This window comes from Odocoileus virginianus, chromosome 30 (assembly GCF_023699985.2).
Source record: "Odocoileus virginianus isolate 20LAN1187 ecotype Illinois chromosome 30, Ovbor_1.2, whole genome shotgun sequence".
Taxonomy (NCBI): domain Eukaryota; kingdom Metazoa; phylum Chordata; class Mammalia; order Artiodactyla; family Cervidae; genus Odocoileus; species Odocoileus virginianus.
In genome coordinates this window covers 31,467,482-31,609,621 of record NC_069703.1, presented here as the reverse complement: position 1 = coordinate 31,609,621, position 142,140 = coordinate 31,467,482, and the positions used below count along the sequence as shown (strand labels likewise).

The window sequence follows — 142,140 nt, the reverse complement described above, 5'->3', positions numbered from 1 at the left end:
CTCACGGAACTCAAACTGGGGCTCTGTGATAACTTAGAGGAGTGGGACTGGGCAGGAGGTGGGAGGGAAGTTCAAGAGGGAGGGGATACACGCACACCTATGGTTAATTCATGTTGATGCATGACAGAAATCAAACCAATATTGTAAAGCTATCATTAATCAATTAAAAATAAAGAAATGTTTTTAAAAATGTTAATGAGAGCTTTCAGTATCATGTACCATAGATTAGATCTCCTGAGAAGGGTACAATATCATTTCTGTGATATTCTTGCCAAAAAATGCATAACTTCATTCTGATCATGAGACAATATAAGACAAACCCAAACTGAGGAACATTCTAAAATGCCTAAGCAGTGCTCTTCAGAAATCTCAAGGTCACAAAAAGCAAAGAAAGACAAAGGCGCTGTCATGGATCAAAAGAGACATAAGTGCCCTAAAAATTACAAGTGATAGGAGATCCTGGATGGAAATCTGGACTAGAAAAAAATAGATATTAATAGGAAAATAGGTGACATTCAAATCAGGTCTGTAGATTAGCGAATAATGCCCATTTTCTGATTTTCGTAATTGTACCATGGCTATATGCGGAATGTTAACATTCGGGGGATGAGGGGGATACAGGAATTCTACGTTTGCAACTGTTGACCTAAAACAAATACCTGGACTGTCAGATATTTTTCCAGCAGTGATGGGTTTATCTGGGATCCCCACAGAGAATAGCTTGGGGTCTGCAACCTTGATGCACCACATGCAAGTCCCTCCACAGTAAGGAAAGGAGAACTCTTCTACAGAGGAAAAAGGGAAGCTGGGAAGGGTTATAGGAAACAAAGGGTCCATGGCTTTTCCTTGGCTGGGTCCTTACAGGAAGGAAGAGGAGCGTTTCCTTCTTCCTATCTGGCTCCTTCCTTACAGGGTGTGAAAGCTCCCCTTTCTAGTTGCCCAACTCCGTTTCACTGAGGTTTCTATTTATTCATTTCTTACACAACTTTCCTGTAAATGTATTTCCAAATTATTATTTTTTTTAAAAAAATTAATGAGTAATTTTCCTCATAAAGGAAAGATTAGGAAACAGAGTACAGGAAAAGTCCAGCCATAAATAATCCTGATATTGGAAGCAACCACTGATGAAAGGCTGACTCTCCTAATTATTAATAACACAAGAAAACTTTCCTGAGTACTGACTGTCCCATTTGAGCACATCCATCCCATGTAAAGTAGCAGCCGTCTTCACACTCCTGCTTCCTCTCATCCATCTCTTTCCCCTTGCTCATCACCAGCTGAATTTCTACAGCTGACTCTTGAACAACAAAGATTTGAATTCTGCAGGTCCAGTTGCATATGGATTATTTTTCCATAAAAATATGTAAATTTAGTAAATGCCCTATGGTCATACATAATCTGAAGTTGATTGAACATTTATATATGGGGAATATAAGATACTAAAATTTATGCACAGTAACTATAAAGTTATGCCCAGCTTTCTGACTGTGCAGAGGTCAGCATGCCTAATCCCTGCGCTGTTCAAGGATCAGCTGCAAATCATTGTCTATTGTGTCTCCTGCTTTATTGTCGGTCTCTCCCCTCTAAAATGTAAGCACCAAGAGAGTAGAGAATTTTTGCTTCTTCACTGATGTATTCCAAGTGCTTAAATTAATCCTTGGGAGCTGTCCCTGGTGGTCCAGTGGCTAAGACTCCACACTCCGAATGCAGGGGCCCAGGTTCAGTCCCTGGTCAGGGAACTAGATCCCACATGCCTCAAGTAAGAGTTCATGTGCTACAAATAAAAAGATTGCCCGTGCCACCATGAAGATCTTGCGTACCTCAACTAAGACCTGGCACTGCGAAATAAATAAATAAAAACAGGTATTTTTAAAATGTATTTTTAAAAGATATCCTTTAAATAAACATAAATAAATATATTAGTCCTTGGACGAAGGTGGCTGGAAATTGAAACTGTTAGTTGCTTAGTCATGTCCAACCCTTTGCCACTGCATAGACTTTAGCCCACTGAGCTCCTCTGCCCTTGGAAATCTCCAGCAAGAATACCAGAATGGATAGCCATTCCCTTCTCCAGGGGATCTTCTCAACTCAAGGATCAAACCCAGATCTCCTACACTGCAGGCAGATTCTTTACCGTCTGCAGCCACTTGGATGAAGGTGGCTAGACAAGAAGCCAAATCATGGACCTTGAGTTCTCCAGGGAGATCTTGAAAAGGTGAGGAGAGGAGAGGCAGTGTGTGACACCTCCAGAGCCTTTGGAGCCTGGGGGTCTGGGCACGATGCCAGGGGCCACCAGGATGTATGGAGGAGGACCAGACTGCCTGCCATTGGACGGCAATATTCTGAACTGAGGTGCCTAACAAAAGGCACAGGCTAGCCCGTCACCTCTGAGCCTTCATTTAGGCCGAAAACAAATGGCCAGGAGAGTAAAAATCCGTTGACTAAAAAAAAAAGGCAGAACCTGAACCTTGAGAATTGTTTTACTTGGGGCATTACTGAGGGCTTCAGCCCGGATGCAGCCTCTCAGATAGCTCTGAGGATGGTACTGAAAGGTGAGGGAGGAGCCGGGATATATAGGGGCTTTTGAAAACACACACACACATACACACACCCCAAGCAGGTAGTAGAGCATCAAAAATTACTGTTAATTGAAGAAAAACCAGACATCTCAAGCTAACGAATTTAGTGCTTTTGTCTGTGTGGGCAGACGCAAGAGTCTGGCCATGGTCTTCTCTGCCGGCCCGTTGGTTACAGTCCACCCGCCAAGGCAGGGGACGTGGGTTCAATCCCTGGTCCGGGGAGATCCCGCAGGCCTGGGAGCAACTAAGCCTGAGCACAGCCACAACTACCGATCAACCCCTCGAGAGGCCGTGAGCCACAGCTCCAGAGTCCACGTGCCTAGAGCCTACGCGCTGCAACCAGAGAAGGCACCGTACTGAGAAGCCCGCGCACTGCAGCAAGGAGCAGCCTCCACTCACCACGATTAAGAAAGCCCGCACCCAGCAAAGACAACCCAACACAGCCAGTAAATTAACTAATTAACTTAAAGAGTCTGGGTTTAATGAAATCCCTCCTGTGGTATGCACCCTACCTAACCTGGAGTCAGTATCCTCTTTTTGTCCCAATCCTGAGTCCCCTCGGGATGCTCTGTCAGGGGTGGCTGATGGCTTGACGGCCACCCCATCCTTTGTTTACTGAGATGGCAGGGGGCATTCTTTGTCCACAGACCCGATTGCCAAGACCCACAGAGATCCCCAGATGTTATATTAATTTGTAAGGAATTTGTACCAGGTACCATGACCTCAGTAGCTTAAACAACAGAAATTTCTGGTCTCTCAGTTCTGGAGCCCAGAAGTCTAAGATCAAGGCACCATGAAGTTGATTCCTTCTGAGGTCTGTGGGGGAGGGTCTGTTCCCTCATCTCCCCAGGCTCTGGTGGTGATCTGGACATCTTTAGGTTTCCTTGGTGTATAGAAGCATCCCCACCTCGATCTCTGCCTTCACCTTCACGTGGAATTCTCCCATTGAAGATGTATGTGTGTCTCTCTGTCCAAACTTCCCCTCCTTCTAAAGACAACAGTCATCCTGCATTAGGTCCACCCTAATAACCTTATCCTAACTCATCAACGCCACAAAGACCCTCTTTCCAAATAAGAGTCACATCCTGAGGTCTTATTGGAGGTCTGAATTCAACGTAGGAATTTGGCGGGGACACGAGTCAACCCTTAATGCAGGTCTAGCTCTTCAAGGAAATTGTATCTTAAAGATGAAAGCAGCCTGGGACGGCTGTTAGTCGGTATAGATGGGTTATTGTACTGTAAACCCTGACAGTTGTTTGGGGTGTCTGTTTGGGTTTTTGTAAAGTAAGTTTCCAATAACCTTCAATTCATGCCTGATAACCTCTGATTGCCAGGCATCCATGTCCAAGACAGTTATCTAGAATAAACACCTTGCCAGGCACACCTTTATTTTAGAGATTTAGTTAATTCGACTATTCGGGCCACCTGTTTCTTTTTTTTTTTTCCTCTTCCTGCACTTTCCATTACAGCTCAGGTATTTTAAATCCACCAATAAAAAGTGAACACAAAAAAGCCTAGGCCCCCACCCTTGGCCCCAATAAAAGCGGAACCCCAGACCCAAGATCTCAGTCTCTCTCTCTACCCTCAGCGGTGCTGTGGGGCTCCAGGCGTGCTGTGTTCTTCCGGGTCCTGTAAGTAATAACCTTTATTCTTTCAAAGATCTCTGATGACTATTGTTAAAGTGCACCTTGCAGTCAAAAAAACCACGCCGGCTCATCCAGCCGCAACACTGGTTAGAGATAGGCTGAGAGCACCATGCAACAGGTTTGCTGCTCACTGATCTCAAAGACCAGTGGTGTAAGAAACCAAAGTGTATTTCTCACTCATGCAAACATTGCTGCATGTCTGCAGGATTCTTCTGAATAAGTGACCTTCATGCTGGAACGCAGGGATCCAAGCTGCCTTCATCTTCTGTTTGCACCATGAGAGGCACAGAAAGACTGGGGCATTGTAGGTGGTCTTTACCCCGCTTCAGTCTGGCAGTGGCTCTCAGCACTGATGCACACATTTTGCTGGCAAGATGCAGTCTCCTGAGCCTAACCTGGAGGGAGGCCTGGAGAATGTGGGGAGCAAGTGAAATGATGGTGGGCAACATCGCCTCTGCACACTGGCTTTTTGGGGATGGATGCTGGGAATTATTAACTGAAGGCCACTGGAACTAAATTCTTAGCAGTGGTGAAGGGCATGAAGAAGGTGTCTGTTTTTGAAATAGAGTCACAGACTCCCTGAGGTTCAAGAAGAAAGAGCAGTAGATTCAAGGAGCATCAGTCAGTTCCATCTCCAAACAGGGGAGGACTGGGAATGAAGTGTCAGCGGTACACGCCTGGAGTCAGGGTAGAGGGAAGCTAGGACACCCTCTAGCTTTTTCTAGAAGGAACAAAGGAAGAACAGAAGAAGATAGAGGAAGGAAAAGGGCCAGTGGAGATGCTGGTCCATGTCAGCGGGAAGACCATCTGCCCCACAGCAGTTCCGTCCCTGCGGAGGTCCCAGGGGCCACTGGGGGCAGGGAAAATCCCCAGCACCTCCTGAGAGCCTCACCTGGGTTCTGGTACTTTGTGGAGGCTTAATATGTACTTCCTGTGGATGACTGATTGATTGAATAAATAACACTAAATGCCCTATTTCTTATTCCCAAATGCATATTTAGCAGAAGAAAGGAACTGGTCAACAGCAGGTGGCCCCTGCCCTCTCCTGAAAGTGGGTTCAGGGGGGTAACTAGTGGTCATGCCCAGACCTGATTATCAGAGTTTATTCACTCAGGAGAAAGAGATCACAAAATCATCTAAAATTTGGCATCAGCTAACGGCACATAAGGTGTTTCCATCCTCAGCTCTGTCCTGCTAGTTGATTGATGAGAGGCAAAAAAAGGGCGGATTGCCTAGGGGAGAGGCATGCCAAACTCTGAGTCCAACAACTGGCCACAAGGCCACCCCGTCCCCTAACTCACCAACCCCCAAGCTCCCAGAGGGATCAGCTATCTAACTGGAGTTCGGAATAAACAAGGCGATCTCTTGGAGATGTTGGATCATTGGGATCCTCTGAGAAGTAAAGAGCCAGAAATGAATACCCAGTCCCTGATCACTGGCTGCCTTCACGTGGCTACAGTGTTCATGGGTGTGCATGCACATGCAGGCACCCACGAGCACAAGTCTGCATGTGCCTGATTCAGTAAGAAAAGAAGGCATGGTGTGCACAAGTGTGTTGTGTGCGTACGTGAATATACTGTGATAAAGGAGGTCCACCATAGTAGGTGAGCACAGGAGTGTATGCTTTGTGCATTCACTTGTGTGTGAGTTGGAGAAGGATGTGTGAGTAGGTGTGTGTGTGTGAGTATACAAGTGTAAGGGTTCAAAGAGAGGGTGCTGCTTTAGTTCTCAAGAAAAACACTGCAGATTGGACTCCGTGGACAGAATTCCCAAGCCCTGACTCCAGTGCGGAGGGTGAGTCAGAAATATCTAATGGGGGCCACAGCCCAAGACCTCAGAGATCTCCCAGTTTTGTACGATGATCTGGTCACCACCTTCCAGGATGGTGGAAGGAGCGTGGAGGTCTCATTGGTGTATACTGTGGGGAGGAGTGGTCTTGACCAGTGGAAAGTTCGACAAAGCTGGAAAGTGCCCTCTCCACGTCCATGTCCTGTGTGCCTGGTGAAGGCAGTCATGCTGGACCCCGCCTGGGGCTGAGAAGCGTGTCTGCGAGTTCTTTTAAAGGCTGTCTTCTTCAGAACTGCTGAATGCTAGCGGGAAAGCAGAGCCCAGGGCAGAAGACAGTATCACCTGGGAGAGGGGTCTAGGCCGTTCTCTCTGTATTTCTCCCCCAACAGAACCCTCAAACCCTCAGCATGAAGACCCTCCTGCTGCTGGCAGTGATCATGGCCTTTGGTAAGTGTTCATCCTACCTCTCACCCTGGTGACTCAGAGGGTAAAGCATCTGCTTACAATGCCGGAGACCCGGGATCGATCCCTGGGTTGGGAAGATCCCCCGGAGGAAGGCATGGCAACCCACTCCAGTATTCTTGCCTGGAAAATCCCTTGGACAGAGGAGCCTGGTGGGCTTCAGTCCACGGGGTCACAAAGAGTCGGACACGACTGAGCGACTTCACTTTCACTGTCACTCACCAGAAGGGCAACAGCCCAGGGAAGGAGGCTCCTTCATTCCCAAGGCTCCCTTCCCCTTGTCTGTCCCCCTCTCCGTGGGAGGAAGACAAGGACCTTTGTGGGGAAGGGGAGCGGCAGAGAGAGGCAGAGGTGGACATGCGGTCCCAGGTCCCATCTCCAAGCAATTTCCTTCCAGCCCTTCTGCAGGTCCATGGAGCGTTGTGGAATTTCGCGACTATGATCAAGCACACAACGGGAAAGACAGCCCTGCTCAGTTACGGAGCCTACGGCTGCTACTGTGGACTGCGTGGCCGAGGGGCCCCCAAGGACGCAACAGACTGGTGAGCCCAGCCCCGGCCCTCCCTTTTCTGCCCACGTGTGGCCCAGCTCGGGGCGGGGAGCCAAAGGCTCACGCTGGTGTCCCCACGTCCAAGAACAGCAGCGAGCCGCAGCTGGAAAAGCAGGCATCCTGGTGGAAACTGTGCTCTGAACTAGTCCCTCATCCCTGGCTCTCTGCTCGGGGTCAGGGTGGGGGAACCCACGGGGCACCGGGCTCCCCGGAGCGTGGGGAGGCCGTCCCCATAGCTCAGCCTTGTCACAGGTGCTGTTGGGCGCATGACTGCTGTTACAAACAGCTCAAGCATCATGGATGCGGCACCATGTTACTGAAATACAACGTGTCTATCCGCCGGGGCCAAATCACGTGTGGTAAGAGCAAGCCCTACCCACTGCGCAAGCCTGCTCTGCTCTTTCTCCTGTGTCCGCTGCGCTGGGCACCAGAGCCAGATACAGGGGGCGGGTCTCTGCCCCAAGGGGCTCACGGTTGAGCGGGAAGTGAGCAAAAGGGAAAACACCACGGAGACTCTGGTACGCAGTAAGGAAGAGGCGGGGCTCTGAGCACAGCCTGAGCGCCAAGGCAGGCTCCTCAGAGTGGTGACCTCCAAGCTGCACCCTCAAGGCGGAGGGGAGCCAAGGGGAAGGAGGGCTGGGGCGTCCCACCAAGACGACACGGCAGGGCCCAGGGGGCCAGAGGGAGCTGGAGCAGCTCTGTGCTGCGGAAGGGAAACGTGAGGGTGAGACGGAGCGGTGAGTGGGAATGCTGGAGAGAAGAAGAGGTGTCGCGTTCTGTTTACCTTTTGTCCTAAAGAATTAGCGCGCTCCTGGGGAAAGGAGTGACACGGCCAGACTCGCATTTCAGAGGACTTGCTCTGGCTGAGGGTGGATGGAGACCGATGGAAGGGGCTGTGTGGTCATGATGCAGACAAGAGGCAGGAAGCCCCTTCCCTATAACAATGGTGGTCAGCTGGGGCAGCTTCTCAGTTGCTGAGGATCCAGTCCTTTCCCAGGCTTCTTCTCTGCCCCGTTGTCAATGTGATTCCAAGGCACACTCAGAGCTCCAAGAGTTGTGGCTTCACCCTACAAAGGAGGTTTTCCTTTACAAGCCTCTTTTCAGAGAGAGGAAATTCATCCTTCCCGGAAGCCCCCAGCAGACCTTCCCGTGTGGTTCATTGGTCAGGGCAAGGTCGCCTGCTTCCCCTACACTAATCCCTACAAAGGAAACAGGGATGACCATGACCTACCAAGAACCATTCCCCGACTCCAGGGGCCGGGGACTTTGCACCTGAACACATCTAAGAAAGAGACAGGGGCTAAGAGAAAGGCTTTTCACAGAACCCCAGTGCTCAGCGGCTGGTGTTCTCATGACACTGGGTGTGGGCTTCCTGAGGGCAGAATTCTGTCTCCTCATCAGCCAGTAATATCTGAACGTCAATGCTTGTCCCAGACTAGAAACCCTGGGAGAACAGGGGCTGTGTCTTGTCCCTCGGAATTCCCAGAAGGAACCATAGAATATTAACAAATCCCCACCCTGTTTTTATGTTCTTGTGGTTTCAGAGGATCGAGGTGTGTGTAGACGCATACTCTGTGAATGTGATAAAAAGGCCGCCAGCTGTTTTGCAAAAAACCAGAACACCTACAATAAAAAGCTCCAATATTACAGCAACTTTCGGTGCACGGGGCATGCCCCCCAGTGCTGAGAGGTCCCCGACCCCGGACACCTTACCACCCAGGGCTGAGTCTCCACTCTAGCACCCTATTCCCTGCCCTAGCCATGTTCCCTCGCAAATGAAGGAAACCCCCTCTTCCATCCTAGAGACCAGCCAGGAGCCCTTCTCTCTCCCTGTCTATCTAGAAAGACAAGCACAGATCTGGGTGTGTATGCCAAGCTCCTTGCCCCTGCTTCCTTGGACAGCCAGAGGTTTTGTTCCTCCCATTTCCACTCTTCTTCAAGTCCAAAGTCATGTTTAGCTGTGGCAGCTACACTCCGGGTGGGCGCTTCTGAATAAAACAATTTATTTGGCAAACTGTATGTGAGTGTGTTTCTGTGTGTGTGTGTGTGTGTGTGTGTGTGTGTGTAACTCACAGGTACTTCTAGTGTGAGAACAAACTAGTACAAGGGAACAGCATGTAAGGGGTTAAAAATACAGGCTTCCCTGGTAGCTCAGTCGGTAAGAAATCTGCCTGCCGTGCAGAAGACCCGAGTTCGATGCCTGGTTGAGGAAGGTCCCCTGGAGAAGGAAATGGCAAACCACTCCTGTATCCTTGCCTGGAAAATCCCATGGACAGAGGAGCCTGGCAGGCTCCATGGGGTACACGGGGTCCCAAACATTGGGCAGGACTGAGGGACTGACACTTCCCTCAGTGGCAGACTGGCTCAGTCGAATCCCCACCACCACTTCCCTAAGCCTCAGCGCCCTCATCTCAATGGAGATCGCTTTGTCCCAAGTGCCCGGGCTTACTGGGGAAGTTAAATGGATAATGGACATAAACCACCAGCTCTGACATGTCTGCCTCGGTCCTTATGGTTACAAGAAAAACCCAGCCTTTCACCTCTCCTACCCTGAGCAAGAGAAACTCCTGCGGGCCTGTTCGGGAAAAACAGAAGTGTGGTTCCTGATGCTTGGGGGGATCTATAATCCAGGTCTTCTGTGAGACGCAGTCTTCTATGTTGTCAGCCCAGAGGAGGGTCAGTGTAATGCTGGCCACCGATGGGACTCTCAGGGCATTTCTCCCCTCACCTAGGGCTGGCTTCCTGGGCTTGTGACCCAGGCAGAGTCCCAGCGGGCACTGCACCTAGCTTACTGCTCTGTCCCAGCCATCGCAAAATTGTTAATGACGTGGAATCTTGCATTTTGTTCTGCACGGGGGCCCACAAAGTAGCCAGTCCATCCCTTACCTGAATGCTACATCCCCTCTTGTCATCCAAGGCTCCTCTGAGATAGTCCCAGCCGGACCAGAATTCTTCAGTAGTCTCCACCAGAGCTGCTGGCTGTGTACAGTGGGGACGGGCTCTAGGAAACAGAGTCTGTGGTTTTCACGGGCTGAGTCCTTTTACCAAGAAGGAAGAGGACCATGGCCTTCTCCCTACGGGGCCCTGCTGACCTTCCAGGATGCGAGACCTCTCACTTCTGGCCCCTTAATTGTATTTCACTGAGGTTTCTATTTATTCGTTTCTTACGTAACTTTCTTATAAATGTATTTCCACATTAGAAGTTTTTTTTTTTTTTAAGATAAGAGTATTAAATATTTCCTGACAAGGGAAGATTAGGAAAGAGTACAGAAAAAGTTCAGCCATGATTCTGATTTTGGAAACAATCATTTATATGAAGCTAGCACTTCTAATTATTAATAAATGAAAACATTTCTGAGCGTTGACTATCCTGTTTGAGCACGTCCATCCCATGGAAAGTAACAGGACCTCCCCCGGGGATGCTCCCACTGCCCCTCATCCATCTCTGTTGCCTCTTCCCTCTTGCTTCATCACCGCCTAACACTCCACAGTTGACTTTTGAACAACAAAGATTTGAATTGCTCAGTCCCATTTATACATGGATTTTTTTCAATAAATAGACATATACACTACAGTACTACAAAAAGATGGCTTAAAACTCAACATTCAAAAAACTAAGACCATGGCGTCCAGTTCCATCACTTCATGGCAAATAGATGGGGAAACAGTGACAGACTTTATTTTCTGGGCTCCAAAATCACTGCAGATAGTGACTGCAGTGATGAAATGAAAAGCTATAACAAACCTAGACAGCATATTAAAAAGCAGAGACAATACTTCCCTGACAAAGGTCCGTCTAGTCAAAGCTATGGTTTTTCCAGTAGTCATGTATGGATGTGAAAGTTGGGACATAAAGAAGGCTGAGTGCCAAAGAACTGATGCTCTTGAACTGAGGTGTTGGAGAAGACTCTTGAGAGTCCCTTGGACTGCAAGGAGATCCAACCAGTCCATCCTAAAGGAGATCAGTCCTGAATATTCATTGGAAGGACTGATGCTGAAGCGGAAGCTCCAATACTTTGGCCACCTGATGCAAAGAGCTGATTCATTAGAAAAGATCCTAACGTTGGGAAAGACTGAAAGCAGGATGAGAAGGCAATAACAGAGGACGAGATGGTTGGATGGTATCACCAACTCAATGGACATGAGTTTGAGAAAACTCCAGGAGATGGTGAAGGACAGGGAAGCCTGGCGTGCTACAGTCCTGGGGTCTCAAAGAGTCAGACATGGCTGAGGGACTGACAACAAAAGTACCACTTCATCTGAGGCTGGCTGAGCCATGCACACGGGGCGTCACAGGCACTGAGGCCCGCTGTGAAGTCACAGGCAGGTAGGTATCTGACTGTGCAGAGGGTCAGTGCTCCTAACCCCCACGCCGCTCAAAGATCACCTGTGTATCCTTCACCTGTGGTATCTTTTGTTTTATAACCTGTCTCTCTCCACTAAAATGTAGGCCCCATGAGAGTACTTTTGTTTTTTTATTAATTTACTCCAAGTGCTTAAATTAGTTCTTGGATGAAGGTGGCTGTCAAGAAGCCAGACCACTGATTTTGAATTGTTGGGAAAAATCTGGGAAGATGGGAAAAGGCAAGGCAGTGTGTGACATCACCAGAGTCCTTGAGTGCTGGAGCCTGGACATGATACCGGGGCCACCAGGATAGACGGGGTGGGGCACGTTGCCTACTATAGAAACAACAGTATTCCAAAGCTGAGGTGCTCAACAGAAGGCCAAAGTCTAGCGCATCAGCGCTGTACCTGCATCTCAGTCTAAGGCAGATGTGAGAGCAGAAATCTGTTGATGGAAAAAAATGCAGAAGCTAAACATTGAGAATTACGCTTTATTGGGGGCTTTACGGAGGACTTCAGCCCGGATACATACTGTTGGGTAGGTCTGAGGACTGTCCTCAGGGGTAAGGGAGGAGCCGGGATATGTAAGGAGTTTTTGCAAAAATAGGCAAACAAACAAAAAAGCCCAGGTAGTTAAATACCAAAAGATACCTGCCAGCTAAAGGAAAACCAGATATCTCAACTTAATGAATTTGATGCTTTTCTATGTATTAAAAGATGCAAGAGTCTGGAGTTGATGCACTCATTCCTGTGATATGCACCTTACCCACCTGGGGCTGGTACCCTGTTTTCCTCTGTTCTGAGTCCCCTCGGGGGGCACTGTCAAGGATGGCCATTGGCTTGATGGCCACAACATCTTTGTTTACTGAGATGGCAGGGGGCATTCTTTGTCCACAAATCCCATATTGCCAAGACCAATGGGGATCTTTGGAGACTGTGTTATTTGCTAGGAATTTGTACCAGGTACCATGACCTGAGTAGCTTAAACAACAGAAATTTCTGGTCTCTCAGTTCTGGAGCCCAGAAGTCTAAGATCAGGGTGCCAGTGAGGTTGGTTCCTTCTGAGGTCTGTGGGGGAGGGTCTGTTCCCTCATCTCCCCAGGCTCTGGTGGTGATCTGGCCATCTTTATGGTTCCTTGGTGTATAGAAGCATCCCCACCTCAATCTCTGCCTTCACCTTCACATGGAATTCTCCCAGTGAAGACGTATGTGTGTCTCTCTGTCCAAACTTCCCCTCTTTCTGAAGACACCAGTCATCCTGCATTAGGTCCACCCTAATAACCTTATCCTAACTCATCATCTCCACAAAGACCCTCTTTCCAAATAGAGTCACATCCTGAGGTCTTACTGGAGGTCAGGATTCAACATAGGAATTTGATGGCAACACGAGTCAGCCCTTAGTGCAGGTCTAGCTCTTCAAGGAAACTATATTCAAGATGAAAGCGGCCTGGGATGGCTGTTAATAGATAGGTTACTGTAGTGTAAAGCCTGGCAAGTGTGTTGGTTTTTTGTAAGATATTTTCCTGATAACCTTCGATTGGTGCCTGATAACCTCTGGTTGCCAGGCATCCATGTCAAAGATAGCTATCTAGAATCAACATCTTGCCAACCACACCTTTATTTTATAGATTTTGGTTAATTTGACTATTTGGGCCACCTGTTTTGTTTTGTTTTGTTTTGTTTTCTCTCTTCCTGCGCTTTACTTTACTGTTCACGTATTTTAAATCCACCAATTAAGAGTGAGCCAACAAAAGCCTAGGCCCCCACCCTCAACCCGAATAAAAGCAGAATCCCAGATCCAAGAACGCAGGCTCTCTCTACCCTTGAACTTGCTGTGGGGCTCCAGCTGTGCGGTGTAACTTCCAGGTCCTATAAGTAATAAACCTTTATTCAAGGATTTCTGATAATTATCATGAAAGGGTATCATGCAATCGTAACAACCATGAGGTCTAGTCCAGCCACAGCACTGGTTATTGATAGTCTGAGACCACTGTGCTTACTGCTCACTGATCTCAACGATTAGTAGTTTAAGAAACCAAAGTGTATTTCTCACTCATGCAAAGACCACCAAATGGCTGAGGATTCTCCCAGACAAGGGCCCTCTGTGTGATTAACCAGGGACCCAAGCTGCCTCCATCTTCCGATTCCACCATTCAGGGCACGGAAACTGGGGCCCAGGACGCGGTCTTTACCTCACTTCAGCCTGGCAGTGACCCTCAGCACTGACGCACACGTTTTGCTGGCAAGATTCAATCTCCTGAGCCTAACCCGGAGGGGGGCCTGGAGAATGTGGGGAGCAGGCAGAACAGGGATGGGCACCGTAGCCTCTGGTCTCTGGCTTTTGGAGGGTGGGTGTTGGGGACTATTAACTGAAGGCCACACAAGCTAAACTATTACCAGTGGTGAAGGGCTTGAAAAAGGCATCTATTTTGGAAACAGAGTCACTGCCTGTCTGAGGCTGAAGAAGAAAGAGCAACAGATCCCAGGAGCGTCGGTCAGCTCCATCTCCAAACAGGTGAGGACTGGGGATGAGCGGGCGACAGTACATGCCTGGGGTGAGAGTGCCAGGACCCCTGGACAGTCTCTTGCTTTTTCTAGAAGGGGAGGAGGAGGAAGAGAGGAAACAGGAGCCGGAAGAGAAGGTGGAGATGCTGTTCCAAGTCAGGCGAGTAGGTGTCATCTGCCCCACGGCAGCCCTTTCCCTTCTGGGGTCCCTGGGGGCGGGACAACTTCTCATCACCTCCTGAGAGGTTCATGGGGGTCCTGGCATTTTTGTGGAGGCTTAGTATGTGCTTCTTGAATGATTGGTTTATGGAATGAATGAATAACCCCAACTGCCCTGATTCTTATTCCAAGTGGTGTCTTTAGCAGCAGAAAGGAGAAATCCTTGGTCAGCAGCTGATGGCCCTTGCCCTCTCCTGGAAGTGGGTTCAGGAGAGTCACACCCAGACCTGGTTATGGGAATTTATTCACTCAGAGAGAGACCCACAGGAAAGATGACAAAATCACCTACAATTCGGCATCAGCTAATGGAACATAGGATGGAAAAACCTCAGTTCTGTACTGCTGATGAGAAGGGAAAAAAAGAGGATTGCCTAGGGGGAGTGGCATTCCAAACCACAAGTCCACCAACTAAGGGGGTATCCCCACCCCACTCCCACCCCACCAGTCCCCAAGCTCCCAGAGGGATCAGCTATTTAACTGGAGTTCAGAATAAACAAGGTGGTTGCTTGTAGACACCAACTCAGGATCCTCTGAAAAGGAAATAGCCAGAAATGAATATCCAGTCTCTGATCACTGGCTGCCTTCAATGGTGCCTATAGTGTGTGTGTGTGTGTGTGTGTGTGTACATGTGTGTGTGTGTACATATGTGTGTGTGAGTAGTTGTGTATTTGTGCATGTGAAAGTGAAAGTGAGTTGCTTGGTTGTGTCCGACTCTTGGTGACCCCACGGACTATACAGTCCATGGAGTTCTCCAGGCAAGAATACTGGCGTGGGTAGCCTTTCCCTTCTCCAGGGGCTCTTCCCAACCCAGGGATCGAACCCAGGTCTCCCGCACTGCAGGCAGATTCTTTACCAGCTGAGGCACAAGGGAAGTATGTACACATGTAAGGGTTGAAAGAGAGGGTGCTGCTTTAGTTCTGGAGAAAAACACTGTGGATCATCGCAGAAAAACACTGATCTCCATGGGCGGAATTTGCAAGCTTTGACTCCAGTGTGTGGTGGGGAGTAAGATACACCTACTGGGGAACACATGCACAGCCTACGACCTCTGGGATCTCCCAGTTTGGAGGGATGACCCGGTCAAAACCTTCCGGGAACTCTCAGGTGGGTGAGGAGCATGGAGGTCTCAGCAGTGTTCGATGGGGGGATGGGGTTCTTGACCAGTGAAACTCAACAAAGCTGGGAAGCGCCCCCTCCACATTTACTGTGTGCCTGATGAAGGCAGTCACGCTGGACCTGCCTGGAGCTGAGGAGCGTGTCTGCGAGTTCTCTTAAAGATGTCTTCATCAGGATCTTTGAATGTGAGCAGGACAGCAGGGGCCGGGGCAGATGCTGGCAGAACCTGGGAGGGTCTGTATGTAACTCTCCCAGCATGAAGACCCTCCTGCTGCTGGCGCTGATCTTGGCTGTTGGTAAGAGTTGACAGTGACCTCTCACCAGCAGGGGAACAGCCCATGGAGGGAGTCACCTCCAACCTCAGCTTCCGTTCCCACTGCATCTGGCCATCTCTCAGTGGGAGGAAGAGAGGTTGTCTTGTGGGGAGGGGGAGAGACAGGGAGGACACAGCCTCCCAGGCCCCATCACCAGGCAGTGCCCTTCCAGCCCTGCTGCACGTCTGTGGAAACTTGACAGATTTCAGAAAAAGATCAAGTACATGACAGGAGGAGAACCTGTGACCACTGCTGGCTTCTAGAGCTGCTCCTATGGGTGGTGGCGGAGGATCCCCCAAGGACGCAATGGATCGGTGAGGCCACCCCCTGCCCTCCCGTCTCTGCCCACTTGTGGCCCCAGCTGGGGTGGGAGTCGAAGTCTCGTGTTGGTATTCCATGATCAAAGAACCCCAGGAAGTCCCCGCTCAGAAAGCAGCAGCCTGCTAGAAACTCTGCTCTAGACTATTCGAATGTGCCTGGGTCTCTGCCCAGGGTCAGTGGGGTGTGACCTGGGGCCCTGGGCTCCCTGGAGACTGGGGAGGGCGGGGGGACCCCAGGAGCACAAGCTGGTTGCAGGTGCTGCGCAGCACATAATTGTTGCTGCAAAAAGCTGAAGAATCGTAGGTGTGGTACCGTGTGCCTGAAATAGAACTTTACTCTCCGCTGGGGCCGAATCGTTCGTGGTAAGAAAGAGTTCTACGCCTCCGCCCAGCCTCCAGTGTCCATTTCCCTGAGTGTCCTCTGTGCTGGGCACCAGAGCTAGATGTTCATTCAAAGGGACAGTGTCCCTGCCTCAAGGAGCTCACGGAGGGCTGGGGAGTAACAAAAATGAAAATACAGCATGGTAGATTCTGATAGGAAGTGAGGCAAAGGACTCTGAACGCCAAGAATGGTGACCTCCAAGCTGAGTCTTCCAGGCTGTGAGGGGCCAGGGGAAGGAGGGGACATCCTTACAAGAGGACACGGCGGGGTCCAAGGGGCCAGAAGGAACTATAGTAGTTCTGCGCTGATGAAAGGAAGTGTGAGGATGAGACGGAGTGGTGAGTGATGCTGCTAGAGAGAAAGAAACGGGCTAGGTCAAGTCTCCAAGACTATATTGTATTTAGATTTTGTCTGAAAGAATTAGGAAGTTCTCAAGAAAAGAAGTGGCATATTCAGGTTTACCTTGCAGAGGACTGACTCTGGGTGAGTGTGGATGGAGACAGATGAAAGGGGGGCCATCGTCAAGATGCAGACAAGACACAGAAAGCTATTGACCTTTAGCAATGGCGGGTCAGGATGCAAGGGGTGGAGAGTGCCACGAACAGGCCCTGAAACAGGGTCACCTGAGCTTGGTAGTTGACTGGGAGCTGTTGGATGGCTATAGCGCCGTGTGGATGGTACCAGGCCCTCTCAGGGCCTGGTAGGAGAGGGCAGGAACATGTTGAGTTTGCAAGCCTCCCATACCCAGGGATATGAGTGGTAGGCGGCTGGATAAAGGAACACACAGATGAAGGGAAGGTCTGGACACAGATTCAGGTGGCCACAGAGAGCCAAGAGTTGGATGGACCCACCGATTTGATGTGTAAAGGCCCAGAAAGGAGAAAAGCGAAGAGGTCAAGGAGTTGGGCCAGGAGGAGATGATTAACAGCAGCCGGGGCTAACAGAGGGGTCCTCCAGGATAAAGGCTGACCGGGCTCCTTGGATTTAGAGGCAAGAAGACCACTGAGGACTCAGTGAGAGCTGTTCCCGTGGATCTGTGAAGGCAAGGCCAGGTTAGAGCAGGTTGGAAGGTGGGTGGGGGGAAGAGAGGCTGCAAAGTGTTGACAACCTTCTGGAGCGAGTTTGGCCGTAAAGGGGAGGAGAGGTGGGTAGTGGCTGGAAGGGATTGCCTAATGCCCCAGACAGCTGACTCGAGAGTGGGATTTTGAGAAACCAGGGACTTTTCCTTAACAGCTTGAGGTCTCTGAGATCAGAAATTATGTCTTCCCATCATGACCTTTCCATAAGGTGATGTGTCTAGTAGGCTCCGGGTCAGTTCAGTTCAATCATTCAGTCAAGTCTGACTCCATGGACTGCAGCTCACCAGGCCTCCCTGTCCATCACCAACTCCCCCAGTTTACTCAAACATGTCCATTGAGTCAGTGATGCCATCAAACCATCTCATCCTCTGTCATCCCATTCTCCTCCCACCTTCAATCTTTCCAAGTATCAGGGTCTTTTCAGAGGAGTCAGTTCTTCACATCAGGTAGCCAAAGTATTGGAGTTTCAGATTCAGCATCCAATGAATATTGGATTCGGCATCCTTCCAATGAATATTCAGGACTGATCTCCTTTAGGATGGACTGGTTGGATCTCCTTGCAGTCCAAGGGACTCTCAAGAGTCTACTCCAACACCACAGATCAAAAACATCAATACTTTGGTGCTCAGCTTTCTGTATAGTCCAACTCTCACATCCATAAATGACCACTGGAAAAATCATAGCTTTGACTAGATGAACCTTTGTTGGCAAAGTAATGTCTCTGCTTTTTAATATGCTGTCTAAGTTGGTGATAACATTTCTTCCAAGGATCGAGCGTCCTTTCATTTCATGGCTGCAGTCACCAAGTGCAGTGATTTTAGAGCCCCCAAAAATAAAGTCTGTCACTGTTTCCACTGTTTCCCTATCTATTTGCTATGAAGTAATGGGACCAGATGCCATGACCTTCGTTTTCTGAATGTTGAGTTTTAACCCAACTTTTTCACTCTCCTCTTTCACTTTCATGAAGAGGTTCTTTAGTTCTTCTTCACTGTCTGCCATAGGGTGGTGTCATCTGCATATCTGAGGTTATTGATATTTCTCCAGGCAATCTTGATTCCAGTTTGTGCTTCTTCCAGCCCAGCGTTTCTCATGATGTACTCTGCATATAAGTTAATTGAGCAGGGTGACAATATACAGCCTTGACGTACTCCTTTTCCTATTTGGAACCAGTCTGTTGTTCCATGTGCAATTCTAACTGTTGCTTCCTGACCTGCATACAGATTTCTCAGGAGGCAGGTCAGGTGGTCTGGTATTCCCACCTCTTGAAGAATCTTCCAGTTTGTTGTGATCCACACAGTCAAAGGTTTTGGCATAGTCAATAAAGCAGAAATAGATGTTTTTCTGGAACTCTCTTGCTGTTGCGATGATCCAGCAGATGTTGGCAATTTGATCTCTGGTTTCTCTGCCTTTTCTAAATCCAGCTTGAACATCTGGAATTTCATGGTTCACATACTGTTAAAGCCTGACTTGGAGAATTTTGAGGATTACTTTACTAGCATGTGAGATGAATGCAGTTGTGCAGCAGTTTGAGCATTCTTTAGCATTTCCTTTCTTAGGAATTGGAAAGAAAACTGACCATTTCCAATCCTGTGGCCACTGCTGAGCCAAATTTGCTGGCATCTTGAGTGCAGCACTTTCACAGCATCATCTTTTAGGATTTGAAATAGCTCAACTGGAATTCCATCACCTCCTCTAGCTTTGTTCATAGTGATGCTTCCTAAGGCCCACTTGACTTTGCATTCAGGGTGTCTGGCTCTAGGTGGGTGATTATACGTTCATGATTATCTGGGTCATGAGGATCTTTTCTGTATAGTTTTTCTGTGTATTCTTGCCACCTCTTCTTAATATCTTCTGCTTCAGAAGGCTCTGGGTGACAAGCAACAAGATGCCCACCTAACAGAGGCTCAGACAGTGAGGAAGTCTGACTCTCTTGTAACAGAATCTGGGAGAAGGCAGTGCCAGGGCGGAGCAGCTTCTCAACTGCGTTGCCAAGGATCCAGTCCTTTCCCAACCTTCTGCTCTGCCACGTTGGCAGTGTGATTTCAAGACACACTTAGAGCTCCAAGAGTTGTGGCTTGACCTTATGGAAGAGGCTTTCCCTTCGCACATGGCTCTTTTTGGAGAGGAAATTCATCCTTCCCGGAAGCCCCAACAGACTTTCCCATGTGGTTCCCTGGTCAAGGCAAGGTCACGTGCTTCCCCTACACTAATCACTACAAAGGAAACAGGGATGACCACGATTGGCTTACACCCATCAACCATTCCCTGACTCCAGGGAACAGGGGCTTTGCACCTGAACACATCTGCCAGGGCAGAGAAAAAGACAAGGCTAACAGCAAAGCTTTTCACAGAATCCCAGTTCATGGCTCGTGTCCCCATCAGACTGGGTATGGGCTTCTGAGGGTAGGAATTCTGTCTCCCCATCAATCAGAATTATCTGGACATTGGTGCTTGTCCCAGGCTAGAAATTCTTGGAGAACACAGGCTGTGTCTATTCCCTCAGATTTCCCATGAGAAACCCAAGAATATTAACCAACTATCCAGTGTTTGTTCTTCCTGGATGGTGCTAGTGGTAAAGAACCCACTTGCCCATGCAGGAGAAATAAGAGACTTGGGTTCCGTCCCTGGGTGGGGAGATCCCCTGGAGAAGGGAATGGCTACCCACTCCAGTACTCTTGCCTGGAGAATTCCATGGACAGAGGAGCCTGGTGGGCTATAGTCCATACAGTCAAAGAGACAAAACTGAACTTGGCACACACATGCATCCCATGTATATTTTCTCATGATTTCAGAGAATCAGGACTACTGCAAACATCAAGTGTGTGAGTGTGATCAAATAGCTATCATTTGTTCTGCCAGAAACAAGAAGGCCCATAATAAAAAGCAACCGTCGGTGCAGAGGGGAGACGCCCAAGTCCTTGAGAAGCCCCTGAGCCTGGACACCTTGCCTCCTAAAGCCGAGTTTCCACTTGGCACCCCGCTCCCTAGCCCAGCCACGTTCCCTGGTAAATGAAGGAAACCCCCTCTCCCATCCCACACACGAGCCACGAGCTCTTCTCTCCCCAAACAGAAGCCTCCGTCCAGAAGGAGAAGCTCAAGTCTGGGCGTGGATGCCCAGCCCCTTCCCCCTGCTTCCTTGGGAGGCAGGCAATCTTTCCGCCCTTCCACTCCTCTTCAAGTCCAACCTCGGGTTTTGCTGTGGCAGCTACACTCCTGGTTGACTCTTCAGAACAAAGCGATTCATCTGGCGAGTTGTGCACACGTGTGAGTGTGTCTGTGTGTGTGTGCTCCCTGGGTCTTCTCGTGCAAGAACAAATTAGTACAAGAGAATCCAGTGTAAAGGGTTAAAATTAGCAGCTTTGGAGTCCGAACGGCTGAGTCAGATCCCACCACCACTCCCATGAGCCCAGTGCCCTTGTCTAAGGAGACCAAGCGCACACGCTGTTAAAGATGGAAAAGGGATCCTGGGTGTGAAGCACTGGGCCTGGCCTGTCTGCATCTGTGCTTCTCACTGCGAGTAAAACCCAGCCTTCCACCCTCCTTCCCTGGGCAAGAGCAGCTCCTGCTGGCCAGCTGGGGGCAAACAGCAGGACTGCTCTGGATCTGGGGGAGGCATAGTCCCGTCTCTGCAAGGCATGTCCTCCCACGTTGCCAGCCTGCTGAAGGTGGGTCAGTGCATTGGGAATTCAGACCGCCACGGGGACTCTCAGGGCATTTCTCCCCTCACCCCGGGCTGGCTTCCTGGGCTTGTGACCCAGGCAGAGTCCCAGTGGGCACTGCGCCTACTTTACTGCCCTGTCCCAGCCATCTCAGTGTTGTTAATGACGTGGAATCCTGCATTTCATCCTGCACTGGGACCCGCAGATTACGTAGCTGGTCCTACCCTCACCTGGATGCTACTTTTGTTTTTTTTTCTTCTAGGTTCCCCTGAGATATTCCCACCTGAACCAGCATTCTTTAATAATTGGCATCCGAGCCGCTGGCTGTGTACAGTGGGGAAGGGCTCTAGCAAACAGAGTCTGTGTCTTTTCGTTGGCCGAGTCTTTTCTGAGAAGCGAGTCTTTCCTTCTTTCCACTGAGCTCTTCTGTCCTTATGGGCGTGAACGCTCCCTCTTCTGGTCCCCTGACTGTATTTCAATGAGGCTTCTGTTCATTTGTTTCTGACATAACTTTCTCATAAATGTATTCCCAAATAAGAAGGTTTGTTGATTTTGTTTTTGTTTTTTAAAGAAGAGTAATGAATATGTTTTTCCTCACAAAGGGAAGATTAGGAAACAGAGCACAGAAAAAGTTCAGCCATAATCCTGATATTGGAAACAACCACTGACTCTTGACTCTTGGAATTATTGAGTTGAAGAGCCCTTTTCTGCGCGGTGACTGTCACACGTGAGCACATCCGTCCTCCGTGAAGCAGCCGCCATCGTCCCCCTCTCTCCCCGGGACTCTCTCGCCGCGCCTCTCCATCCCTGCTGCCCCTCTCCCTCTTGCTTCACTTAACATTCCACAGTTGACTCTTTTTTTTAACCTTTTATTTCCTATGGGGTACAGCCAATTAACCAACAATATTGTGACAGTTTCAGGTGAGCAGCGAAAGGTCTCAGCCACACATACACAAGTACCCATTCTCCCCCAACTCCCTTCCCACCCAGCCTCATAACTTTAAGCTGAGTTCCATGTGCATACAGTAGGTCCTCACTGGTTATCCGTTTTAAATATAGCAGTGTGTATGTGTCCATCCCAAACGCCCAACTATCCCTTCCCCCGACCTTCCTCCCAGCAACCATAAGCGCATTCTCGAAGACACAGGTGATTTTTGAACAAAAGGATTTTAATTGTGCAGATCTATTTATACTAGACTTTTTTCAATGAACAGGCTCTACAGTAATGCCTAATCCATGGTTTGTTGAATTCATTTACATGGGGAATTGTGGATACCAAGAGCCCACTGTAAAGCTATGCACAGATTTCTGACTGCAGAAGTTCAACGACCCTAGCCCCTGTGTCTTTCAAGGATCAGCTGTGTATCACTCACCTACTACGGCTTTTGTTTCACTGCCTGCCCCTCTATACTAAAAAGTAAACCCCATGAGAGTATTTTTGTTTTTCCACTAATGTACTCCAAGTGCTTAAATTAGCTCTTGGATGAAGGTGGCTGAATAAGATGCCAAACCATGGACTTTGAGTTCTCAGGAGAAAACCCTGAAAAGACAGGGAAAAAAGAGGCATGTGTGACGTCCCCAGAGCCCTTGAGGGCGGCGACCTGGTCATGATACTGGGGGCCACCAGGATGTAAGGCGTGGGGCAGTCTGCCTGCCGCAGAAGCAATGGTGTTCTGAAGCTGAGGCCCTTATCTAAAGGCCAAGGTCTAGCCCATCACCTCTGAACTTCACTTAGGTCTAAAATGAATGTATGTCCGTTAAAGCAAAAACCTGTTGATGGAAAAAAGAAAATGTAGAAACTAAACGTTGAGAATTATGTTTTATTTGTAGTTTTACTGAGGGCTTCAGCCCAGATACAGTCTCTCAGTGGCTCTGAGGACTGTCCTCAGGGGTGAGGGAGGAGCCAGGATATATAGGAGGTTTTACAGAAATAAATAAATAAACAACAGCAAAGAAAACTTGGTAGTTAATCTTCAGAAGATTCTGCCAACTAAAGAAATACCAGACATCTCAAGTTAACGAATTTAGTGCTTTTCTATACGTGGAAAGAGGCACGAGTCTGGGCTTAAAGATATCGCTCCTGTGATGTGCACCTTACTACCTAGGGCCAGTATCCTACTCCCATCCTGATCCCCTCAGCACGCACTGTCAGTAGTGGCTGATGGCTTGATGGGCATACATCCTATTTTACTGAGGTGGCAGGGGGCATTCTTTGTCCAACATCCCAGATTTCACAGACCTGCAGAGATCCCCAGAGGTTTTATTATTTGCTAGGTAGTGTACCAGGTACCACAAACTGGCACCAGTGGTAAAGAATCCGCCTGCCAGTGCAGGAGACATAAGAGATGTGGGTTCAACTCCTGGCTCAGGAAGATCCCCTGGAGGAGGGAATGGCAACCCACTCCAGTATTCTTGCCTGGGAATCCCAAGGACAGAGGAGCCTGGTGAGGTCCCATGGGGTCCCACAGAGCTGGACACAACTGAAGTGACTTAGCACACACACACTGCCAACTGAGTAGCTTTAACAATAGAAATATCTGGTCTCTCAGTTCTGGAGCCAGAAGTCTAAGAACAAGGTGCCCATGAGGTTGGTTCCTTCTGAGGTCTGTGGGGGAGGGTCTGTTCCTTCCTCTCCCCAGGCTCTGGTGGTGACTTGGCCATCTTCAGGATTGCTTGGGTATAGAAGCATCCCCACCTCGACCTCTGCCTTCGCCTTCACGTGGGATCCTCCCAGTAAAGATGTGTGTCTGTCTGTGTCCAAACTTCCCCTTCTTCTAAGTCATCTGCGTTAGGCCCACCCTAATGGTGTTAGTCACTCGGTCATGTCCGACTCTTTGTGATCCCATGGACTGTAGCCCGCCAGGCTCCCCTTTCCATGGGATTCTCCAGGCAAGGATACTGGAGTGGGTTGCCATGCCCTAAGCTTATCCTAACTCATCACCTCCACAAAGACCCTCTTTCCAAATAGAGTCACTTCCTGAGGTCTTACTGGAGGTCAGGACTCCAATGCAGGAATTTTGTGGGAACACAAGTCAACCCTTAATACAGGTCTAGCTCTTCAAGGAAACTGTATCTTCAAGATGAATGCTTCCTGGGATAGCCGTGAGCCTGTATCGCTAGGTTACTGTAGTGTAAAGCCTTGAACCTGAGCAGGACCCTCTGGTCTTCGTCCCACTGCATCCTCTGCGTGCCTTTCTTCTGTGGGAAACTCTTAGCCAGAGAATAAGTTTAATCAGAAAAGTGATCACATGAGGAAACAAAGGAAAACTGTCAAAGGAGAGCAAATAAGAGTAATGTAGTCAGTAAGCATAGCCAAGGACTTTCAGTTCCTCCTCAAGGCTGTAGATGATATTCTGAGCCACCTCCTGCGAGCTCATGTACAGATGCTGAGCCCCCCACCAGGTGGAACAGGTTACCTACATGACGACCAGGCTCTAGCTGTCATATCAGCCGCCACAATTCTAAGAATTGTCCTCACGGAAATGGAAACCAACCAAGCCTGGAGCTAAAGATTCCTTGTACCTAAGAGAATCGAGATGATCCTGGTTAGACCACTGATGGCCAATTTCAAGATGACCGTCGGAGCTGACTGTACCGTTTCTGTGCGTAGCCCCTTCCCTCTGCCTATGGGATTGACTGGTGGCTTGGTCGGTAAAGAAACATGCCTGTGATGCGGCAGACCCAGGTTCAATCTCTGGGTCAGGAAGATCCTCTGGGGAAAGGAGAGGCAACCCACTTCAATATTCTTGCCTGGGGAATCCTTTTGGACAGAGGAGCCGGGCAGGTTCAGTCGCTGGGGTCACAAGAGTCAGACATGACTTAGTGACTAAACCACCGCCACTGGGTTCCTCTGTCTATGAAAGCTCCTGCCACCAGATTGTCTAGCGGGGAGAGCAGGCATTTGGACAGACATCCACCCTCTGCACCACCCACCACCGGATTGTCAGCGTCCAAAATAAAGCAAGCTTTCCTTTCTACCAGCTGGCCTCTTTGCTGGCCTCTAAGCGGTGAGCAGCCGGGACCTGGGTTCCGTAACATCCTAACAGTTGTTTGGGGGGTTTGTTTGGGTTTTTGTAAAGTAAATTCCTGATAAGCTTCAATTAGTGCCTGACAAGCTCTGATAAGTGCCTGATATCCTCTGATTGCCAGGCATCCACTTCAGTGATGGCTATCTAGAATAAACACCTTGCCAGCCGCATGCCTGTTGCGACCTTGCCAGGGCCATATGCCTCCCCTCACTAAGGCTCCTTTGTATTGAAGATTTTGGTTAATTTGATTCTTTTGGGCCACCTGTTGTTCCTGTTTCCATGCTTTACACTGATGCTCACATGGTTTAGATTCACCAATAAAGGGTGACCACACAAAACCCTAGGCCCCGCCTTCAACCCCAATAAAAGCAGAACCCCAGACCAGTGGTCTTCAGCTTTCTGTGTGCCCCTGACCTGCTCCAGGGTCCCAGGTGCGACGTGTCACTTCCAGGTCCTGTAAGTAATAGACCTTTATTCTTTCAAAATTTTCTGCTGATTACTGCTGAAGGGCATCTTGCAGGAGTAAAAACCCTACTGTCTGGTCCAGCCACCACACTGGTTACTGAGGGGTTAAGATCGCCATGCAACAGCTTTGCTAGTCACTGATCTCGGTAATCAGTGGTTTAACACAACCAACTTGTATTTCTCGCCCAGGCAAAGACCACTGAGGGGCTGCAGAGCTTTCTCCACCAGGTGTCCTACAAGGTGTCCAACAAGCTGTCCTCCAAGGACTGAGGGGTCCAAGCTGCCTCCATCTTCCGGTTCCATCCGGAGGGGTGGGGAAAGACGGAGGCTTCGCATATGGTTTTCACCTCATTGCAGCCTGGCAGTGGGCACCAGCATTGATGCCCACGTGTGTTCTGGCCAGATTCAGCCTCCTGGGTCTAACCTGGAGGGGGACCCGGAGAATGTGGGGGGAGCAGGCAGAATGGGGATGGGCCCCATAGCTTTGGCACACTGGCTTTGGGGGGATGTGTGTAGGGGAGTGTGAACTGAAGGTCATGGGAGCTAAATTCTTAGCAGTATTAGAGGGCAGGAAAAGGGCATCAGTTTTCGAAATGAAAGCTAGTCTCTCTGAGGCTGAGGAAGAGAGAGCAGCCAGCCCGTCTCCAAACAGGCGAGCACGGGGAATGAGGAGGCAGCAAACACCAGGACAGTCTCTGGCTTTTCCCAGATGGGGGCGGGGAGGAGAGGAGAAGAAAGAGGAGCAAGAAGAGAAGGTGGAAACGCTGTCCTAAGTCAGGGGCAGCGGCCACCTGCCCCACTGCAGTCCTTACCCCGCTGGATGAGTTCTCACCACCTCCTGAGAGGCTTCCATGATTCTTGGGACTTCGCTGGGGCTCAGAATGTACTTCCTGTGAATGGCAGGTTTATGGGATGAATGAATATCAGTAAATGCCATTTCTTATTTCCAAATAGCATATTAAAAAAAAAAAAAACAACCTTGTTCAGCAGCAGATGGCCATTGCCCTCTCCTGGAAGGGGGTTCAGGAAGGTCACACCCAGACTCTATTGTGGGAATTTATTCACTCAGAAGTGAGACCCGTTGGAAAGATACCAAAATATCCTAAAATTTTGGCATCAGCTAATGGCACATAAGTTTTTTTCTATCCTCAGCTCTGTCCTGCCAGCTGATAAGAAGAACAAGGATTGCCTAGGCACTGAGGCATGCCAAACTCTTAGTCCAGTAACTGGCGAGATCCCCACCCCATCCCCTATCCCAAACCGCAAGCTCCCAGAGGGTTCAGCTGCTTAACTAGAGTTCAGAATAGACAAGGCAGCCACTTTGAGAAGTCAGCTTGAGATCCTCTGAGAAGTAGATAGCCAGAAACGAATACTCAGTCCCTGAAGATTGCCCGCCTTGACGAGATGCTGTGTCCTGTGTGTGTGTACGTGAGTGTGCATGCACATGCAGGCACCTAGGAGCACAAGCCTGTACATGCCTGATTTGGTACAACAAGAAGGGATCTGTGCACAGATGTGTTGTGTGGGAATGCGAATGTATTGTGTAAAATGATGTCTGCACTAGAAGATGAGCATAGAGTGTGTGTGCATACACAAGCGTATGTGCACGAGTAGGTGTGTGTTCTGTGTACAAGTGTTTAAGTGTGAACGAGATGGTGCTGCTTTAGTTCTGGAGAAAAACACTGTGGATCCAACCCCATGAGCAGAATTCCCAACCCTTGACTCCAATGTGGGGGTGAGTAAGCTGCATCTACTGGGGGACACATAGCCTACGACCTCTGGGGTCTCCCAGTTTGGTGGGATGATCTGATCACAGCCTCCCAGGAACTCTCAGGAGGGTGAGGAGCATGGAGGTCTCAGCAGTGTATCGTGGGGGGAAGAGGTGGTTTCGACCAGGGAATCGTGTAACAAAGCTGGGACACGCCCCCTCTACATGTCCTGTGTGCCCGATGAAGGCAGCCACGCTGGATCCCCCCTGGGATGGAAGAGGGTGTCTGTGATCTCCTTTAAAGACTCTCTTCATCAAGATCGTTGAATGTGAACAGGACAGCAGGGGCCGGGGCAGAAGCTGGACCACCTGTTAGAGGATCTAGGCTGGTCTGTCTGTATTTCTCCCCCACAGAACCCTCAGCATGAAGACCCTCCTGCTGCTGGCAGTGATCATGGCCATCGGTAAGAGCTGAACCTGACCTCTGGCCATGAGGGGGACAGCCCATGGAGGGAGGCAGCCGCATCCCCCAGCTTCCCTTCCCACCGTGTCTGGCCCTCTCTCAGAAGTGGGGGCAGGGGGGGGGCAGGGAGAGGCGGAAGGAGGTGGTAGGGTCCCAGGCCCCATCACCAGCTGCTCTTCTTCCAGGCCTGCTGCAGGTCCATGGAAGTTTGCTGGATTTCCAGAAAATGATCAAGTTCACGACAGGAAAGTCAGCTCTGAGCAGTTATAGCCTCTATGGTTGCCACTGTGGTGTGGGTGGCAGAGGAACCCCCATGGATGCAACTGATTGGTGAGGCCAGCCCCAGCCCTCCCTGCCCTCTGCCCACCTGTCGCCCCAGGGCTGCCGGGAGCTGGAAAGCTCCTGTTACCCCATTTGCACAGAACCCCAGGAAGTCCTGGATGAAAAAGCAGCCAGACTGTTGGACATTCTGCTCTAGACTGTACCAATGTCCAGGGGTCTCTGCCCAGAGCCCAGGCCTGAGAGCACAGGGCCCTGGGCTCCCTGGAGCCTGGGGAGGCAGCCCCAAGAGCATAGTCTTGTCACAGGTGCTGCAGGGCGCACGACTGTTGCTACAGAAACCTGAAGAGCCGCGGCTGCCGCAACAGGTTCCTGAGATACAACGTTACGTACCGAGAGGGCCAAATCGTTTGCGGTAAGAGAGTCTGACAGCGCCTCTCAGCCTGCTGGGCTCACTGCCTCCCTCTGGGCACTCCGCTGAGCAGCAAAGGTGGATACAGAGGGACAGTGTCCCTGCCTCAGGAGTCTCACAGTGGACTGGGAAGTAAAGAAAATCGACGTACAACACGGCAGACTCCGACAGGAAGTAAGACAGCTGGCGGGGCTCTGAATACAGCCTGTGGCTCAAGGAAGCTCCCTGACAGTGGTGAATTCTAAACTGAGTCTTCAAGGCTGAGAGGAGTCAGGGGAAAGGAGAGTTGGCAGCACCCCACAAAGAGGACACAGCCGAGTCCAGCGGGCCAGAAGGAACTGCACCCATTCTGGGCTGCAGAAGGGAAATGTGAGGATGAGACAGAGTGATGAGGGATGACGCTGGAGAGACGGGAAGGGGCTCGGTCAAGTTCCCAAGGCCATGTTGTGTTTAGATTTTTGTCCTGAAGTGGTAGACAGTCCGTAAGGAAAGGAGTTAAAACCCAGAATTGCATTTCAGAGGCTCTGGCCAAGTGTGGATGGAGATAGAGAGAAGGGGGAGCCAGGAAAAGGCCATTGCCATCATGCAGAAAAGAGATGGGACAGTTTGACCTATAGCAACTGCGGTCAGGATGGAAGAGGTAGAAAGCCCTGGAGACAGTCATGGAGCTTGGTGGTTGCCTGGGTAGGGTTGCTGGGAGTCGCTGGCTGCCTGCGCTACTGCTTCGGAGGTGTAACTGAGGAGGGCCTGGTAGCAGAGAGCAGGCGGGGTTCCACTGGGAGTGTGCTGAGCTTGGAAGCTTCCAGAACACCCAGGGAGATGGGCAGCACGCTGCTTGTGAAAAAACTCGCAGCTCAAGGGACGGTCTGGACACAGATTCAGGAGGCGGCCGCAGAGAGAGGAGAGTTGGAGGTACCCACCCGTTTGGTGTTTAAAGGCCGAGAAAGGAGACAGAGGAGGGACAGTCAGAGAAGGAAGGGAAGAGACAAGAAGGTCGAGAAGTTGGCCAGGAGGAGAGGATTAGCAGCAGCCAGTTCGATAGACGGGTCCTCCAGGATAAGGGCTGACCGGGCTCCTTGGGTTTAGAGGCAGAAAGACCACTGAGGACCTCAGTGGGAGCTGTTCGCATGGATCTGTGAAGGCAAAGCCAGATTCGAGTGGGTTGGGAGGTGGGGGGAAGTGAAGAGAGATTGCGAGTGTAGACAATGTTCTGGAGCAAGTTTGGCCGTGGAGGAGAGGAGAGGGATGGGTGGTGGCTGGAAGGGACTGCCTAGTGCCCCAGACCTACTGACCCATGAGTGAGATTTTGAGAAACCATGGACTATTCCTCAACAGCCTGAGGTCTCCAAGATCAGAAAGCATGTCTTCCCATCATGACCTTCCACAAGGCTCTGTGGCTTTAGCAGGCCCTGGGTGACAAGCAGCAAGATGCCCAGCTAACAGAGGCTCAGAGAGGGAGAAGTCTGACTCTCCTGTGACAGAGTCTGGGAGAGGGCAGTGCCAGGGCGGGGGCAGCTTCTCAGCTGTGTTGCCAGGGATCCAGTCTTTTCCCAACCGTCTGCCCTGTCACATTGGCGATGTGATTCCAAGGCACAGTCTAGGGCTCCAAGAGTTATGGCTTCAGCCTACGGAAGAGGTTTTCCCTTTGCACATCTTTCTCTTTGAGAGAGGAATTCATCCTTCCTGGAAGCCCCCAGCAGACTTTCCCTTGTGACTCACTGGTCAGGGCAGGAGCACATGCTCCCCAGACACTAATCACTACAAAGGAAACAGGGGTGACCGCGACTGGCTTACGCCTATCAAGACCCATTCCCAGGCCCCAGGAGCCAGGGGCTATGGACCTGGACACGTCTGCTGGGGAGAAGAAAGAGACAGTGTCTAATAGCAAGGCTTTTCACAGAATCCCAGTGCATGACTTCTGGTGTCCCCGTGAGACGGGCTGTGGGCTTCCTGAGGGCAGGAATTCTGTCCCCCATCAGTCAGAAATACCTGGACATCGGTGCTTGTCCCAGACTAGAAACCCTGAGAGAACAGGAGCTGTCTTGTCCCCCAAGAACTTCCATAAAAATTCATAGAATATTAATGAACATTTATTTATTGTGTTTCAGAGGATACGGATGATTGCAAGAGTCAGCTGTGTCAATGTGATAAAATAGCTGCCAGCTGCTTTGCAGCGAACCTGAAGACCTATGATGAAAAGTTCCGCTTCTACAACAGGTTTCGGTGCCAAGGGACGACCCCCCAGTGCTGAGGGCCCCTCATCCTGGAAGCCTTTCCACCAAATGCTGTTTCCTTCCCTAGCACCCGACTCCCTACCCTAGCCATGTTCCTTGGCAAATGAAGGAAAACCCCTCTCCCACCCTAGAGACCAGCCAGGAGTCCTTCTCTCCCCAGACAGAAACCTTCCATCCAGAATGAGAAGCTCAGAGTCTGGGTGTGTATATTGGCCCCTTTCCTCTGCTTTTTTGGACAGCAAGATTTTCCCTCATTTTCCACTCTTCTGCACGTCCAGAGTCATACTTAACTGCAGCAGCTACAGCCCTGGTTGGCTCTGAATAAAGCAATTCACTTGGCAAACTATATGCATGTGTGTGTGTGTGTGTATGTACTCATGCACACCTGGGTGTAGGCATTCACACACTACCCCCAGGCCCTTCCAGTGTGAGAACAAACCAGTGCTTGTACAGTGGTACAAGTGTAAGGACTGGAAAATACAAACTTCAGCGTCAGACTGGCTGAGTCAAATCCCCACCGCCACCACTTCCCTCATCTAAGTAGAGATCACCCTGGTACTGAGTGCACAGGCTTGCTGGAGAAGTAAAAGGGATAACGGATAAAGCGCTGGGTCTGACATGTCTGTCCTTGCTATCACAAGCAAAACCCAGCCTCCCACCTCCCCTACACTGGGTAAGGGCAACTCCTGCGGCCTGTTGGGGAAAAACGGAAGTGTTCTTCCTGATGTTTTGGGGATCTAAAGTACAAGCCTCCGGTGAGATACGATCTCTCCTATGTTGCCAGCCCAGAGGTGGGTCAGTGTAACACTGGCGTTTATCCCCTCACCCGGGCTGGCTTCCTGGGCTCGGGACCCAGGCAGAGGCCCAGTCACTGCGCCTAGCTTACTGCTCTGCTCCAGCCGTCTCAAACTGTTAACAACGTGGAATCCTGCATTTTATTCAGCACTGGGACCCACACATTCAGTAGCAGGTCCTGCCCTCACCGCCTGCTTCTGCTTTTCTAACCTAGGGTACCTCTTGGATAGTCTTACCTGGACCAGAAGTCTGTAATAATCATCACCAGGGCTGCTGGCTGTGCACGGTGGGGAAGGGCTCTAGGAAACAGAGTCCATGGCTTTTCGTTGGCTGAGTCCTTACCAGGAAGGATGAGGAGTCTTCCCTTCTTCCCACTGGGTCTTCTATCCTTACAGGATGTGATAACATTCCCCTTCTGGTCTCCTGACACTATCTGATTGAGGTTTCTGTTTATTCATTTATTACATAACTTAATTTTCGTACGCTTCCCTGGTGCCTCAGACTGTAAAGAATGTTTCTGCAATGCAGAAGAACCGAGTTCAATCCCTGGGTTGGGAAGACCCCCTGGAGAAGGAAATGACTACCTACTACAGTGTTCTTGCCTGGAGAATCCCATGGACAGAGGAGCCTCATGGGCTACAGTCCGTGGGGTCGCAAAGAGTCAGACGTGACTGAGCACCTAATACTTTCACTCTGGATCTTCCCTGGTGCCTCAGATAGTAAAGAATCCGCCTTCAGTGTGAGAGACCTGGGTTTGATCCCTGGATTGGGAAGATCCCCTGGAGAAGGGAAAGGCTACCCACTCCAGTATTCTTACCTAGAGAATTCCATGGACAGAGGAGACTGACGGGCTAGAGTTCATGGGGTTGCAAAGAGTTGGACGTGATTGAGCAACTAAGACTTCCTCTTGTAAATGTGTTTTTAAATTAGTTTCTTTAAAAAGCAGAGTAAAGAAAAAATTAGGAAACAGAGAGTATAGAAGAAGTTCAACCATGATCCTGATATTGGAAGCAACCACTGATAATAGGCTAACACTTGTAATTATCAGCAGCTGCAGAAAACTTTTCTGAGCGCTGACTGTCCCGTGTGAGCAAGTCCAGCCCGTGTAAGACGGCAGCCATCTTCCCCGTGACACTCCCGCCACCCCCACCCATCACTGCTGCCTCATTCCCTCTTGCTTCATCACCACCTAATGTCCCACAGCTGACTCCTTTTTTAAACTTTTTATTTCTATCGGTGTATAGCTGATTAATAAATAATGTTGTGAGAGTTTCAGGTGAGCAGCCCTACATATACATGTATCCATTCTCCCCCAAAACAGCCTGCCACATAACAGTGAGCTGAGTTTCATGCGCTATAGAGGAGGTCCCTGTTGATTACCCACTTTAAATAGAGTAGTGTGTACCTGTCCATCCCAAACTCCCTAACTATCCCTGCCCCTCATCCATCCCCTGGCAACCATAAGCTCATTCTCAAAATCACAGTTGACTCTTAAACAACAAGGATTTGGATTCCATTTATACTGGGATTTTTTTTTCAATAAATAGGCACTACAGTATACATAATTCAAAGCTAGTTGAATTGACATAGATGGGGAATCGTTGACAGTTAGGCGCAAATTTATGACTGTGTAGAGGGTCGGTGCCTCTAACCATGGTGTCTCTCAAGGATCAGCTGCGTATCATTCACCTAGTGTACCTTTTCTTTTATTGTCTGTCTCTCTCCACTAAAATGTAAGCCCCATGAGAGTAATTTTGTTTTTCACTAATGTACTCCAAGTGCTAAAATCAGTCCTTGGATGAAGGAGGCCGAACAAGAAAACAAACAACGAATTTTGAATTCTTAGGACAATCCTGAGAGATGGAAAAGGAGAGGCAGTCTGTGACGTCACCAGAGTCCTTGAGTGCTGGGACCTGGATAAGATACCAGGGCCACCAGGATACATGGGGGTGGGGCAGTTTGCCTACCGTAGAAACAATAGCATTCCAAAATTGAGTAGTTAATAAAAGGCAAAGGTCTAGCCCATCACCTCTGAACTTCATTTAGGCCTAAAACAAATGGCCATGAGAGCAAAAATGTTGATGGAAAAAATGCAGGACCTAAAGGTTGAGAATTATGCTTTATTTGGCGCTTTACTGAGGACTTCAGCCTGGATACAGTCTCTCAGGTAGGTCTGAAGACTGTCTTTAGGGGTAAGGGAGGAGCCAGGATATATAGGAATTCTTGCAAAAAAGGCAAACAAACAACAACCCCCCAAAAAAGCCCAGGTAGTTAACATCAAAAGATATCTGCCAACTAAAGGAAAACCAGATATCTCAAGCTAATGAATTTGGCACTTTTCTATGTATTAAAAGAGGCAAGAATCTGGGCTTCATGCAGTCATTCCTGTGATATGCACCTTACCTACCTAGGGTCTGCATCCTGTTTTCCTCTGACCCAAACCCCCTCCAGGCGCACTGTCAGGGGTGGCTGCTGGCTTAATGGTCACACCATCTTCTCCTTACTGAGATGGCAGGAGCCATTCTTTGTCTTCAAACCCCAAATTGCAAGGACCCACAGAGATCCCTGGAGTGTTCCTAGGAATTTGTGCCAGGTACCACAACCTGAGTAGCTTAAGCAATAGAAATTTCTGGGCTCTCATTTTGGAGACCTGAACTCTAAGAACAAGGAGCCAGTGAGGCTGGTTCCTTCTGAGGTCTGTGGGGAGGGTCTGCTCCTTCCTCTCCCCGGGCTCTGCTGGTGACCAGGACATCTTTAGGGCTCCTTGTTGTATAGAAGCGTCCCCACCGCAATCTCTGCCTTCACTTTCACATGGGGTGCTCCCAGTGAGGATGTGTGTCTTTGTCGAAACGTCTGCTGCTTCTAAAGACACCAGCCATCCTGCATTAGGCCCACCCTAATAACCTTATCCTAACTCATCACCTCCACAAAGACTGTGTTCCCAAAGACATCCTGAGGTCTTAATGAACATCAGGATTCAATGTAGGGATTTGGTGGGGACAAATTTGGCGATCAACACTTCACACTGGTCTAACTCTTCAAGGTCTAGTATCTTCAAGACGAATGTTGCCTGAAATGGTTGAGTCAGTACAGACAGGTTCAGTTCAGTTGCTCAGTCGTGCCCGACTCTGCCACCCCATGAACTGCAGGAGGCCAGTCCTCCCTATCCATCACCAACTCCCAGAGTTTACTCAAACTCATGCCCATTGAGTCAGTGATGCCATCTAACCATCTTATCCTCTGTTGTCCCCTTCTCTTCCTATCTTCCATCTTTCCCAGCATCAGGGTCTTTTCCAGTGAGTCAGTTCTTCGCATCAGGAGGCCAAACTATTGGAGCATCAGCTTCAACATCAGTCCTTCCAATGAATATTCAGCACTGAAGGTGGCAAGAATACACAGAAGAACTGTACAAAAAAGATCTTCATGACCCAGATAATCACGATGGCATGATGACTCACCTAGAGCCAGATATCCTGGAATGTGAAGTCAAGTGGGCCTTAGGAAGGATCAGTACGAACAAAGCTAGTGGAGGTGATGGAATTCCAGTTGAGCTATTTCATATCCTAAAAGATGATGCTGTGAAAGTGCTGCACTCAAGATGCCAGCAAATTTGGAAAACTCAGAAGTGGCCACAGGACTGGAAATGGTCAGTTTTCATTCCAATCCCAAAGACAGGCAATGCCAAAGAATGTTCAAACTACCGCACAATTGCACTCATCTCACATGCTAGCAAAGTAATGCTCAAAATTCTCCAAGCCAGGCTTCAACAGTATGTGAACCGTAAACATCCAGATGTTCAAGCTGCATTTAGAAAAGGCAGAGGAACCAGAGATCAAACTGCAAACATCTGCTGGATCATTGAAAAAGCAAGGGAGTTCCAGAAAAACATCTATTTCTGCTGCATATGACTATTCCAAAGCCTTTGACTTTTGGATCACAACAAACTGTGGAAAATTTTTCAAGAGATGGGAATACCAGACCATCTGACCTGCCTCCTGAGAAATTTGTATGCAGGTCAAGAAGCAACAGTTAGAATTGCACATGGAACAACAGACTGGTTCCAAATTGGGAAAGGAGTACGTCAAGGCTGTATATTGTCACCCTGCTTCTTTAACTTATATGCAGAATACATCATGAGAAACACTAGGATGGATGAAACACAAACTGGAATCAAGATTGCCGGGAGAAATATCAATAACCTCAGATATGCAGAGGACACCACCCTTATGGCAGAAAGTGAAGAAGAACTAAAGAGCCTCTTGATGAAAGTAAAAGAGGAGAGTGAAAATGTTGGCTTAAAGCTCAAGATTCAGAAAATGAAGATCATGGCAGCTGGCCCCATAACTTAGTGGCAAATAGATGGGGAAACAATGGAAACAGTGACAGACTTTATTTTGGGGAGCTCCAAAATCACTGCACTTGGTGACCACAGCCATGAAATTAAAAGAGATTTGCTCCTTGGAAGAAAAGTTATGACCAACCTAGACAGCATATTAAAAAGCAGAGACATTTCTTTACCAAAAAAGGTCCATCTAGTCAAGGCTATGATTTTTCCAGTAGTCATGTATGGATGTGAGAGTTGGACTATAAAGAAAGTTGAGTGCCGAAAAATTGATGCTTTTGAACTGTGGTGTTGGAGAAGACTCTTGAGAGTCTCTTGGACTGCAAGGAGATCCAACCTGTCCATCCTGAAGGAGATCAGTCCTGGGTGTTCATTGGAAGGACTAATGCTGAAGCTGAAACTCCAATACTTTGGCCATCTGATGTAAAGAACCGACTCATTTGAAAAGACCCTGATGCTGGGAAAGCCTGAAGGCGGGAGGAGAAGGGTACAATAGAGGATGAGATGGTTGGATGGCATCATCAACTCAATGGACATGAGTTTGAGTAAGCTACGGGAGTTGGTGATAGACAGGGAAGCCTGGCGTCCTGCAGTCCATGGGGTCGCAAAGAGTCGGACATGACTGAGCTAGTGAACTGAACTGAACAGATTTTGGCACCAGGTGACCCAAGTATTATAGCTTCAACTTCTGCATCAGTCCTTTCAATGAACCTTCAGAGTTGATTTCCTTTAGGATTGACTGGTTTGATCTCCCTGCAATCTAAGGGACTCTCAAGAATCTTCTCCAGCACCACACTTCAAAAGCATCAATTCTTCGGCACTCAAGCTTTCTCTATGGTACAACTCTCACATCCACACATGATTACTGGAAAAAGTATCTCTTTGGCTACAAAAGATAAACTGTACATAAAGCAATCAAGGTGACGCTGGTCAGACCACCAATGACCAATTTCAAGATGACTCTGAGAGCTGACTGTACAGTTTCTGCATGTAGCCCTCTCCCTCTCGCTGTAAAAGCATTACCTGATTATCTGTTGGACAGGCGTCTGCCCTCTGTACCCTACCCCCACCCAGTTGTCAGCATCCAACAGAAAGCAAACTTTCCACCAACCTCTCCTCTTTATGGCCTTTTAAGTGGCAAGCAGCCGGACCTGAGTTCCGTAACATCCTGACAGTTGTTTCAGGATTTGTTTGGTTTTTTGTGAATTAAGTGCCTGATGACCTTTAATTGGGGCCTGACAACCTTTGATTCATGCCTGATATCTTCTGATTGCCATGTATCCACTTCAAAGACAGCTATCTAGAATAAATACCTTGCCAGCCACATGACTGCATAAAAGGCCATATTGCTTCCCCTCTAAGGCTCCTTTGTATTGGAGATTTTGGTTAATTTGACTCTTTTGGGCACTTGTTTTTCCTCTTCCAGCACTTTACAGTGATGCTCACATGGTTTAAATTCACCAACAAAGAGTGAGAACACAAAAGGCTAGGCCCCCACCGTCAACCCCAACAAAAGCAGAACCCCAGACCCGAGATCTCCAGCTTTCTCTCTACCCCTGACCTCCCCGTGGGGTCCCAGGTGCGCCGTGTAACTTCCAGATCCTATAAGTAATAAACCTTTATTCTCTCAAAGTTTTCTGATGATCATGGCTGAAGGACATCTTCCAGTAGTAGCAACCATATTGTCTGGTCCAGCCACAACACTGCTTATTAAGGGGTTAAGAGTGCTATGCAACACTTTTCCTAGTCACTGATATCAAAGATCAGTCGTTTAACACAAGAAACTTGTATTTCTCACCCAGGCAAAGACCACTGAGGGTCTGCGGGCCTTTCTCTGACAAGCGTCCTCCTTGCTGTGACTCAGGGATCCAAGCCACCTCCAGGCTTCTGGTTCCAACATGAGGGGGCAGAGAGAGCCTGGGGCACTGCACACATATTTACCTCATTGCAGCCTGGCATGGCCGTCAGCACTGATGCCCACATTTTCCCGACCAGATTCAGTCTCCAGGGCCTAACCTGGAGCGGGGGCTGGAGAACGTGGGGAACGAGCAGAAAGGTGGTGGGCATCACAGGCTCTGCTCTCTGCCTTTTGAGGGATGGGTGTTGGGAAATGTTAACTGAAGGCCATCGCAGCTAAATTCTTAGAGTGGTGAAGGGCTTGAAAAAGGCATCTGTTCTGGAAATAGAGTCACTGTCTGTCTGAGGCTGAAGAAGAAAGAGCAGTAGATCCAAGGAGTGTCTATCAGCTCCACCTCCAAATGGGTGAGGACTGGGGATGAGGGGGCGGCAAATATTTGAAAGGGAAATTCCAAAACACTCTCTGGCTTTTTCCAGATTGTGGGGGGTGGGGGGAGGAAAGGAGAAGAAAGAGGAGCAAGAAGGTAGAAGTGCTGGTCCAAGTCACAGGATAGGGACCACCTGCCCCACTGCAGTCCCTTCCCTGCCGGGGTCCGCAGGGTCCCTGGTCACAGGACAAGCTCTCATCACCTTCTGAGAGGTTCATGGGGGTCCTGGCACTTTGTGGAGGCTCAGCATGTGCCTCTTGAATGACTGGTTTATGCAATGAATGAATAACACTAACTGCCCTTCTTCTTAATCCCAACTGGCGTATTTAGCAGCAGAAAGAAAAAGTCCTTGGTCAGCAGTTGATGGCCCTTGCCCTTCCCTGGAAGTGGGTTCAGGAGGGTCACACCCAGACCCGGTTATGGGAATTTATTCGCTCAGAGAGAGACCACAGGAAAGATGACAAAATAATCTTCAGTTTTGGCATCAGCTAATGGCACATAAAGATGGAAAAACCTCAGTTCTGTACTGCTGATGAGAAGGGAAAAAAAGAGGATTGCCTAGGGGCGGTGGCATGCCAAACTCTGAGTCCAACAACTGGTGGTATCCCCACCCATCCCCTAGCCCACCAATCCCAAGCTCCCAGAAGGATCAGCTATTAACTGGAGTTAGGAATAAACAAGGTAGTCACTTGGAGCCATCAACTCAGGATCCTCTGATAAGTAAATAGCCAGAAATGAATACCCAATCCCTGATCATCAGCCGCCTTCCAGAGTGGCTATGGTGTCCGTGTGTGTCCATGTGAGCACAAGACTGCACACGCTTGATTTGGTTAGACAAGAGGGTATGGTGCGCACAAGTGTGTTGTGCGTGTACATGAATAAATTCTGTAAAAGAATGTCTACACTAGTAGACGAGCTCGAGACTGTGTGTGTGTGCACGAGGAGGTGTTTGTGTATGTACCTGTGTAAGGGTTCAAAGAGAGGGTGATGCTTTAGTTCTGGAGAAAAACACTACGGATCCAACTCCATGATCACACACACAACGGGGAAGGGAGACATGTCCAGTTATAGGCTCTGCTACTGCGGAGTGGGTGGCAGAGACCCCCCCAAGGATGCAACAGATCGGTGAGCCCACCCCCCAGATGGTGAGATCATCCGCCTGCCCAACTGTGGCCCCAGCTGGGGTGGGAGCTGAAGCCTCATGCTACTGTCAAAGAACTCCAGGGAGTCCCGGCTGGAAAAGCAGGCAACCTGGTGGACGCTGTGCTCTAAACTATCCCCGTGTCCCTGGGGCTCTCCCAAGGCGGGCAGAGACCACGGGGCACCCGGCTCCCTGGAGCGTGGGGAGGCAGCCCCGAGAGCTCAGTCTTGTCCCAGGTGCTGTGGGCGCATGACCGGCGGTGCAGAAAGCTGCGGAGTCGTGGGCATGGCAGCAGGTTCCTTAAATAGACAGTCATGGCCGAATCATCTGCGGTGAGAGTGAGTTCCACAGCTGCGCCAGCCTGCTCTGCTCTTTCTCCTGTGGCCGCTGCGCTGGGCACCAGAGCCAGATACACGGGGCGGGTCTCTGCCCCAAGGGGCTCACGGTTGAGCGGGAAGTGAGCAAAAGGGAAAACACCACGGAGACTCTGGTACGCAGTAAGGAAGAGGCGGGGCTCTGAGCACAGCCTGAGCGCCAAGGCAGGCTCCTCAGAGTGGTGACCTCCAAGCTGCACCCTCAAGGCGGAGGGGAGCCAAGGGGAAGGAGGGCTGGGGCGTCCCACCAAGACGACACGGCAGGGCCCAGGGGGCCAGAGGGAGCTGGAGCAGCTCTGTGCTGCGGAAGGGAAACGTGACGGTGAGACGGAGCGGTGAGTGGGAATGCTGGAGAGAAGGAAAGGTGTCGCGTTCTGTTTACCTTTTGTCCTAAAGAATTAGCGCGCTCCTGGGGAAGGAGTGACACAACCAGACTCGCATTTCAGAGGACTTGCTCTGGCTGAGGGTGGATGGAAACAGAAGGGGAGGGTGGCATTGTCGTGACGCAGAAAAGAGACAGAGAGAGCTTGACCTATAGCAATGGTGGTCAGGATGCAAGAGGTGGAAAGTACTATCAAGATATATTTGAGATAGAATCAACAGAGCGTGGTGGTTGAGTGGGATTGTTGGTTGGCTATACAGCTGTGTCAGTCATAAAACTGAGGAGGGCCTGGTAGGAGAGAACAGGAGGAGTTCCATAGGGAGCATGTTGAGTCTGGAAGCTTCCAGAACACCCAGGGAGATGGGCAGCAGGCAGCTGGATGAAGGAACTGGCAGCTCAAGGGAGGGTTTGGACACAGATTCAGGAGGAGGCCGCAGAAAGAAGAGAGATGGATTTCCGCCCCCCACCCCGCCCCCCCCCATTTGATGCTTCAAGGCCCAGAAAGAAGAAAGAGAAGATAGTCAGAGAGAGGGGAGACAAGCCAAGAAGGTCAAGGAGTTGGCCGGGAGGAGAGGATTGACAGCAGCCGGTTTAACAGAGGGATCATCCAGGATAAGGGCTGAGCAGTCTCCTTGGATTTAGAGGCAAGAAGACTGCTGAGGACTCAGTGGGAGCTGTTTCCATGAAACTGTGAGGGCAAAGCCAGGTTAGAGCGGGTTGGAAGGTGGGTGGGAAGTGAAGCAGAGCTAAGAAGCGTGGACCGCCATCTAGAGCAAGTTTGCCTGTGAAGGAGAGAAGGGGGATGGAATGGTGGTTGCAAGGGATTTCCCAGTGCCCCAGACAGTTGACCCATGAGTGCAGTTTTCAGACACCATGGACTATTCCCCAACAGACTGAGTTCCCTAAAATCAGACATTTTATCTCCCCGTCATGACCTTTCCATAGAGTTATGTGTCCTTAGAAGGATCTAGCTAGCAAGTATCAAAATTCCGACAATGAGGAAGTCTGACTTTCCTGTAACAGAAGAATGAAAGGCAGTGTCAGGACTGGGGCAGCTTTCCCATCTGGGTTGACAAGAGTCCAGCCTTTCCTAGCGCTCTCTGCCACGTTGTCAGTGTGACGCTAAGGCATGCTCATAGCTCCAAGAGTTGTGGCTTCACCCTGTGGGAGAGGCCTCCCCTTTGTGTGTCTCTCTTTCTGAGAGAGGCAATTAACCGTCCCTGGAAACCCCAGCAGACTTTTCCTGGTGGCTCCCTGGTCAGGGCAAGGTCACATGCTTCCCCTACACTAATCACTACAAAGGAAACAGGGATGACCATGACTGGTGTACACCCATCAGAAACCATTCCTGACTCCAGGGGCCAGGGGCTTTGCAGCTGAAAACATGGCTATGGAGATGAAAAGACAAGGGCTAACAGAGAGGCTTTTGACAGAATTCCAGTGCTCAGCTGCTGCTGCCCCCATCAGACGGGGTGTGGGCTTCCTGCGGGCAGCAATTCTGTCTCCTCCTCAATCAGAAATATCTGGACATCAGTGCTTTTCCCAGACTAGAAACCCTGGCAGAACACAGGCTGTGTCTATTCCCCCAGGTTTCCCACAAGAAACCCTAGAATATTCACGAACCCCCATCTGGTGTTTGGTCTTCCTGGGTGGCATGAGCGGTAAATAATCTTCCTGTCAATAGAGGAGACATAAGACACTCAGCTTCCATCTCTGGGGTCGGGAAGACCCCCTGGAGGACAGTATCTTTCCCAGAGAATCCCGTGGACAGAGGAGCCTGGTGGGCTACAGTCCACAGGGTCACGAAGAGTTGGACCCAACTGAAGTGATTTGGCACGCAGACACTCATCTCATGCTTATTTTCTTGTGATTTTAGAGGATTGGACCTACTTTAAATGCCAATGGTGCAAAGGTGATCAAATAGCTATCATTTGTTCTGCCAGAAACAAGAAGGCCCATAATAAAAACTCCAACACTTCAGCAACCGTCGGTGCAGAGGGAAGACGCCCAAGTGCTTGAGAAGCCCCTGAGCCTGGACACCTTGCCTCCTAAAGCCGAGTTTCCGCTTGGCACCCCGCTCCCTAGCCCAGCCACGTTCCCTGGCAAATGAAGGAAACCCCCTCTCCCATCCCACACACGAGCCACGAGCTCTTCTCTCCCCAAACAGAAGCCTCCGTCCAGAAGGAGAAGCTCAGGTCTGGGCGTGGATGCCCAGCCCCTTCCCCCTGCTTCCTCGGGAGGCAGGCAATCTTTCCGCCCTTCCACTCCTCTTCAAGTCCAACCTCGGGTTTTGCTGTGGCAGCTACACTCCTGGTTGACTCTTCAGAATAAAGCGATTCATCTGGCGAGTTGTGCACACGTGTGAGTGTGTCTGTGTGTGTGTGCTCCCTGGGTCTTCTCGTGCAAGAACAAATTAGTACAAGAGAATCCAGTGTAAAGGGTTAAAAATAGCAGCTTTAGAGTCCGAACGGCTGAGTCAGATCCCACCACCACTCCCATGAGCCCAGTGCCCTTGTCTAAGGAGACCAAGCGCACACGCTGTTAAAGATGGAAAAGGGATCCTGGGTGTGAAGCACTGGGCCTGGCCTGTCTGCATCTGTGCTTCTCACTGCGAGTAAAACCCAGCCTTCCACCCTCCTTCCCTGGGCAAGAGCAGCTCCTGCCGGCCAGCTGGGGACAAACAGCAGGACTGCTCTGGATCTGGGGGAGGCATAGTCCCGTCTCTGTAAGGCATGTCCTCCCACGTTGCCAGCCTGCTGAAGGTGGGTCAGTGTATTGGGAATTCAGACCGCCACGGGGACTCTCAGGGCATTTCTCCCCTCCCCCCGGGCTGGCTTCCTGGGCTGTGACCCAGGCAGAGTCCCAGTGGGCACTGCGCCTACTTTACTGCCCTGTCCCAGCCATCTCAGTGTTGTTAATGACGTGGAATCCTGCATTTCATCCTGCACTGGGACCCACAGATTACGTAGCTGGTCCTACCCTCACCTGGATGCTACTTCTGTATTTTTTCTTCTAGGTTCCCCTGAGATATTCCCACCTGGACCAGCATTCTTTAATAATTGGCATCCGAGCCGCTGGCTGTGTACAGTGGGGAAGGGCTCTAGCAAACAGAGAGTCCGTGTCTTTTCGTTGGCCGAGTCTTTTCTGAGAAGCGAGTCTTTCCTTCTTTCCACTGAGCTCTTCTGTCCTTACGGGTGTGAGAGCGCCCCCTTCTGGTCCCCTGGCTTCATTTCAATGAGGCTTCTGGCTGTTCTGTTCTTACTAGTGAAAGTCGCTCAGTCGTGTCCGGCTCTGTGCGACCCCATGGATTATACAGTTCATGGATTCTCCAGGCCAGAATGCTGGAGTGGGTTGTCATTCCCTGCTCCAGGGGATCTTCCCAACCCAGGGATCTAACCTAGGTCTCCCACACTGCAGACGGATTCTTTACTAGCTGAGCCGCCAGGGAAACCCAAAGTTTCTTTACTTTCTTGTAAACGTATTTTCAAACTAGAAGATTTTTTTTTAAAAAAAAGAAGAGTCATGAATAATTTTTCCTCACAAAGGGAAGATTAGGAAACGGAGTACAGAAAAAGTTCATCCGTAATATGGCTGCTGGAAGTGACCGCTGACTCTTCTAATTATTAAAACTTGGGAAAACTTTCCTGAGCGCTGACTATCCTGTTGGAGCGCATCCATCCCATGTGAAGTAGCAGCCTCCTCTCCCCATGACGCTCCCGCTGCCCCAGTAGAGATGTCCCTTCCTCTCAGCTTCACCAAACATTCCACAGTTGACTCTTACATTTTTTTAAACTATTTTCTATAGGGGTTTAGCAGACTAACCAACAATACTGTGACAGTTCCAGGTGAATAGGAAGGGTCTCAGCCACGCATATACATGTATCCATTCTCCCCCAAACTCCCCTCCCATCCAGCCAGCCACATAACATTTAGGTGAGTTCCATGGGCTATACAGTAAGCCCTCATTGGTTATCCATTTAAAATATAGCAAAGTGTACATGTCCATCCCAAATTCCCTAACTATTCCTTCTCCCCAACCTTCCCCAGCAACCATAAACTTGTTCCCAAATGCACAGTTGACTCTTGAACAGCAAGGATTTGAATTGTACAGGTCCATTTACACATAGAATTTTTTTCAATCATAGGCACTACATTGATACAAAACCCAAGGTTGGTTGAATCCATATATATGGGGAATCGTGGATACTGAGGGCCCACTCAGATTTCTAACTGTGCAGAGGGTCAGTGCCCCTAACCCCCGACCCGTTCAAGGACAATTGTATAGCATTCGCCTATTGTATCTTTTGTTTTCTTGTCTGTCTCTCTCCACTAAAATGCAAGCCCTGTGAGGGTATTTCTTTTTACAGTAATGTACTCCAAGTGCTAAATTAGTCCTTGGATAAAGGTGGCAGAACAAGAAGCTAAACCATGGACTTTGAATTCTTAGGGACAATCCTGAAAAGATGGGAAAGGAGAGACAGTGTGACATCATCAGAGTCCTTGAGTGCGGGGACCTGGACAGGATACCAGGGGCCACCAGGACGTATGGGGTGATGTATAGAAACAACAGTATTGTGAAGCTGAGGTGCTTATAGATAGGCCAAGTTCCAGCCCATCACCTCTGAACTTCATTTAGGCCTAAAACAAATGGGCATGAGAAGCAAAAATCTGTTGATGGGGAAAAAAATGCAGAACCTAAATGTTGAGAATTATGTTTTATTTGGGGCATTACTGAGGACTTTAGCCTGGATACAGCCTCTCGGGAAGGTCTGAGGACTGTCCTCGGGGGTAAGGGAGGAGCCAGGATATGTAGGTGTTTTTGCAAAACAAGCAAGCAAACAAAAATGCCCAGGGAGTCAAACATCAAAAGATTACTGCCAACTAAAGGAAAACCAGATATCGCAAATTAATGAATTTGTCACTTTTCTATGTATGGGAAGATGCAAGAGTCTGGGCCTAATGCAATCACTCCTGTGATCAGCCCCTTACTTAGTAGAGCCAGTATCCTCTTTTTTCCTCCATCCTGAATCCCCTCAGGGTGAACTGTCAGGGGTGGCTATTTGATGGCCATAACCACATCCTAGATTGCAAAGACCCACAGAGATGACCTGAGGTTTTTTTTATTTGGTAGGAATTTGTACCAGGTACCACAACCTGAGTAGCTTAATAGAAAGCTACAGTAGAAATTTCTGGTCTCTCAGTTCTGGAGGCCAGGAGTCTCAGAACAAGGTGCCAGTGAGGTTGGTTCCTTCTGAGGTCTGTGGGGGAGGGTCTGCTCCTTCCTCTCTCCAGGCTCTGGTGGTGTCCTGGCCATCTTTAGGATTGCTTGGTTTATAAAACCTCCCCACCTCAATCTCTGCCTTCACCTTCACCTGGAATTCTCCCAGTGAAGACGTGTGTGGGTCTGAATCTCTCCTCTTTCTAGAGACACCAGTCATCCCGCACTGTTGCTGTTGTCCAGTCACCCAGTCGTGCCCGACTCTTTGTGACCCCATGGACTGCAGCCTGCCAGGCCTCTCTGTCCCTCACCGTCTCCCGAAGTTTGTCCAAGTTCACGTCCATTGCATCGGTGATGCCATCCAGCCATCTCATCCTCTTATGTCCTCTTCTCCTTCTGCCCTCAATCTTTCCCAGCATCAGAGACTTTTCCAATGAGCCAGTTGTTAGTAACAGATGACCAGGGTACTGGAGTTTCAGCATCAGTCTTTCCAACGTGTATTCAGGGTTGATTTCCGTTAAGATTGACCGGTTTGATCTCCTTGCTGTCCAAAGGACTCTCAGGAGTCCTCTCCAACACCATAGTTCAAAGGCATCAATTCTTCAGTGCTCCACCTTCCTTACAGTCCAGCTCTCACAACAAAGGACTGTACAGACCTTTGTTGGCAGAGAAATGTCTCTGCTTCTCAACACACTGTCAAGGTTTGTCATAGCTTTCCTGCCAAGAAGCAAACATCTTCTGACTTCATGGCTGCAGTCACCATCTGCAGTGATTTTGGAGCCCAAGAAGAGGAAATCTGACACTGCTTTTACCTTCTCCCCCTCTATTTGTTATGAAGTAATGGGACCAGATGCCATGATCTTAGTTTTTTAATATTTAGTTTTAAGCCAGCTATTTCACTCTCCTTCTTCACCTAAATCAAGATGTTCTTTAGTTGCTCATCACTTTCTGCCATTAGGGTGATATCATCTGCATATCTGAAATTGTTGATGCTTCTCCCACCTGTCTTGATTCCAGCTAGTAACTCATCCAGCCTGGTATGTCTCATGATATGCTCAGCTTATAGGTTAAACAAACAGCGTGACAGCAGACAGCACTGTTGTACTCCTTTCTCAACCTTGAATCAATCAGTTGTTCCTACAGGGTTCTGACTGTTGCTTCTTGACCTGCATACAAATTTATCAGGAGACAGGTATGATAGTCTGGTATTGCCATCCTCTATAAGAGCTTTCCACAGTTTTTTATGATCCACACAGTCAAAGGCTTTGGTGTAGTCAAGAAACAGAGGGAGACATCTCTCTAGAATTCCCTAGTTTTCTCTATGATCCAGTGAATGTTGGCAATTTGATCTCTGGTTCCCTTTCCTTTCTAAAGCCAGCTTGGACATCTGGAAGTTCTCGGTTTGCATAGTGCTGAAGCCTGGCATGCAAGATTTTAATCATGACCTTATTAGCACGGGAGATGAGTGCAACTGTCTGATGGTTAGCACATTCCTTGGTACTACCCTTCTTGGGGACTGGGATGAGGATTGACCTTTTCCAGTTCTGTGGCCACTGCTGGGTCTTCCAGATTTGCTGACATAATGAATGCAACACTTGATGGCATCATCCTTTAGGGCTTTGAATAGTTCTACTGGAATTCCGTAGCATCCTGTAACTTTATTAACAGCAGTGCTTCCTAAGGCCCACTTGACTTTGCTCTCCAGAATGTCTGGCTCTGGGTGGCTGAACACACCATCGAGCAGTCCGGTTCATTTCGATCTTTCTTATACAGTTCTTCCAAGTACTCTTTCCATCTCTTCTTGATCTCTTCAGTGTCTACTAGGTCTCTACCGTTTATGTCCTTTATTGTGCCCATCTTTGGGCAAAATATTCCCTTGATATCTCCATTTTCCCCAAGAGATCTCTAGTCTTTCCCCTTCTGTTGTTTGCTAGTTTTATACACCGTTCATTCAAGGCCTTCTTTTCTCTCCGTACTGTTTGGAAATCTGCGTTTAGTTGCATATACCTTTCCCTTCCTCCCTTGCTTTTCAATTCTCTTCTTTCTTTAGCTAGGACTTCCCGTAACTCAGTTGGTTAAGAATCTGCCTGCAATGCAGAAGACCTGGGTTCAATCCCTGGGTCAGGACAGTCCTCTGGAGAAGGGAATGGCAATCCACTCCAGTATTCTTGCCTGGAGAATCCCATGAACAGAGGAGTCTCAGCAAACCAGTTTGCCTTCTTGCTTTCCTTCTTCTTTGGATGGCTTTGTTTGCTGCCTCCTGGACGTTACAGACCTCCATCCATGGTCCCTCAGGCACTCTCTCTACCAGACCTGATCCCGTGCATCTATCCATTACCTCTGCTGCGTATTCATAGGGGATCTGACTCAAGTCATACCTGGCTGGCCTACGGGTTTTCCCCACTTTCTTTAAGTCTGAGTTTTGCTATGAGAAGCTGATGATTGGAGCCACAGTCAGCTCCAGGTCTTGTTTTTGCTGACTGTATACAGCCTTTTCATCTTCAGCTACAAAGAATGTAGTCAATTTGATTTCAGTGTTGGCCATTTGGTGATGTCCATGTGTAAAGTCATCTCTTGTGTTGTTGAAAAAGGGCATTTTCTCTGATAATGCATTCTCTTGGCAGAATTCAGTTAGCCTTTGTTCTGCTTCATTTTGTTCTCCAAGGCCAAACTTGCTTGTTACTCCTGGCATCTCTTGATTTCCTACTTTTGCATACCAATCCCCAGTGATGAATAAAATATCTTTTTTCTGGTATTAGTTCTGGGAGGTCTTCCAGGTCTTCATAGAATGGATCAACTTCAGCTTCTTCGGCATTGCTAGTAGGGGCATAGATTTGGATTACTGTGGTGTTGAATGGCTTGCCTTGAAAACGAACCAAGATTATTCTGTCATTTTTGAAGTTGCACCCAAGTACTGCCTTTTGGACTCTTTTTTGGATTATAAGGGCTACTCCATTTCTTCTACGGGACTCTTGCCCACAGTATTATATATAATGGTCATCTGAATTAAGTTCATCCATTCCCGTCCATTTTAGTTCACTGACTCCTAAGATGACAATGTTTATTCTTACCATCTCCTGCTTGACCACGTCCAATTTACCTTGATTCATGGACCTAACATTCCAGGTTCCTATGAGATACTGCTCTTTGCAGCCTCGGGTTTTACTTTCATCACCAGCCTCATCCACAACTGAGCATCGTTTCTGTTTTGGCCCGGCCGCTGCATTCTTTCTGGGGCCATTAGTAGTTGTCCTCCACTCTTCCCCAGCAGCTTATTGGACACCTTCCAACCTGGGGAACTCACCTTTCGGTGTCAAATCTTTCTGTCAGTTCACGAGGCTCTCACAGCAAGTATACTGGGGCGGTTTGCCGTTCCCTCCTCCAGGGGATGACGTTTGGTCAGAACTCCCCCTGTGACCCGTCCACCTTGGAAGACCCTGCATGACATGGCTTGTAGCTTCACTGAATCACATGAGCCTCTCTGCCACAGCAAGGCAGTGACCCGGGAAGGGCATGCCACATTAGGCACCCCATAAGACCTTGTCCTTTTCTCCTTTGCCTTTCACTTCTCTTCTTTTCTTAATTAATTAATTTATTTTAATTGGAGGCTAATTACTTTACAATATTGTGGTAGTTTGGCATGAGTCTGCCATGGGTGTACATGTGTCCCCATCCTGAACCCCGCTCCCGCCTCCCTCCCCATCCCGTCCCTCAGGGTCGTCCCAGCGCACCAGCCCTGAGCGCCCTGCCGCATGCATCGAACTTGGACTGGTGATCTATTCACATATGCTAATATACATGTTTCAATGCTATTCTCTCAAACCATCCCACCCTCGCCTACTCCCACAGAGTCCAGCAGTCTGTTCTTTACATCTGTGTCTGTTTTGCTGTCTTGCATATAGGGTCATCATTACCATCTTTCTAAATTCCATATATATGCGTTAATATACTGTACTGGTGTTTTTCTTTCTGACTTACTTCACTCTGTATAATAGGCTCCAGTTTCATCCACCTCATTAAAACTGATTCAAATGCATTCTTTTTAATAGCTGAGTAGTATCCTGTTGTGTATATGTACCACAACTTTCTTATCCATCCATCTGCTGATGGACATCTAGGTTGCTTCCACGTCCTGGCCATTGCAAAGCTTCTCTTCTTTTCTCAGCTGTATGTAAGACCGCCTCAGACCACCATTTAGCCTTTTGCATTTCTTTTTCCTAGGGATGGTTTTGACCACCGCCCAGATGATTTTGACTGTGTGGATTACAACAAACTGTGGAAAATTCTTAAAGAAATGGGAATACCAGACCCCCTGACCTGCCTCCTGAGAAACCTGTATGCAGGTCAAGAAGCAACAGTTAGAATCAGACATGGACCAACGGACTGGTTCCAAATTGAGAAAGGAGTCCATCAAGGCTGTATATTGTCACCCTGCTTATTTAACTCATATGCAGAGTACATCATGCGAATTGCCGGGCTGGATGAAGCACAAGCTGGAATCAATATTGCCGGGAGGAATATCAATAGCCTCAGATACACAGATGACACCACCCTTATGGCAGAAAGTGAAGAGGAACTAAAGAGCCTCTTGATGAGAGTGAAAGAGGAGAGTGAGCCCAGGAAACAAATCCCTTCAGCACAGGAAGGTGGCGAGGACACAAGTCGATGCTCGCACAGGCCGAGCTCTTCAGGGAAACTGCGTCTTCAAGGTGAGCCCTGCCTGAGGCGGTGTGAGTCCGTCAGACGGTGTGTGGAGCCCAAACAGGACCCTGTGCTCCTCGCCCCCTCTGTGTCCTCCCCCTGCCTTTTGTCTGTGGAGACACCTCAGCCAGAGAGTAAGTTTGATCAGAGAAGTGAGAACGTGCAGGAGCGAAGGGAAGCAGTCAGAGGAGCCCAAGTAATAACAATGTAATCAGTAAGCAAGTCAAGGATCTTTAGTTCCTCCTCACGGGCTGGGGTAAACATTCCGCCGCCTCTCCTGAGAGCGCTCATAGATACTCAGACTCCCACCAGGTGGAAGAAGTTAACTACACAATGACCAGACTGTACCTATCACACAAGCTTCCACAATTCCGAGATTTGGCTTCACAGAAAGGGAAACAAACCACCATGGAACGGAAGATGAACGCCTTGCTGTTGTTCAGTCACTAAGTCATGTCCGGCTCTGTGATGCTGTGGACTGCAGCACGCCAGAATTCCCTGTCGTTCGCTGTCTCTGGAGTTTGCTCAAATTCATGTCCACTGAATCAGGGATGCTATCTAACCATCTCATCCTCTGTCGTCCCCTTCTCCTCCTGCCTTCAGTCTTTCCCAGCATAGAGTCTTTTCCAATGAGACAGCTCTTCACACCAGTTGGCCAAAGTATTGGAGCTTCAGCTTCAGCTTCAGCATCAGTGTGTTCAGTAAATATTCAGGGTTGATTTCCTTTAGAATTGACTGATTTGATCTCCTTGCAGTCCAAGGGACTCAGTTCAGTTCAGTTCAGTTCAGTCACTCAGTCATGTCTGACTCTCTGCGACCCCATGAGCGGCAGCGTGCCAGGCCTCCCTGTCCATCACCAACTCCCAGAGTCCACCCAAACTCATGTCCATTGAGTCAGTGATGCCATCCAACCATCTCATCCTCCGTCATCCCCTTCTCCTCCTGCCCTCAATCTTTCCCAGCATCAGGGTCTTTTCAGATGAGTCAGCTCTTCACATGAGATGGCCAAAGTATTGGAGTTTCAGCTTCAACATCAGTCCTTCCAATGAACACCCAGGACTGATCTCCTTTAGGATGGACTGGTTGGATCTCCTTGCAGTCCAAGGGACTCTCAAGAGTCTTCTCCAACACCTCAGTTCAAAAGCATCAATTCTTCTGTGCTCAGCTTTCTTTATAGTCCAACTCTCACATTCATACATGACTACTGGAAAAACCATAGCCTTGACTAGATGGACCTTTGTTGGCAAAGTAATACCTCTGCTTTTTAATAGGCTGTCTAGGTTGGTCATAACTTTTCTTCCAAGGAGTAAGCATCTTTTAATTTCATGGCTGCAGTCACCATCTGCAGTGATTTTGGAGCCCCAAAAAATAAAATCTCTCACTGTTTCCACTGTTTCCCCATTTATTTGCCATGAAGTGATGGGACTGGATGCCATGATCTTAGTTTTCTGAATGTTGAGCTTTAAGCCAACCTTTTCACTCTCCTCTTTCACTTTCATCAAGAGGCTCTTTAGGTCCTCTTCACTTTCTTCCATAAGGGTGGTGTCATCTGCATGTCTGAGGTTATTGACATTTCTCCTAGCAATCTTGATTCCGCCTTGTGCTTCCTCCAGTCCAGCGTTTCTCATGATGTACTCAGCATATAAGTTAAATAAGCAGGGTGACCTCAGCACCACAGTTTGAAAGTATCAATTCTTCAGCTCTCAGCCCTCTTTATGATCCAGCTCTCACCTCTGTATATGACTACTGGAAAACCATAGCTTTGACTATAGAAAATAAAGAAGAAAGCCACTCAGTCATGTCCAACTTTTTGCAACCCCATGGACTACACAGTCCATGGAATTCTCTAGGCCAGAATACTGGAGTGGGTAGCCTTTTCCTTCTCCAGGGGATCTTCCCAAACCAGGGATCAAACCCAGGTCTCCCACATTGCAGGCAGATTCTTTACCAGCTGAGCCACAAAGGAAGCCCAAAGTTAAAGTTACCCAGTCGTATCTGATTCTGCAACCCCATGGACTATAAAGTCCATAGAATTCTCCAGGCCAGAAAACTGGAGGGTAGCCTTTCCCTTCTCCAGGGCATCTTCCCAACCCAGGGATCAAGCCCAGGTCTCCCATATTGCAGGCAGATTCTTTACCAGCTGAGCCACAATGGAAGCCCTTGTGGGCTCTTAAAACCGTAAAGATAAAATGTTCCTAAAACAATCAAGATGATGCTGATTAAACCACTGATGACCAATTTCAAGATGATTCTGAGAGTTGACATATATATTTATGCATGTAACACTTTTCCCCTCTATAAAAGCCTATATCTGATTGTTCTCAGGAGTCTGGCTTTGGACAGGCAGCTGTCCTCCGCAACTCTGTCCCACCCATTTGCCGGCATCCAACATAAAACAAACTTTCCTTTCCACCAACCTGTCCTTTTTATCGCCTTTCAAGTGCCGAGCAGCCGGACCTCGGTCCCATAACATCCTGATGGTTGTTTGGGGGTTTGTTTAGTTTTTGGTAAAGTAAATTCCTGATGACCTTAGATTAGAGATTGACACCCTCTGATTGCCAGCCACCCACTTCAAAGACCACTATCTAGAATAAACACCTTGCCAGCCACATGACTACACAAAGGGCCATATGCCTCCCCTGACTCAGGCACCTTTGTATTGGAGATTTCGGTTAGTCTGACTATTTGGGGCCACCTGTTGTTCCTCTTCGCATGCTTTACACGGACTCACATGGTTGAGATTCACCAATAAAGGGTGAGCACACGAAGCTGTAAGCTCCCCCCTCGACCCCGGTAAAAGCAGAACCACAGACCAGCGATCTCCAGCTCTCCCTCTCCCTCTGAACTCCTGGGGGTCCCAGGTGCGCTGTGTCACTTCCAGGTCCTGTAAGTAACAGACCTTTCTTCTTTCGGAGTTTTCTGATGATTATGGCTGAAGGGCATCTTGCGGTAGTAACAACCACACGGTCTTGTCCGGCCACAACCCTGGCTATTGAGGGGTTGAGATGACCAGGCGACAGTTTTCCTAGTCACTGATCACAATGACCAGTGGTTTAACACAAGAAACTTGTACTTCTCACCCAGACAAAGACCACTGAGGGTGCGGGATGCTCTCCAAGGGGTGTCCTCCATGCTGTGACTCAGGGATCCAAGCTGCTCCAGCTTCCGGCCCCGTCCCGTGGGGCACAGAAGACTGGGGCATGGCACACATATTTACCTCATTGTGGCCTGGCCGTGGTCCTCAGCACAGATGCCCATATGTTCTTAGCCAGATTCAGTCTCTTGGGCTTAACCTGGAAGGGGGCCTGGGGATTGTGGAGGGGAGCAGGCAGAATGGTGATGGGCAACATAGCCGCTGCCACATTGGCTTTTGGGGGGATGTGTGTTGGAAAGTGTTAACTGAAGGTCTTGGGAACTGAATTCAAGCACTATTAAAGGGCTGGAAAAGAGTTTTAGAAATGAAAACTAGGGTCACTGTCTCCCTGAGACTGAAAAAGGAAAAGCAATAGATCCCAGGAGATTCAATTAGCTCCATCTCCAAACAGGTAAGGACAGGAGACAAGCTGGCAGCTGTACGTGGAGGGGAAATTCCAGGACAGTCTCTGGCATTTTCCAGATGCGGGGGATGGGGGGGGGTGCGGAGGAGAGGAGACTATGGAGGAGCAAGAAGAAAGGGTGGAGGCGCTGGTCCCGGTCAGAGGAAGGGACCACCTGCTCCTTGCAGTCCTTTCCTGCCGGGTCCCCAGGGCCCCAGGTCACAGGACAAGTTCTCATCACCTCCTGAGAGGCTTACATGATTCCTGCCACTTTGAAGAGCCCTCGTACATACTTCCTGTGAATGATTGGTTTATGGAATGAATGAATACCAGTACATACCTTGTTTCTTATCCCTAAGTGGCATACTTAGCAGCAGAAAGGAAAAATCCCTGGTCAGCAGCAGATAACCCTTGCCCTCTCCTGGAAGTGGGTTCAGGAGGGTCACACCCAGACCCAGTATGGGAATTTATTCACTCAGGACAGAGACCCACAGGAAAGATGACAAAGTAATCTATAATTTTGGCATCAGCTAATGGCACATAAGGATGGAAAAACCTCAGCTCTATAAGGCCAGCTGAGAGGAAAAAGAGAGGGTCGCCTAGGGGGAGGGACATGCCAAACTCTGAGAGCAATAACGGGCCATACACCCATCCTATTTCCCACCCCACCAACCCCCAAGCTTCCAGAGGGATCAGCTATTTAACTGGAGTTCAGAATAAACAAAGTGGTCACTTGGAGATTTTAACTTGGGATCCTCTGAGTAGTAAATAGCCAGAAATGAATACCCAGTCCCTGATCACTGGCTGACTTCAAGATTGGCTATAGTGTGTGTGTGTGTGTGTGTGTGTGTGTGTGTGTGTGTACATGCAGGCACCCATGAGCACAAGCCTGTACATGCCTGATTTGGTATGACAAGAGGATATATGTGCACAGGTGTGTTGTGTGGGAACGTGAATATATTGTGTAAAATGATGTCTGCACTAGTAGATGAGCACAGAGAGTGTGTGTGTGTGTGTGTGTGTGTATGAAGTGTGTGTGAAGTTGTGTTTGTGCATATGCAACTGTAAGTGTGAACAAGATGGTGCTGCTTTAGTTCTGGAGAAAAACACTGTGGATCCAACCCCATGAGCAGAATTCCCAAGCCTTGACTCCAGTGTGGGGGTGAGTAAGCTGCATCTACTGGGGGACACACAGCCTACGACCTCTGGGGTCTCCCAGTTTGGTGGGATGATCTGATCACAGCCTCCCAGGAACTCTCAGGAGGGTGAGGAGCATGGAGGTCTCAGCAGTGTATCGTGGGGGGAAGAGGTGGTTTCGACCAGGGAATCGTGTAACAAAGCTGGGACACGCTCCCTCTACATATCCTGTGTGCCCGATGAAGGCAGCCACGCTGGATCCCCCCTGGGATGGAAGAGCATGTCTGTGATCTCCTTTAAAGACTCTCTTCATCAAGATCGTTGAATGTGAACAGGACAGCAGGGGCCGGGGCAGAAGCTGGACCACCTGTCAGAGGATCTAGGCTGGTCTGTCTGTATTTCTCCCCCACAGAACCCTCAGCATGAAGACCCTCCTGCTGCTGGCAGTGACCATGGCCATCGGTAAGAGCTGAACCTGACCTCTGGCCATGAGGGGGACAGCCCAGGGAGGGAGGCAGCCGCATCCCCCAGCTTCCCTTCCCACCGCATCTGGCCCCCTCTCAGAAGTGGGGGCAGGGGGGTGGCAGGGAGAGGCAGAGGGAGGTGGTAGGGTCCCAGGCCCCATCACCAGCTGCTGTCCTTCCAGGCCTGCTGCAGGTCCATGGAACTATGGCAGATTTCCAGAAAATGATCAAGTTCACGACAGGAAAGGAACCTCTGACTTCTTACGGCTTCTATGGCTGCCACTGTGGTGCGGGTAGCAGAGGAACCCCCAAGGATGCAACAGATTGGTGAGGCCAGCCCCAGCCCTCCCTGCCCTCTGCCCACTTGTGGCCCCAAAGTGGGCGGGAGCTGAAGCCTCCTGCTTTAGTCCCATCAGCATGGAACCCAGGAAGTCCCGGCCTAAAAAGCAGCCAGCTTGTTGGAAACTCTGCTGTAAACTATTCCAATGTCCCAGGGCCCAGGGGCTGAGAGCACAGGGCCCTAGGCTCCCAGGAGCCTGGGGAGGCAGCCCCGATAGCTCAGTCTTGTCACAGGTGTTGCAGGGCCCATGACTGTTGCTACGAAAACCTAAAAAAACGCGGATGCCGCACCACCTTCCAGAGCTACAACTTTATTTTCCAACGGGGCCAAATCGTTTGTGGTAAGAAAAGAGACCTACAACACCACCCATCCTCCCCTTTTCATTTTACTGAGTGTCCGCTGGGCCAGGTTCTGCGCTGGGCATCCGAGCTAGAAAAAGGGACCCTGTCCCTACCTCAAGGAGTTCATATTGGACTGAGAAGGAAAGAAAATCAAAATCTAACATGATAGTCTCAGAGGGGAAGTAAGAAAAAGGTCAGGGCTCTGAACACAGCCTGAGGGTCATGGAAGCCTGGAAGCTTCCTGAAAGTGGTGATCTCCAAGCTGAGTCCTCAGGGCTGAGAGGGGTCGGGGGGAAGGAGCATTGGGAGCATCCCCACAAGAAGATACACCAGGGACAACGGTCCAGAGGGAACTGCAACAACTCTGTGCTGCGGAAGGAAAAGGTGAGGATGAGACAGGGTGGTGAGTGATGATGCTGGAGAGACAGGAAGGGGCTAGGTCAAGTCTCCAGGCCATATTGTATTTAGATTATGTCCTAAAGAATTAGGGAGCTCTTAACAAAAGGAGAAGGAAATGGCAACCCACTCCAGTACCCTTGCCTGGAGAATCCCATGGACGGAGGAGCCTGGTAGGCTACAGTCCATGGGGTCGCAAAGAGTCGGACACAACTGAGCGACTTCACTTACTTACCTACGTAACAAAAGGAGTGGTACAATCGTACTTGCATTTCACACTTGCTCTGTCTGAGGGTAGATGCTGACAGACGAAACTGGGGAGCATTGTCATGATGCAGACGAGAGACAGGAAACCCTTGAGCTTTGGCAGTGGTGGGTCAGGATGCCAGGGGTGGAGAGCGCCATCGAGGTGCATTTGAGGTCAGATTGGTAGAGCTTGGTGGTGGACCAAGCTCTTACGGTGCCTGGGAGCTGCTGGGTTGGCTGTACCATTGTGTGGATGGTTCTACTGAGGAGGGCCTGGTAGGAGAGGGCAGGAGGCATTCCATGTGGAGCGTGTTGAGTTTGGGAGCTTCCAGAACACCCAAGGAGATGGGCAGCAGGCAGCTGGATGAAGGAACCAGCAGCTCAAGGGACGGTCTGGACACAGATTCAGGAGGCGGCCGCAGAGAGAGAAGAGTTGGAGGTACCCACCCATTTGGTGTTTAAAGGCCGAGAAAGGAGACAGAGGAGGGACAGTCAGAGAAGGAAGGGAAGAGACAAGAAGGTCGAGAAGTTGGCCAGGAGGAGAGGATTAGCAGCAGCCGGTTCAATAGACGGGTCCTCCAGGATAAGGGCTGACCGGGCTCCTTGGGTTTAGAGGCAGAAAGAGCACTGAGGACCTCAGTGGGAGCTGTTCCCATGGATCTGTGAAGGCAAAGCCAGATTCGAGTGGGTTGGGAGGTGGGGGGAAGTGAAGAGAGATTGCGAGTGTAGACAATGTTCTGGAGCAAGTTTGGCCGTGGAGGGGAGGAGAGGGATGGGTGGTGGCTGGAAGGGACTGCCTAGTGCCCCAGACCTACTGACCCATGAGTGAGATTTTGAGAAACCATGGACTATTCCTCAACAGCCTGAGGTCTCCAAGATCAGAAAGCATGTCTTCCCATTATGACCTTCCACAAGGCTCTGTGGCTTTAGCAGGCCCTGGGTGACAAGCAGCAAGATGCCCAGCTAACAGAGGCTCAGAGAGGGAGAAGTCTGACTCTCCTGTGACAGAGTCTGGGAGAGGGCAGTGCCAGGGCGGGGGCAGCTTCTCAGCTGTGTTGCCAGGGATCCAGTCTTTTCCCAACCGTCTGCCCTGCCACATTGGCGATGTGATTCCAAGGCACAGTCTAGGGCTCCAAGAGTTATGGCTTCACCCTACGGAAGAGGTTTTCCCTTTGCACATCTTTCTCTTTGAGAGAGAAATTCATCCTTCCTGGAAGCCCCCAGCAGACCTTCCCTTGTGGCTCATTGGTCAGGGCAGGAGCACATGCTCCCCAGACACTAATCACTACAAAGGAAACAGGGGTGACCGCGACTGGCTTACACCTATCAAGACCCATTCCCAGGCCCCAGGGGCCAGGGGCTATGGACCTGGACACGTCTGCTGGGGAGAAGAAAGAGACAGTGTCTAATAGCAAGGCTTTTCACAGAATCCCAGTGCATGACTGCTGGTGTCACCGTGAGACGGGCTGTGGGCTTCCTGAGGGCAGGAATTCTGTCCCCCATCAGTCAGAAATACCTGGACATCGGTGCTTGTCCCAGACTAGAAACTGGGAAAACAGGGACTCTGTCTTTTCCCCCAGAATTCACACAAGAATCCGCAGAATTTTAACAAATCCGCATCCTACGTTTATTTCATTGTGATTTCAGGTGATCAGGACTTCTGTAAGCGTCGACTGTGTCAATGTGATAAAACAGCTGCCGATTGTTTAGATAGAAACCGGAGGACCTACAATAAAAATCTCCAATACTACAACAACCTTCTGTGCTTTGGGAGTGCCCCCAAGTGCTGAAAGGCCCTCACCCTGGAAGCCCTGCCAACCAATGCCGAGTTTCCTTCTCAGCACCCCACTTCCTACACTAGCCACGTTCTCCAGCAAATGATGGAAAACCTCTTGCCCACCCTAGAAACCAGCCAAGAGCCCTTCTCCTCCCCAGACTGAAGCTTTCTATCCAGAATGAGAAGCTCAAGGTTCTGGCATGTATGCTGGCTCCTTCCCCCTGCTTCCTTGGGCAGCCAGAGACTTTTTCCCAACTCCTACTCTTGAATCAAGTCCAGCGTCATGTTTAACTGTAGCAGCCACTTTCCTGGTTGGCTCTTCTCAATAAAGCAATTCATTCAGCAAACTCTGTGTGTGTGTGTGTGTGTGTGTGTGTGTGCAGGGGTGGGGGGTCGGGGTGCCCACAGGCACTTCTAGTGTAAGGACAAACGAGTACAAGGAAGTAGACTATACGGGGTTAGAAATACAGACTTTAGTACCAGACAGGTTGAGTCGAATCACCACCACCACCACTTCCCTAAGCCTTAACAGTTCAGTTCAGTCGCTCAGTCATGCCCGACTCTCTGCGACCCCATGAATCGCAGCACGCCAGGCCTCCCTGTCCATCACCAACTCCCGGAGTTTACTCAAACTCATGCCCATTGAGTCAGTGATACCATCCAGCCATCTCATCCTCTGTCACCCCCTTCTCCTTCTGCCCCCAATCCCTCCCAGCATCAGGGTCTTTTCCAACAAGTCAACTCTTCGCATCAGGTGACCAAAGTATTGGAGTTCCAGCTTCAACATCAGTCCTTCCAAAGAACACCCAGGACTGATCTCCTTCAGGATGGACTGGCTGGATCTCCTTGCAGTCCGAGGGACTCTCAAGAGTCTTCTCCAACACCACAGTTCAAAAGCATCAATTTTTCGGTGCTCAGCTTTCTTCACAGTCCAACTCTCACATCCATACATGACCACTGGAAAAACCATAGCCTTGAACAGACGGACCTTTGTTGGCAAAGTAGTGTCTCTGCTTCTTAATATGTTATCTAGGTTGGTCATAACTTTCCTTCCAAAGAGTAAGTGTCTTAATTTCATGGCTGCAGTCACCATCTGCAGTGATTTTGGAGCCCAAAAAAATAAAGTCTGACACTGTTTCCACTCTCTCATCTAAATGGAGATCACTTTGGTCCCAAGTTCATGGACTTGAGGGAAAAGCTAAAGGGATAATGGATGTAAAGTACCAGGTCGAGCTTGTCTCCATCTGTCCTTATTATTACAAGTAAAACCCAGCCTTCCACCTCTCCCACCTTGGATAAGAGCAACTGCTGCTGGCCTGTTGGGAAAGAACAGAAGTGGTGTTCCTGGTGTTTGGGGGGTCTATAGTCCAAGTAAAGTGAAAGTGAAGTCATTCACTTCTGTTCGACTCTTTGCAATCCCATGGACTGTAGCTCACCAGGTTCCTCCATCCATGGGAATTTCCAGACAAGAGTACTGGAGTGGGTTGGCATTTCCTTCTCCAGAGGATCTTCCCGACCCAGGGATCGAACTGTCTCCCACATTGTAGGCAGACGCTTTACAGTCTAAGCCACCAGGGAAGTCTGGCAAAGTAATGTCTCCACTTTTTAATATGCTATCTAAGTTGGCCATAGTTCTTCTTCTAAGGAGGAAGCGTCTTTTAATTTCATGGCTGCAGTCACCAAGTGCAGTGATTTTGGAGCCCCCCCCAAAAATAAAGTCTCTCCCTGTTTCCATTGTTTCCCCATCTACTTGCCATGAAGTGATGGGAACAGATGCCATGATCTTAGATTTCTGAACATTGAGTTTTAAGCCAACGTTTTCACTCTCCTCTTTCACTTTTGTCACTTTAGTTCCTTGCTTTCTGACCTAAGGTGGTGTCATCTGCATATATGAGGTTACTGATATTTCTCCCAGCAATTTGATTCCAGCTTGTGTTTCATCCAGCCTGGCATTTCCCATGATGTACTCTGCATATGAGTTAAATAAGCATGGTGACAATATACAGCCTTGACATACTCCTTTCCTAATTTGGAACCAGTCTGTTGTTCCATGTCCAGTTCTAACTGTTGCTTCCTGACCTGCATATAGGTTTCTCAAGAGGCAGGTCAAATGGTCTGGTATTTCCGTCTCTTGAAGAATTTTCCATAGTTTATTGTGATCCACACAGTCAAAGGCTTTGGCGTAGTCAATAAAGCAGAAGTAGATGTTTTTTTGGAACTCTCTTAATTTTTCAATGATCCAGTGGATATTTGCAATTTGATCTCTGGTTCCTCTGCCTTTTCTCAATCCAGCTTGAACATCTGGAATTTCAAGGTTCAAGTACTGTTGAAGTATGGCTTGGAGAATTTTGAGCATCACTTTGCTAGCATGCAAGATGAGTGCAATTATGCAGTAGTTTGAGCATTCTTTGGAATTGGAATGAAAACAGAAATTTTCCAGTCCTGTGCCCACTGGTGAGTTTTCCAAATTTGCTGGCATATTGAGGGCAGCACTTTCACAGCATCATCTTTCAGGATTTCAAATAGCTCAACTGGAATTCCATCACCTCCACTAGCTTTGTTCATAGTGGTGCTTCTTAAGGCACTATTGACTTTGCACTCCAGAACGTCTGGCTCTAGGTGAGTGATCACACCATTGTGTTTATTTGGGTCATGAAGATCTTTTTTATATAGTTCTTCTGTGTGTTCTTGCCACCTCTTCTTAATATCTTCTGCTTCTGTTAGGTCCATATCATTTCTGCCCTTTATTATGCCCATCTTTGCATGAAATGTTCCCTTGGTATCTCTAATTTTCTTGAAGAGATCGCTAGTCTTTCCCATTCTATTGTTTTCCTCTATTTCTTTGCATTGATCATTGAGGAAAACTTTCTTATCTCTCCTTGCTATTCTTTGGAACTCTGCATTCATATGGATCTTTCCTTTTATCCTTTGCCTTTAGTTTCTCTTCTTTTCTCAGCCATTTATAAGGCCTCCTCAGACAACCATTTTGCCTTTTTGCACTTGTTTTTCTTGGGGATGGTCTTAATCCCTGCCTCCTTTACAATGTCATGAACCTCCATCCATATTCATCGGGCATTCTATGAGATCTAATCCCTCAAATCTATTTCTCACTTCCACTGTATAATTGTAAGGGACTTGATTTAGGTCATACCTAAATGGTTTAGTGGTTTTCCCCACTTTCTTCAATTTCAGTCTGAATTTGGCAGTAAGGAGTTCATGATCTGAGCGACAGTCTGCTCCCAGTCTTGTTTTTGCTGACTGTATAGAGCTTCTCCATCTTTGACTGCAAAGGATATAATCAATTTGATTTCAGTATTGACTATCTGGTGATGTCCATGTGTAGAGTCTTCTCTTGTATAGTTGGAAGAGGGTGTTTGCTATGACCAGTGCATTCCCTTGGCAAAACTCTATTAACCTTTGCCCTGCTTCATTCTGTACTCCAAGGCCAAATTTGCCTGTTACTCCAGGTATCTCTTGACTCCCTACTTTTGCATTCCAGTCCCCTATAAGGAAAAAAGGACATCTTTTTTCGGTGTTAGTTCTAGAAGGTCTTGTAGGTCTTTATAGAACCGTTCGACTTCAGCATCTTCAGCATTCCTGGTCAGAGCACAGGCTTGGATTTGTGTGATATTGAATGGTTTACCTTGGAAACGAACAGAGATCATTCTGTCATCTATGAGATTGCATTCAAGTACTGCATTTCAGACTTTTGTTGACTATGATGGCTATTCCATTTCTTCTAAGGCATTCTTGCCCACAGTAGTAGATATAATGGTCATCTGAGTTAAATTCACCCTTTCCAGTCCATTTTAGTTCATTGATTCCTAAAGTGTCAATGTTCACTCTTGCCATCTCCTATTTGACCACTTCTAATTTTCCTTGATTCATGGACCTAACATTCCAGGTTTCTGTGCAATATTGCTCTTTACAGCATCGGATTTTACTTCCATCACCGTCACATCCACAATTAGGTGTTGTTTTTGCTTTGACTCTGTCTCTTTATTCTTTCTGGAGTTATTTCTCCACTGAGCTCCTGTAGCATATTGGGCACCTACTAACCTGGGTAGTTCATTTTTCAGTGTCCTATCTTTTTGCCTTTTCAACTGTTCATGGGATTCTCAAGGCAAGAATACTGAAGTGGCTTGCCATTCCCTTCTCCAGTGGACCACATTTTGTCAGAACTCTCCACCATGACCCATCTATCTTTGGTGGCCATACACGGCATGGCTTATAGTTTCATTGAGTTAGACAAGGCTGTGGTCCGTGTGATCGGTTTGGTTAGTTTTCTGTGACTGTGGTTTTCAGTCTGCCTGCCCTCTGACAGAGAAAGGTAAGAGGCTCATGGAAGCTTCCTGATGGGAGAGACTGAGGGGGAAACAGGGTCTTATTCTGATGGGTGGGGCCATGCTCAGTAAATCTTTAATCCAATTTTCTGTTGATGGGCAGGGCTGTATTCTCTCCTTGTTGTTTGACCTGAGGCTAAACTACGATGGAAGTAATAAAGAGAAAGGTGACCTCCTTCAAAAAGTCCCATGCACGCACTGCTGCACTCCATGTTCCCAAGTCTGCAGCGGGCCACCGCCAACCCACACCTCCACCGGAGACTCCTGGGCACTCACAGGTGAGGCCGGGTCAGCCTCTTATGGGTCACTGCTCCTTTCTCCTGGGCCCTGGTGCGCAGAAGCTTTTGTCTGTGCCCTCCTAGAGTCTGTTCCCCAGGCCTCTGTAAGTTCCGGCAGCTCTTTGGTGGGGTTAATGGCAGCCTCCTCCAAGAGGGCTTATGCCATACCCAGGTCTACTTTTACTTATTAGAATGGATAAAAATCCAAAAGTATGACAATGTTCTATTGGCAAGGCTGTGTGGGGAATCAGACCTCTCATGGATGGCTGGTGGGAGAGCGCAATGCCCAAAGAGACTAAATTGCCAATATCTATCACAATTAGATAGGCAGTTATTCTCTGGTTCAGGAAATGCACCCTATGAAAGTACATAAGCACATGCACAGTACTTTGGGAGCAACTTTCATCATTGCTACATGTTCTTAATTGGGTTGGAAATACACCCAAGTGTCCATGCAGATAGGAAGCGTTAGATAAACAAGGGCACAACTTCAAATAGATGTACCTGCTTAATGAGGGACATGTCCTCTGTTACCACACAGAAAATCTCCAGGATATGGTGGCAAGCAAAAGGAGCAGAGTGGAGGAATATAAATGGCGTGCTACATTTATGTAGGAAATGGTGGGAATATGAATATGTGTTTGCTAATATTGACATAAACATTTAAACGAAAGACCAGAAGTTAATTTCAATGCTTGCCTATAAAGAGCAGTGCTGTCAGGGAGGGAAATGTGGTGGGCACAGAGGGGAGAGATCTCTCAATATACAATTTTTCATATTGTTTTGTTTTTTAGCAGTATGAATGTACTTCCCATTTAAAAATTAGCATCATCAAACATGTACAAACATTTCTCTCCCTAAGACAAACACCAATTATTAGAGACAATATAGTCTAATCCAGGGATTGGAAAACAGCCTGGCCAAATCTATCCACTGTCTGTTTTTGTACAGCTTGCAAGCAAAGAATGGCTTTTGGTTGAAAAAACATCAAAAGAAGAATAATATTTGTGATACATTAAAATGATATAAATTTTATATTTTAGTGGCAATAAATAGTCTCATTTGGTTTCATTTTGTCCAAAATCCATTTCATGTGGCTGCTTAGATGTTACGACAGCATAGTTGAAGGGCTGCAATAGAGAATGTGTGACCTTCTGCAGGAAAAGCATGCCAATCCTTAATCAAATCTGGTGCTTCCCAAACTATCTTTGGTGAAAGACCAGACCTTTTGGTCTTTGATCTGCTCAGATTACTACTTTCACAAAATAAAACACTTACAAAATATAAACCCAAATGTTCTACTATTTGAGTCAATGAATATAAAATTCCTCTGTCAAATTGCAAGACCAGATGGTTTCACAGGTGAATTCTACCAAACTTTTATAGAAGAGTTAGTACTTATCCTTCTTAAACTATTCGCAAAAACTGAAGAGGAAGGAATACTTCTGAACACATTCTAGAGACCAGCAGCATCACCCTGATATCAAAACCCAACAACAATATCACAAAAAGAGAAAATTACAGGCAAATATCACTGATGAACATAGATGCAAAAATCCTGAACAAAATATTGGCAAGCTGAATTCAATAAAACATGTAAAAGATTATACACAATGATCAAGTGGAATTTATCACAGGGATGCAAAGATAGTTCAATATTTGAAATTCAATCGAGATGATATGCCATATTAACAAATTGAAGAATAAAAATCATATGATCATCTCAATAGATGCATTAAAACCTATTGACAAAATTTAACATTGATTTATGATTAAAAAAAAAACTTTCCACAAAGTGGGCATAGAGGGAACATACCTCACCATATTGATGCTTTTGACTGTGAACAATTGATGCTTTTGAACTGTAGTGTTGGAGAAGACTCTTGAGAGTCCATTGGACTGCAAGGAGATCTAACCAGTCCATCCTAAAGTAAATCAGTCCTGAATATTCATTGGAAGGACTGATGCTGAAACTGAAGCTCCTATTCTTTGGCCACCTGATGCAAGGAACTGACTCATTGGAAAGACCCTGACGCTGGGAAAGATTGAAGGCAGGAGGAGAAGGGGACGACAGAGGATGATGAAAGATTTTTGCTGAGCCTTTGAAAGACACTGGGATTCTTGGCCTCCGGGGGAGAGGAATTCAATCTGGGTCCAGTGACAAGGCTTGATTGCTCAAAGCTTTTGTGTGATAAAGTTTTATTAAAGTATAAAAGAGATAGACAAAGCTCCTGACATACACCAGAAGGGGGCAGAAAGAGCGCCCCCTGCTGGCCTTTAGCAGGAAGTTATATACCTACTAGCAGGCTGCTAATAAGAGAAGGGAAATGTCTCAAAACTCAGAGAGTGGCACCAGGCCCCGATAACACTGGCACAAGGTGAGTCATCCCGGGCCATAAAAAGATTGACATGAATCTTGAAGAAAGGCAGGTTTCTAAGCAAATACATAGTCTCATTAACATAGCTTAAGAGAATATTTGCAAGAGTAAAACATACTGGTTTGTTGAGTAAAACATATTGATTTGTCAAGTCAGTTCTGAGTCTTAGGCAGAACCAACTTGAAGAAAGACAGAATCTAAGGTAAATACATAGTTCACTAACATAGATTAAGAAAAACATTTTCATAAGAAAAACGTATTGGTTAGCTCAAAGTTTGAGAAAAGTTAACTTCAGGTGGAACCAAGTGTCATCATGGCAACACAGAATTTTAAAAGAAACTTCCTTTTAATTTTGTATAGAGAATGGAAAAAATCTGACTCTTGCAGCCTATTTTCTCCATTTGGGGGCCTCTAGCCTTCCTGCCTGTTACCTTCTCAATGAGATGGTTGGATGGCAACACCAACCCGATGGACATGAGTTTGAGCAAGCTCCGGGAGTCGGTGAAGGACAGGAAGGCCTGGTGTGCTGCAGTCCATGGGGTCACAAAGAGTCGCACATGCTCAGTGACTGAACTTAACTGAACCTCAACGTAACAACGGCCAAAACTACAGGGCTTCCCTGGCGGCTCCGAGGTAAAGAATCTGCCCGTTAGTGCAGGAGATGCAAGCTCAAACCCTGGGTTGGGAAGATTCCTCTGCAGAAGGAAATGGCAACTCACTCCAGTATTCTTGTGTGGGAAATCCCATGGATGGAGGAGCCTGGCAGGCTACGGTTCATGGGGTCACAAACAAGTCAGGCAGGACTTAGCGACTAAACAAGGACAATGACAAACCTATAGCTAACATCAGACTCAACAGTGAAAAGCTGAAAGTATTTCCTCTTACATCAAGAATAAGACAAGGATGCTTATTTTCACTACTTTTGTTCAAAACAGTATTGGAAGTTCTAACCACAACAATCAGACAAGAAAAAATAAATAAAAAGAATTCAAATTGGAAAGGAAAAAGTAAAATTGTTACTGTTTGCCCATGGCATGATACTATATATAGAAAACCCTTAAGATCCCACAAAAAGAAACATCAAACTAAGAAATGAATTCAGTGATGTTGCAAGATACAAATTAATGTGCAGAAATATGCTGCATTTCTATACACTAACAATGAACTGTCAGAAAGAGAAATTATGAAAACCAATCCCATTTACAATTGCATCAAAAGAATAAAATACTTAGGAATAAATCTAACCAATGAGGTAAAAGACCTGTAGTCATAAAACTATAAGATATTGATGAAAGAAATTGAAGATGACACAAAAAAGGGGAAAATATATGGTGCCCACTGGATTGGAAGAATTAATATTACTAAAATGACCATACTACTCAAGGCAACACAGAGAATCAATTCAATTCCTATCAGAACACCAATAGAATTTTTTCACAAAACTAGAACAAATAATTTTAAGATTTATGAAAAACAAAAAGACTCTGGTCAAACAATCTTTAGAAAGAACAAAGCTAGAGAAATCAAGCTCACTGATTTCAAACTATACTACAAAGCTACAGAGGGTAAACACTGTGTGTTTCCAAAATGTCTGATACTGGCACAAACGCAGATTCATAATCAGTGGAACAAAACAGAGAGCCTAGGAGTAAACTTATACTTAGATGGGCAATCAATCTACAGTGGAGGTGACAAGATTATATAACGGGGAAAAAGACTCTTCAGTAAATGGTGCTGGGAAAACTGGACAGTTGTGGGCAGAATAATCAAACTGGACTGCTTTCTGATATCATACACAAAAATAAACTCAAAATGAATGAAAGACTTAAATGTAAGCCCTGAAACCATAAAATTCCTAGAGAGAAACATAGGCAGTATGCTCTTTGACATCAGTCTTAGCAACTTCTTTGGGTCTGTCTCCTCGGGCAAGGAAAACAAAAGCAAAAATAAATAAATATCAAACTGAAAAGCTCTTGTGCAGCAAAGGAAACTATCAACAAGATGAAAAGGCAGCCTACTGAAGGGGAGAAGATATTTGCAAATGACATATCTGATAGGGAGTTAACATCCAAAATATACAAAGAACCCATAAAACTCAACATCATAAAAACAACCTGATTTAAACATGGGCAGATAACATGAATAGACATTTTTCCAAAGAAAACATACAGACAGCCAACATCACTACTCATCACAGAAATGCAAAGCAAAACCACAATGAGGTATCTCACTTTACATCTGCAAAATGACTGTTATCAAACAGACAACAAATAGCAGGTGTTGGTGAGAATGTCGTGAAAAGGGAGCAGTTGTACACCGTTGATGGGCATGTACATTGGTGCAGCCACTGTGGAAAATAGTACGGAGGTTCTTCAAAATATTAAAACTAGGACTACCATACAATCCAGCAATTTCACTTCTGGGTATTTTTCTGAAGAAAACAAAAAGACTAATTGGAAAAGATATTTGCATCCCTATGTTTATTGCAGCATTGCTTACAATAGCCAAGAGACGGAAGCAACCAAAGTACCCATCAAGAGTTGAGTGGATAAAAAGGATACAGTTTACTTGTACAATGGAATATCATTTGGCCTTAAAAAAGAATCTTCCTATTTCTGACAACATCGGTGAACCTAGAGGGTATTATGCTAAGTGAAATAATTTTGACAGAGAAAAACAAATACCATGTGATTTCACTTGAAAGTGGAATCTAAAAACAAAACAAGTGAACAAACATAATAAAAGCAGAAACAGACTTATATACAAAGATTGCCAGAGGGCAGGAGTGTGTTTAAATAGGAGATGAGGGAAATAGAACAGGGACTAAGAGGGGAAAACTAACTTCCAGTTACAAAATAAATGTCATGAGGATGAAATACACAGCATGGAGAATACAGTCAATAATATTGCAATAACTTTGTAGTGACAGATGGTGAGTGCATGTAACATAGTGATGATCTAGTAATGTACAGTAATATCAAGTCAGCAGGTTGTGCCCCTAGAGCTAGCAGCATACTTCAATTAAGAAAAAGAAGAATTTTCCTGTTTGTCTTTGATGGTCTTAATTTTCATTGCAATATGTCTATTTATCAGTTCTCCCTTATCTTTCCTGTATGCATTCTTAGGTCCTTTCACCTTTAAGTACAAGAATTTTATATTGCTTCTTTGAATATTTCCTTTCCTCCATTTTTCCTCTTTTCTTCTGAGACTTCTATTATCTGGATATTGACACATCCATCTTCCACATGTCTTAGATTTTATTTTCTATTTTCAATATTTTCTCTTTACATTTCTTCCTAGGAGGATTTCTCAATCTATAATCCCTGTGTCAGGGATTTCCCTGGCAGTCCAGTGGTTAAGACTTCACTGTTCAATTCAAGGAGTGCAGGTTCAATCCCTGGTTGGCGAGCTAAGATCCCACATGCCTTGTGGCTAAAAACAAAACAAAACATAAAGCAGAAACAATATTGTAACAAATTTAATAAACAGTTTAAAAGTCAATAAATAAAACCGCTGTGTCATTTTTCATCTGATTCTCCCATTTCAACCACTATATGAAATCAACCATTGCTGGGATTGGGGTATGCGGTGGAGGAGGACGTGGTGAAAGATGAGATGAAAGAAGGAATGTGTTCTGGTCTGGTGGCTGAGCAGCCGGTATTGTTTTCAACAGTTTCTCACCCCAGCAGGGTTTCCGGACAGCCCTACTATTACCTCCCTGGGTCGGGAAGATCCTCTGGAGAAGGAAATGCGACCAGTATTGCTGCTTGGGAAATCCCATGGCCAGAGGAGCCTGGCGGGCTACAGTCCATGGGGCCACACAGTCGGACTGAGCAACTGAGCACGCAGGCACCATTACCTCCGGAACCTGAGCACCTCGTCTCTGGCTTCTGGGGTGATCAGACAAAGGAGAGGGAGGGGAGAACTGGGGGGCCTACCCGGCCCTTGCCAGAACTCGCCGTCCCTGCTCCAGGCCAGAGCTGGCCCGTTCCACACACCCACGCTGAATAGTCCAGATCGGCTTCATGCTTCCTTGCAGGACCCTGCGTCAGTTCTTCTGTCAGTTCTTCAAACCCACGTTTCTCCCTCAGATCTGTAGTTTTGCCAGACTGGTGCTGGCAAAGGAAGCCAGCAGCCTGTGCCATTTTTCAATCTTGGCGGAAGAAAAGGGGAAATATACAGCGCACTGTCTTATGTGTAGTTTAAAAGCGTACACATGGAGATGCTAAATACTTTTCAAGGAACCACAGATCTAAAAAAAAAGAAAATGTATGAAGGATACTTGGTGGTGGAGATGGAAGAAGAAATGGGGAAAAGGAATCAAATAAAACAGAACTGGTGTCTTACACAAACCAGTGTGCTATGAGGAGGAACCACGGTCCAACTGGTCAATTATAAATGCATTAATCCTTTGATCAGCAAAACCACTTCTGGAAATCTCCCCTATAAACACACACACACACACCCACACACACAGAGAGTGCTGCCTGAGCAGCATGCAAGTGACAGAGTGAGGATTCGAGCCCAGAGCTATCTTGACCCAAAGTCTGCTCTGTCCACTGTCCGTGATAATAGAAATCTCTCCTGGGGTGTTGGTGTGAGCGCCCGCTCACACACAGGTCAGCTGGGCCCCTGCGTCCTGGTTTATATCATCTGGCCAGAATAAATACCCATTTCTCAAGTAGTGCTATCTCTTGGCTGTATCAACAGAGATTGTACCTAATTCAAAATTCATTCTTCTTTTGATTCTGTCTTCAGTTTTGGGGGTTTTTTTAATTTATTTATTTTAATTGGGGGCTAATGACTTTACAATATTGTAGTGGTTTTTGCCATACACTGACATGAATCCGCCATGGGTGGACATGTGTTCCCCATCCTGAGCCCCCCTCCCACCTCCGTCCCCATCCCATCCCTCAGGGTCGTCCCGGTGCACCAGCCCTGAGCGCCCTGTCTCATGCATCCAACCTGGACTGGCAATCTGCTTCACATGTGATAATATACATGTTTCAATGTATTCTCTCAAACCATCCCACCCTCGCCTTCTCCCACAGAGTCCAAAAGTCTGTTCTTGACATCTGTCTTCAGTTTTAAGATGGAATTAAATGGGCACACCCTGCCGGATAGTAAGTAGAATAAAGTCAGGTTCATGCTGAGTGGCTGAAAAGTGACCATCTGAGACTTAAAATAGTCTCTACATGACGTAACTAGGTGAATAAGTGAGCGAATGGTAACAGAAACCTCACCTGGTTCACTGTTAGCTAGGGGCCTGGCCGGACGCAGCAACGCCAGAGGGTCCAGGACACAGGCGGGGCTGCAAGAATCTGGGGAGACACATAAGAGGTGCCAACCACAGTCACCACCGTGGGCCACTCAGACCCACTTAAGCCCTTCCTCTATACCCAGCTTTCCCACCACAGCATGGGCCTCTGTTATCTTGTGATAAGAAGATGCCCGCACTTCTACACTGAAAGGGAGGTACAAGGCCAGTGGGCCCGAGTCCTTCAAATGCAGGTCTCCTAAAGCATTCTCATTAAGAAGGTTAGCAAAGGGCGTCCCTGGTGGTCCAGTGGTTAGGAATCCACTTGCCGATGCAGGGCACATGGGTTCCATCCCGCTCTGAGCAGATGCCACATGCTGCAGGGCAGCTAAACTCATGTGCCGCAGCTACAGAAGCCCGAATGCCCCAGACTCTGCGACCTGAAACAGGAGACGCCGCCGCAGTGAGCAGCCAGCGCGCCGTAGCCAGAGAGAAGCGCGCCATCACTGCCGCGGCCGACCGCCCAGGCGCAGCGACGAAGGCCCGCAGAAGCCAGAGACGCGTTAGCATGCTCCAAAAGGCCAGTGAAGCAGCCAGTGCGGCGGCTGCCTCTAAGGTCTTAGCTGACACCCATCACGCCCTTCCTCCCACGCCCATTTCAGAGTCTCCTCATTCTCTTTGGCTTATTTTTGCTCATGTGGCAAATGCCACCTTTACTCAAAAGGATAACCCTGAGCAAGCAATCCACTGATCCTAGAGGTGACTCAGGGCCACCTGGGCAAGGAAATTCCAAAGCCACAGGCATCCAGATCATAGCCTAGAAGGAGGACCACAGGCTCTGTGCAGGCACTTGGCTTGGCCTGCCCAGTCCTCATCCCAAAGAGGGGCGCTTGGTCTACCCAGGTCTGATAATGGGACTGCTACCTGTCTTGGCTCATGAAACTCTGAGAATGGACTCAGAGAAAAGGATTTGTCTCAAAGAAGAGGCTCTTTCAGGAGAGGCTGAACATTTAGGGAAACAATCAGCCCCTTTTCGAGTCACCTTCCCCAAAGCACGACTTTACTTTATTTCCATGGTTTTTTTTTGTTTGTTTGTCTTTGGCCAATGAAGTGGTGACTCTACTGGTCTCTGAAGACTTGGAAAATCAAATCTAGACTATCTGAGCTTCCCACATTTAGTTCAAGCCTAGCCCAGGAAACTTTTCAAGGGCAAAGCTTCATTCTGTGGTGAATTTCATTCCCTAAGGGAAAGAAATCACACCCACCGCATTATGCGGCCTGGAGGAGAGGAAAGAGCCTGCTGACTGACAGAGGGACTTGCCCACTTTGCAGCTGGGTCACGGCAGGGAAGTAGTTTCCATTCGAATGAGGGCGTGATGAGAGGGGTGCTCAGAAATCAGGATACTGACGGCGCAATGACAACCGCAGCAGAAACAATGCGTCTCAGCAACTCCCACTTCCTGACGTTTACTTTGAGTCACATCCTCGGCCAAGCGTTTTAACTGCGTGTTCTCATTTAGTCCTCTTAGCAACCTTACGAGGTAGATAATATTGTTATTTCCACTCTCCATCCATTTATTCAACAAGACATTTATTGAGTGTTCCATGTTCCAGGCATAAAACCAGGCACTAAGGATTTAACAAAAACCAATCAGACTATCATGGCAAGCAGAAGGGGAAAAAGTGAAAACAGTGACATATTTTCTTTCCCTGGGCTCTAAAATCAAAGCAGATGGTGACTGCAGCTATGAAATCAAAAAATGCTTGCTCCTTGGAAGAATAGCTATGACAAACCTAGACAGCGTATTAAAAAACAGAGATGCCAATAAAGGTGTATAGTCAAAGCTATGGTTTTTCCAGTAGTCGTGTGAAAGTTGGACTATAAAGAAGGCTGAGAGCCGAAGAATTCATACTTTTGAACTGTGGTGAGGAAGACTACGGGCAAGAGGAGAGGGGGTGGCAGAGGATGAGATGGTTGGTTGGCATCACTGACTCAATGGACATGGCTTTGAACAAACTCCAGGAGACAGTGAAGGACAGGGAAGGCTGGCGTGCTGCAGTTCACGGGGTCACAAAGAGTCAGACACAACTTAGTGACTAAACAACAATAACAAAGGAAGGATCAAGACGGCAGAGTAGGAAAACCCTGGGTTCACCTCCCGCCATGAACACATCAAAACTGCATCTACTTATAAAGAAACTCTTTCTGAGAACAATCTGAAGACTAGCAGAATGGCTCTTCCACAGCCAAGGTTATAAATCCAGAACCATGCAGAGTCTTGTAGGAGGGGAGAAGATAATCTAGTCAGGACCTACACGCCTGTGAGCACCCCAGAACGGGAGGGAGGTGTCAGGGGCTTGGGGACCCTCCCTAAGGGCTGCAGGCCTCGAACCCCGTATTAGACACCCTGGCCCTGGGGTCTGGCCCTGGGAAGATGAGCCCTCTTTAGGCTGGTCTGAAAATCGGTGGGGCTTACCCGAGGGTTACAAGAAGCTGAGACCCTGCTCTTAAAGACTGTGCACACAGATCTGCTCCTTCCCAGGCCCGGCACAGAGGCAGCAGGCTGGAAACTGTCGGTGCTCCGGCCAGCCTTCCAGGACCAGGCCAGTGCACTCCCCAGCCCACACCAGCCTCCTACTCCAGCCTGACCTATGCCAGCCCTGCGCCCCATCCAGGCAATAACCATCATCACACACACCAGAGAGACAGAGAGCCTACTCAGAAGTACAGCTCCAGCCCCCCAAGCTGGTCCTACACCCGCCCTCTCAGCCAAGGCAGGGACTGCCATCCCGTGCCCAGGGAGAAGGCAGTGCAGCTCAGAACTGCTGCTCTAGGCCCTAGGGCCCCGCCCCCACCCCACCTCCGGGCAAAGCAGAAATCTCCATCTTTCCAGGGAGAAGTTCATCTCCCTGGGGCTCCTCCTCTCGACCCTCAGGGACCGGTCAAACAGGGCAGAGACTGTCTCTGAGCCTGAGAGAATCTCCGCATCTTGTACTAAGTTCCACCTTTAGTCTCTCCAGCACCAGCCCCACTTCCCACCACGGTGCTGGCCACCAGCGCCCCCCAAGAGAAGACACTGCCCATGCTCACTTGAGACCCCACCAGAGCCAGCGGGCACCAAAGACTGCAGAGGGACTCTCCCACACAAGGACACTCCTTCAAGACTCAGGCAGTAAACTGGCCCTCCTAAACCCACAGAGACGAACAGAGCAATCACACAAAATAAGATGACAGAGGAATATGTTCAAAATGAAAGAACAAAGTAAGAAACCTAGAAAAAAAAAAGCCCTAATGAAATGGAGATAAATAAACTGAGCAGTGGAGGACTCTGCATGACTCTCAGAGACTCGGAATGCCTTCTCAGGGGACCGAGTGACTGAACCACAGCAAATGTGACCAAGATACCATATGATATTTGTCTTGGTTTGACTTACCTCATTTAATATGATAATAGCCAGGTGTATCTACATTGCTGCAAATGGCATTATTTCATTCAAATGTATACTATTTTAAGCCACCAGTTCAATTCAGTCGCTCAGTCGTGTCCGACTCTTTGTGACCCCATGGACTGCAGCACAACAGGCATCCCTGTCCATCACCAACTCCTGGAGCTTACTGAAACTCATGCCCATCGAGTTGGTGATGCCATCCAACCATCTCATCCTCTGTCATTCTGTTCTCTTCCCACCTTCAGTCTTTGCAGCATCAGGGTCTTTTTCAATGAGTCAGCTCTTCACATCCAGTAGCCAAACTATTGGAGTTTCAGCTTCATCATCAATCTTTCCAATGAATATTCAGGACTGATTTCCTTTAGGATGAACTGGTTGGATCTCCTTGCAGTCCAAGGGACTCTCAAAAGTCTTCTCCAACACCACCATCAATTCTTCAGCGCTCAGCTTTCTTTATAGTCCAACTTTCACATCCATACACGGCTACTGGAAAAGTCATAGCTTTGACTAGATGGACCTTTGTTGGCAAAGTAACATCTCTGCTTTGTAATATGCTATCTAAATTGGTCATAGCTTTTCTTTCAAGAAGCAAACATCTTTTAATTTCAAGCCTGCAGTCACCATCTGCAATGATTTTGGAGCCCAAAAACAGTCTCTCACTGTTTTCATTGTTGCCCCGTCTATTTGCCATGAAGTGATGGGACCAGATACCATGATCTTGGTTTTCTGAATGTTAAGCTTTAAGTTTTTTTCATCCTCCTCTTTCACTTTCATCAACAGGCTCTTTAGTTCCTCTTCACTTTCTGCCCTAAGGGTGGTGTCATCTGTGTATCTGAGGTTATTGATATTTCTCCCGGCAATCTTGATTCCAGCTTGTGCTTCATCCAGCCCCGCATTTCGCACGAGGTACTCTGCATATAAGTTAAATAAGCAGGGTGAGAGTATAGAGTCTTGATGTACTCCTTTCTTAATTTGGAACCAGTCTATTGTTCCCTGTCCAGTTCTAACTGTTGCTTCTTGACCTGCATACACATTTCTCAGGAGGCAGGTCAGATGGTCTGGTATTTCCATCTCTTTCAGAATTTTCCACAGTTTGTTGTGATACACACAGTCAAAAGCTTTGGCATAGTCAATAAAGCAGAAGCAGATGTTCTTCTGGAACTCTCTTGCTTTTTTGATGATCCAACTGATGCTGCCAATTTGATCTCTGGTTCCTCTGCCTTTTCTCAATCCAGCTTGAACATCTGGACATTCACGGTTCATGTACTGTTGAAGCCTGGCTTAAAGAATTTTGAGCGTCACTTTGCATGTGAGAGGAAAGCAATCATGCAGTAGTTTGAACATTCTTTGGCATTGCCTTTCTTTGGGATTGGAATGAAAACTGACCTTTTCCAGTCCTGTGGCCACTGCTGAGTTTTCCAAATTTGCTGGCATATTGAGTGCAGCACTTTCATAGCATCATCTTTTAGAATTTGAAATAGCTCACCTGGAATTCCATCATCTCCACTAGCTTTGTTCATAGTGATGCTTCCTAAGGCCCACTTGACTTTGCACTCCAGGATGTCTGGCTCTAGGTGAGTGATCACACCATCGTGGTTATCTGGGTCACGAAGATTTTTTTTGTATAGTTCTCCTGTGTATTCTTGCCACCTCTTCTTAATATCTTCTGCTTCTGTTAGGTCCATACCATTTCTGTCTTTTATTGCACTCATCTTTGCATGAAATATTCCCTTGGTATCTCTAATTTTCTTGAAGAGATCTCTAGTCTTTACCATTCTATTGTTTTCCTCTATTTCTTTGCATTGATCATTGAGGAAGGCTTTCGTATCTCTCCTTGCTATTCTTTGGAACTCTGCATTCAAATGGGTACATCTCTCCTTTTCTCCTTTGCTTTTTGCTTCTCTTCTTTTCACAGCTATTTGCAAGGCCTCCTCAGACAACCATTTTGCCTTTTTGCACTTGTTTTTCTTGGGGATGGTCTTGATCCCTGTCTCCTGTACAGTGTCACGAACCTCTATCCATAGTTCTTCAGGCACTCTGTCTATCAGATCTAATCCCTTGAATCTATTTCTCACTTTCACTGTATAATCATAAGGGATTTGATTTAGGTCATACCTGAGTGGTCTAGTGGTTTTCCCTACTTTGTTCAATTTAAGTCTGAATTTGGCAATAAGGAGTTCATGATCTGAGCCACAGTCAGCTCCTCATCTTGCTTTTGCTGACTATATAGAACTTCTCCATCTTTGGCTGCAAAGAATATAATTGATCTGATTTCAGTGTTGACCATCTGCTGATGTCCACGTGTAGAGTCATCTTTTGTGTAGTTGGAAGAGGGTGTTTGCTATGACCAGTGCATTCTCTTGGCAAAGCTCTGTTAGCCTTTGACCTGCTTCATTTTGTACTTCAAGGCCAAATTTGCCTGTTACTCCAGGTATCTCTTGACTTCCTACTTTTGCATTCCAGTCCCCTCTGATGAAAAGGACAATTTTGGGGGGTTTTGGTTCTAGAAGGTCCTGTAGGTCTTCACAGAACCAGTAAATTTCAGCTTCTTCAGCATTACTGGTTGGGGCATAGATTTGGATTAATGTTATGTTGAATGGTTTACCTTGGAAATGAACAGAGATCATTCTGTTGTTTTTGAAATTCATCCAGGTACTGCGTTTTGGACTCTTGTTGACTGTGATGGCTACTCCATTTCTTCTAAGGGATTCTTGTCCACAGTAGTAGATATAATGGTCATTTCAGTTAAATTCACCCATTCCAGTCCGTTTTCGTTCACTGATTCCTAAATGTTGATGTTCACTCTTGCCATCTCCTGTTTGACCACTTCCAATTTTCCTTGATTCATGGACCTAACATCCCAGGTTCCTATGCAACATTGCTCTTTACAGCATTGAACCCTGCTTCTATCACCAGTCCCATCCACAACTGGGTGTTGTTTTCGCTTTGGCTCCATCTCTTTATTCTTCCTGGAGTTATTTCTCCACTGATCTCCAATAGCATATTGGGCACCTAGTGACCTGGGGAGTTTATCTTTCAGTGTCCTATCTTTTTGCCTTTTCATGATGTTCTTGCAATTCTCAAGGCAAGAATACTGAAGTGGTTTGCTATTCCCTTCTCCAGTGGACCATGTTTTGTCAGAACTCTTCACCATGATTTGTCCATCTTTGGTGGCCCTTCACGGCATGGTTCATAGTTTCACTGAGTTAGATAAGGCTCTGGTTCATGTGATCAGATTGGTTAGTTTTCTGTGATTGTGGTTTTCAGTCTGCCTGCCCTCTGATGGAGAAGGATAAGAGGCTCATGGAAGCTTCCTGATGGAAAAGACTGACAGAGGGGGAAACTGGGTTTTGTTCTGATGTGTGGAGCCATGCTCAGTAAATCTTTAATCCAATTTTCTATTGATGGGTGGGGCTGTGTTCCCTCCCTGTTGTTTGATTTGAAACCAAACTATGGTGGAGATGATGAAGATAATGGTGACCTCCTTCAGAAGGTCCCACACACTCAGCGCCCCGGACCCTGCAGCAGGCCGCCGTCAACCCACGCCTCTGCCCCAAGTCTGAGTCAGTCTCTTGTGGGGTTGCCGTTCCTTTCTCCTGGGTCCTGGTGCACACAAGGTTCTGCTGTGCCCTCCAAGAGTCTGCTTCCCAGTCCTGTGTAAGTTCTGGCGGCTCTGTGGTGGGGTTACTGGCGATCTCTTCCAAGAGGGCTTTTGCCACACCCAGGTCTGCTGCAGCCAGAGCCCCTGCCCCTGCGGCGGGCCACTGCTGACCCGGCCCTCCTCAGGAGACGCCCAAACACAGTTCTGGCTCAGTCTCTGTGGGGCCTCTGGTTCCTGGCGCACACACGTTTGTTCGATCCCTCTGAGCATCTCTGGCAGGTAAGGGGTTTGGTTCTAAATGCTATTTCGCCCCTCTTACCATCTTGCTGGGGCTCCTCCTCTGCCCTGGGACGTGGGGTGTCTTTTTTGGTGGGATCCAACATTCTCCAGTGGACGGTTGTTCAGCAGCGAGTTGTCGTTTTAGAGTTCTCGCAGGAGAAATGAGCACACGTCCTTCTCATCCACGATCTTATGCCACAAAAAGTGGTGTCTTCAAGCCACCAAGTTTGTGGTAATCTTCAAGCAGGCCTAGGAAACTGAAAGCAAACACAGAGACTGATAAACAGAGGCGGATAACAGAGAGCTCCTGAGCAGCAAGAAGGAGATTGGAGGTCCCTGTGCTGACTGGCCGCTGGTGTTAGGGCAGGCCTTGGACGGTTGAACAGAAGGCCAATTCCCAGTGGTCCAGAGCCTGCTGAGCGCCACCCAGGATAGCAGGCACGAGGGGAGGGGTTGGCACCTGGGCAGCGTCCTGGATGGGCAGTCCAGAGACTGGGCCTTGCAGAGAACTGGGGCAACAGCAGCACCATGGCTGGTGGCCGCTGACCAATCCTCCTGCCGCCGTTCAAAGTTCACCCGGACACTGACCCCACCCCTGCTCTGCTTCCTCTTCCTCTGGCACCGCTGGCTTCGATCTGGTCTTGGATGTGGGCTCAAATTCTGAATCCCCTGCCTTAAGGGCTGACTCCTGACTCCCAGGACTACTAAGCAGATTCCCCAACCATTCCCCAAGGTTAGCAGTGGTGAATTTCATTGGGTTCTGCACCCTAGCTGTTACACCTCCTCCCCACCACACAGACCAGCTCATTCATCTCCATGGCTCGGCCAAAGAACTAAGGAGAGCCTAACCAGTCCCAAGGCAGAAACAACCAGGGCTGGGCAGCAGGCAAACTCCCAGCCAGGCTCGAGAGGACCCCTACCTGCCCCCTGACTCAAGGACGAGGAGGCAGGGCTGGGTGGATGGACCCCGTCTTGTGGCGAGGGAGAGGCAACGCCCACAGTAGAAGCCCAGGGTCATCTGCTCAGTTGTCCTGGGAATCGGGAAGCCTCTCTCAGACCTAAGGAGAAGACTTCAAACATGAGCCCGTGTTTAAGACCAGAATGAGACCGATGCCGACCAGGGAAGGAACGGCAAAGTGGGGCGCGGGTTTGCTGTTCAACGTGGAGAAGCCACGCACAGCTTCTCACAACGGGAAATCCTCCCAGTGTTGTAGCTGAGCCCTGAGACGCTGGACAGCCTCATCTCAGCGGCTCAGCCGTGGTTCAGCGATGGCTGGTCTGTGGGCAAATGGTACCCACCCCCCAGCCCTAGGAGCGGGGAAGGAAAGGTGTGCCTGTCGCTGCTCCATCCGTGATTATTTCTTCTTCGCACTTCTGACTTTGTACCTTTGTTCTCTCCCGCTTTGTCTTCCCCTTTGGCTTCCTGGTGGTTCAGTGGTAAAGAATCCACCTGCAATGCAGGAGACCTCGGTTCAGTCCCTGGGTCAGGAGGATTCCCTGCAGAAGGGGATGGCAACACACTCCAGTGTTCTTGCCTGGAGAATCCCATGGACAGAGGAGCCTGGTGGGCTACAGTCCCCGGGGTCGCAAAGAGTCAGACACGACTGAGCGACTAAGCCCGCACGCCCTTTGTCTTTATTAAATGCACAGATTTCATTATTAGATATTTTCCCCTCTTAAACCAGCTCTTTGACTTGTCAGTTGTACTATTTTTCTTACAGTCTGCTATCTCTATTGTGTCCTTCCTACATTTCTTTCTATTTTGTCTTTTTCTAACTTCTTGCCCAGAATGCTTATTCATTTCATTCTTCCTCACTTATGAATGCATTTAAGGCTATCAGTTTTCTGTGTACACTTTAATCTGTAACTTGTAGTTGTGAAATGTTGTTTTCATTATTATTTCCAATATTTTGCAATATTAAGAATATCTTCATATATGAGAGCTATTTAGAAGAATTCCCTTTTCCAGTGACTGGAGGCTTTTCTTTCTTCTTTTGTTAGTTATTACTGCTTCCTATTGTGTTGCAGACCAAGTCTAGACTATTTCTACTTTGAAAAAAAATGATTGATTTTTTCAATTTTGTTTGTTCATTTATTTATGGCTGTGCTGGGTCTTCATTGCTTCACAAGGGCTTTCTCTAGTTGGCGAGCAGGGACTCCTTGCTGCGTTGCACGGGCTTCTCCCTGTAGCGATGTCTCTTGTTGTGGAGCACGGGCTCTAGGCCCACGGGCTTCAGAACTTACAGCGTAGGTGGGCTCAGGAGTGGGGGCACACAGGCTTCATTGCTCCACAGCATGTGGAATCTTCCCGGACCAGACATCAAACCCATGTCCCCTGCACTGGCAGGTGGATTCTTATCCACTGTGCCACCAGGGAAGTCCCTAATTGATGCTTTCTTTGGCACCTAACATATGATCAGTTTTTGTTTGCGTCCCACACATCCTGGACTGGAAAGAATAACCTCTGTTTATTGGGCGTAAAATTAGATCTATGAGATCCTTGATACAGTCATTTAGGGAACGTTTCTTAAGCATTTGCTATGTTCCAGCGCTGTTCGCGCGCTCAGCTCACACCAGATAAAACACGTCTGGCCAAGCTTCCTGCTCTGGGATGAGGGGATGGGTAGGAGGGAGGAGACAGTGAATGAATAAATATAATTAAAAGTAAATTATATAGAAGGAAGAGAAGATGGAAAAGATGCTGATGATAAATAAAAGCTATGCAACTTGAAAATTTTAAGCACTAGTATGCAGATGACACCACCCTTATGGCAGAAAGCAAAGAGGAACTAAAGAGTCTCTTGATGAAAGTGAAAGAGGAGAGTGAAAAAGCTGGCTTAAAACTTAACGTTCAAAAAACTAAGATCATGGCATCCAGTCCCATCACTCCATGGCAAATAGATGTGAAAACAATGGAAACAGTGACAGACTTTATTTTCTTGGGCTCCAAAATCACTGCAGATGGTGACTACAACCATGAAATCAAAAGATGCTTCTCCTTGGAAGAAAAGCTATGACCAACCTAGACAGCATGTTAAAAAGCAGAGACATTACTTTACCGACAAAGGTCCATATAGTCAAAACTATGGTTTTTCCAGTAGTCATTTGATTTTGAAGCCCAAGTAAACAAAATCTGTCATTGTTTCCACTGTTTCCCCATCTATTTTCAGGAAGTGATGGAACTGAATACCATGATCTTCATTTTTAAATGCTGAGTTTTAAGCCAGCTTTTTCACTCTTTTCTTTCACCTTCATCAAGAGGCTGTTTAGTTCTTTTCTTTCTCCCAAAAGGGTGTTGTCACCTGCATATCTGAGGTTACTGATATTTCTCCTGCCAATCTTGATTACAGCTTGTGCTTAAGGTGTATCTGAATTGCCTTAAATCCAGGTGCATTTAAATGAAGGGGGAAATGTGCATTTTAGAATAAATTTAGAATTAGGTAGTTTTCAGATTTTACTTTCTTCTTGGTAATTTGACCATGGGAGAGGATTTATATTCAAATGAGGAGCATCTCATGGTTGGAATTTGTTACTGGAGTATCTTTCTGATGTCATTTGAGCTCACTTCAGAACCTCCCATATTCTATGCTAGAGAATGAGGCTGAACATGAAATGGGAAGCAGAATGTGAAATGGACTTTCAGCTTTGGTTTTGGGGTGATGTATCAGAATTAGGTTCATCAGTGGAATAATGGTGTCTTAAACAAGATGGAAGTTTATTTCTCTCTCACAGAAAAGAAGCTCAGAAGCAGGCAGAGTCCTCAGTGTAAACGTGAGGCCACAGTCATGGAGCATGAGCATCCTGTGTCTCCCTGCTCTGGTATTCTAACTGTAGTGTCTCATGGTTAAATACGGTTGCTTGCGTGCCAGCCATTGTGTCTAAGTTCCATGTACAAAACCTAAGACCAAGCCTTGGGGAACTCATAGTCAAGGAGGAGGCCTGCAGTGGGTATGTAGGAGTGGCCAGTGAGATGAGGAAAAACCAGAACTTTGCGGCTCAAATGGGAGGAAAGAGTTTCAAGAAAGAGGATAAGAATCTGATTCTGTTTAGGGCTACCGTGTTCTCTTGTTGCCTGATTTGCTTTCTGTTCTCGCAAAACATTCTGTTGAAAGATTCACTCTACAGAAACATGTAACATTTCTCATGACTTCATCACTTTTAATTTTAAAAAGTCTCTTTCCTTTCATTTATTTATTTTTTATGGTACCAATAGCCTTTATTGTTTGCAATGGAAAGTGGAAGAGGGGATACAGCAGATGTGGTTCTTGGGGCTGCTCCACAGACTTGGTCGGTGTCCTAGAAAAGCTCTTCCCTTTCATTTAAATCATAGTGTATTCTTTCTCTTAACAGCTATTGAAAATATCAGGCACAAGGGAATTTAAAACGCTGGGAAAACACAAACACAGCAGACCTTATTCCCTCAAAACTGCTCTGTCCTGGAAATTTTCTGTTTGCCGTTCCCGCTCTGTTCCCTGCCCTGCCTGCATCCTGGGAGGCTGACCTCTGTGGCTACGTCAGTAGATCCCCTGGCCTCCTGGTGGATTTGGCCCCGGGGAGGACCGGCAGGAGAATCGGAGGCGGGAGCGGAGTGAGGTCAAGCTGTTTACCCGCGTGGGCCCTCTGTGGGCTGGACGCGTCCCTCCACTGAAGCCCACACCCCCGGCTCCCCCCTCACCCACTGTGGCCCAGCAGCTCTGACTTTGACTCTTCAGATGCGACCATGCCAACAACTACCCCACCATAACAAATTCTCAGTGTTTCCCTACACCTGCCCACACCTCTGCCGGAAGTCCCTTTATTACAGTCTCCTTGAGTCACAGTTTGACGGGGCTACGTCTTCCACTGGGACTTCGATATACATTCCGATCAGCCAGCCTCACTCCCACGAACTTCACCACACGGCTCTTCCTAAGGTCACCAGCGATGACCACGTTGCTGGTCCGATGGTGAATTCCCAAGGCTCATTTTAGGGGGCCTATCACAGCATTTCACACGCTACCCCTCAGCCTCCTCGGCCCGCTTTCTTTACGTGGCTTCTACCGCTCTCCTGGCTTCCCTCCCAGCAGCTCCTTGTCATCTTCCTTCCAGCCTCTTCCACGGCTGCCCCAGGGTGTCTTTGATCTCTTCCCACCTCCATACTCACTCTGGTGATGCCATCAACTCCCACAGTTTTTCAGTATCATCTGTTGCCTAACGACTCTCAAGTTCCTACCTGCATTTCTATAAATGGAGATGCCTTTATTCATCACGTGGATGTCTAGTAGGCATTTCAAAGTCAACACAGCCAAGAGTGAACTTCTGACCTGCCCCCAGAGAGCTGCTTTACTCCGTCTTCCTATCTCAGTTCAGTTTAGTTCAGTCGCTCAGTCATGTCTGACTCTTTGCGACCCCATGGACTGCAGCACGCCAGGCCTCCCTGTCCATCACCAACTCCTGAAGTTCACCAAAACTCATGTCCATTGAGTCAGTGATGACATCCAACCATCTCATGCTCTGTTGTCCCCTTCTCCTCCCACCTTCAATCTTTCCCAGCATCAGGGTCTTTTCTAATGAGTCAGTTCTTTGCATCAGGTGGCCAACGGATTGGAGTTTCAGCTTCAACATCAGTCCTGCCCATGAACACCCAGGACTGATCTCCTTTCTATCTCAGTCGACGGCAATTTCTACTTGTAGGGATTCAGGCTAAAAACCCTGGAGTCATCCTTGGCTCCTCATATCCTTCATCCGATTGTTTCTCCTTTCAAATTATGTTCAGAAACTGCCCACTGCTCACTGCCTCCGTGGTTCCTGCCTTGTCCGAATCACCGCCATCCCTCGCCTGTGTGGCACCCTCACCTGCATGACTGCATCTGTCTTTGCTTCCTACAATCTCTTCTCAGCACTTTGGTTGGAGTGACCACTTCATGTGCGAGTCACATCATCTCTCTTTGCCTCGGAATAAAAGACAAAGTCTCACTGCGAGCAACGGGGTCCCACACGGTCCCCGTGCTATGCTCGCTTGCTCGGTCTGCTCCGGACACCCTGGTCTCCTGGCTGATCTTCCAATGTGCCAGGCACCCCCCGGCCCTGGGGCGTTGGCCCTGGCTGTTCCCTCTGTCTGCTAGACTCCGGCCCCAGATGTCCGTGTGGTTGATGCTCTCGTGTCCTTCAACTTGTCTCAAATGTCACTTTCTCAGTGAGCACCCCCTCCAAACCTATTTACAATTACAGTGCCTCCCCCCATCCCATTCCTCTTAACCCGCAGTATGCTTTTTCTATTTTCATAGCATTTGTCGCCTCCTAACATACTATATAATTTACTTTTAAAAAAGTCTTCTAGATATTTTTTCAGTCAGTTCAGTCGCTCAGTTGTGTCCGACTCTTTGCGACCCCATGGACTGAACAACAACAACAAGATACATCTTAAAATCAGTATCATTTTACAATCGTCTGACACGTAGAATCTTTGACCTAGTTGTGTAAAACTTCCCATTGACCACTCAGATAAGAAGAACCAGCATCAAAGCATATTAGATTAAACAGAAGACTCTTTTACCTTGCAAGCTAAAAGCTAAGGGGATTATGGCTATTATTTTTCCCTGGCTTAGTCTCAGCTAGAGGATTCCAGATCTCATTTTTCCTTTTATGTTTCTAGGCCATCTCCCAATATCTCAGTCTTTCTCTCAAAGCAGTGGTTCTGCAACCACAGCGAGCATCACAATTATCTTCAGAGCTTGTAAAAACAAGTTTTTGCAGGCGGGTTCTTAACCACTGGACCACCAAGGGACGCCCAAGAGACCACATTTTTTTTTAAAGTCATTTATTTTAATTGAAGGATAATTGCTTTACAATGCTGTGTTTGCTTCTGCCATGCATCAACATGAATCAGCCACGGATGTCCACACGTCCCCTCCCTCCATCCCACGCCTCTGGGTGGTCACAGAGCACCAGTTTGAGCTCCCTGAGCCACGAGGCAAATCCCCACGGCTCTCTCTTTCCCGTATGATAGTGTACACGTTCCCATGCTACTCTCTCCATTCGCCCCACCCTTCCCCCCACTGTGTCCACAAGAGAGACCACAGTTTGAGAATCCCTATTCTCAGGAAATCTCTCCCCCAGACTCACCTGCCTGACTTCCTTGCTTCTGTTTTCCTTCATCCACTGCTCTTGTTCACACTGAAAACAAAAAAACAAACGAACAAAAACCCTGAGGCATACTTCTCAAATTATTCTGGCTCCTGTTTTAATTTCCCAAGCAACTGGACCCCTAGAGACAGAGGGTCACAAAAATGCAGGCCACCTTAATTGCCTTAGCCCTCAAGTTGAAAATAATTTAATTGCATCGTTTCTATGCCTTACTACAGGCAGATGGCATGTTATGTTTAGTAAAAGCATCCATTCCTTTTGTTTTTTCCCTCCATTATAAAATCTACCACCTTTTCATGGGTGGATCTAGAATCGGACCGTGGCCTGACTTCTGGCACTGATAAACCCAGAGCTAACTTGAGACTTTATGCAAGATTGACCACACTAGACAAGACCTCCAAATTCAAGGCTGATCCCTTCCCAGCAGGGTTTTCAACCCCAGCACTATTGATATTTGGGACTGGACGCTTCTCGGTTGTGGGGGCTATCCTGGGTAGTGTAGGATGCTTAGCAGTGTCCCTGACCCGCACCCCCTGGATTCCAGTAGCATCCTGCCAGTTGCCAACCAAATACCCCTGCAGACCCCAAATACACCTCCAGGTGTTCCCTGGAGGACGCTGAGAACAATCCGCTACAGTTTGGTGCCTTGGCTCTGAGGCCATTCAAAACAACATAAAGGGAACGGGATTTTGATGACCCATCTACACTGACCACTTCAGCCTTCAGCGCTAAAAGACAAAGCCTTCGTGCTGAAGAGCGGCACTGCTCACAACGTACCATGTGTGAAAACCTCCCAGGGAATCTCGTTAAAATGCAGATTCTGGTTTCCGGTCTCACATTTAGGGCCACTATGGAAAGTAGTATGGAGGTTCCTCAAAAACTAAAAATGGAACTACCATATGATCCAGCAATCCTCAAACTGAGTATACATCTGCAGAGAACAAGAATAATCAAAAAGATACCTGCACCCCAGTGTTCGCAGCAACACTGTTTATAATAGCCAAGATACGGAAACGGCCTGAGTGTACAACAACAGAGGAATGACAAAGAAGAAGTGAGACACACACACACACACAATGGAGCTAGACACACACAATGGTATACTGCTAACTGTAAAAAAGGGTGAAAAGCTTGCCGTTTGCAACAACGCGGATGGACCTGGACGGTGTTAGGCTTATGAAACACATCAGACAAAAACAAATACTGTATGACTTCCCTTACGCGTGGAATCTAGAAAATAAAACAAACCAGTGACTGTAACAAAAAAGAAACAGAAACAGATATAGAACAAACTCAAGGTTACTAGTCAGAGGAGGAAAGAGGGAAAGACAGGAGTGGGAGATTAAGAGCTACAAACTACTATGCATAAAATAAATAAGCTACAAGCACATATTGTACAGCACAGGGAATATAGCTAATTTTTTTTAACTTTAAATGGAATATGATCTATAAAAAATATTGGATCACTATGTGTACACCTGAAATTCACATAGTATTATAAATCAACTATATTTCAATTTCAAAACTAATTTTTTTAAATGCAGATCCTGATTCTGGAGTGGAACCTACCTGCGTACTTGAAGTCCAGCCCAACTTAGTGAATCGGAATCTGCCTTTTAAGAAAATCCCCAGAGGATTCATATGCATGTTATGTTTGAGAAGGACTACCTGTAAAAACACACTCAAATTCAGCTGAAGCTTAAGTGCTGGTCTGCAGGGCTGGCTGGAGAAACACAGGAAATGCAGCAAGTCCTAACCCCTAGGGTCTGCAGGACGTGCCTACGGGAAGCCTCATTCCCCCACCATGAATCATCATGAATCCTTGTTTCAGTTGTGAATACAGCCTGAAGATCCCACAGCTCTCCAGCACCTGCTAAAGACCTCTGCTATCCCAAGTGCCTGTGGTAAGGCTGGCTCCAAGTTCAAGGTCAAGGTAAGTTGTGTGGTTCACGCTTTTGCTAAGTCCCTCCTCATATACTTGCCCACGTCTGCTAAGAGTGTCACCTGAAGCTCTGCCTGAAATGGAACAGGAGCTTGCCTCAACTGCCGTCGGTATTTTGCTTCCTAGTTCTATTCTTTATTTATTTATGTTCCTAATGAAGATCAGATATGGGTTTCAGAGGAAGGTCATTAAACAGTATTTTTCCCTTCCTTTGTGGGTGGTGTTTGCAGTGAACTTTAAATTCTATCTCTTATTAACCCAGATCCAGACGAACATCTTATTTCACTTGACTCATTTTTCTTTTAACATTTTGAAACATTTTAACACAAATACTGTAGAATTTTATCTCTAAATTTACAGTTCCTGTGCCATGTATTACTTTCTACTGGGTCAAAGATATTTCTGCACCTAATTATCTCCTCTTTGGGACGACAGACCTGCAGGATAGACTACAGATCTGATTTGTTCTTCATCTGGCTATAACCCTGCATGTAAGGGATGTGCAATAAACATTTCTCTAATGAATGACCGTGAGTGTTGTGCCCCCTTAGTCTATTTTTTAAAAGTTAAGTAATTATTCAACTCCTTCTGGTAGTGACATACAGCCTGCTTCTATGGGGTACCCTACCCTAATCAGACCCTCTCCCACATACAGAACTCTGAAACTATGTCTGGCAGATCTTATGTCATGCGGTCTAATTCACTGACAGATTTTTTCCTTGTCGAGTTCTGGCCTTTTGTTACTATTTGAATACTCTTATCTTATTTGCTTTCATCTGTTCTTAGATCACCTTTGTTCTGTTATCTCAGCAGTTAAGGACTTGATGGATAAATTATTTCAGATCTCAATCTGATGATGTTTTGTGTCTAACATCAAAGTGTAACAAGGTGACCGTGGGTAGGAGAAGACTTGAAGATGTTTTAACCCTTAGTGAGGAAAAATGAAAAAAGGGATGCGCCTGAGCTTGGCTGTTGGTGTTAAAACACCAACATGGAGTCATTTAACACGAAGCAGCATACACTTGGGAGATGTGATGATAGGGATGGTAAAGATGGATGATGACGATGATAAAGGTAAGGAGGAAGGAGGCGGGTCATTAATATGATCTTTCTTAGGGCGTTGAAATCCGAGAAATGTCACATTACTTTAACTTTCCAAATCAGACCCATGTGGCTCACCTGACCCAGGTTGGTGGGCAATTTAAGTCATGTTTTGGAGGAATCTTTTCCCTCTCCCTTGGATTTGTCCCATAGTCCTCAGGATTTACTCAGGCCAGGGCATCTGGGAAAGAATCTTGGTACACCATGGCTGTGCTTCCTAGTGGCCACTTGGCCCATATGAAGAGCTGAGGCTTTTCTCTCTCCAAGCCATGGTTGAGCCCACAGACCTTTCTTGAGGTTTCTAACCTCTGCACCTGGTGTTCAACCTCACCTCCATGTACCACCCAGATACTCATCCTAGTGTCTCATGAGTACAGGTAGGACCAGATTTCTGCTGCCCATGGAAACTTTCTGGGTTGGTCTAGATGCTTCTCAGTTTCAAATGACAGAAATTGAAGTCAAAGTAGCATAAGTCTTAAAGAGAACTGGTTGACTCACATAATTTGAAGGTTCAGAGTGGAAATCAAAGACTCTTGGATGCAAAAATCTCAGCATAGCTCTCTGTCTCTCTCTGTATCTCTCTCAATCACTCTCTCTCTCTGTCTCTGTCTCTCCCCACTTCCTCCACCAGCCACCATCAAGCATACTGGCTTAATTCTACACACACCTTCTCCCATGTAGTCAAGGAACATGGTCACTGCCTGGTCTTTATAGCTCAAGGCCCCAGAGAAAGGGGAAACCCATAAATCAAATCTAAGGAAAGATTCTGATTGGTCCAGTTTGTGTGCCTATTCCTGGAAATATCCCTGTGTTTGGACATCTTGGGTCATAAGTACACTCTAGTGGTAGAAAATGCAGAACACCATGACAAACAATTGTACAGGGTCATTTGGAATGGAGGGGAGACGGCTTTTCAAAGCAAAAAGTGTTTATTGAAAGTGGAGAGATGTTAACACAAACCCTCCCCCACTACACCCTGCTCAATTCAGAGGCTCAGTCGTGTCCGACTCTTTGTGACCCCATGGGCTGCAGCACGCCAGGCCTCCCTGTCCATCACCAATTCCCGGAGCTTACTCAAACTCATGTCTGTTGAGTCGGTGATGCCATCCAACCATGTCGTCGCCTTCTCCTCCTGCCTTCAATCTTTCCCAGCATCAGAGTCTTTTCCTATGAGTCGGTTCTTTGCGTCAGGTGGCCAAAGTATTATAAACACACACACACACAGGACGCCTTGTAGCAAGACCTCATGTCTGGTCTCTGTAGGACTTAAGGACAGCATGGCTCTGCTCCATCAGCTTTAAGCCAGCGCACTATTCCGCGGAAGATACAGCGTCTCAGGAGAGGGTCTGATTGGCTGGCTTGTGTCATGTGCTTGCCTTTTGGGGGTGGAGCCTCGTTGTGATGGACAGTTCCACCAGGCGCGTGTTGAATGAGAGAAGGAAAAAGGAGAGGAGAGGGGATTCTGAGCAGAGAAAAGCAAAGATGTCCACAGGACTTCCGAGCCTCTGGGCCTCTGTACCCACAGCTCCTACTTATTTCCCTCCTCGGGGCTGTCCCAGCAGAGCCCTGCCCACTCTCTGAGGCCCCAGCTCCGCCGCCCTCCTTGAAGGCCAGGCTGGCAGAAGGAATTGTTCCCTCTTCTGTGACTCTCTGCTCCATCCACAGTCTGTTACAGCCGCTCACACATTTGCTTACCTGTCCCCTGGGATCAGCAGGACTCTCTTCATCATGGCAATCAACAGTGTTAGAACCTAAATGTTTGCTAAACTGAACGTGTTGGATTCCTTCTCTCTGTAGGGACTTGGGAACCTTCATTTGCACCTAGTTTGAGTGTCTCCAGGCGACACGGGGAGTGTTCTGCTGCTCTCTGGTAGCTTCTCTCTGACTTCTGGCAGCATCTTCATCTGGGTCTTAAGACTCGCTGAGCACATCAGAGCCGCTTTGCTTTGTCTTTGAGATGTGCTTTTTGTTCCTGCATCTTACCTTTCCAGTTTTTCTTCCTAAGGTTGTCATTTCTCTTTGTCTAAGGGCATCGAATTGTTTTATCTTCTGGCTAACAGGGAGGCACCTGGCCAATCCTTAGGATGCTGACTTCCTGGATATAACTTGTGCATCTTCCCAACAAATTAGAACAGCAAATTTTATATCTTTACGTTAAGACTCTAGGGCTTAGGGCAGATATCTCCAGAATTACCCAAATCCAGTTGGGGTTCTTCTGGATTTTTCTCTGGGAGTAGTTTCAGCTCCACAATTTTATTGAATCAGTTTGGATTTAGTATTTTCCCCCAACCACATGATAGTGGGCCCTTCTCTCTACCCACTTCCAGTTAAATAGGATTTCTGAATTTACTCTGTGTGGTTCTAGAAATACCCATGGAAACATAGTACTGAAAGCAGCCGGCTCTGTGTTTTCTTCGCAGCAGTCATTTAGTGGCTAAGCCATGTGGGACTCTTGAGACCCCTTGGACCGTAGCCCGCCAGACTCCTCTGTCCATCGGATTCTCCAGGCACGAATGCTGGAGTGGGCTGCCGTTTCCTCTTTCAGGGGATCTTCCCGACCCGGGAATCGAACCTGCATCTCCTGTGTCCCCTGCATTGCAGGCAGATTCTTTACTTGCTTAACCATTGGGGAAGCTCAATTGTTACAAAATAGCTACAAATGATCAGGTCAGATGATATAGAACCTGCTTGCAGTGCAGGAGACCTGGGTTCAATCCCTGGGTTGGGAAGATCCCCTGGAGAAGGGAAAGGCAACCCAATCTGAAGTTCTTGCCTGGAGAATCCCATGAACCCAAGAGCCTAGTGGGCTACAGTCCATGGGGACATAAAGGGTCGAACACAACTGAGCGACTCACACTTTCACACTTTCCCTGTCTTCCCCCCATCCTGGTGCACAGGCTGCTTGGTAATGTGACTGCTGGTCCTCCCATTCAGAGGTGGGATCTGTGTCTCCACTCCTTGCATCTAGACTGGCTCTGGGACTTGCATCGACGGTAGAATGTGGCAGAAGGGCCGCCATGGGTGGGTTTCAGGACAGGATCCTCGAGAGGGAGACCAGCTTCTGCCTTTGCCCCCTGGGAACACCAAGACTCCCACGGAAGGAAGCCAGTCAAGCCAAGTGAAGGATGAGTTGCCACATCTCTCATCCCGATGCAGAAAGAGAGTCGAAGTGCCCCAGGTGATGGCCGGTGCCAACTACCAGATCTGGGGTGAGGCCGTCTTAGACCTCCCTGCCCAGAGGACCCTCCAGCTGATGACAGCCCCATGAGCAGGTCCAGGAGAAACCAGCAGAGGAACCACAGAATCAATCCCCAGAAATATGAGAAAGAGGAAACCGCTGTTGCTTTACGCCATGGTGTTTTGGGATGGCTAGTCACCAGCAACAGACAACTGGAGACTGACATCTTTCACATCCGGGATTTTCCTTGCTAAGAGTCCCACCAGGCCCAGGACCATGGCACAGGTGTGGTTTAGAACTGCAAGAAAATGGAACAAACTAGGGATTCCCTGGAGGTCCAATGGTTAGGACTCAGCGCTTTTACAGTGGGCTGAGTTCAACCCAGTGGGCCTGGGTTCAACCACTGGCTGGGGAACCTAGATCCTGTGAGCACTGAGGTGTGGCCAGAAAGAAACCAAAAATAGATAAAAAATTAGAATACATGGAAGCTTGGGGAAGAGCGGTGGGTTGGTGGCAGAACCCGAAGCCTCGTTTCTCACCTCCCCACCTGGGAATCTTCCCTCCAGCCTGTGATTCAGCTTCTTAAGTTCCGAAGGAATAGCATTCCTGAGTGCCAGGGCAGTGGTGACATCCAGTGACGGATTCCAGGTGTGAGGAAGTTTGCAGATCACAAACCAAGAAGCCGCCAGTGTTGGGTTTTGGGTACCTGGGTACCTCCAGGGAGCGCGGAGCGGCAGACTCTGGAAGATCAAAGCACGAAGGGTCAGAGGAGGCGGCTGAGGCCAGCTCAGTGCACCCACTCCCACCGACTCACGAGACCCTGAGCTGGGGGCAGCTGAGTGAGCAAGGGACGTCAGTCCGGTCCCTAAACTCACCACGGGGAGGCAGCATGGAGCAACAGTGCCAGAGCCGCCTGTCGTCTGAGCCAGCCTGTGAACGGGGCAGCCTTGGCTGATGACTACCTTGCCAGGATACTGAGCCTAAGTTCCATCGTCTGTGAAACAGAAAGACTGAGACCCACACCACAGGGCTGTGGTGAAGATCAGGTGTAAAGCCCCTGGAATGACATAGGAGGTGCTGAACTGAGATGGTTTCACCATCGGCCCTGACTACCCGGACAGGCAGGCCAAGGAGGCCCTGCCCAGGGCCCCACGCTCTAGAGGACTCCACGTGTCACACACACACACACACACACATAATCAAATGCACACAAACTCATATACACAGACACACACAGAGACACGTAGACACGCACGGACACGTGCATACATGCGTGCATGCCCACTGGCAGAGGAACACACAGACACACACACTAAATGTGTGGAAGGCCCAGGAGTGTCTCTGCACCCTGGCAAGCACCCAGCCCTGGGGCAGGACATCCCCAGCCCTCAGCATCCTCCTCACATCCAGCATCATTCAGGCCCCAGCAAGCATCCTCTGCCTGTGGGCAGTGCGGTAGCCAGGTCATCAGTGGACGCTTCTTCCCAGGGAGGCCACGACCTCATCAGACTCTCCTCTCGGAAGGGATGGAAGCACTAGTTCTTCTTCTTTTTTTTTTTTTGTCCATTTTGGCTGCACTGGGTCTTTGTTGCTGCCCATGGGCTTTCTCTAGCTGCAGCGACCAGGGGCTGCTCTTCACTGCAGAGCGCGGGCTCTAGGCATGCGGGCTTAGTTGCCCCGCGGCATGTGGGATCCTCCCGGGCAAGGGATCAAATCCACACCCCCTGTGTTGGAAGCACAGAGTCTTAACCACTGGGCCACCAGGGAAGTTCTTGCCTCACAAAGTACCACCTCCCGTGAGTTCCAAATACCCTTTGCCTGTGTCTGTTCGTTTTCAAACCACAGGCCTGGAGGTGCTCGTGAACTGGCAAGCTATCCTCCAAGGGCCATTTGATGAGATCAAACAATATACATTACTGTACATTTATAAAAACGGAGGTGATTGTTGGGTAGCATCACTGACTCAATGGACATGAGTCTGAGCAAACTCCAAGAGACAGTGAAGGACAGGGAAGCCTGGCTTACTGCAGTCCATGGGGTCACAAAGAGTCGGACACAGCTGAACAACAACAGGACGTATCACCGTGTCATGAGAGCAACTTCTTATATTGGCAACTGAATGACGTTGAACATTAGAATTGGGAATGGTTTTATTCTTATTAAAATATTTGGCATGTGTGATTAAATTTTCACCAAAAACTTTCACAAAGTCAACTTATTCAAATAATTTCATTTAAAATTTTGTAGATCATGTGCTATCGTTGATATTTTGCATTTTAATTTTCATAGAGAATTTAGAGTACTTTAGAAGAAAAACCTTTTTAAAAAGTTGTTGTTGTTCAGTTGCTAAGTCATGTCTGACTCTTTGTGACCCCATGGACTGCAGCATGCCAGGCTCCTCTGTCCTTCACTCTCTCCCAGAGTTTACTCAAATTCATATCCATTGAGTCGGTGATGCTGTCCCCCCATCTCATCCTCTGCTGCTCGCTTCTCCTCTGCCTTCAATCTTTCCCAGCATCAGGGTCTTTTCAAATGAGTCAGCTCTTCCCATCAGGTGGCCAAAGTATTGGAGCTTCAGCTTCAATATCAGTCCTTCCAACGAACACCCAGGACTGATCTCCTTTAGGATGGACTGGTTGGATCTCCTTGTTCTCCAAGGGACTCTCAAGAGTCTTCTCCAACACCAGAGTTCAAAAGCAACAGTTCTTCGGTGCTCAGCTTTCTTTATGGTCCAACTCTCACATCCATGCATGACCACTGGAAAAAACCATATCTTCGACTATACAGAACTTTGGCGGAAATATCTCTGCATTTTAATATGCTGTCTAGGTTTGTCATAGCTTTTCTTCCAAGGAGCAAGTGTCTTTTTCAGTTCCATGGCTGTAGTCACCTTCTGCAGGGACTTTGGAGCCCAAGAAAATAAAATCCATCACTATTTCCATTGTTTCCCCATCTGTTTGCCATGAAGTGATGGGACCAGACCCACTCCAGTACTCTTGCCTGGAGAATCCCATGGACGGAGGAGCCTGGTAGGCTGCACTCCATGGGGTCACTAAGAGTCGGACACGACTGAGCGACTTCACTTTCACTTTTCACTTTCATGCATTGGAGAAGGAAATGGCAGCCCACTCCAGTGTTCTTGCCTGGAGAATCCCAGGGACGGGGGAGCCTAGTGGGCTGCCGTCTATGGCGTCACACAGAGTCAGACACGACTGAAGTGACTTAGCAGCAGTAGCAGATGGGACCAGATGCCATGATCTTAGTTTTCTGAATGTTGAGTTTTAAGCCAGGCTTTCACTCTCCTCTTTCACCTTCATTAAGAGGCTCTTTAGTTCCTCTTCACTTTCTGCCATAAGGGTGATATCACCTGCATATCTGATATTTTTTTTTGTCTTTAGATTTACTTTTTTAGGAAATGTAGTTAGATTTCATACACTTTGAATATAATTACATCTTTAAAAAAATTTTTAGATCATTACTGTCAGAGGAACACAAATTAGAGAACATTTTGAGTATAGCATAGTTGATTTTGCTGAAATGAAAGCAAGAGAAACATATTTTATGGAATAAATATGTAATAATTTGTGAAGTGTGTCTGTCTTTATAAGTCATTCAAACATCACCAGCCCATCAACAGAGCACATGAGAATAATCAAACTCAGTTGATTTGAACATATTTCTGATTTTCAATTTTATAAAAACTGGGGCCTTCCATATTTTCTTCAATTTATTGTGGGGAAAGTATATCTAGATGGAAAGGTAGAATGTGCTTTATTTCCCAGTCTGTTGGCTTGATGGATAACTTTTAAATATTTAGACACACAGTATGAGGACTCATCAGCCCCGAAAAATGTTAAAGTTTTAGGAGTAAGACTGACCACTACCAACCAGGACAGGGTTTTGGGGCCTCAAGGAAAGAAGGGGAGTCCGGGCAGGAAGGGGCTTTGCCAGGGAGGCCCCCAAATCTGTGTTCACGAGTATTCCTGCCACTAACAGCAACAGTATTGGTTCTGTACCTGCAGGCTCCTCTTCCAAGCACTTGGCAGGTTTGTGTTTGTTTTTCTTGGCTGTGCTGGGTCTCCGTCACAGCGCAGGCTTCCTCGGGTTGCAGCGGGCGGGGCTGCTCTCCACGCGGCATGAGGGCTTCCTGTTTCAATGACTCTGCGCATGCGGCTTCAGCATTCGCAGCACGTGGGCTCAGGAGTCGGGACCCCTGGGCTTAGTGGGATCTTCCCGGACCACAGATCGAACTGGTGACCCTTGCATTGCTGGGCGGATTCTTAACCACTGGGCCACCAGGGAAGCCCCTGCAGGTACTATTTCATTAACTCTCCTAATAATGCTATGAGACAGATGCTACTGATGTCCCTACTATGCGGATGAGGAAACAGAATGTGGGAAGTGAGGTCACTTGCCCGAGAATACCCAGTTAGTAACACCAGGCGGCCTGACCGCAAAGCCCACAGCATCATCTGAACCAGGACGCTATGGTACCTGGAGCAAAGGGGCCCCTCCCAGTGGGCGGGCTTGCATGTCCCCACCCACTCCCCACCACCAAGCACAGACACCCCTCGACCACCGCCAGCATCACCCAGGAGCTTATGCAGTGCCCCTGCCCATACCCATGGGGGCGTCCCTGCTCCCCCTCTCCCTTGGACCAGCGGGGGCACTGAAGCTGTCTGGGGCGGAGACTCTCGGCTTCCTCTCCCTCCTGTGACCCTGCACCTGCCCAGCAAGGGGTGGCGCCTGGCACATTCATCACCCTCCCTCCTCGGCTCCGCCACCCACCTGCGCTGTCCCAGGTGTCCTGCCCCCACCCCATCCCCTGAAGTGGGAGCCCACCCTGGAGTCCACGGTACCCCACTCTCCTGCCTGCTTCTCTTCCTTGCTGCTGTCTCTCCCATTCATTCACCTCTCAGCAGCCAGAATCATCTTGTCCAAACATATGAGCAAGTCATTTATTTCAAACCCTTCAAACCTGGCACTCCACCGTTCCCTGGACAGAGCTCAGCAAGGCTCAGCAGAGCCGCTTTGCGAGCATCCTGGCGACCTTGTAGACAACAGGCCCAGGCCGAGGATTCTTGTTCTTTACCCTCCAGCACGAACGGGAGGAGCCAACTCCGTGATGGCAGTTCTACAAAGCCTGTTCCCACCGGAGGGCGGCTCCTCGTTGGGAGGAAAATATCACCGGGTCTCTCAGAAAGAAAGTGAAGTTGCTCAGTCGTGTCCCACTCTTTGCGACCCCATGAATTGTAGCCCAGCAGGCTCCTCCGTCCATGGGGTTTTCCAGGCTGAGGTCTTGCAGTGAGGGGCCTTATTCTCATGGGGAACCACAGGCCCTCTCCTGCATCGGGCAAGCTCTAGGCCACTTTTCCATCAGACTCAAGTCAGAGGCTGGCTGTGAGGTGAATGGGAGGTCACGGTCCCGGGACCAGCTCCCCAGTGAATCATGCCCTTCAAGACCCACGCACCACCGGCCCAACTTCACAGGCTCCTTTCAGCCCCTCCCAGGCACCAAGTCCTTCAGGCCACAGGACCTTTGCACACACTGTCTTTCCATTTAAACTCTCCCCACTTCCTTATTAACATCTTGAGATCCCTGCTAAATCATTTCTTCCACAGGGAAGCCCTGCCCAGATCAGACATCCCCACTAAATGCTCTTATAAACCCAAGGAACATTCGATCAGGCTACTTATTCCTATTTGAAAGTTTCCATTCAGTACACAATGACTAATGCCAGTCTCCCTGCTGGACTGCCAGCTCCATGGGGGCAGAGGCTGGGTCTGGCTTTGCTCTCCCATGGAGTCCCAGCACCTAGAAGATCCTCAGTCTAGTTTATTGACCGAAGAGCAATGAATTCTTTCAGATGAAGGGGATTGCACTTCGCTGGGAGAGGCTGTAGGATCCTTCAGGCTCCGGGGTAAGCCCAGAAGTGATGAGATTGAACAGGTGACGAGCTCTCCGCAAAGTGCTTGCAACGCTGTAGGAACTTAATAAACGGTGGTTGTTTTGCCTTTTTTTTTTTTATCGTGAAGAGGATGACGATGATGATATTGAGAAGGAGAAGGATGGTGACTTCTCACTACGGGGACAGCTTTACGCCAAGAGGAAGACGCGTTACCAAGAGACGGGGCTCTGTTTCCTGTTTCTCCATCATGTAAGTTAGAATTTGGCAAGTGGGGGCGATAACCCCACTGAAATCCAGGCAGAGCCGACCCAGCTGCCCACTGGCCTCCAGCGGGGATGAGGGCTTTGAGCTCCTGGGCCGGCAGCTGCCTCCTCTGTGAGCAGGTTAAGGAGGGACCCAGTGTTTGTGAATTCCTCCTGTGGGCATGGCACCCCGCAAAGAGCTTTCCACATTTCACTTCCTTTTCGCCTGGTCCCAAACTCTGAAAAGTAGGCCTAATTATTCCCCATTAGAGATGATGCGGCAGAGGATGGGATGGTTAGATAGCATCACTGACTCAGCGGACATGAAAACTCTGAGCAAACCCCGGAAGACAGTGAAAAACAGAGGAGCCTGGCGTGCTGCCGTCCATGGGGTCACGAACGAGTTGGACATGACTTGGTGACTGCACAACACAGATGAGGAAACTGAGCTTAGCTGGTGATGGAACCTGCCAAGGCCACACAGCCCATAAGTGGTGGAGCTCAAGTCCCTGTCTTGGTGAGGCAGAGATCCAGAGCTTTCAACCACATTGTGCTACAAGTGAGAAAACCATAAAACCAACCACATTTCCTGAATCCCTAACATTCTCCTCCCAAACTTCCCTACTTCAAACCTCATCTGGGGACACCTCCTCCTGGAAGCCTCCCTGGATTTCCCTGCCTGCCTCTGGCCCCACAGTCCTCAGGTTTCTGCCACAGGTGCACCCTGGCAGAGTTCACAGGGGCCCCATCCTGGCTGGGCCAGGACTCAGAATGGCTCAATAAAGGGACTGTCTCAGAAACCCGGCCCTTCCTTCCTGGGAAACACCCTTTATGCTGCTGGAGGAAGGGCTGTGGGTCAACCCTTCCCCAGGAATCAAAGCTAATTTTCAGTTATTTAGGAGGTAGCTCCCCTGTGAGTCACTGTTTGGGATATAATGACCCAGGCCAGGAGCCCGGGGCTGCCAGGAGTGCCCTCGTTAAAATCAAAAGGCAAAAGTGAGAAGGGGACGCCCCCTCCCCCCGGAGACAGTGACTCAGCACAGCTGGGTGACCCTGTCCAAGGGGATTCGCCTCTCTGGCTCCTTTTCCCCCAAGTCTGCTCCCAGTGGGTGAGCACAGCCCGGAGTGGAAAGGGTTCCAGAAGTCCTGAGCAGGAAATGGGAGGGGCCGGAAGCAGGGCCAAGCAGAATGTATGTCAGAGTTTACCCAGCTTTCTGTCCAGGGTCAGAAAGCCTTTAGTCCCAGATCACTGCCTGAGATCCCTGCACCAGCCCTCCCCACCCCGCCCCAAGGTGACACTTCCCCAGGGACTCTATCCCTGACGGGACAGGGAATATTGAGTTCGGCCAGGGAATTCGATTTGGAAGTCCTCCCCATCTGCAGGCTGAGGCCCAGCCTCCTCCCCTGGAAAGGATGCTGAAGCCAGACCCCCAGTCAGGTCCCGAAGGAGAGGCCCTACAGCCAGTGGCTCAGCTCGAGGCTACAGGACGATTTTTACTGTGGACCCTTGGCCACTCTCCCTGTCATGGACCCTCTCCTCGTTAAAAAAAAAAAAAAAATTGGAAAGCAAATGCTGTGACTACAACGGTATGAAGCTAAATATAACCCAAGCTAGATTATAGTCACTCTGACTTTAAAGAACGGAGAAGATTTTGAGGGCCTCTTTCCCTGGTGGTTCAGATGGTAAAGAATCTGCCTGCAATGCAGGAAAGTCGGCTTCAATCCCTGGATGGGGAAGAGCCCCTGGAGAAGGAAATGGCAATGCATTCTATTATTCTTGCCTGGAGAATCCCATAGACAGAGGAGGCTGGCAGGCTACAGTCCATGGGGTCACGAAGGAGTTGGACAGGACTGAGCAACTAACACTTTCACTTTCTTCAAAGATATCACGAGTGCCCGGCAGCCTGCCTACTGTTGGTATTGCCTCCTGTAAGCCCTTTGAACTGTCTGGGCCCCCGTTCTGGCTCACCAGCTACTTAGGCGTGTGTCTCAGTTTGCTCCTCTGTAAAATGGGAATGAGCACCGAGACTGAGTCATGAGGCTGTGTGAAGGTCCCTGGAGATCCGGCTGGAGACGAGCTTGGCATGGTCCCGCCACAGAGTGAAAACACTGGTGTGGGGCTGCTGAGCTGGCTGCGAGCGCTCCTCCTTTCCCATGAAGGAGATGGCTTCTTTCCCCATGATAGGGACAGGAAAGCCGAGATTCTGCACAAGGAAACGTAACAAATGGTGGAATCAGGACTCCAGGGACACAGACCGAGCAGCTCCCAGGCCCTGGACGTTGACGGAAGTAGCTGATCTGGTTATCCCAGCAGACCAGGAACACGGAAGGCAGGGGGAAGTTGCAGGCCAGGTCCCGGCATCTTGCATCCAGTTCTGCCTGAGTGGACTCCAGCCAGCAAACGAGGCCATGGTGAGTCGGGGGCCGGTGGGACCCTGACATTTCTGATCACAGCAGAGCCGGGTCCCCTCCTCTGTCCTGCTGACCTCCAGCCACACCCTGAAGCCCAGCCTCCATGGGCTGTCCTGACTCCAGTGACAGCAGTCTCTCTCGGAGCCCAGCCAGAGGAGGAAGGTGCTGTCTCCCCCATGCGGGCCCTAAGATGACATCAAAAGGATAGAAGCTTCCAGTTGCTGCTGGGATGTGGGTTTCCCAGCTGACTCAGACCGAGCCTGTTTCTATGGGAGCCACGCTACGCCACCGCTCAAGGGTTTTGGGGAGACAGAGTTCACAACCGGGCGGATTTTTGCTACCCATCAAACAAGCAGGAGCACGCCTAAGAAAGAACAACAAAGATAAATCCCCGAGCCCAGCTGGCTCAGCTCCCAGCCTTTGGACTCTAGGTTCTTGGACACAGGGCCCCCAGGTGCCCAGAGCCTTGTCATTTGGCCAAGCTACCCTCATGGTTGGGTCCCGTGGGGGCTGGTTGAGGGGCAGGGCGGGGAGTCAGAGCCACGCTGAAGGAACCAGCGGTGTGGCCATGGGACAGGCTCACCCTTGGGGCTCCCAGGACATCTGAGCTCAGCCTCTCTGAGCCTCAGGAGCGGCGTCAGTAAAACGAGGGGGAGAAAAAGACCCCGTGAAGGAAAAGGCCCAGGCACGGCCCGGGCTCCCAGCCCCGTGGCGGGGCCAGAGCAGGCATCCTGGGGAAGAGGGCGGTGATGGGAAGGGCGGGGAGGAGAAGGCCCAGAGGCTGGCCCCACCGCCTGGCTCTGGAAGCAGAGCCGCGGGCCCCAGCCTGGCCCCTCCCCTGGGACTTGGCCAGAGTGTCAGAGCTGGAGGCATCGTTGCATCACTGGGTGCTCAGGGGTTAATGATGGGGAGTGGACAGGACCCAGGTATTTAACTAATCAGGGAGGTGCCTGGAGATCAGAGGGCCCCTGCTGGCTTCCGTCTCCCGAAGTCCAGCTTCTCTGCCCCCTGCTCCCCTCCCCACCCCCCGGGATGAAGTGGCCCCCTCTTCTGACCTTCCTGTGCCTCCTGGGTAAGTGACCTTCCCGCCTGCGCTCCTGCTCTGCCCCGGCTGGGAACACTCCTCGGGGCTCCTGAGCCAGGCCCCAGGGAGGGTGTCATCAGTCACCCTGAGGCCGGTGCTGGCCCAGGAAGAACCGGCCAGTGGAGAGGGGGCCAGGGGGCACGGCTGCAGCCTGGATGGTCTGGAGGAGGGAGCAGCGGAGAAGGGCTGGCAGGGGCCCCAGACAGCTCCCGCCGCCTGCGCTCCACCCCTCACCTGAGTTTCCGTTTTTGCCTTTAACCTGCCTGGGTGGGCGGGCCCCCACGGCTGCAGCAGCGGGACCCAGAGGAACTCGGGGAAGTCTGGGTGGTCAGGAAGCTTATCCAGCGACATCTGATGGGACTCGATGGGGACAGGGTGCTCCTGAGGGGCGGGGGTGGGGGCTGACACCCGGGGAGAGGATCAGGAAACCGGGATGGGAGCCTAGAGGATGAGTGGGGGGGTTGGCTGGGAGACGGTAGAAGGAAAGCAGGGGTGGGAGGTCAGGTGGGGACACGATGCGGGTGACGACCAGGAGATCAAGGTGCAAAGACCTCACAGGGACGTCGCTACTGATTAGCGCTGTCAGTCACTCAGTCGTTCAGTCGTGTCCGACTCTCTGCGACCCCGTGGACTGCGGCACACCAGGCCTCCCTGGTCATCACCAACCCCTGGAGTTTGCTCAATTGAGTTTGTCCATTGAGTCTGTGATGCCATCCAACCACCTCATCCTGTCGTCCCTGTTGTATTACTGATGAGCACTGTTCTCATTGGGAGTGAGGTGCTCGGGGAGGTGGAGACTCCCGAGACGATCAGAGAGATGCCTGCACTCAGATGTGTGGGGCCTGCAGCTGGCCGCAGAGGGTGGGGCCCCGAGGGAGCTCATGCCCTCCCCGCTCCATCCCCGCAGCGGCCCCGGCTGGCGGGAACCTGGTCCAGTTCGGGGTGATGATCGAGAGGGTGACCGGGAGGCCCGCGCTGCAATACAACGACTATGGCTGCTACTGCGGCGTCGGCGGCTCCGGCTGGCCGGTGGACAAGACAGACTGGTGAGCATGCGGCCCAGCCGGTGGGGAGCATCCTGGGGGGAGCTGGGGGCACCTAGGAAGCTGAGGCTTGACCCCCTCCCTTCTGAGCCCCACTGGGCCCTGAGCCCCCCAGGCGGCCCCCGGGCCAGCCCAGCTGGGCTCACAGGCCCCTTCAGGCCGAGCGCGACCTTCGCAGGTGCTGCTACGCCCATGACTGCTGCTACGGACGCCTGGAGAAGCTGGGCTGCGAGCCCAAAATGGAGAGGTACCTCTTCTCTGCCACCAGGCACAGCATCTTCTGCGGTGAGTCAGCAGACCTGGGGGTCCCCCAGGCCCCGGGGGAGGGGAGGGACTCCGCCAGGAACCCCTCTCCTGATGGAGACCCTTGAGCCTGGTCACCTGGGCAGGAGAGGCGGGTCTTCCATCGTCACAGCATTAGGGAGAGGCATGTCCCTGCACCCAGACGCTTCCGTGGCACCCAGGCTGGAGAGCCCGGGACCCATCAGCTGCTGCCCAGCATCCTCCCATTCAGAGGTGCCCCCCCAGCTCCAGCCTCTGAGGGGAGGAACAGAGGGACAGCGCTGAGCCCGCCCCAGAGGAGCTGCGCCCAGACAGCCCTCCCCCGGGCCTGGGCGGCCGCTAGGGGCAGGTCCCCAGGACAGGGCCTCGAGGGCAGAGCCCCAGACCCAGAGGCTGGAGCTCGGACATGGGACCACAGACCCCACTCCCAAAGGCTGACCCACCGCACCGAGGCGCCTCTTTGCCAGGCCCCACGCCCACTTGGACCAGTTAGCGTTCTCCTCTGCTCCCGGCCTGGAGAAACAGCCCGACCCGAATCAGAGTGTAGCGAAGGGCTCCACACAGCCCAGCCCCATGGAGGGAACTCACATCGGAGAGCCAAACCTTCTTCTTCCTGCCGCAAAGCCAGGAGCAGCCTGGAAGGCGGAGGGCAGGCCCAGGGCGGTGGGGCACAGCTCAGCGGGGGTGGGAGGGTCAAAGAAGACTCAGATCTTTGGGGCCTGTCCTGGGGGTGGGGCGGGACAAAACCAGAGCCATGGGCTCTGGGCTCCGAGTTTCCTGTTCCCACCGCCACCCACTCAGCAAAGCGGCTTTGTCAGGTAATGAGCTCCCCGTCACTGGGAGTTCATATGAGGCTGGGAAGCCGCCTGTCAGGGTCAGCATTGGAGGGTGAGTGAAGGGAGGGGTCAGATGAACAGGGACACAGGTTCTGGGAGTCCCCTCCCCACTGTGTGACTCTGGGCAAGGGACCGAAACCCTCAAAAGCTTCTGTTTCTTCAACTGTAAAAGGGAGACCTACCTCCCCCTGGCCCAGCCTAGCCCAGCTCCTGGCAAGAAGCCCCAGGGGAGCTGACATAGATCTTAAGCCCCAGACAAATCTGAGTTCTGCTGAACGAGCAGCTGGGAGCAGAACCTGGAGGGGAAATGAGGCTGACCTTCGCGAAGGACCCTGAGGAAGCCGGACATGTCTGAGCGGGGGGACGTCTTCACGGGGACAAAAAGCAGCCGGAGCCCCTGAGGGCAGACAGAGGCGGTGGAGGCAAGAGGAGGCTTTGGGGCCCCTGGAGCCCACAGAGCTAGTGTCAGCCCCACTCCCCAGGCTGGGTGTGGGCCCTGAGATAAATGCTGGAGAAAGGGGCTCCATCCCCGCTGAGGGAGGCAGGTGCAGGCCCCAGCTCCAGGCCCTCCGGGGATGCCCAGGCCACCCGGGACCGAGCTGCTGCCTTTCACTAGTTTTCTCTCTGGCTGATGGCTGGCGGCACCGTCCATTGCGTGGGAGAAGGGGTTGCCCAGAAACACAGCCCGCCCTGGGCTGGGACAAGGGACAGCGAACCAGGTGGCCTCCCCGTGGGGAAGGGGCTTGGGGCAGTGCAGTGGGTTTGGGAGAGAGAGGAACAGCAAGGACGAATCTCCAGGCTTACCAGCATCCCTGGCCCCAGCAGGGCCTCGGCACCCTGCCCGTTCTCTCCCCCAACCCTGGAGCATCCCCCGGGTGAGCATCGGCTTCTGGGTGGAGAACATGGACCCCAGTGCGCTCCCCTGCACATGGCTGGGAGTAGCGGGCCCAAGGTTCCAGGGCCCTTACTACCCTCGTCCCATCCAGCCGGCAGAACCAGCTGCCAGCGACGGACCTGCGAGTGTGACAAGAAGGCCGCGCTCTGCTTTCGCCGCAACCTGGGCACCTACGACCGCAAATATGCCCATTACCCTAACAGGCTGTGCACTGGGCCCACCCCGCCCTGCTAAGGGCGTGCTCTGCCTCCCGCCCGAGGCCTCCGGAGGGCTAGCACCAAAGGCTCTCCCGCCGGAAAACTCCTTTCCCGGAAGCCCATCCTTCCCTGAGAGGCCCCAGACTCAGCCCTGGACCATCCCTGGCCTCCTGGCCACAGCGCCCTCATACCGGGGACGGGGCCTGGGACACCCAGAAGATTCTACAACCCATCCCCTGGGCTATCAGTCCCCTCTTCTGAATATGTGAATAATGTTTGCCCAGGATTCTGACACCAGCCCTCGGATTCTGCCGTAGGGCTTCATCAGTCTCCGGTTCCATTCACTCCTCTGTTTCTTGAGCACCCAGCAACGTGCTAAGCACGAGGACACGGCGTGGGTCTGGCTCGGGCGGCCCCTGCATGCAGTTCCAACACTCTGTCCTTTCAATTTTCCGTTACAGTGAGTTTTTGTGATTCTCTTTTTTTCTAACGTCTTACTGTCTTATCCGAGATAATAATGGCAGTCTCTAGCAGGAATATTTCTGGCCATATGGCGTAATGTGAAAAGCACGCAAAATACCAACCTAAAAATATTGTCCCCGCCGTGTCATCAGGCTTCAAATCCCTCCCATTAGAATTCTGGCTTAGAGTGAAAAGAGGCTCTCAAATCATCTTATTCAAAGCCCTCCCTTGGCAGAGGGGCACCCAGGAGGTCAGAGGGAAGGTTCTACCTGGAGGGGTGTCCTCACTCCCAAGCCAGTGGACCTTCTTCTTCGTGAGTCGATATCAGTCACTGCCCCTCTGCTTGTCATCACGGACAACCCAGAGTGCCCAGGGAAGATCAGCTGTGAAGATACCCACGCCAGGCCCGGCTCCTGATACGGGGAGGGGAAGAGGCAAGATGTCTACATCCTACATCCAGCATCCTGAGGCTGACTTTGGAGCCAATTTAATGCACCAAAGGATTCCCATCAGATTGGAATGCAGCCTACCTGGCAAGAAATAGGCTTCAGCAGATTCTACTCCTAAATACAGACATGACACTCCACTGTCTGTAATATGCTGAGAAAATCTCCCAGGGTTGGGATGAGCCTATTCAGTGAGATAAAGCATGTAAAAACACACTGCGCAGGCAAAGCTCACGGTGCTCAGGGAATAAACGTGCACTCCCTCTCTCCATTTCTTGGCGTGTGTACAACGTTCAGGGCTTTGAGGGCAGGAAAGAGCCTGAAGCCATCGAAAGGACGATCATCATAAATTTTAAAAGGTGAAGAAGTTCTCTGCCGGCCAAACAAACAAGAGAGGGGCAGATGTGTGTGCTTTGCTGCCGTGACTGACTCAAATCCTGGGTGAAAAATCACCAGGAGATGAGGTCTTAAAGTGCCACGGGGACGGGTGGGGAAGAGAGGACCGCGTTTGTTAGAAAGCGTGGTCCGGAGGCGCCCTCTGGTGCCCATTTCGTTCAGGCTGCCGGGAGGAAACAAATTTGGTTTAAACCTGAATTTCCCTTTGTCAGGGGGGCAACGGGTGTTTCGGGGCTAGTGAGATCAGTCCTCTCATATTTTCAATAATAAACAAGCTGAGAAATAACAAGTCCTAAAGACCTCTCAGAATGGTGGTGCCGCTGCACACACGAGAAACACAGGAAGAAGGATCTGACTCGGGAGAGATGAAGACAAGGTAGTGTTCTGGGCATGATGCATGGCTGCAAGGACCTGGTGACGCGACAGTTGTTTAACCATCGGACAGGGTGAAAATTAGAGCTTGACAGCAAGCCTGGGTGCAGCCTGTTTTCCCAGGAATCAATAAATGTTTGGTGAATGAGTAAATGATTCCATCTAACTCCTGTTTGTGCGTCTCTATAGTCCACACACTCGATTTCCAGCTGTAGACTTGGTGGAAAGGACTGAAAAGAGGAAAGCAGAACCCTGAACTTGATGCTGTTGCAGGTTCCAGGTAGAGCCTTCTGCTTTCCCAGGTAGCAGCAGCGTGTCATTCAAGACCTCACTGCTCAGGAAGCTTGTGAGAAATGCAGAATCGTGGACCTGATCCCAGACCTGCTGGTTCACAAGAAACCCAAGTGGTGCATATGCACGCTGAAATCAAAAAGCACCGATAGATGGCCACCACCCCGGCCTCCACACTTGTCAAATGGAACAATGACACGTCCCGGGCAGGCTGGTTATCGCGAGGTTTTAATAAATCACCATGTATGAATGTACACAAAATAATGCCTCGAACCTTATAAAGAATCCCGTAAGTGAATGACAGTCATAGTAACAATTCCTAACATTTATCAAGCACTTGGCATTCACCAGGCACTGTTATATATAAAAAAAAAAAATGCTGTTTCTCAGTTCATTGAATGAGTGAATGAATGCATGAGGCGTGGGACTAAATCAAGGCTGAAAGCTCTGTTACCTCACTGTTTCACAGCTTGCCTCTCCAGTTTTGATGACAGGACTTGGATGAGTTTTGCTTTTGTTCCCACCTAGCCCCTAGCATAAGCTATGAACCAAGTGTTCAATTAAATAACTTGCTGAATATGTGGTTAGAAGTCAAATCACATTGGAATTCCCGAGTTAAAAGTCCAATTACGATTTCATGGACATTTGTCTGCTTCCTTAGGGTTCTTTGTCGTCTTTGGAGAGACTGCTGGAGAACTGAATACCGTATTAAATTTCATCCTTTCCCTCGATACACTTTCACACAAACGATGCTCCTGGCCCCTCGCTGAATGCTGGAGACAGAGACAAGTCTGATGTGGCCAACCTCCAGACAGATGCCACCAGCCATGCTACCCTAGTTGAGTGTTGTAATGGAGGCAAAAGCGGGCTCTCAGAACCAAATGTTCCTCAGCCCTTCATTCTCCATCATCCACCAACACCAGCTTCATTTCCCAGAGTTTGATTTCTATCACATCACTCTCCTGCCCTGAACCATCTATGGCTCCCCATCATCCACCGACCCCTAGCACTCAAGCTTGGTTTCATGAGCTTTTCCAGGCCTTTATCCCGCCACATGTATTTCTCTATGCTCCTCACCACTGCCAGGACAGGCCCACCTCCCTTTGCAGTTCTGTAATAGCTTCCTTCAACCTAGAAGCCTCCCTCTTCACAGACTCCTTATCGCCACATTCACATCCACGTGCTGAGAGGCACATCTCAGATGCTACCTCTTCCATGATGTTTTTCCACCTGGAGGAGATCTCACCCTCCTCTGAAGGGCTAAGCATTGTGTTCTCACCTTTCCCAGGGATACGTACCCGTTACTTGGGCTCTCATTTTGGGTTCCTACATGGTGCAGACTGCCCTGAATTCAAATCTGTGATCTTGGACCCATCATTTATCCTCTCCTGTGTAAGATGGGGATGGGACCATCAGCCTCACTGGGTGGTTTTAAGGTTTAAATGAGACAAGTTACTCAAAGTGCCTGGAGCCTCAGAGAGCTCCATCTGCGCTAGGTCACTTTGCATTTTTGCCCCCCCTACTGAATCCATCTGTTCAACTGAATCCACAGATACATGATCATGGTGATTTTACAGACGTGGCATCATACACATGATAAATACTGTACTAATTTACTTGAACAGCCCCTTGGCTCACTACTCAGGGCACTCATTTATCTTCAATGGATATGTGTTTGGAAATCATTAACCTTTTGTGCCCTGAACGTGTGTCCTACAGAGACAATGAGGCAATTGGCAATTGGCTAGAGAGAAGGTATACAGCGTTTTCCTGGAGGGCCGCTACCTGTGATGTGTGCCAAGGTCAGAAGTGTACACAGAGGCGGACTTGGGACACCGTAAGATGTGGTCAGGAGGGATCAGGAATGCCTGATGTTTGGAATTCATTCAGCAAGTGCAGCAATAGTCTTCTGGTGGCAAACGACGTGTGACAAGCATTTGAAGAAAGGAGTCCCTAGTCTGTCTCCAAATGAACCGTCCATCCTTAGCAAACTCTGTCCCTAACACACGGGAAATCACGCTCTCCCACTCGAGGGGTTTGCTTATGCTGGCCCTTTGGTCCCCAAAACCTCACTCCCCATTTACACCTGCTTCCCTTTTCATGCCTCATCTAAATGACACTTCCTCCACGGAGCCTTCCTTGGTTTCCCTTCTGAACGCACAGCCTTTTCCTATCAGTACTTCCTGTTAAGGCCTGTCTTCTCTTGGGTCCACTTTCACTGCTGGGCTGAAAGGTTTTCGAGGACAAGGTCCATGTCTGATTCAATGCCCAGAAATAAAGATTCCAACACAGCACAGGTTCAGTAAGTGAGAAATTCCTGGATGCTTGGATTGGTGAATAAATTGAATGAAAGCTGAGTATCGTGATATATCTAGGTCCCTCTACCTAGGGAATTTCAGACAAGTTTCTCCAAGACAGAAAAGTTTTTCTGCTGCCAAACCAGAATCCACGAATCAGCAGGACTGGTCTAGATCCTATTTAACACAGAAAGTTCTAAATCACTGCATCACTACGGTCTGAGTGCCCACTCTGTCCAGCAGTCCAGCTAAACCCATACTGGAGCAGAGCATCTATGACAAGTTTTGGTTCTATCTCAAGGTGGACACGCACTTTCTGCCCATCTGGGGAAAAGGTAACTTTAATCCTGGGTTTTTCAACCCTGCTTTCTCCTAGACAACCATGACCAGTTACCAAGAGGGGACACAGGGACAGCCACTTTCCCCGTACGGCATCTCAGTCTGGGACCATAAATTATCACTCACCCGGAGTAAGCAAGCCTGTGGCCTGGAGGAAAACCTATAACAACATACCATATTCCTTTAATTGTCCCCTCTGAGGCCTGAGGACACTTCTGCCCTTGCAGACTCACCCGGCCTCACAGGTCACCAAGACCCAGGCAGGCAGCCCCAGGACCACCACGCAGCCCAGCAGGCAGCCCCCAGCCCCAGCAGAACCACTGAGGAATGGTACCAAGGAGGCCATGGACGTTCTCCACCTGGGAGGGGGGACAGACCCTGCACCGGGGCAGCATTCCGGTCCTAGCGGATCTCAGAGAGATTCTCAGCTGGGTGAACAGGGTCCGGAGTCTGGGCCTCGCAGGCTCAAGAACTGGATAGCATCTGTGCACCCCAAGGTCTACGGGTCACGGAACGAGGCAAACATCACAAGGGGAGGACAGTGACCGGGACGGAGGGAAGGGACGGCCTCGCCAGCAGCTGGAGAAGTCCCCATCCACCCAGGGTGGGACGGACCCCTCTCGGCATCAAGGTACCGTGGGGCCCATTCACAGGCTGCTTGACGAGCACACAGAACAAGATCAGGTGGGAACCTAGAGGCCAAAACCACGAGGCCGCAGTGCGGCTGGCAAGACGGCGGCAACCTCGACCTCAGGACTGGCCCCGACAGTCTCGCCCAGGGGCCGGCCCTCTGGCGCTCTGTGGCCGCCGCCCCCGCCCCTTCCCAAGCACCACTTCCAGGTAAGCCTGTGCGGTCACTGCCACCCACGTGTGTCTGGGGGAAGGCGATCCCTCCTGGAACGGGGTCAAACCCAGCCCCAGAGTTCTGGAGAAGCCCTCGGGGCAGCCAAAACACAGCTGCTCTTTATCTAGACAACGGCTAACTGTGAGAGACGTTCTCAGACACCCAGCAGGGCGGAGGAGGGCCCGGCCAGTGTGCGCGGCCACCCTCACCCGGGCGGAAGCTGCAACCAGCTGCTTGAGTTCAGTGAGATCCTGAACAGCTGTCCACGGGCGGAGCAGGCCCAGCTTCCTGTGAAGTCTCTGAGAAGGACCGGCAGGCTCTCTGCCTCGTGCAAACGGCGGCCAGTGACAAAGACAACTGGAAGCTCTGTCTTTAAGCCAGAATTTATTGGTATACAAAACCCCATCTCGTAGATAAAGTGGCACATCTCCGCAGCTTCTATTGCACCAAGTTTTGAAGATTAAAAACACACAAAAAAGAAAACATTTGGTTCTGGAGACACTGCGAATAGCCAAGTACAGTACTTTGGTAAATAAAAACCAAAACAGTTCAGAGTAACACAACGCGAGGAAAGAAGGAAGAAATGAACTACGGACATCAGACAATAGTCACGTTTCCCTGTCAAGCTCCACGGATAAGGCGAGACTTGCTCAGTCTCTGGGTCATGACCCCACGGAGGTCTTGGGTATCTCTGGCCTGCAGCGAGAGCAAGTATAGTGCAATCAGGAGAAAAGGAGAAGGCGGCTGACACAGGGGCTCCCGCGTTCACAGACCCACCTGCCCTCCCTCATAAAGGGGCCGAATGCCCACCAGCGCTTCCCGTCAGCACAAGGAGCACAGAGGCTTGCCGTCAGGCTCCTGGCTCTTCCTTTCTCCTGACTGAGCTCAGCGTGGGTGGAGGCTGGAAGGGTCGCTCCGGGGAGGCAGAGGGCCGTTTCCCCCACGAAGATGAACCATGGGAGGAACCCGCAGCCGCACTCCTCCGCTGTGGCCGAGGGACCTGCCGGGGATCGGAGTGCAGGCCGAGCTCTGGGGCCGCACTCACACTCCCATCACGGACGGCTGGCAAAGGTGCCCCGGTGGATGCCGAGATGGGAAGGGGAGGGCGGGCTGCTGAGTTTTCACCAGCAGTCACGACCGCCCAGCACTGAGGCACGTGAGCACAAGCTGCTCTGGACCAGGGGATGCCCTGCTTACACCGAGGTCACCAGACAGACGTTCGTGCTTTCACAGAAATTATTCCTCACTGGTATCAGCTCCTTCTCAAGTAATTTTGCAAGGATGCTAAACATTTTAATCGAGTTACAAAGTAGTTTGAACTACGAGAGCAGGACTCTAGAAGGTGATCCCTCAGAGGAAATGGGTAAGAGCCTGAGGTTTTCACAGGGCATGTTACCCTGGACACATGGGGGGACAGGCAGTGACCAGGCCCAGCTCCTGCCCGGGGCTAGGTTCTGGGGGCACCTTCTGGGTTCAGTACTGTGCACGCACTCCGTGACTGCTGATCAGCGTCTCTGCTGCAAACCAACTGCCCATCCCCTCTCTCGCAGGTGATGGCAGAAGATCTGCTATCATTTAAACTCGAGATCTTCAACCTAACAACATCAGTGGAAACATACAATTTGCTTTAGAGTCAGACAGACACACCTTGTAGAAAGTGCCATTATCAAATCACCTCAGAACAACCGTTGGAAGGCCCCCGAGTTTGAGCAACGCTTGTTCTGAAAGCTGAGATGAACCAAACAGTGAATGATAAAAATGTCAAAACAAACAAACAAACAAAACAAAAAAACTGTATCAGACTCTGAGTCTAAAGGTTTGCCATAGATAAACAGAGCCTTGAGGTAAAAAGGTGAAGAGCTACGCGTCTACCCCAAGTGGGGGTCAGAGAGGGCCTCGGCCACGGCCCCAAAACCAAGAAGCGCTGCTGTCACCCCGCCCACACCGAGCCTCCTGGCCAGGGAGAGCGTGAGTCAGCCCCGACGAGGAATCCGACTTTCCTTCAGCCGATTGCACGCTCTGAGCTGAACGTCTCACAGAGGTAAACTGAGAGCGTTCCATGTGGACCCAGTAAAACCCAGGCAGTCTAGAGTTTTTCTCAGAATGAGAGAAACTGCACACTGGCGACAGGACTCCCTGCGAGGCAAGCACAGCCCTGTGCCAAGCCTGCCTGACCCCCGCCTCCGGAGCACGGGCACGGCGCTCCCCTAGGCATTTCCACCGGCAGAGCTCCCTGGGTGAGGAGGCGGCGCGTCAGAAACCACCCCCTCGAAGCCCGGCCCCAGCAGCCCCACAGCAGAGCTCCCAGAGCCCTCGGAATCACACGGGGTGTGGAAGTGTGTTCAGAGCTTATAGGGGGAACTACAGACAAGCTCGACCCTTCAGACTCTTCTTTCTGCCACAATTCTTCGACCAGACTTCACTCCTAAAAGCATATGCTATTACTGAAAAATTAAATATACATACACAACTTCTAACATCTCCTGGTGGCAACTATATTAATTTAGAAGTTGTGGTTCTATGCTGTTTTAATACATCTACCTCTAGTACAAAGCTGTTGCCACTAAAAGTTTATTTCTTATTTTGACCTTAAAAAAATCTTTTTTTAAAAAAATTCATAAAACTTTTATGTACAGCTTATAAGACAAGTAAGCAGCTATGGACCACCACCCCATCCCCTTTCTCCTGACCAAAGCTACCAAGATAAACCCCCAGAACAAACATCAAACAGCCACAGAGGTTAGGAAAACTTCTCTTCTCACCATGCACTGCACCTGAGTAACTGCACCAGGTAACCACCACTGACCAGTCATCCCAGGACCAATAAACACGCCAGGCCCCCACTTGGCTGCCAATAATGTGGTTCTCCAGAGCCTATCAAGGCAACCAACTACCACACGGATTCCATCTACCTCATACTGTGGTGGGACAGAGGCAGGGAAGTTTAAATTTAAACCCTTAGCTAGAAGATATCACTAAAGTTGGATACATGTACCCCATCCCAAATAATTAACATACTCAACACAGGCCAATTATAACTGGAAAACTGTGAAATAGTAATATAAGAAAACTACTGAAGCCACTAGATTAGTTTTTAAAACCAGTTACTTTACCCAAGAAAAGGTGAAGCTTATCCTCAGAATTCGGTAATTCATAAATAAATGTGTCCAATATTCTATACTAATTCTTTAGCAACTTCTAAAACCCAATAAAGCCCAAGGCCACCTTCTTTAACCATGTAAATAAAGCAATCCAACTACTTCTGACGATGGGTCTCCCTCCACTATTTCTGACTCCTAATTCTGCTGGATTCCTGGTAACACAATCTTCATTGTGTGAGAGGATCTGGTCTCCTGAATCCTCACAGTACAAACATTCAAGAAACAGTGCTCACTCACTCAGAAATGCTCAGCCACAGTGGAAACCCAGGAGAACAGAGCCTAAAGCACTGGACTGCACTCCCTTAGAGTCGGCGAGGCAACAGAGATGGCTGACTTCCTTGTCCTGTGCGCCAGAAGCTCTAACTCAGGACTCTGCAGTGTGCAAAGAAAAACTGCTATGCCGTTTCTAAACCTGCTACGTGTTATGATGTACTGTGCCAGGACATCCTGGGAGCACCTCCAAGAGACTACTGAGGCTCCAACCACAAAAAGTTACCAAAGTCCAACAAACAAAAAATTAAAATACATTATCAAAACCAAAGAAAGCAAATTACTTGCTGATAAAGACAACCTGCTAAATCCAAGGGCCGCCCACACAATGCTATGTCTACACATGTCAAACCTTCTTATCGGCTTCCCTTGCCTTGGAACTCTTGTCATTTTGAAATCTGAGATGGAGGAGAAAACCAGTAGCTTACGTTTCAGTTCAGCAAATATTACTTCTCCAAATATTAGGTCTTCAAAAGGCAAAAACGGTCCAAGATTGGCCACTTCAAGGGTTAAAGTTCACATCCATCTAACTGTTTGAGGGATGATGCCTCCCACTGCCCAAACCTGACTATTTCAGCACTGTGGAGCCACTGCAGGGCCTCAGCCCAAGTGCTTTCTCAGCCCAGCTGGTCTACGCTAAGTCCCTGATGACTTCCAGAGGGTGCTGGAGAGTTTTTCCAAGAGCAAAATCCCACACGGGGCTTAACTAGAAAGAAGAAAGTGCAGCATTTTATGGGACTTCGTTTCACAATACTAAGAAACTAAGAAACAGCTCAAGTTACTTTTCCTCTGAAGGAATCTCTCTAAATCTAGGATAGCAAGGAAGAAAAGACAGTCAACTACTTAAAATGTGAACATGAAAAACCTCAGCAGGTCTTCCAGACACTCTCCCCGTACAAAACAAAAAGAACTCTTCAGACTCCTCCTGTGCAAAACCTCAGACTCTGGTGATCTTTCCCTTCACAACTACAGATTCTGGACTGCATGCTTTCAGAATCCCAGAACTGTATCATAAGCAGTCACACATCTTCTTACCATCAAGAAACAAGTATCAAACACTCAGCAACACTACCAATTTTCCAGCAAGGCCCAGGCCTAATTAACAGTCAGGCCTATTTATCATATGGCTTGAGTACAAATGAACCAGCAGGACCTGCAAACCCATCTGAACATCACGATCAGGAAGAGAAACGTCGTTGTTTAACTGCCACCCTGCATACAGGCCACAACCTCCCTATCACATTACTTTGGAAAAACACTTCCTGAATTATTCTCTGATTAACCTGGAGTAGAAGAAAGTTAATTCTAAACATGTACCTGAGTTGGAGATCATTTATAAACTATCCTGCAAATTAATGTCTGTTTGAAAATGAAACAGAAACAAAGGAAACTTGTCCTCTGAATTTCTAGCAATTAATCTAAACTACTTCATGAACAATTACAGCAAACTCACCCCAAGTGTTAAGGAAAGATCCCAGGGTCACCAAACTCTAAATCTTCAGGGCAAATAAAACCACATTTAAAAGTTTTTCTGTTTTTTTTTTTTTTTTTAACCTAACTATCCACCCCTAAAACTCAATATTTTAATCACAGAACATGAATGGCTTCACTGCACTTTCATTAAATAAAACATATCACTGGACAAAACTCTGAACAAAAAAGAGACAGCTTGAAGGAGACTAACTCAGTGAGTGATTCTGTGAGTTGAGTTTTGTTCTGTAAAAGGACGGCCTCACTGGAAAGCCTGGCACACAGCCCTCCACTTTCCATTCGCTCCTGACAACTCCCAGGAGGCCAGTCAGATGCTGAGAGCCGCGAAGGTCTTCACCAAGGTGACCTGGGCGCCGGCGTCCGCCTCGCTCCTGCCGCTGTCCCTGCGGCTGCCCCTGCCCTCCAGGGCCTTGTGACGCTGCCTCTCCTCCTGTCGCTTCTTCCTCTCCAGTCGCTGCTGTTCTCGCCTCTGTTTGTTTGTGACCTGAAAGAGCAGACTGCCGCGTTGAGTACACCCCTGTGCTAGGCTCGCAAATAAAGTCAATTCCATTCTCCTCATGAAGTAATTCAAAATGACCTAAAGAAACATTAACCCTAGGCCAGATGGAGACAATGCTCAAAAATGCCACAGGAGGCCTCTCTGTGCGTAATGCCCCAGGGAATCCTAAGAGAATCCTTACAAGCTTACTGCATCTTAGCCTCTGCCTGTGACTTTTTACATTACCTTACATTCCGAGCTCAGAGTTTCCTGGTAAAAACTTTAACAAGAAGTCCCAAATTCAGTAAAAGTCACAGTGTCATATACCAGTGCTGGGCTGGGAAGGGAGAAGCACAACCTCCTTGGAAGCATCTGACAACTTACCAGAAGATCTTAAAAAGATGCACTTATCTATGCCCTTTAACCTGTTAATTCTTCTTCTGGGACTCTAGCCAAGCAAATAATGCAAATACAAAGATTTACACACAAGGTGTTCACTGAAGGTGGTGGCATTTACAACAAATGGGATGCAATCACATGATCAGCCAAGAAAGCCACCCACACGCTGTGACGTGAGGCAGGAGCAGGAGCCAATCTCGGTACAGAGCAGGAACTCAGAGTACACTTCCTCCCATGAGTCCCCGCAAAGTCCAAACTGGACAAGTGAGGTCTTCGTTTCGCTCATGATGTCCTCCATGCACGCCCCGCATCTCCCACAGCAACCACTTTAAAAACCAAATCACATACGAACACGAGCTCCCAGCTCCTGCCACTGCTGCCAAATCACAGAGGCCCGACTGAGCGACTTCACTCCCTCCCTCCCCATTTATTTACCCTGGGCACCCCACCAGGCCTACCTTTGGGAGCTGGTTTTTATTTGCTTTGTTTTCTTCAGTAGGGCTGGCCCGCGCCTTACTGTTCTCAGTCCTGCCTTCATTCACACCCTGATTCCCGAAGAGTCTGCTGCCACTGCCCCCTTCTTCCCATAAGGGACCACACTGCGTCAGCACTCCGGCACTGGGCTCAAGGTTCTCCTCTGCATCTTCCAAAGAAAGACAGTTTGTTAAACTGAAAACCTAAGATAGTTACACAATGTGACAAGTGTTAAAAGACTCAAAGTACCTGGCTCCCTATATCACTGTCATTCAGAGAGCAAGTTTCCTTGAGGCAAAACTCTAGTATCAAGTCAATACAGTGGGGAACATAAGGAAAAAATTATTGGCAAAATCTGGAAGATAAATTTTAAAATAACCCGTTGACCAGTCATCTCATCAGCTTCCTACCACCCGAGTGCTTTATCAGATTAAGTCACTTTTCAGTAACCGAGTGCTTTATCAGATTAAGTCACTTTTCAGTATGAATTTTTAGGGGGAATCTTTCGTTTGTACCTAAAACAGAAAGGAAATAAGCTCTAAAGCTGTGCTCTCCAATACAGCGGCTACTAGCCACATGTGGTTGTTTAAATTAAAAATAAAGTTAAATAAAATTTTAAATTTAGTTCCTCAGTCTCACTTAGCCACCTGTCAAGTATATACCATAGGCAATAGCACAGACTCTACATAGCGCTGCTTTAAAATCACATGGATCAGCTTTCTAAGAAGGTACAACAAACATATAAGGAAGATAATAAAATACCCCATCAGAAAACTATTAATATAATGCCAGAACAGTATCTGGCATAAAATGTCTGGCAATGAGTACTGAAGTCATTCAAAATAAGTAACTTGGAAAAACAGATATTCACATTTTTTTTCCTTCCTCTGAATCACAGAATTAAACTCAGTTTAAGCAAAGAAAAATTCTGAATTATCACCAGTTCATTGATGCTAGTAATGTAAATACTTCCATGACAAAGGTAATTTTTCTCTCCATCCCATTTCAGTTACCATTTTGGTATTATAATGGAATCTTCTTTCTAAAAGGATAAGTCTTCCCTGACACTGTCCACTCCTCCAAAACTGGCTAGGTGGCGTTCCCATGCATCCCCTAGCACCCTGTACCCCAACTTCATCACATAGGATTATGCCCATTTACTTACCAGTCTCCACCATGCCCCTCCCCACCAGACTACACACTCCCTGATGCAGAGCTAGCACCCAGTGAAAACCACCTGCATACACAAGGCGCTCAATAAACAACTGCGAAATTAATAAATGACAAGACAGTTAACTACCTGCCACTTGATTAACAATGAAAATTTGATACCATCTATTAATGCACATACGTGGAATCTAGAAAAAATGGCACCGATGAAGCTATTTACAGGGTAGGAACAGAGACACAGACCTAGAGAAGGACTTGTGGAGAGGAGCGGGCGGGGCACACGGAGAGTAAGAGTGACGCACAGACGCCGCCCTGCGTGGAGGGGACGGCCAGCGCGGAGCTGCCACGGAGCGTGGCGAGCCCAGGGCGGTCTAGGGTGACCCATGGCCGAGAGCGCTGGGACTGGGGGGAGGCCCCACAAGGGAAGGATGTATGGGTACTTATGTTTATGCACGCTGTTCTGCAGCAGAAACAAGTCCAACATTATAAGGCAATTATTCTCCAATTATTAATAAAACTATTAAAATTAAATATTTGAAAAATCACCAACATAACCATCTTGAAAGCTTAAGAATATCAATCACAGACTTACTATTTCTTCTCCCCTGGTTCATCTGCAGCATGGCAATTATCGCAGATTCAATATTGTAATTTTCAGCTTCCAGGTTCTGAACAATCAAATTAAAATCCTATGAAAGAAACAAAGGAACACATCAGAATCTGGGTGTACTTTCTTGTCCATCTCTACATCAACAATTTGACACGCAAAACGATGTAACTGAGGCAAGGTTTCAAGACTTTCCATTTAGAAAATGTCTTAATATTCTCAGTAAGGTGAACACCTGAAATAACCGTTTAATAAAGTGAATTCGTACAAAACTGCACTAGTCAGAAAATAATAGACATACTTTCTTTGGATTCTGAACAATATTGGGTAAAGTGGAGAAAACAAGACAGAAATGAATAAACAGCTCTCAGTAAGTTACACAACATAACCAAATCAAACTACAGATATCATGGGCCTACTTTGGTTCACTGGGTGTTGGCACGCTAGAGTGAGGCCACAAAACAGTGTGGCAGTTTCTCAAAAAGTTAAACCTGTACAGACGGGTTTTCAACAATGCCTGTCTATAAACCTGGGATCCCCAACCTCCAGGCCACGGACTGGTCCCTCCTATCAGATCGGCAGTGGCCTTAGATTAGAAATAAGTGCACAGTAAATGTAATGACCTTGAATCATCCCAAAACCACCATCCCCCAGGCCCCCTTGATCTGTGGAAAAACTGTCTTCCATGAAACCATTTCCTGGTGCCATAAAGGCCGGGGGCCACCGCTGAGCCGCGGCCGCCGCGCAACAAGCACTCACGGAGCAGCCGGTTGCGCCACAAACTTTCTGGACAGCATCTTCCACTGCATCTCGAAGGCCATCTTCAAAGTCCACTCCCTGTGCCTTGCTTTTCTCTCTTTTATTTGATTCATCTTGATGAAGCATCTGAAACTAAAAGACACAGAAAGAGTGATAATCATGGAACTCTAGCAAACTATGTTCAGAATTCTGAACACAGGAAAACACTCTATCATCTCAAAACATTCAAATATATGAAAAAACATTCAAAAACAATCTTAAAGGAACAGCAAGCACTAAGCTAAATTTCACTCACACACTGAGATTCCAGGCCACAACTTGAAGTACTAAGAAGAAAGGCCCAGGGACTTCCCTATTGGTCCTGGGGCTAAGACCCCGCAATCTAAATGCAGCAGGCCCAGGTCTGACCCCTGGTCAGGGAACTAGATCCCCCATGCCACAGCTCAAGCGTCCACAGCCACAGCTGAAGATTCTGCAAGGTGCAGTGAAAATCAAACATCCCACATGCCACAATGAAGACCTGGCGCAAATAATTTTTTTTTTTTACAAGAAGGCCCAAGATACGGGATAAACTCTTCAGTAAAAATGGCATTAGAGACCAACATTTTGGCAATGACTGTTGACTTGGACAGCACACACCTGTCTCAGCTGGACTCCAGAGCTATGAACCTAGTAACAGAATCAATCTTCTACACGAGCACAGTGAGCTTTCTCAGCGGAACAACTCACCGTGAAGAGACACACAGACGACTCCCACCTGGCTCCCTAGGCCCTATCATCTCACCAGCAAGCTGTCGTGGGCTGGAGCTCCTGTCCACACCAGATCATCACAGGTGAGCAGGACTCCGCCAACGTCCCGTGCTACCACCACACTCACGGGAACCTGCAGCCCCAATTCCAAAGCCACCAAGAGCCGCTCAGTTGGTGTCCACAGGACTTTATGACCTAAGCCCACTTCAGAAAAGCTAAAGTCATCCATTCATGGCTTCCAATCACTTTCTCCCTCTGCTTGCTATTAATGCAGCAAGTGGAACATAAGCAAGGACACTTTTGCTTTCTGCCTATAAAAGGGCAAGTGGAAGCCAGCAATGTGCAGTATATTCCCTAGAATGTGTAATAAAAAGCAAAACCTATTCTAAAATTTTACCCTAATAGTTTGGCTATGTGTATCAGGATTCTTTGAAATTTATCCAAAGGAAATAATGTCACTGATAGAAAGGATTAATGTAAAAGTGCTCATCCCATTGCCATGAAGGGTGGTGAATAACTAGAAACAACTACAGGTTTCTTAGTGTGGGTGTAGTTAAATTACCCACAAACGGACCTTCATTCCCACTCAAGTAAGGAACACAACAAGGATTTTCACTACCACCATGATTATTTAACAATGTCTTGGAGAACAGCAATGCAATTAGCCCCCCAATAAAGAAAAACTGTAAGTATAAAACTGAAAAGGAAGAAGAAAAGTGATCATTATTTGCAGATAATTCTACACCTTAAAAAAAGAGAGAGAACACATAAATACTATTTCAAACAAAAAGAATTCTGGAAAGTCATATAAGAATCTAGTGCCCACAATATATAAAGAGCTTTTTAGAACTCAACAACCAAATCACAAAAAGCTCAATTAAAACAGGTGCAAAGGACCTGAATAGACATCTCTTCAAAGATAAACAAATGGCAAACAAGCACAGGAAAAGATGCCAAACATCACTAATCATTACAGGATGAAAATCAAAACTATAAGATGCCACTTCACATCTTGTAGGTTGGCCGTAATTTTAAAAAGAAAGAAGGAAAAATAACAGGTGCTGGTGAGGATGGAGAGAAAGTGAAGCCCTCAATACACCACTGGTGGGAAAGCAAAATGGTACAGCTACATGCTGTGGAAAACAGTGTGGTAGTTTCTCAAAAAGTTAGACAGAATTACCACATAACCCAGCAATTTCACTCCTACAGTTGACAGATCTGGACTTCACAGGTCCACTTATACAGACGTTTCCAGTAGTAAATACTGAAGTACTACATAATTCACAATTGGTCAAACCTAAGGATGCAGAACTGTAGATACAGAAGCTCAGATTTGCAAGTGAACTATAAATTACACTCAGATTTTCAGCTGTGCATCACTGGTACCCCAACCCCTTGTTCATAGGTCAACTATACACCCAAAACGTTGAGAACAGGTACTCAAACAAATGCTATACCCAAATAATCACAGCAGCACTATTCACAACAGCCAAAGAATAGAAACACTCAATGACCATCAACAGATAAAAGGATAAACAAAATGTGGCACATCAACAGAATGGAGCACTGTTCAACCTTGAAAGGGAACTAAGGAACGCGCGCTGTGACGCGGAGGAGCCTAAAAGCACCCGCTAAGGAAAGCCAGACACCGCACACCACACCGTGTGCGATTTCATTCACAGAAAGTGTCCTGGAAAAGGAAATCCACAGAGACAGAAGGGAGACTGGTGGTGGCTGGGGCTGAAAAGGAACGGGCAGGAACTGCTTAACGGGCTCCAGGCTTTCTTTTGGGGTGCTGAAAGTTATCTGGAACTGGATGGAGGAAGTGTTTACTCAGCTTTGTGGGTGTTTTCAGTGCCACTGAATTGTACACTTGAAAATGGTGAATTTTACGTTATGTGAACTTTACCTCAATTAAAAAGAAAGAAAACTCTGTAGGATAGCTAGGTATATATATAACTAAAATTCTGTCATCAAATTTCATAAATACAAAGGTAAAGGAAACAAAAGGCCCTCTCCTTACAAGAGGAACAGAAAACATAAAACATCTAACAATAAAGTCAGCAAAAAATGGGAAAGATCCATATAAAGAAAAATGCTCCTGCAGATAACCAAAAAAGTCAATGAAACAAATAAAGAGCTTATCAGGTTCCCAGCTAAGAAGATTCAACATCATACAGATGCCAATTTTTCCTTATTTATTAATTTAATGAGATTACAATAAAAGGAAATATTACCAGGACTTTTTAGCTAGACAAACTTATTCTAACATTCATACGTAAAACAAAAAAGCAAAAATATACAGGCAACCATAAAAAAAGAAAGCAATGATGGGTGAAAACTTCTACTAGATTTTAAAACATACTTTCTTAATTATGAACACATGAACATATGAACAGAAAAAAACAGTGGAATAGAATCGATGTCTAGAAATAGACCCAACTACATATGGGAATTTAGTATATGAAAAAAGCAGCAAGCTAAATTAATGGAAAAAAAGATGTATAATTATAAAAATAAACAGTTTGGGTTCAAGTAAGTAACCACAAAGAAAAATATAGTTGAATCCATACATTCACATCTGTATATCAATATAAGTACCAACTAGAGACATGACCTAATTTTCTTTCAAAAAGTGAACACACAGAAGTACTAAAATAAACTATGCGAGAATTCTTTTTAAACTCAAAATGGGAAAGAACTTCCTAATTATGACCCAAAACCCAGAAGACATTTGCCCGATGTCTTGAAAATGAGATAAATTTAACCACATAAAAATCTAAAATTCCTTCATAGCAAAGACAATATGAGAGAGAATAAAAAGACAGATAACAGACTGAAAAAAATTTTGCAACTCATACCACAAATAGAGGTTAATTTCCCTAGTACATAAAGGATTTCCCAAAAATCACGAAGACGACTGATCAGAAAAAAAATAAAGAACATGCATACAGTTCACACACAACAAAGGACAAATAGGTTTCAAACACAAGAAAAGATGTACAAGCTCATTAATAAGAAAAACAGAAATTAAAACCATGTTAAGATTTTTTCCCCTAAGTGACACAGATTTAAACACTTGGTAACACACTGCACTGGCACAGGCACAGAAGAGACACATTGCAAGTGGGAGTGTAAACTGGTGAGACTTCTACAGAGAACAACTTGGCAATACCTACCAAGTTACAAATGCACACATCCTCTGATATAGTAAGAATCTTCTAGGCATTTATTCCACAAATACACCCGCACATGTGTGAAAAGACATGCATATAAGGCACTGTATGTTGTTTGTAAAAACCAAGTTTGAAAGCCATCTAAAAGTCCATCGAAGGGCCTATTTAAGCACATTGTAATGCATCCACACACTAAGTAGCTATGGAGCCGTAAGCTTTTTATGTCCCGCTGTGAATTACTCTGAGATACACTCCATTTGAAAAGTGCAGTCCAGAACACTGTGCAGAGGATGCCACAACTGTGGATAAGGAGACTGTATTCTAGCAATCGTAGAACACGCACATACCCACATAATTGTTTGATGTGTATACATCTCTAGTAATTTTATGATATACTAACACTAGTTGCATCCACTGTTTACCAGGGAGGTAAACAAGGGTGACAGAGTGACTTTCACTTTATTTTTTTAATTACAAAGAAAGTGTATAATCATGTGAGGAAAGACATATGAAATAATGGGTAAAAGCTATACAAATATGAAAACAGTAACAAAACTGTTGATTCTGTGTATGTTTTATTTTCTTCTTTACTTTTTCTATAGTTTCCAAATTTTAGATATGAAGCATGAATTAATTTTAAAACATGGAAGTAATTTTAAATGTTTATATAAATTATATTCATGCAATCACAGCCATCACTGTGAGGGAAAGCAGAAGAATGACAATTTTATCTGCTGCCCTCACCCAAATGAACAGGTTAAAAAAAAAAAAAACAAGTCCACAGATTCTTAAAGGCAACTTTCTCTTAAAAGGTGACTGGCTTCTGGCTCCAGGGCACGGAGCTCCAGACCTGGTCCCTGCAGGGCTGAGAGCACTGAGGCCGGCGGCGGCCTCGCTCACCTCCGTCTGCAGGCGTGCAGGCGCCTCTGAGTTGTCGTTGATCCTGCGCACGCTGTCATAGTGCTCACCGTACCGGTATGCGATGTGTAACTCCCGCCCGTTACTTTTATCCGTACCGCGGATCTGCAGGCAGAGGGAGAGGAGATGCCAGCGAGGATCTGCACAATGTCCACGTCGGAAGAGAAAGGCCACCTGCCTCCCCAGGATGCCCAGTCAACGGGCTCTCTATAAAAGCAACTGGGGGCATCACTGTGATGCGTCCTAAGCAATATTTGAATTATCTTTCTCCCACTCGTGTGTGTATGATTCCATGTACTTAATATGCAACTAAATGGAAATAAAGCCATTTGAAAAGGCATGTCCAAAAACCAGGTGCAAATTTACCATGAAGTTAAGTAAGTCTAAGTTTCAGGAGCACCAGGACACCTCAGCCCCTCAAATGCTCAGGTTCCTTTCAAGAAGGAAGGCCCAGAGGCAGATGCAGATTTGAGAGCCTTGCATCTCAGATAACTAGGGGCCCTCTTTGAGGAAAAAAAATATAAAATTGCTATCACCCCTCTCAAGACCTTGGAAGGGGGCCATAAAACTCAAGGAACTGATACTTAGGCTTCGCAGAAAATCCACCCTGTACTTAAAACAAAAACAGCATTTTTCATCAAACACATATTGAGAAACACACAAATGTCCCATCTATATCAATTTCAAAACAAAACCATGTACAGCCGAGCAGCACCACTGCACTGCACACCCCAGAAGTACTGCTCATGAGGTGGTCTGTGTGAATGTGCCCCTGGAGCACAACCCGACCGGAACAGTGCTCCTGGGAGTCATGCAACACAGACTCCCTGAAACGGAGCCTGGGCGACTCCCCCAAGCCACCAGCTCCACAGAAACTCTACAGTAATCCTCACACTGTCCTTGAGAAAGCTGAGACTGTCTGTTAAATCCCCCAGATATCAGTACGTCCTTATTTTTGCGCAAAGTCATAGGCAGTTAAGAAATTATTATTAAATAGTATCTGTGTTCTAAAAACATAGCAAAACCTTGGAACAAACAGGAACCACACAGGTCTAGAAGTCAGAATAACAGAAGTTTTCCCAGGTAGAGTATCTAGGTCTCAAAGTGCAGAGAGTCTGGTTTTGACACATACAAAATAGAGAGAGCACTGCTCATCTCCCAGGAAGACTACTGGAAAGGAAATTAGCCAATTAGAATCTGTGAGTGACATCATTCCTACAGCACTTACATATTTAAATAATAACACACTATGTATGCATTATCCAGAGGAAAAAATAACTTGAGCACCAGTCGCCAAATTGTTAACTGTGCTGCTCAAGGCGAGGGAGATCACAGAGGACTTTCATTTTCTACCTTACACAGGTCTATATGGTTTACAAAGCATATATTCCATCTGCAGCCAAAAAAAAAAAAAAGTAGGCTCTGAGTATAAACCTTCTCATTATTAAGAGCTCCTACTCTTGACAGTAGCAACCAATTCAGTTTTAACTCTCAAATTTTATAAGGTGCTTCACTGGGGTAAGCGGTGATGGGGGAGACCTAGTGGAGAGTTCCAGTATACAGAAAATGTATTTAGTTTGAAAACACATACTTTGAATATTAAGCAATTCATAAAAGGGGACACTAGAGAAATAACTGGATTTGAGGGGGAAAAAAAGTCTAACTATGAAGAATACCTTCCGCAACTACCTAGAAAATGAAGAAACCGTCAAACAGTTACCGAAGGAGGAACCGGCAAGCTCGTCACTGAGCTGGCGCAGAGGACCCTCCTTCAAGAGCAGCAGCATCATGCTGTACACTCAAATGATTTGGTGACTTCCGCTAAGCAGTAAAGGTTTAAGGACGAAAAACTGGGACAGTGAAGGAGGTAACCAGTCTTCCTGCCTCAAAGACATCCTGAGGAAGAGAGAGCCTCAGTAAACATATGACAGCCCTCCTCGGAGGACACGTGATGACACTAGCCCAGAGAACAAGCAGCACATGCAGATATCGTTTCCTCTGGCTCACCGTGTCCCTGTAAAGTAAGAGTCCTCACCCGTCTAGGGAATAGCTAATTTATCCTGCTGTAGTGCGACTGTTAGAAGGACATTATGCCAGACACAAAAAGTGACATATTTCAATTCTTTTGAAAAGGCAAAACTGTGCTGTGCAACACCCTGGACTACAGCCCACCAGGTTCCTCTCTCCTGGGGATTCTCCACGCAAGAATACTGGAGTGGGCTGCCATGCCCTCCTCCAGCGGATCTTCCTAACCCAGGGACCAAGCCCAGGACGCCCGCATTGCAGGTGGATTCTTTACTGTCCAAGCCACCGGGGAAGCCCAAGAATATGGAGTGGGCAGCCTGTCCCTTCTCCAGGGGATCTTCCTGACCCAGGAATCAAACCAGGGTCTCCTGAATTACAGGCGGATTCTTTACCAGCTGAGCTACCAGGGAAAATCCAAAGGCAAAACTACAATAGACAAATGATATTAGTGGTTATAAGAATCTGGGGAAGAGGAGAAGGGACTAGTGACTACAAAGAGGCACGAGGTAACTTTTCGGGGTAGTGGAAATAGTCTATATGTAGGTAGCTAGACATCCTGGAATGTGAAGTCAAGTGGGCCTTAGGAAGCATCACTACAAACAAAGCTAGTGGAGATGATGGAATTCCAGTTGAGCTATTTCAAATCCTAAAAGATGATGCTATGGAAGTGCTGCACTCCTATGTCAGCAAATTTGGAAAACTCAGCAGTGGCCACAGGACTGGAAAAGGTCAGTTTTCATTCCAATGCCAAAGAAAGGCAATGCCAAAGAATGCCCAAACTACCACACAATTGCACTCATCTCACAGGCTAGTAAAGTAATGCTCAAAATTCTCCAAGCCAGGCTTCAGCAATATGTGAACCATGAACTTCCATATGTTCAAGCTGGTTTCAGAAAGGGCAGAGGAACCAAAGGTCAAATTGCAGCATCCACTGGATCATCGAAAAAAGCAAGAGAGTTCCAGAAACACATCTATCTCTGCTTTATTGACTGTGCCAAAGCCTTTGACTGTGTGGATCACAATAAACTGTGGAAAATTCTTCAAGAGATGGGAATACCAGACCACCTGACCTGCCTCTTGAGAAACCTGTATGCAGGTCAGGAGGCAACAGTTAGAACTGGACATGGAATAACAGACTGGTTCCAAATAGGAAAAGGAGTACATCAAGGCTGTATATTGTCACCCTGCTTATTAACTTACATGCCGAGTACATCATGAGAAACGCTGGGCTGGAAGAAGTATAAGCTGGAATCAAGATTGCCAGGAGAAATATCAATGACCTCAGATATGCAGATGACACCACCCTTAAGGCAGAAAGTGAAGAAGAAATAAAGAGCCTCTTGATGAAAGTGAAAGAGAAGAGTGAAAAAGTTGGCTTAAAGCTCAATGTTCAGAAAACTAAGATCATGGCATCTGGTCCCATCACTTCATGGCAAACAGATGGGAAAACAGTGTCAGACTTTCTTTTGGGGGGCTCCAAAATCACTGCAAATGGTGATTGCAGCCACGAAATTAAAAGACGCTTACTCCTTGGAAGGAAAATTATGACCAACCTAGACAGCATACTAAAAAGCAGAGATGTTACTTTGTCAACAAAGGTCTGACTAGTCAAAAGCTATGGTTTTTCCAGTAGTCATGTATGGATGTGAGAGTTGGACTATAAAGAAATCTGAGAGCAGAAGAATTGATGCTTTTGAACTGTGGTGTTGAAGACTCTTGAGAGTCCCTTGGACAGCAAGGAGATCCAACCAGTCCACCCTAAAGGAGATCAGTTCTGGGTGTTCACTGGAAGGACTGATGTTGAAGCTCAAACTCCAATATTTTGGCCACCTGATGTGAAGAGATGATGCATCTGAAAAGACCCTGATGCTGGGAAAGACTGAGGACAGAAGGAGAAGGGGACGACACAGATGATTGGATGGCATCACTGACTCAATGGACATGAGTTTGGGTGAACTCCAGGAGTTGGTGATTGGCAGGGAGGCCTGGCGTGCTGTGGTTCATGGGGTCGCAGAGAGTCGGACACGACTGAGCGACTGACCTGAACTGCACTGCACTGAGGTAGTGGGAGCATTTACGTGACTGTCCAAACACAAACTATACACCAAAGAAGGGTGAATTTTGGTATATGTAAATTATATCTCTGTAACTGACAAAAGCTAAGCAAAGGATTAAGCAGTCTACAGAGGAATACATGTGCAGGAAACTGGGGTTCCCTGGTGGCTCAGACGAAAAAGAATCTGCCTGCAATGCAGGAGACACAGGTTTGATCCCTGGGTTGGGAAGTGTCCGTGGAGGCGGAAACGGCAACCCACTCCACTATTCTTGCCTGAAGAATCCCTTGGACAGAGGAGCCTGATGGGCTACAATCCATGGGGTCCCAAAGAATCAGCCATGGCTGAGCAACTAAAACTTTCACTTTACACAGGGAAACAATGAGGAAAAAAAGGTCATGTTACCTCTGTAATGATATGATATACGGGGATATACAGTGTGTGTAGGCGTGTACATACGGATGCATCTATGTGTGTTTGCATGCTCAGTCACTCAGTCGCATCTGACTCTTTCCAACTCCATGGACTGCAGCCACCAGGCTCCTCTGTCCATGGGATCTCCCAGGCAAGAGTACTGGAGTGCGCTGCCATTTCCTCCTCCAAGGGATCTTCCCGACCGAGGGATAGAACCAGAGTCTCCGGCAGCTCCCTCGTTGCAGGCATATTCTTTACCACTGAACCAGTTCTTAAAATATGACACTGGGATATGTCTCTTCCCAGTTACATATGAATGTTTTTATATTTAAGAGTGTGTGTGAATAACACGGATACATGCTAAAATGTTAACAGCAATTATCTCTAGGGAGTGTGACTAGGTGATTTTTATTTGTCTTTCTGGGCTTTTCTGAATTTTCATATTATTCTATAATCATTATGTTTTACTTTCTAATTTAGAAAAAGCTAGAAATGGGGAAGTAGTAGAGAAGGGGAGTGAGGAGGTCTGATAGGAACCACCCAACCAGAGTCTGGGAGCTGAGCCACAAGATGAAAAGTGCAAGGAGGGCAAGCAAGGGGTGGTCTGTGGACATTTTCATGCCAACCTTTGACCTTCCATGCTACAGAATGTTTGGTTTGATGGACTGTTTGGGAGATCGGGTTAATTTAGGACACCAAAGGTAATTCAGAATAACAAAGGTAAGGGCAAGGGGGTATGAGGAGGGGAGGGAGGACTAAGCAGCTCAACATCGTGCTCTGCCATCCCACAGCATAAACTGAACACCTGCTGTGAAATCTTACTTGCTGCAGAAACATCGTCAGAATGCTATGGATAGCTGGGGAGAGCACAGACATAGAGCTTGACGCCCTAGGCCATGAAATTTTGTTGTTCAAAAGTTCTTTTTTAGCAACAGTTTATTATAGTCAATTTGGTCTTTGTTTCTCTCCATCTAAAAAACAAAAACATACACATGGAACAGGTATATTCAAACTAGAATCTGTATGCAAATCCTGTGAATTCTCATTTAGAGATTTTTACAAAATTATCTATGCTATTTCCACATTAGGCTCTCTGCCCCAAATCACCCAAGTAACTAACTGTTGAGTAATATTTCTGACATTTTAAGTCTCTGAATCCTACTTCAGACTCCACTTGTAATGCAGGGTTTAATTCCAAGCCACCACAAGCTTGCTGAGGTTCACAGTCCAAGTTACCTTGCATAGTTCAATATCATCAGTCAAGCCCCATTATCTTAGGATATCCCCAAAGCTAATTTTTAAATAAAGGCTTAACATAAATTCCTCAACAGATGACCTACCTGCCACAAAGGGGCATTAAGTTGATGAATCACCACATTCAACTGATGATTTCTTGCAAAGGCTACAATTGCATCATTGCCAGCAAATGTTCCAGGCTTTGCCAAACTGGCCACTGTGTGGAAGGAAATAGGAGAGAAAGAAAAACAAAGTCTTTATAATGGAAAAACCCAAATGCAAACATGCTTTGGTATTTACTTAGTTCCAAAAATGAGAAATCAGGGTATATGCCTGGAAAAGTCCAATAGCTTTGTCAGAGTCTAGCAGTCTGTACATGTCCATAGTTCTTCTCTATCTCATAGATCACTTTTAACCCTCAAAACAGCCCTCTGAAAGAAGTGAAAGAGGTATTATCATGCACACCATCTTGCAGACCAGGAAACTAAAGTACAGGGCAGCCTGTAACTGTGTCCAAGGTCACAAGTCAGTACACAACAGAGCTGAGTTTTATCCCAGGCATCCTGACTCCAAGATCTTGGCTCCTGGCCACTCCATTATACAGCCTGTCACAATTTGCCCTCAAGGAGTTTACAACTAGCGGGGGACAAACAACAAGAAAACAGACACTACTGATATGCAGGTGCTTCAGGAAAGAAACGTGTAGTAAAGCATCTGGCCTTACACAAAGAGAAGTCTGACCTTTGCCCCTGGCTCCTGGGAAAGAACCTCTAAAACCGTGGCATTTCCCAAGTGATAGGGGTGTCTCTGTTATTCACAGTGGCCCCTCGACCACATCTGACTGTTTATGCTAAGTCTATGCACGAGGTAACTTTCGGTGGACCTCTCTGGTCAAGTCACACTAGAAACACCTCAGGGACTAGAGAATGACTTCAACCACTCAGGCAATCAATCAACAAAATCTACATGATGAAAGCCTAATAAAAAGTCTGGACACTGATGTTTGGGTGCGGTTCCCTGGTTGACAATACTGTGTATTGTGTAACCTTCCAATATTTTACCATTGTGTAACCTTCCAAGATTCTCAGTTCAGTCACTCAGTCGTGTCTAACTCTCTCCCATGAACCGCAGCACACCAGGCCTCCCTGTCCATCACCAACTCCCGGAGTTCACCCAAACTCATGTCCATCGAGTCGGTGATGCCATCCAGCCATCTCATCCTCTGTCGTCCCCTTCTCCTCCTGCCCTCAAACCCTCCCAGCATCAGTGTCTTTTCCAATGAGTCAGCTCTTCGCATCAGGTGGCCAAAGTATTGGAGTCTCAGCTTCAACATCAGTCCTTCCAATGAACACTCAGAACTGATCTCCTTTAGGATGGATTGGTTGGATCTCCTTGCAGTCCAAGGGACTCTCAAGAGTCTTCTCCAATGATTCAACCCTTTGGTTAATTTGACCCGGATCTTTTCCTATATAACTGTGAGTATAACAGACTTCAGTGAGCTCTGTGAGTCCTTCTAGCAAATTATCAAACCTGAGAATGGTTCTGAGAAACCACAAATTTTCAGCTGGAGTCAGAAGTCAGGGGAGTCTTAAGTAAGACTATGTCCTCAAACCTTGCAGCTTGGCTAACTCCAGGTGGGGAACATAAGCCAGTCTGAACAGTGGGGAGGGGAGGGGAGGTATACCAGATAAGCTTCTCAGCTGAGACAACTACACTGCTTCCCAAAGGGCAGGTAAAAGACAAACAGAAGAGGAATGGATGATGTTCCAAGCAGAAGCGAGAAAGAGAACACGATGAGTTTACAGACTGCACAGTACTGGCAGGAACTTAGAATGCTGAGATGGCAGGGCTGGGGAGTACGAAAATATACTGGGAAATGGCAAGAGGGTAGGGAAACAAGAAAATCACAGATCATAAAGGCTAAAGCGTTGGAACATTCTTGAGGTCAATGGGGAGCTGCCTACAAGTGTTAGACAGGGGAAGACCTATTTGATATATGTTTGGATCACCTCTCTGGCTTCCACGTGGAAAGCAAAGCGAAGGGGTCAGGAGGCAATGAGACCAATTCAAAGAGTACTGGAGAAATCCAGGCAAATGGTGCAAGAGGCCTGACTCTCTGAGGTAGCAGAAGTGAGGAAAAATACATTGAAAGAAAAGTGACAAGACTTCACAAGTGAGTAGTAATGAGAGGGCATTAAGAACATTCAGGCTTCTGGTGGGTATCTGTTTAGTTAGGGAAAAGATGATGCTGATTCTCCAAAGCCACAGACCAAAGGAAAGACATGACCAGACACAAGGATAACCAGGTCCTGAAGAGTTAAGTGAGCCATTCAATTATTCCATCAACAAATATGAGTGTCGACTATGTGCCAGCCATTGTCACAGTGGGGAACAGACACAGTCCCTGCCCTCAAGAATCTCAGTGTAACAAGGCAGACATTAAAAACACACAGCTATAAGAGCAGGAAATATAACAAGTCTAGGCTTCCACTGACACACAAGGAGAATGTACAGACTTCCAGGTTTCTTTTTCTTTCTGCTATGGCAATCAGAGCCACTGTCCACTATGATACTCAAACCATGACACAGCACCTGTACATCTAAGGTCCTGCCATACCCCAAATCTACCACAAGGTCTTCACCAGAGAGGTTCAAAGCAGAATTTCAGGTCACAAACTAAAGATCCTCTTCACATACAATATTTATTGAACCAATGACCCAACTCATTTTATATATCATTAAACAACAAAACTTGCTCCATATATCCATATTTAATCTATAAACCGGTGACATCTAATTAATTGGTGCCCGCCGGACAAAAAATGATCCAGGAAGAGGACCGTGAGAACTCAAAGACGAGAACAAGCTACTCAATGGAGTTTCACTGCTGGGTCTCTCTTGCTGCTTGTGCCTAATAAATGAGTGCTTTCCCAGTGATGAGTGAGAAAAGCTCCGGCTCAAATGTGTTCCTCCTGCTGCCTTTTAATTTATTAAAGCACAGCTACCCTAGCCACTCCCCAAGCATAACCCCAAAATCATCTCAGTCTCTACCACCACCAGCCCCGCCCCCGCCCCCTCCAATGAGGCCTGTCAATTACACTACTGAACTGGGGGCGGGTCTGGACCCACTCATCACCCCCAGGGCAGCCCTGGTGGAAAGGCGCTCATCCTTTCATCTACCAACATGCAGAGCCCTCCGCCTCGACCTCTTCTCAATCTCTCCCCCCACCCACTCCGGACTGGTTCCCAGAGTCAGCGCTCGGAAACACAGAATGATTCTCTTTCCTGAGACAGGTAAGACGGTGAGCCCTGGGATGAAAATGCTATTTGTAAAACATAAATATATTAGCACTTAGCACAGCAGTCTCAGTAAATAACTGTCAGAATCAAAGCTTAAAACTCCTAAGTATTTTCTTACTAGATTTGAGCCTATTAAGGTACTAATTTAAATCCCTGACTGCCTCAAAGAAATCAGATTGTGTTTGGGTTTGGGGGAGAAATTAAAATGACCTTACTGGTTTTTCTGATTATAAAAGTAATTCATGATCACCTAAAAATCAGAAAATCTACAGAAGATAATTTAAATACTTATAGTCCCACGATCCCAAGATGGCTGGCACTCACTAAAAACTTATTTTAATTGTATAATCTAATTTACTCTTTACCAAAACCCCCTATAAATTAGGTACTATTATCTCCTCTTAATAGAAGCTGTCGAAAGACAGTGAGTGGTTTCTGAAAAATAACTGGAGCCAAGAGTTATAAACCATAACTAACAACAATAAACTGACTCTTCCCAGACTTGCAGATGATATCACTCTAATGGCAGAAAGCAAAGAGGAACTAAAGAGCCTCTTGATGAGGGTGAAAGAGGAGAGTGAAAAACGAACCTTAAAACTCAACATTCAAAAACCTAAGATCATGGCAACCGGTCCCATCATTTTGAGGCAAATAGAAGTGGGGAAAGGGGACTCCTGGACTCCAAATCACTGCAGATGGTGACTGCAGCCATGAAATTCAAAGACACCTGCTTCCTAGAAGAAAAACTATGACAAATGTGGACAGCATATTAAAAAGCAGAGACATCCCTTTGCCGACAAAGGTCCATAAAGTCAAAGCTATGGTTTCTCCAGTAGTCATGTATGGATGTGAGAGTTGGACCATGAAGAAGGCTGAGCACCAAAGAATTAAGGCTTTCAAACTGTGGTGTTTGAGAAGACTCTTGAGAGTCCCTTGGACTACAAAATCAAATCAGTCAAACCTAAAGGAAATCAACCCCGAGTATACACTGGAAGGACTGATGCTGAAGCTCCAATACTTTGGCCACCTGATACGAAGAGCCAACTCACTGGAAAAGACCCTGATGCTGAGAAAGACTGAAAGCAGAAGGAGAAGGGGATGACAGATGGCTGGATGGCATCACCAACTCAATGGACATGAGTCTGAGTAAGCTCCTGGAAAGACAGGGAAGCCTGGCGTACTGCAGTCCATGATATCGCAAAGAGTCGGACATGAATTAGCGACTGACCAACAACAGACTTTTCCTAATTTGTTCTGTATATATACACCTTTTAAAAATAGGGTCAATCTTGGACTGCGCGGGTGGTGCAGCAGATGGGAATCCACCTGCCAACGCAGGGGACAGAGGTTCAACTCCCACTCTGGGAAGATCCCACACACAGCAGGGCCACGAAGCCCGTGCACCACAACTACCAAGCCTGCGCTCCAGAGCCGTCGAGCCGCAACCACTGAGCCTGCGACCGCTGAGGCCTGTGTGTCCAGAGCCCGTGCTCCACGACAAGAGAAGCCCCTGCAGTGAGAAAGCCACGCACTGCAGGGAAGAGTGGCCCGCTCACTGAAACCAGAGAAAGCCTGTGTGCAGCAGTGAAGATAAGGCACAGCCAAAAATAAATAAATTTAAAAAAAAAATAGGATCAATCTTAAACACACTGTTTTATAACCTGCTTCCCCCTTCTCCCATCCCCTCCACCCCAAATAAAAAGTCACTTTTCGAGTTAATTAACATCATCATTTTTATTAATGGCACCTACATCTAAACCTACTGGCCTAACTGCCTAGCATGCTGCCTGTTACAGAGCAAACAAATATTTTTGAATAAAAAATGCCATATTTTATGTACTAACTGCCCGCTGCATCACTCCCGGAGGCTCCGGCACCCATGTGGAACCTACCGTGCTTCTCAAAGGGAACGTCGTCCTCCACAAAGGGCTCAAAGTCCTCCCGCTGCTTCACCATGTAATCCACCGTCTCCTGTCGGTGCCGGAGATGGTTCCTTGAGTGTCCTTCCAACTGGTCCCCAAGGGCTCTGAACAGGCAATTGCTGTCAAAACAAAATGCTGGTCAAGACCTTTTAGAAATGAACTTAGTTCATCCAAAACAATGATGCTTCATGGCAGGCCATCCAAGGAAACCTTTCACACAGAGAAGAGATACAGCTTCAACTCTCTGACTGTCCAGGATTCTTCCCAGATACCAGGGGCAGGAGAGCACTAGGGAAGACATTCAACCACATTACCTTCTTGAGAGGCAACAAACAAGAAGCCTATTCCCTACTTACGAGCTGGCTGACTCAGGAAAGATACTGAACTTCTCTGAGCCTCCACTGCGTCAACAAGTGGAGCTGGTGATTTACTAACCACGTGAAGACAGGGTCCAGACACTATGGACCACTCCACACCCAAGGGCGATCCATGCCGCCCAGACCTCCTTCCAAAATGCTAAGTCGTATCTACGACCTATTTCCTGAAAGCTCTTCCAGTATGACTTCCCAGCTAACTAACCATTCACCTAACAAGTATCAGAAACATAGCCATGTGCCAAGCTCCCAACAGAAGCGATCAAACCTCACATCCTGTTTCCAGTCCTGAGGACGCGGCTGAGAAAGGCGCAGGAAGGAAAGCGCGGGGACAGCCCGCAGGGAGGACACTCTCCCTCCTCAGCACCTCTCCTCGCACTCAGGGAGCCACAGTGCTGCTTCCACTTCTGCCAAATGAAAATTCTCCTACTTTTCCTTGTGTTTTCTTCCTAAAGTTAAAATGCTGGTAGTAAATTTTAAGAGTTTACTTTCACACCCCTTAACGGCCTCTAAAATTCCCAACTACATCACAAACACAGAGCCCTGATCCACAGAGACTGAAACCAATCTGGCATCCTCAAAACTAAGGCAAGGATGTTCTGAAGCCAAACAGATGCCCACTTTCACATCAAACTGTTTACTCTTCCAAATGAAAATCTATGACATTCTAATTCCAAAATATAAACTCATCACTTCTCAAAGGACTTTAGACCTAAGTGCTTGGTGATGGAGTTTTTTTTTATTTTCAACTTAGAAAAGTGAGTTTTCAACAGAAAGTTGGAGAGGCAGGAATCTCTTCAAACATATAAGGATTTGGGGGGGGCGGGGGGGGGGGAGGTAAGAAGGGAGATTTAAAAGGCAACAGATTCTATAAACAAAAGAATCCAAGAAACTCTGCGTCTATCTGGGGCAACATTCTAGAAGGGACTGGAACATAACAGTTCTACACACTAGAATGAGGGGTGTGTTGCTAAAATCTAACAATGGTGGTCTTTTTCAACCACAGGGGGAAAAAAGGAAGCCAATGGATAAGATGTTCTCAATTTTAAGCTTCTCTCTCAAACTTTTCTTAAACCTTTACCAACTGCTACTACTAGTTTACTCCTAAATTCCATTTAAGAGGTACAATTTGGCAAAAAATTACATACGAAGTTATTTAACATTTGATATCTCAAAATTCATGGTGTTCTACAGAAAGTAACATGTTTTCTAAGAACTTTCAGTAACAGGGGCAAATATTCCACACACAAGTCAAAAAAGTAGGTATAAAACTGTGTACACTGCATAAGCTCAACCATGTTCATCTGCATACTATGTACACAAATGCAGAAATACATACAAATGTATGCAAGGAGAAAGCACTGAAACCATCACTTAAGCAGCTCTGCCAATGTGCCAAGGGCTGTTCCAAACACTTTACGTGTATTAAAAGCATTTAATCCTTACAGTTAGCTCTATGAGACAGGCACAGTGACTATTCCCCTATGGTAAGGTGCCAAAGGTCACAAAATCAGTAGGTGGTGCATCCAGGATTCAATGCCAGGCACCAAAATGTTAGTGAAGTTATCCCTGGGTAGTGAAGTTAGGAGTAAGTGTCAAACTTATTAAATATACTTTTCTATATTTAAAAAAATTTCCTTGAGCTCACTAAAAATAGTCAAAATGAAAAATCAAGATAGATGAATCACTTCCTTTTCTAACAGTTTCAAGGCAATGAAACAGGAAATGTGAACAAACACTACAAATGACCTGGGTTCTCCTAGGGAACCCAGGAAGAGCACTCACCATCCTCATGAGAACAGGGCGGCCAGTGGCCGAAGGGCCTTCAGGAGACCCCAGCTGTTTTCTGGGCCCACGCCCTCACCTACTACACTAGAGCAGTGCTGCTCCGCCCTCACACTGCTGATATTCTGGACAACCCTTTGCGCCACGCTCTGGAAGATGCTCAGCAGCACCTCTGACCTCTAACGACTAGATGCCGGTGCACCACTACCACGGCTCTCCATGCCAGTTGTGACAGCCAAAAATATTTCCGGCCGTTGTCCTCACCACTTCAGAACCACGTCGCTATCCCTACAGATACACATACTAAAGTCATCAATTATACAAGTAGCATCCAAGGGCTTTGGATGCTCAATAATTTAGCATGAGACAACATTACAACATAGACATGAAAATAATTAATGGGCTCTTAAGAGTGCAGTTGGGCTTCCCAAGTGGCACTAGTGGTGAAGAACCCGTCTGCCAACGCAGGAGACAGAAGAGACATGGGTTCCATTCCTTAGTTGGGAAGAGCCCCTGGAGGAGGAAATGGCAACCCACTCCAGCATTCTTGCCTGGAGAATCCCATGGACAGGAGAGCCTGGTGGGCTACAGTCTATAGGTTTGAAGAGTTAGACATGACTGAAGAGACTTAACACACAAAAAGGGTGCAGTAATAGTACAATATGCAGAAAAATGGGCGGCAGGTCAGGTTTTGTTCCCTTGTAGCTCAGCTGGTAAAGAATCTACCTCCAATGCCAGAAACCCCGGTCCGACTCCTGGGTCAGGAAAATCCGCTGGAGACGGGATAGTCTACCCACCCCAGTATTCTTGGGCTTCCATGGTGGCTCAGCTGGTAAAGAATCCACCTGCAATGCGGGAGACCTGGGTTCCAACGTGGGAGACCTGGGTTCGATCCCTGGGTGGGGAAGGTGCCTTGGAAAACGGAATGGCTACCCACTTCAGTATTTTGACCTGAAGAATTTCACGGACTGTATGGTCCACGGGGTCGCAAAAAGTTCGACATGACTGAGTGACTTTCACTTTTGAGGTCAGATCACTGCTAGAGTACTGGATATAATTCTGATCAGTACATTTTAAGGTATGTTCAAGTGAGGTGATGCGGCTTTAAACCTAGTGACCTTCGGCCTGAAGAAGACTCCAGGGGACATGCGAGCGGCCTCCAACAGTCCATCATGGTGAAAGGGATGTTATCCTTGTACAATAAAACTAAAACCAAAACAAGGAAGCTACAAAGACAAACAGAAGGCAACTTTGTGTTAGTTTTATACAGACAGACTGCACAGAAATGTACAGGATTCTGTACATTTCGATTGTCAAGCCTAAGGAACTGTCCACTTACGTGCTATACAATATGGTTGCCACTATCCACAGGTGGTTACTAAGCACTTGAAATGTGGTTAATCCAAACGCATGTGTGTTGTAAGTGTAGAATACTGGATTTTGAACAGTATTTTTAAAATGTAAAGTATCTCATTAAAATTTGTTAAACTGACTATATGTTGAAATGATATTTTAGGTACAGTAACTTGCCATATATACTAAAATTAATTTCATGTTTCATTTTACTTTTTTAATATGAATACTGAAAAATTTTCCAATTATACATGTGGTTCTGATTTCAATCAGGTAGTGATGGGCTCAATCACTGACTCTCAAAGTGTGATCTCTGACTAGCAACTTGAGCACCGCTTGAGAACTTGTTCAAAATGAAAATTCCGAGCCCTCCAACCCAGGCCTGCTGAGTCAAACTCTCTGGGGTTGGGACCCAGCAATCTAGTCTCTCCAAGGATTTAATTAGCCCTCCAGGTGATTCTGTTTTATGCTAAAGTTTGAGCAACACTAGGATCTAGACTCTAAATCAGCAGTTCACAATTAAACTGCACTTTACAATCACATGTGGACTTTTTTTTTTCCAATTATCCACAACCAGACCCCACTGCCTGAAATTCTGGCGTGGCTAATCTGGGGCAGAGTCCATTCACTGTATTTTTTCCAAAGTTCCCCAAGTGATTCCATTGTGCCACCAAGGTGGAAAACCACTGAGCAAGACCCAAAAGATGAGGCTGCTGTACAGGTGATGCAGGAACTAATGGATATTGTGGATACACTTCTATCACTAAAATCCTACAATTTAAAAAATCAGGTAAAACTTTAAAAATAAAACAACTTGTCTAAGACAGAAATAAGTAGCTAAAATTAATGATTCTTTAATGCTTTAATATTAGAACATTACTAGTTAGTCCTGTAATTTGAGGCTACATTTAGGAAGATACAACTGGATATAGTTCACAGAAATGTTAGTATTGTACTGCCTAATCCAATTAGAGATTCTATTTATGCTACATTCAATCATGTTTTTAAGGACCCCATCAAGGTTAAAATATTTCCTGTTTTGAAACTGAATCCAGTTTATGTGGGCCCACCCTCCGGACAACGCAATAAATATGAAGGTGGCCCATGAAGCATCACAACACCCCGTAAGCAGCTCCCTGACGAACCCAGGCTACACTGACCCAGCTCACATAAAGGCTACACTGCGGAATACCAGCGGGTTTATGCCCAAGCACCCAAAGGCTCCTGTACGCTACAAACGCCACACTGCCAACAATGAGTGCACTTATATAGCGAGATACTATCTCAGGCTATTCAATATTCTTATCAGACCAGGATGGAAAGTCAGAAGAGTGGAGACTTGATTATTTTTTCATTACCTAACTTCATATTTCACCAAGAGCACTCAAGAAATATCAGCAAAATAATCCATTGATATCTGCTAACCCGTAACATACACAGGAAGCACCATCCACTGCACAGTGATGAGCCTGTCTTCACCATATCCAAAAGTGATAAAATACTAAAGAGGACTAAGCAGCCCACTGCATGGCATCCACGGGAAGAACTTGTGAGTGAAAAGGGGTTCACTTCATGGAGCCCACAGACGAGGAATTACCATTATCATTTTACCTAACACTGCCCAAAGAACAGGGACGTCAGAAGGGACAGACATGAGCACTGCAGTCAAGCTGGCCCCCAGCCTTGTCATACTCAACAATTTGCAGATCTCTCAAAAATAAAGTGCTCCTGTGCCTTTACACATGTTACTACTCAGTCTGGGATGCTCTCTTGGCATATTTTTATTGGCCCTTCATGACCCAGTCTAAGAATGACCTTCTCTGAGGCATCTAACACAGAGTAGGTTTCGATGAACATGTGTTGAATGAACGCAGTTTCCCTGGCCACTTCAGGGAGTGTAGGCCGCTTCTTTCTCAATAGTACACTATAATCAGTCACTGTAAAGAATATATTAACTTGTATTTTAATTATTTATACCATTCATTCTTAAAGTATGGCCCAGTTTGGGAAGGGAGGGTGTCTCTGAGACCTTTTCAGAGTTCAGACTCCAAAATTAATATGTTAGTTATCCTTTTCACTCTTAATTCTCTCACAGTGTACAGTGGAGTTTTCTAGAGGCTACCTGATACATGATATCTGATGTTATCACTCTGAAAGCTAATATAATATGTTTTTGTAGCATGTTTTTACTTTACTTTCTCATATAGTAAATATTGATAACTGTAATCTATATAAGCCAAAGCTCTTTGGAGTCCTCATTCATTTTTACGAGTATGAAGGGATCCTAAGACCAGAATGTTTGAGACCTGCTGTCCTGTTTCTCTCTTACTAGGCAATGTGCTCCCAGCATCTTCCTCAACCAACGTTTGCGGAATTAACTAAAGAAATATGCTCTCTTCAGGGGCAGGGGAACAGAAGGAGCACTCCCAAAGTTGCCCACAGCACTATGAAAACTCCCTCAAGATTTCACAGCTCCCTGTGCTGCAACTCCGGCTCACAAGCAACCTTCCGCTGAGGATGTCAGTGTCCTGAACACACTGACAGTGGGAATACCAGCCCCAGCATAGCGGACACAAGCAATCCAACCATTCGTGAGGAAGAGTCAGACTCCAGCTCAGTCCCACCAAATTCAACTGGTACTTCAGTTTATGTACCAATGTCTCGTGCTTACGAGTGGCTAATGTCCACTCATTTAATTTATTTAATAGTTTATTTAATAAACTATATTTGACAAAAATCAAGGTATTAGGCTAAAAGCAAGACCCAGCAAAGCAACCTTTTAACTGTAGCAACTCCAGTAAGAAAACACCTCTTTGAGGGGCCCTGCTAAGGGCCTAGGTGGCCTTCCTCTATGATATTCTTATCATCATTTATTCAACAAAAATGCACTGAATGCCTTTAATGTACCAGGCACTGTGTTAGGTGGTGGCGAACAAATTGCAATCAAGCTCTAAATCTAATCTGCCTAAAACACTGCACACATGTAGGAAAACTGGGAAAGGTAATTTAAGGCCAGGTAATATACAGTCTTGATTAATAAGGTGAGACATAATGTAATCCAAAAAACATTTTCCTGCCCCTCTTCCACGCTTAAGGCTAAGGCAATTCTGTATGGTCTTTAGCTTCATCTTATTCTTGCCTCTTGCCTAGCTGAGCCCCCAGATGAAGGAAGAAACAATAGCCAGGCTGTTATTAATACTGCCTCTTACACAGTGCCACACTCCGGCAACCAGACTCCCTTTTACCTACCCCCACAATGCGGATGCTAACTGATCTCCTCCCCTCTCCCTATCCTTTTTTCTTCTTTCCTCCACACTCCTGGATCCATATCCCTCTTCCTGGGGTCATTTTTCCTTGCCATCATCCATTCTCTCCCTCCTATACCCCGTTTACCCCGAGCTCTTTTTTAAAAAGCTGGACCTACGAAGTTGGACTTAGATTCCTGTCTAAACCCCTCAAGCAACCCTGGGTAAGCGCCACTGCTTACAGAGGAGAAACTGAAGTCCATGCAAGGAAGAATTAAGAAAAGCTGCCTTCAACTTAGCAAACAACAGGCCCTCGCAGACCTAATTGGCCGAGTGTGGCAGGAGGGCAATACCCAACAGTAACGGCTCAAAGGAGTCCGAGCGTCCTGTCAAGTGGGGTTTACACCTCCTAGCGTCTCTCTGACCATAACTGTGACAGCTCTTCGCACGGCCCTGCTCTCTGACTGGCTGGCTCCATCTCATTCCCTCAGGTCTCGGCCTAAAAGTCACCTTTTTTGGGGGGTGGGGGTGACTGGCTCCCATCTCATTCCTTCAGGTCTTGGCTTAAGAGTCACCTTTTGGGGGTGGGGGATGACTGGCTCCATCTCATTCCCTCAGGTCTCGGCTTAAGAGTCACCTTTTTTTGGCGGGGGGAGGGCTTCCCGGGCACCGATCTAAGGAAGACCTGCTCCACTATTCTCTGTCAGGACCCCATACAGTTCGCCACGACCAGGACCACTGGGGACGCCTCGAGCTTCTCGAGAGAAGGCTCCTGGCGGGCTCGCGCTCGTCCCGCGCTCCGCCGACGCACGGAGACGGTCGCCAAGCCCCGGCGCGAACCGCGGCGCCGCCCCCCGACCCCGGGCTCCCGGGCCCGCCTCACCCGTCCCCCGGCACCTCCCGCAGCTTCAGCCCCAGGGCCTGCAGCTGGTTGGCGAAACTGACGAACTCCTCCTCGCAGCCCCCGCCGCCGCCGGACTCCGGCCGGTTCCGCCGTTCCTTGGCCAGGGCCCGGCGCGCCGCCCGCTCGTCCCGCTTGCGCTCGGCCTCGGCTTTGCGGCTGCCGCTGCCCGGCCGGCCCTTGGCGGCCTGCTTCCGGGACATGGCCTCGGCCCCCGCGGCCCGCAGCCGCAGGAGAAAGAGCCGCAGGACCGCCGGGGCGGCCGCCTCGGGGGCCGAAGCAGGCGAAGCGGCGCGGGCTACGGAGCCCAGCGACGGCGACGCGAACACCGCGCCTGCGCCGGCTTGAGGGCGGGGGGCGGGGCGGAGAGGGAGAGGCACCTCGGTCACGTGACGTGACCCCGCCCCCTCGGACCGGGCTGACTAGCGCCATAGAGAGCTCGCTGGGGAGAGCTAGAGGGGCACCCATGTCTGTTGGCGCCGCTCCGCCCCCTAGCGGTGAACGGTCCTCCAAGTGCGGCGCCGCTGGGACCGGAAAGAACAGAATCGGGGAAGGTCAGAGCGAGCGTTGGT

At 48.0% G+C, this 142,140-nt stretch overlaps 5 protein-coding genes across 8 annotated transcripts; 4 read left to right on the top strand and 1 right to left on the bottom strand.

Annotated features, from left to right (window-relative positions):
* The first annotated feature begins 6,420 nt into the window (after positions 1-6,420).
* Positions 6,421-9,005, top strand: LOC110140645 (phospholipase A2, membrane associated-like). Its single transcript, XM_020899182.2, has 4 exons — positions 6,421-6,460; positions 6,873-7,017; positions 7,278-7,384; positions 8,570-9,005. The coding sequence occupies exons 1-4, from the start codon at positions 6,421-6,423 to the stop codon at positions 8,710-8,712; spliced, it is 435 nt and encodes a 144-aa protein (XP_020754841.2). The 3' UTR covers positions 8,713-9,005.
* LOC110140648 (phospholipase A2, membrane associated-like) lies at positions 7,682-58,374 on the top strand. The gene is made up of 6 exons (XM_020899184.2): positions 7,682-7,762; positions 49,311-52,676; positions 54,876-54,925; positions 55,110-55,254; positions 55,501-55,607; positions 57,898-58,374. The coding sequence occupies exons 3-6, from the start codon at positions 54,886-54,888 to the stop codon at positions 58,038-58,040; spliced, it is 435 nt and encodes a 144-aa protein (XP_020754843.1). The 5' UTR covers positions 7,682-7,762; positions 49,311-52,676; positions 54,876-54,885; the 3' UTR covers positions 58,041-58,374.
* LOC110140647 (phospholipase A2, membrane associated-like) lies at positions 15,632-30,898 on the top strand. Of its 2 annotated transcripts, none has more exons than XM_070458823.1 (5): positions 15,632-15,837; positions 27,579-27,628; positions 27,813-27,957; positions 28,215-28,321; positions 30,427-30,898. In XM_070458823.1, exons 1-5 carry the CDS (start codon positions 15,797-15,799, stop codon positions 30,567-30,569), a joined length of 486 nt encoding a protein of 161 aa, XP_070314924.1. In that variant the 5' UTR covers positions 15,632-15,796; the 3' UTR covers positions 30,570-30,898. The 2 variants fall into 2 exon arrangements, with proteins under 2 accessions (XP_070314924.1, XP_020754842.2); XM_020899183.2 differs by lacking the exon at positions 15,632-15,837 and adding an exon at positions 25,093-25,447.
* Positions 58,375-99,013: 40,639 nt separating the features above from the next.
* Positions 99,014-105,701, top strand: PLA2G2E (phospholipase A2 group IIE). Of its 2 annotated transcripts, XM_070458824.1 has the most exons (4): positions 99,014-99,522; positions 101,514-101,652; positions 101,828-101,934; positions 103,754-105,701. In XM_070458824.1, the coding sequence occupies exons 2-4, from the start codon at positions 101,552-101,554 to the stop codon at positions 103,894-103,896; spliced, it is 351 nt and encodes a 116-aa protein (XP_070314925.1). In that variant the 5' UTR covers positions 99,014-99,522; positions 101,514-101,551; the 3' UTR covers positions 103,897-105,701. The 2 variants fall into 2 exon arrangements, with proteins under 2 accessions (XP_070314925.1, XP_020754844.2); XM_020899185.2 differs by lacking the exon at positions 99,014-99,522 and having other exon boundaries at positions 101,164-101,652.
* A 3,972-nt stretch (positions 105,702-109,673) lies between these two features.
* Positions 109,674-141,916, bottom strand: OTUD3 (OTU deubiquitinase 3). 2 transcript variants are annotated; one of them, XM_020899215.2, is made up of 8 exons: positions 141,551-141,915; positions 133,881-134,029; positions 128,793-128,905; positions 122,942-123,064; positions 118,116-118,247; positions 117,342-117,438; positions 115,564-115,748; positions 109,674-114,712 (listed from the first exon to the last, which is right to left on the bottom strand). In XM_020899215.2, exons 1-8 carry the CDS (start codon positions 141,769-141,771, stop codon positions 114,536-114,538), a joined length of 1,197 nt encoding a protein of 398 aa, XP_020754874.1. In that variant the 5' UTR covers positions 141,772-141,915; the 3' UTR covers positions 109,674-114,535. The 2 variants fall into 2 exon arrangements, with proteins under 2 accessions (XP_020754874.1, XP_070314923.1); XM_070458822.1 differs by lacking the exon at positions 122,942-123,064 and having other exon boundaries at positions 141,551-141,916.
* Positions 141,917-142,140: the final 224 nt, after the last annotated feature.

Coding starts and splice junctions, on each gene's coding strand:
- LOC110140645 (XM_020899182.2), top strand. CDS start 6,421: ATGAAGACCCTCCTGCTGCTGGCAGTGATCATGGCCTTTG. Junction 6,461..6,872: donor GGCAGTGATCATGGCCTTTG/GTAAGTGTTCAT, acceptor ATTTCCTTCCAG/CCCTTCTGCAGGTCCATGGA. Junction 7,385..8,569: donor CCGGGGCCAAATCACGTGTG/GTAAGAGCAAGC, acceptor TTGTGGTTTCAG/AGGATCGAGGTGTGTGTAGA.
- LOC110140647 (XM_070458823.1), top strand. CDS start 15,797: ATGGGTGGTGGCGGAGGATCCCCCAAGGACGCAATGGATCG. Junction 15,838..27,578: donor CCCAAGGACGCAATGGATCG/GTGAGGCCACCC, acceptor TCTCCCCCACAG/AACCCTCAGCATGAAGACCC. Junction 27,958..28,214: donor CCCATGGATGCAACTGATTG/GTGAGGCCAGCC, acceptor GTCTTGTCACAG/GTGCTGCAGGGCGCACGACT.
- PLA2G2E (XM_020899185.2), top strand. CDS start 101,438: ATGTGTGGGGCCTGCAGCTGGCCGCAGAGGGTGGGGCCCCGAGGGAGC. Junction 101,653..101,827: donor CCGGTGGACAAGACAGACTG/GTGAGCATGCGG, acceptor CGACCTTCGCAG/GTGCTGCTACGCCCATGACT. Junction 101,935..103,753: donor CAGGCACAGCATCTTCTGCG/GTGAGTCAGCAG, acceptor CGTCCCATCCAG/CCGGCAGAACCAGCTGCCAG.
- OTUD3 (XM_020899215.2), bottom strand. CDS start 141,771: ATGTCCCGGAAGCAGGCCGCCAAGGGCCGGCCGGGCAGCGGCAGCCGC. Junction 123,065..128,792: donor TTAATGCCCCTTTGTGGCAG/GTAGGTCATCTG, acceptor CTCTGCCTGCAG/ATCCGCGGTACGGATAAAAG. Junction 118,248..122,941: donor CTGCACGCCTGCAGACGGAG/GTGAGCGAGGCC, acceptor TGTGTCTTTTAG/TTTCAGATGCTTCATCAAGA.
- LOC110140648 (XM_020899184.2), top strand. CDS start 54,886: ATGAAGACCCTCCTGCTGCTGGCAGTGACCATGGCCATCG. Junction 54,926..55,109: donor GGCAGTGACCATGGCCATCG/GTAAGAGCTGAA, acceptor CTGTCCTTCCAG/GCCTGCTGCAGGTCCATGGA. Junction 55,608..57,897: donor ACGGGGCCAAATCGTTTGTG/GTAAGAAAAGAG, acceptor TTGTGATTTCAG/GTGATCAGGACTTCTGTAAG.